Source organism: Dendropsophus ebraccatus, chromosome 13, assembly GCF_027789765.1.
Source record: "Dendropsophus ebraccatus isolate aDenEbr1 chromosome 13, aDenEbr1.pat, whole genome shotgun sequence".
Classification (NCBI taxonomy): domain Eukaryota; kingdom Metazoa; phylum Chordata; class Amphibia; order Anura; family Hylidae; genus Dendropsophus; species Dendropsophus ebraccatus.
The window spans coordinates 68,202,022-68,323,917 of NC_091466.1; the positions used below are offsets into that span (position 1 = coordinate 68,202,022).

The following is a 121,896-nucleotide window of genomic DNA, read 5'->3' on the forward strand; positions in this document are numbered from 1 at the left end:
CACAAGCTCATCGAAATTGGACAGTAGAAGGTTGGAAAAACGTTGCCTGGTCTGATGAGTCTCGATTTCTGCTGCGACATTCGGATGGTAGGGTCAGAATTTGGCGTCAACAACATGAAAGCGTGGATCCATCCTGCCTTGTATCAACGGTTCAGGCTGGTGGTGGTGGTGTCATGGTGTGGGGAATATTTTCTTGGCACTCTTTGGGCCCCTTGGTACCAATTGAGCATCGTTGCAACGCCACAGCCTTCCTGAGTATTGTTGCTGACCATGTCCATCCCTTTATGACCACAATGTACCCAACATCTGATGGCTACTTTCAGCAGGATAATGCGCCATGTCATAAAGCTAGAATCATCTCAGACTGGTTTCTTGAACATGACAATGAGTTCACTGTACTCCAATGGCCTCCACAGTCACCAGATCTCAATCCAATAGAGCATCTTTGGGATGTGGTGGAACGGGAGATTGGCATCATGGATGTGCAGCCGACAAATCTGCGGCAACTGTGTGATGCCATCATGTCAATATGGACCAAAATCTCTGAGGAAGCTTCCAGCACCTTGTTGTATCTATGCCACCAAGAATTGAGGCAGTTCTGAAGGCAAAAGGGGGTCCAACCCGTTACTAGCATGGTGTACCTAATAAAGTGGCCGGTGAGTGTATCTCCTATAATACTGCTCCTATATACAAGAATATAACTACTATAATACTCCTCCTATATACAAGAATATAGCTACAATACTGCTCCCTATATATAAGAATATATCTCCTATAATACTGCTCCTTTATACAAGAATATAACCTCTATAATACTACTCCTATATACAAGAATATAACTACTATAATACTGCCTTCTATATACAGGAATATAACTACTATAATACTGCCTCCTATATACAAGAATATAACTACTATAATACTGCTCCTATATACAAGAATATAACCTCTATAATACTACTCCTATATACAAGAATATAACTACTATAATACTGCCTCCTATATACAGGAATATAACTACTATAATACAGCTCCTATATACAAGAATATAACTACTATAATACTGCTTCTTTATACAAGGATATAACTACTATAATACTGCTCTTATATACAAGAATATAACTACTATAAAACTGCTCCTATATACAAGAATATAACTACTATAATACTGCTTTATATACAGGAATATAACTACTATAATACTGTCCCCTATATACAAGAATATAGCTACTATAATACTGTCGCCTATATACAAGTATATATCGAGTATAATACTGCTCCTATATACAAGAATATAGCTACTATAATACTGTTCCTATATACAGGAATATAACTACTATAATACTGTCCCTATATACAGGAATATACTATAATACTGTCCCCTATATACAATAATATAACTACTATAATACTGCTCCTATATACAAGAATATATCTAGTATAATACTGCTCCTATATACAAGAATATAGCTACTATAATACCAATGATGATAATAATAATAATATTTTTAAATTAATTAACAGGAATGAAGAGTTAATATGTAGATTTTACAATATTGAGAGAATGCACTAAACCAGTTTTCCAAGTTTTTTAGAAATTTACAATGGTGGTCTACCATCTTACCACCAGAGGGCATAATTGTCATTCTAGATAGAAGCCTAATGAGAACATAAGAGACGTCAGTGACCAGTTGAATGTTGCAATATTAGTGTCCAGCAGGTGGCAGTTTTGGGATTGTTTGCTCAACAAAGTATCAACCCCACATATATTGTAAAAATATTTAACAATAACATAAAAATAAATAAAATGTTTCTTAGTAAAATAAAATAAAAAATATTTCTAGGTTGTGAAAAAAATGTAAATACAATGTGTGGCTATGTTGGCACATAGTATTTCTGTCTGTTTTTCAACCAAATCCAGGAGTGGAACTGACAGGGCAAAATTATAATCATAAGATTTGCCCATTTCTGTGTTTTCAACCATCTCCCAATTTTGGTTGTAAAAAGACTGACCTAAAGACTGAAGGAAATACTGTGTGTGAACATAGCCAGTCATTTATTTATGTATTTTTCCTAACACTAAAAATAGAATAATATTTATACAAGGACAAATGTAATACTAAATAAGACTTTACAAGAATACCAAAACAAAGTTCATATCAACAAAATTAAGTCAAACAAATACAAATATAAAATACAAATAATAAAAACAATAAAACAAATGTAACATTTCTTAATGAAAGGAAGTACATATATGAATAAAATAATATTCATAAAATAAAAATAATATAATTTAAAAAATGCATACAAAATTATACAGTAGAAATTTCACAATAATACTGAGAATGTTTCTTAATATTAATACAATGAAAATGTTATACGGAAATGAAAGTAGAAATACAAATAACCATAAAAAAATTATATTTTTTTTTTTTACAACTACCCTTAAATCCTGGCAGTTGTGCTGAATGTGTCGCATATGTGAGGCATGTGATATGTACATCTTGGCAGCGACACAGCTTCCATCTCACAGCGCGGCTTTTCAGCTCAGAGCTGGAGACCATAGCATGCATTATTAAGTAGAAACACATGAACATGCAATGGATACCCCGAGTGACTTTCATGCAGGTCACCAGAGAATCTGTACTGATTGAAATGTTCATGTCCTTATCCATAGCGGTGAGTGCTGACCCCCAGATGAGGACTGCAACAGCCTGGAGATACTAATCCTGAAGACATGCCCTAAAATCTCATTTAAAGTAAGAAAATTATTAAATTCATTAAAATGATTGCTGATCCAAAACACTGCACCAAATGCAGATCTGCTTGTATTATTTACCATGCTGACTGAACTCTGCCAGCCCTGACCATGGCCTGTTTCCTGTGTAGACCTTACAACGCTTGCCCTGACCTTGGCCTGTTTCCTGTGAAGACCTTACTAGGCTTGCCCTGACCTTGGCCTGTTTCCTGTGTAGACCTTACTAGGCTTGCCCTGACCTTGGCCTGTTTCCTGTGCAGACCTTACTAGGCTTGCCCTGACCTTGGCCTGTTTCCTGTGTAGACCTTACAACGCTTGCCCTGACCTTGCCCTGTTTCCTGTGTAGACCTTACAACGCTTGCCCTTACCCTGGTCTGTTTCCTGTGCAGACCTTACTAGGCTTCCCCTGACCATGGCCTGTTTCCTGTGTAGACCTTACAACGCTTGCCCTGACCTTGGCCTGTTTCCTGTGTAGACCTTACAATGCTTGCCCTGACCTTGGCCTGTTTCCTGTGTAGACCTTACAACGCTTGCCCTTACCCTGGTCTGTTTCCTGTGCAGACCTTACTAGGCTTGCCCTGACCTTGGCCTGTTTCCTCTGTAGACCTTACTAGGCTTACCCTGACCTTGGCCTGTTTCCTGTGTAGACCTTACAACGCTTGCCCTTACCCTGGTCTGTTTCCTGTGCAGACCTTACTAGGCTTGCCCTGACCTTGGCCTGTTTCCTGTGTAGACCTTACAACGCTTGCCCTTACCCTGGTCTGTTTCCTGTGTAGACCTTACTAGGCTTGCCCTGGCCTTGGCCTGTTTCCTGTGTAGACCTTACAACGCTTGCCCTTACCCTGGTCTGTTTCCTGTGCAGACCTTACTAGGCTTGCCCTGACCATGGCCTGTTTCCTGTGTAGACCTTACTAGGCTTGCCCTGACCTTGGCCTGTTTCCTGTGCAGACCTTACTAGGCTCGCCCTGACCTTGGCCTGTTTCCTGTGTAGACCTTACTAGGCTTGCCCTGGCCTGTTTCCTGTGTAGACTTTACTAGGCTTGCCCTGTTTCCTGTGTAGACCTTACTAGGCTTGCCCTGACCTTGGCCTGTTTCCTGTGCAGACCTTACTAGGCTCGCCCTGACCTTGGCCTGTTTCCTGTGTAGACCTTACTAGGCTTGCCCTGGCCTGTTTCCTGTGTAGACTTTACTAGGCTTGCCCTGTTTCCTGTGTAGACCTTACTAGGCTTGCCCTGACCTTAGACTTTAACATGTGTTGACCAAACTTTACCTGTCCTTTTACCCATTTTGACCAAACTCTGCCAGCCCTGACCTTGGCCTCTTTCCTGTGTAGACTCAAGATTCTCAGATTGTCCTGAGCTTCTATCTTGACTAGTCTGCCTGCCCTGATCTTCCACCTGTTACCCATGTTAAATAAACCTTTATTCTTTTTTTTACCAAACTCCACCTACCTTTAACCTGACCTCTTAGTCATGTTAACCTAACTCAGTGTTATGCCTCCTACACATGTTGACCAAACTCTGCCTGCCCTGACCTTCTGTCTTTTACCTGTGTTGAATGAACGCCTCTTACACTGACCTCAGCCCTTTTTTTTCTGTTGATCAAACTCCACTTGCCCTGACCTACTCTTTGTCACCCACTTTAACAAAACTACCCCTATCCTGACCTTAACGTGTTACCCCTGATGACTGAATTCCACAACCATCAGGGTATGATGGGGATAAAAGTTATGGAGCTGGAGAGCCATAGGTTGGGAAACACTGATAGGTTTCTATTATGGATTTCTACATGAAGCATTGTTCCTTATCCATTTCACTATTCTTGGAACGTCTTTAAAGTTTCATGCCGTTTCCTATTTTGCAACCAGAATGGTATTCCTTGGGTAATCCGGGAATCCACCCACATGCATCTTGTTCTACATGAATCCCGCAGCCTCCCCGGGGATGGTACAGGACTCCATTATAATGCATAATGCACTGACACTTACTACTTAAGATCATTTGCTGTTTAACCTCATGTAAACTGCAAACATTTATTCCAAGAACGCCCTGGGCTGATTGATTGTACAAACTGGAGCTGTGAAAAACACAACGGACCATACATACTGTATATTCACATAGGAAAAAATGTTCCTGAGGCCTGACAAATAGATGGAACAGAGATTGGGAGGTGTATCCCACATCATGCTAAACTGGGGTGAGCAGCCATACTGGGGACCATAGAGGGGAAGCCATGCTGGATGCCACAAGTAGGGGGAACCATGCTGAAGGCCAGGAATAAGGGGTAGTCATGCTGTAAGGCCTTGTGTAAGGGGGAGGCCATGTAAGGGGGAGGCCATGTAAGGGGGAGCCATGCTGGGGATCAAGAATGAAAGGAAAGTCATGCTGGGAATCAAGAGTAGGGGGAAGCCATGCAGGAGGCCATGAGTAAGGGCCCTATTACACAGTAACGATAATCGGCCGGATCGGCCCCATTTGGCCCAATTCGGCCGATTATCGTTCGGTGAAATAGAGAGAACGATCAGCCGATGATCGTGTCATCGGCTGATCGTTCATTTAGGGCCAGACCTAAAATCATCGTTCCCCCACCGCGCATCGCAACGGTTGAATAGCGGTGCGCGGCGGGCGACCAATGATTTGACAGCAGCAGCAGCATACATTACCTGTCAGGGCTTCTCCGCGCTGTCTTCATCCCAGGGTCCCGCGCTCTCTATCTTCTGAATGGCCGGTCAGCTGACGGAGCGCTCAGCTAATCACAGGCTGGGAATTGACCGGCCTGTGATTGGCTGAGTGTGGCCTGTAAGCTGACCGGCCATTCAGAAGATAGAGCGCGCGGGACCCTGGGATGAAGACAGCGCGGAGAAGACCTGCAGGTAATGTATTACTGCTGCTGAAAGGGCTGCAAGGACATCGGTAACCAGTAAACGAGCGGCGATCTAGCAGATCGCCGCTCATTTACATCGTTGATCGGGCCCTCCTCGGCCCGTGGAATAGGACCCTAAGGGGGAGCCATGCTGGGGATCAAGAGTGAGAGGGAAGTCATGCTGGGAATCAAGAGTAGGGGGGAGCCATGCTGGAGGCCACAAGTAAGGGGGAGCCATGCTGGGGATCAATAGTGAGGGGAAGCCATGCTGAGGATCAAGCAAAATCCATTGAGCCAAAGCCAGGAACAGACTATAAACAGAGAACAGGTCATAAAGGAAAGACTAAGATTTCTCCTATTTTCAAATCAATTCCTGGCTTTGGCTTCAACTCTTTGGCAGATAATCTGTCAGATAATCTTTCTGTATAAATGAACCCTAAGGAAGACAAAAGAATTGCTGTAGAACAAACTGCTGTAAAAGCAACAAAATATAATCTGTTGGTCTAATAGGGCCCTAAGAATGAGAGGAGTATGCTGCAGACCAGGAATAAAATGAGATGCCATGCTGGAAAATAGAAATAGGTAGATAAATCATATTGGAAAAGAGGAATAAGATGGGGAGCTAATAAGTGGACCAGGAATGAGATAGGGAGCTAATAAGTGGACCAGGAATGAGATAGGGAGCTAATAAGTGGACCAGGAATGAGATGGGGAGCCATGCTGTTTATGAGGAATGAGATAAGAGCCATGCTGGGGAGTTATAATGAAACAGAAAGGCATGGCGGGAACTAGGAATGAGATGGGGATCCATGCTGGGAACAAGGAATGAGATGGGGAGCCATGCTGGGAACAAGGAATAAGATGGGGAGCCATGCTGGGAACTAGGAATGAGATGGGGAGCCATGCTGGGAACTAGGAATAAGATGGGGAGCCATGCTGGGAACAAGGAATAAGATGGGGAGCCATGCTGGGAACTAGGAATGACATGGGAGCCATGCTGGGAACAAGGAATAAGATGGGGAGCCATGCTGGGAACTAGGAATGAGATGGGGAGCCATGCTGGGAACTAGGAATGACATGGGAAGCCATGCTGGGAACTAGGAATGAGATAGGGAGCCATGCTGGGAACTAGGAATGAGATTGGAAACCATGCTGTGAACTAGGAATGAGATGGGGAGCCATGCTGTGAACTAGGAATGAGATGGGGAGCCATGCTGGGAACTAGGAATGAGATTGGAAACCATGCTGGGAACTAGGAATGAGATGGGGAGCCATGCTAGGAAATAGGAATGAGATGGGGAGCCATTCTGGGAACTAGGAATGAAATGGGGAGCCATGCTGGGGACTAGGAATGAGATGGGGAACCATGCTGTGAACTAGGAATGAGATGGGGAGCCATGCTGTGAACTAGGAATGAGATGGGGAGCCATGCTGGGAACTAGGAATGAGATGGGGAGCCATGCTGGGAACTAGGAATGAGATGGGGAGCCATGCTGGGAACTAGGAATGAGATGGGGAGCCATGCTGGGAACTAGGAATGAGATGGGGAGCCATGCTGGGAACTAGGAATGAGATGGGGAGCCATGCTGGGAACTAGGAATGAGATGAGGAGCCATGCTGGGAACTAGGAATGAGATGGGGAGCCATGCTGGGAACTAGGAATGAGATGAGGAGCCATGCTGGGAACTAGGAATGAGATGGGGAGCCATGCTGGGAACTAGGAATGAGATGGGGATCCATGCTGGGAACTAGGAATGAGATGGGGAGCCATGCTGGGAACTAGGAATGAGATGAGGAGCCATGCTGGGAACTAGGAATGAGATGGGGAGCCATGCTGGGGACCCAGGATGAAACAGGTAGCCATGATCGAGTCTACTAATAAGATGGTAGGCCATGCTGGGGCTAGGAAATAGATGGGAAAAGCTATGCTGGTAACTAGAGATGAGCAAATTGCTGATCTAAATCAAGAGCTTAGTTTGCGGCAGGGAGCTGAACAGCGCTGAAAGGCCAGCAGCTTAATGAGGGGAGCGCCTATCAAATAAGGCACTTCACTTCGTTTAGATCAGCAATTTGCTAAGATAGCATGTCATGTGGAGAACTGGAAAGAGAAGGGGAGCCATGCTAAGGACCAGGAAATGATAAGCAAGGCTGGGGACCTAAAAAGAGAGGGGAGACATATTACCATGGTTGAGATGGGAAGCCATGTTGGGGACCAGAAACAAGATAAGGAGCAACGGCCTTTGACTAGGAGAAAGCAGAGGAGCCATGCTGTGGTCAATGAATAAGCTCAGGATCCATGCTGTGGATCAGGAATGATATGGAGAGCCATGCTGGGGACCTGGAATGAGATGGGGAGCTGTGATCTATGAATAAGATGGGAAGCAATGCTCAGGACAAGAGAAGGAAAGTAATTTGACTCATGATTTCATACTCTTTCCTCATTATGTGTGTGCTGCACATGCTTACTGATCCTATGTATCACTTTAACCACAAAGACCATTTTGTTTTCATAAATTCATTATATCCTTGATAATTCCTGGCGGATCTGTGTGCGCCTGAGCACCTTCTGTGTCTATTTGTACAAATCCTCTCATATTTTTGCAAACCTACTAGAATGTTTTTCTACCATACATTTGCCAATAGGTTGCAATACACTTGCTTCAGCTTCCCTTCCACTGAGCCAGCTGCTGACATATGTAAGGCAGACAGTATGAAGAATAATGTAACACTTCCCATTACTAACATGTGCGATCCTGCGCAGTGTCAGGACCAGATGCTGTCACTCCTGCACAATGACCTTTTCCAGACGGATACAGGAGACACAAAGCCCTGATGGCTGCACAGTCAGCACTGCGCTCTGCTCAACATTATGCAGAAGGTATCCTGGGACCGGGCCGGAAGGAGAAGAAAAAGAAGCGAGAAAAATGGCTCCTGTCTGCAACCCTGGAGCCTTGTGAATTACCATAGAACACGGGTACAAAAATCACAGAACAACCCAGTACCCCTAGTAACTGCATTATTCTATAAGAAATCTATAATGTTAAAAAATTTCACAACCTAGCTCCCGGGACCCCGCCATCATCCTTCTCTGCCACTTAAAAACACACATTTTCAGCTTTCCTTTTAAAAGGGGATGTCTATTTTTTTATTAGATGAACCCCCCAGAAATAAGCAAGTGTTGCATTTTGCTACAGCACCTCCGCAGGGGAAATGAAGCATTACACTGATCTCATGGCGATCTATAGGCTGTTTCATGTATTTGCACAGAAAAGCTGTGTCCTCAGAGCAGGCACAATTCTATTTCCTTTTATAAGATTTTGCTACACACATGAAACACTGTAAAAATAATCCCCAGGCTGTCCAGACATAATGGGAATTGTAATTTTGCAACAGCCGAAGGTCCATACCTATACTCTAGAGCACAGATGTCAAACTCGCAGCCCTCCAGCTGTAACAGAACTACAATTCCCATCATGCCTGGACAGCCAAAGCTAAGCTTTGCCTATCCAGGCATGATGGGAATTGTAGTTTTGCAACAGCTTGAGGGCCTGAGTTTGACCCCCCTGCTCTAAAGCAAGCAAGATGCTCTTAGTAGCCACAAATCTATTTCCTGCTACAGTGTATCGGTGTAGGAAATTCTCTGTGAGCTAATTGCAGCAGCAGCAGCATCATCATCAGTCCTGCACCAGGCTGACAGCTTTTACTTAAAGGGATTATCCAGTGCTACAAAAACATGGCCACTTTTGCACCACTCTTGTCTCCAGATTGGGTGGGGTTTGAAAGTCAGTTCCATTGAAGTAAATAGAGCTTAATTGCAAACCTAAACTGGAGACAAGAGTGGGGCAAAAGTGGCCATGTTTTTGTAGCATTGGATAACCCCTTTGAAGTGATTTACTGCAGCTGTGCAAAAGTAGTCTTCAAACTTCTCTGCCATGCATCAAGTCTTATATTATAAAATTTTGTCTGTTGACAGATTTTGCTAAACAGCATCCAGCAACAACAAGCTTAAAGGGGAACTTCGGATAAGAAAAACTTGTTTTCTATTAAAAGTACATTAAAAGCCAGACATGAGATCAAAAGCATTGGGCATGATGACACCCAACATGCCTGACCGTTCTCTCCTAGACATCTGCACATAAAATGGTCAGCCGCCAAAGGATAGCGCATCAATAGCGTAATCCCACAAAACCACTTTAATTTAGTGAAAAAGCTTAATTATTAATCTCGCTACTTCCCCTTTAAAAAATACTATATTTTTTCAGACGGTAAAAGGTCATGTTTTTGTTTCCTAATTTTTTACTTTCAGCCCATGTAAATTATCTTCCTCTTGCTCTCGTCCAACAAGTAACAGCTGAAGGTCACGCTGCAGGACGGCAGCCAATAATCGCCTCGCAGCAGCAGCATTAGTAATGGAGGAGCTGGAACACACTCAGCTGGTTGTGTAGCAACACTCGCTGCTGCTGGTAATTTCCTGATTACAAAACGTGAAAAACCTCAACAAGTACGAAACAGGGGAAACTCGACACAATCTATTATTCTAAATGTTCTGTGAACATGAGAACTTCTGTATTACACTAATGTAATAGCAAAAAAAAATTAAAATGTCCATGTGGTTTTTGGATGCAAAAAAAATCTTGCAGAAGATTGATCTAGCGAATGGTTGCCAATTTTTGCATGCTCCTCTAATTTTTTTTTAAAGTTTGGCCGAACATCAAAATCTAAGATGTGAGTAACAATTTCTCGAAAAAAAAATCTAGGAAGCATTTCTAAACCAGGTATAATCAGGTGACATTGTAGGAGGAGCTTATGCTATTTTTCTCTTTTTGTAGTTGCTGATTCACTCACTTTATAGTTGGGAGCACATCCATGGTCAGGTGTGGAGCTGTTTATTTCTGGAGGTTTTTAATTTCTTTAAGGCAGAGATGGGGATCGCAAAAGCTTTGGCTGAACAGGCGTGATGGAAATTGTAGTTTTGCAGCAGCTTTAGGGCCCCCATCCCTGCTTTAAGGGGTTATCTGTGAATTTTAAAAAAATGTGTATATTCCTGGGGGGTTTGTAAACATAAAAAGGAAGCAATACTCACCTACCCCAAGCCCACACAGCTGCTACCACTCCAGGTCCCTGCTTGCCACCATTACTTCCTGGTTGCTAATGAAGTGTAAGGAACTGCCGTCATTGAATGGCTGACCAGACACATCTACTGGGGCAGTGCATCACCAGAAACCAAGAAGTAGCATTAGGGTAGCTTCACACGTACCGTATCGCTGCGTATTTAATGCTGCGTTTTTATCGCTGCGTGTTAGGTGCGATTTTTACATGTGAGTTTTGATTTTCACATGAAAATCATGTGAAAATCAAAACTCGCATGTAAAAATCGCACCAAACACACAGCGATAAAAACGCAGCGTTATATACGCAGCGATACGGTACATGTGAAGCTACCCTTAAAGTGAATGTACCATCAGGCCTGGCCTGAAGCACTGGAGGTGGGCCGACCCACACCAGTGGGAGGTAACCCCGCCCCTCTATGATACAGCTCCATGAATTCTAATAGAGGCGTCATAGAGGGGAGGGAGTTTTCTCCCACTGGGCCTGACGGTTCACTTTAAAGTGTCGTTGTCATTTAAAAAAATTTTGCATAAATCAATAGTACAGGAGATTTTAAGAAACTTTGTAATTGGCCGAAAAATCATGAAAAAGCTATTTGAAGCTCTCTCCCGTCTTCATGGTTCTCTTATGGAGAGGGGAGGGGTTGAAGGAGATAAGGCACCAAAACAGGACAACTCCTCTACTAAAGCCCTTGTATAAAACCTAGAGCCTGGCGGCTATTGTGGCGACCTATGAGAAGCCCTTCCTCCTTTGTAAAGTGCCACAGCCTTTTAGTCACACTACCTTGTCACGGTGACTGGTGGTCCTGAAGGCTTCCGCAGGGGCAGGCTTCTCTCTGGCGTTTCCCTATAATGTCTCTCTCTTGTGGGGGTCCGCTGTACAGGTTGTAGAGGGGCTGCACCTGTGTCTTTGCTGGTAATGGAGGTCAGTGAAGTGGACCTTGTGATTCCCTCTGATACTGCTGTCTGGCTGATGACAAGATGGCGGGTCACCCTTGATGTGGTGCAGTTTGTTAAACAGACAGCATGGAGACAAGGACGGAGGCCTTGAGGCAGCATCTTTACTGACGGCTTCTTGGATATAGATTATGTATACAGTCCAGTCCCTTACAGTGGATGTGTGGCGGCCTGGGATGGTTATAGTACAAGTACGGAGATGAGTTGGCTATGTCGGCCACTGCTGACTAATTCACTAACCAGTCAGACTTGAACGTTCTTCCTCTTTACTTCTAGGAAGCTTTACAGAAGCCACAATATATGGATCCTACAAATCTCCAGAGGTCCCTAATGTACCACAGGGCTGTAATGCTGGTACAAAGGCCTCTGCTACCTCACAAGATAGCGATTTTAGCGCTCCTCCTTTCCTCTCAGTGACAGACCCCCGTCTGTGCTCTGACTGAATTCCCTCACACACTGAACTCACCAAGTGACTGACCTTTCCTGTCACCACAACTTGTTTTTATGGGGAGCTGATTAATATAGCTCCGCCCACTTGCTGGAACCTTCCACACTAACTGAAGTAGTTCCCTTGGGAGACTGCTGGTGGCACTGCTGCCTCACAGCTAGGTGTAGGTGTGTGAGGGACAGTTTGTAGCCCATACCTGTCTGTTACACTGGTATGAGGGAATACACATTACCCAGCATAACAATACATCACAGCTGGGTATAGGTTGAATTTTGGCATACTGCATAAGCTGAGATCTGATTGGCTGCTGATAACTTCTTTCAACATATCATCCAATCGGATTTCAGCTTTCATTTGTTCAGTGTAGCTTAGGATTGTGAGTCTTGATCTGATTGGTTGTTATGGCAACTCCTCTACTAGACCCTATGTATAAACCTAGAGCCTAGCAGATGACCCTGACAACCAATCAGATTCCAGCTTTCATTTCTCCAGTGCAGTCGGCGACATGGAAGCCATAATCTGATTGGTTGCTCTCCGTCTTCATGTTCTGCCTTATGTTCTCGTTTTTTCTTTGGCCGACAGATGAAACGTGTCACGGCCGCGGCGGCTTCCCGCGTCCCGGGTTGCCGCCGCGACCGCCTCCTGTCCCGTGCAGCCACCGGGGTCCTTGTGTAGGGACCCGGCGCTGCTGCTGCTTCGGCCCCTGGGGCGCCTCACCTCTCCTCCGTGCATGTCGCGGTCTGTGCCGGCCGGCGCGCGCGTCCCCGCCTCCTAGGGCGCGCGCGCGCCGGCTGTCTCAGATTTAAAGGGGCAGTGCGCTCCTAATTGGTTAGTGGCACCAATCACTCCCCTATAAATCCCAGCATGCCCTGTCCTTAGTGTTGGAGCCTCTACATGCTTCCCATAGCGTTGGCCCAGCCCCCTGTTGTTCCTGTGTCCTATTCCGCTACCTGGTCCCAAGTCCCTGTTCCTGAGTCCTATCCGTTACCTGGTCCCAAGTCCCTGTTCCTGGTTCCTGTTCCCCTGTCACTCCATCTGTTCCCGTGTTCAGCCTGTCACGTGCGCTCTCACCTGCAGACCATTGCCTGTGCCATCTCCTGCCACGCCTCGCCTGCCGACACCAGCAACCAAGCCAGGGGTAGCGACCTGGGGGTCGCCTGCCGCAGCAAGTCCATCCCGCCTTGCGGCGGGCTCTGGTGAAAACCAGCGGCCCCTTAGACTCCGCCCCCTGGTGAGGTTAGTGCCATCGCTGCTGTCGGTCCAGTGGATCCACTACTCCAGGCGTTACAAAACGGCAATGGAAAACACTGTCATCTAGTTTATCAGGCCACTTAAAAGAGAATTAGGGGGGTGGAGAGGAACTAAACTGGCCTGGAGGCTAACAATAACCTCTCTCCTTAACAAAAGGAGACCTGTCTGTGAAATAACATGTCCTCCTCCATATACCCGGTCTATAAAAAATGCAAAACGGATAGGATATGATGCAAAATGGATCCTATAGACTTGAATAGACTTGTATACTGATCAAACAAGTGACTTGAACTCCCCAGCTTGAACTTGACTTGGCTCGCCAGCTGTTGTAAAACTACAACTCCCATCATGCCTAGACAGCCAAAGCTAAAGCTTTGGCTGTCCAGGCATGATGGAAGTAGTAGTTTTACAACAGCTTGAGAGCCAAGGTTCCCTTCCCCTGATCTAGAGAATAGGCCTAGACAGGAGCCTTGTTTCCTCCAATGGCAGACGTATTGCTTGGCCACCCACATCCTGAGGTGGCATCCTTTGACAGACACCTAGCTGTCCATATGTCCATAGCCGGCTTTACAAGCTGCTATAAAGAACATTCCTGTTTTTCCAGTATGGCCGCACTGTACAGATAAAGAATGTGGGCGGCCTGGTCAGCGTTCAGACCACTTCATGAATCTATATGTGAGGTGCTTCTGACCTTTTCTCTTAAAGGGACTTTCTTACTATGACAACCCAGTCCATATAGGAAAAGTCAGTCATATAGGAGTCTGACAAATCTGTGTGACAACTCCTATAGACACTCTAATGGCCATCAACGTGTCACCCAGCTTTCCTAGAAACATTTTTTTTATCAGTTGAATAGGTGGCTAGTGCTAGTGCTGCATGGCGACATGATCACACAGCACAAACATTGCTCTACGTTGCGTGTAATGTTATTAAATGGTGCCGCATTGACGGATTTCTGGTGACAATTTGCCTCCGCTGACCTCAATACAGGCTGTGTTCAAAACTCAATTCAAAACTACAACACCCATTCTGCCCTGAACAATTGTGACCTCCACTAAAACACTGCTCCACAACCGGTGGCTCTCCAGGCGATCCAAGACTACAACTTCCATCATAATGAGAGATATAGAATGGGGAACACCCCGCAACAGGTTTAGTTAGCATGATGTTATCGAGCCTGAGCACCGCTCACTAATGGCTTCTCTGTTCTCATATCTAAGGGTGGGTTCACACTACGGAATTCTCGCGGATAAAACTCCACAGAATTTACGTCGGCTGTCCGTGCGCACGGCCGCGCACCTTTCCGCGCCGACTCCATAGACACCATTCTATGGGCAGGCGTATGGTGGAATATGCCGGCCCATAGAATGGTGTCTATGGAGCCGGCGGAAAGGCGTGCGGCTGTGCGCGTAGACAGCTGACGGAATTCTGCGGAGTTTATCCGCGAGAATTCCTCAGTATGAACCCACCCTAAGCGCGTGTGTATCATGATGGACAATTTGGCCACACTGGATGGATGGTGTTAAAGGACATGATGCGGTAGTACATCTGGCTCCATGGTATTATAGGACATGATGCAGTGTAGTGGATCTGGCTCCATGGTGTTATAGGACATGATGCGGTAGTACATCTGGCTCCATGGTGTTATAGGACATGATGCAGTGTAGTGGATCTGGCTCCATGGTGTTATAGGACATGATGCGGTGTAGTACATCTGGCTCCATGGTGTTATAGGACATGATGCGGTGTAGTGGATCTGGCTCCATGGTGTTATAGGACATGATGTGGTGTAGTGGATCTGGCTCCATGGTGTTATAGGACATGATGCGGTGTAGTACATCTGGCTCCATGGTGTTATAAGACATGATGCGGTGTAGTACATCTGGCTCCATGGTGTTATAGGACATGATGCAGTGTAGTGGATCTGGCTCCATGGTGTTATAGGACATGATGCAGTGTAGTGGATATGGCTCCATGGTGTTATAAGACATGATGCGGTGTAGTGGATCTGGCTCCATGGTGTTATAGGACATGATGCAGTGTAGTGGATATGGCTCCATGGTGTTATAGGACATGATGCGGTGTAGTACATCTGGCTCCATGGTGTTATAGGACATGATGCGGTGTAGTGGATCTGGCTCCATGGTGTTATAGGACATGATGCAGTGTAGTGGATATGGCTCCATGGTGTTATAGGACATGATGCGGTGTAGTACATCTGGCTCCATGGTGTTATAGGACATGATGCGGTGTAGTGGATCTGGCTCCATGGTGTTATAGGACATGATGCGGTGTAGTACATCTAGCTCCACGGTGTTATAGGACATGATGTGGTATAGTGGATCTGGATCCATGGTGTTGCTTCTTTCTGGATGCACAATACTTAGCAATTTCCTAAAGACGTCATCGCAGTAAAGCGTTAGTCAGCAACAGACCATACTGTAAGTATAGCAGTGCCAGATGGTGCGAGCGGCCCGTGAACACGCCACCCGCTGCACTCCCATCAATAAGCAGAGAAGGTAAACACCATTTTGAAGATAAATTATTTAGATGAAAAAAGACAGAAGCTGAGGGAATAAAGGGGATAGCCGGATAGGACGACAGAGGCTACACAATGCCAGCAGGGAGGTGTGCGAGCAGGACCTTGCACTGGACTATGATGCAAAGGCCCTGCACTTGTCTTTCAGGCATTGTCCATTGTATGCATGTAAAGCTTAAAGAGGTTGTCCTAAGACCTATAGCTAGCTGTCAGTGAATTTGTCACAAGAGTTTACAATCTAAGAGGAGATGGGGGGGGGACACAAAAGGAGTGAGGACCCTGATCACAAGAACTTACAATCTATGAGGAGATGGGGGGAACAAGAGTAGTGAGGACCCTGATCAGAAGAGCTTACAATCTATGGGGAGATTGGGAGACACAAGAGAAGTGAGGACCCTTCTCACAAGGGCTTACAATCTATAAGGAAACATGGGGCAATATCTGTGGTGCCACTTCTATAACCAGCACTAAGGGGGAGTATAGTATACGAAGGTAGGATGATGGCAGAGGTAGTGACAAGATGATGGGAGTGATGATGAAGTGATGATGAGTGTGGTGGAGGATGGAATGAGACAGTTGGGAAGCTTTACAACTTCTGATCTCCAATATGCAAATCAATGGAAACAGACTACAGATCACTTTTATCATCTACTGCAGGGTTCCCCATCCTGTGGCGGTCCACATACTACAAAACTACAACTCTCATCATGCCCTGAGATACCTTAGAACTGGGTTCACTAACCTATAACTTACCAGCTGTTGAAAAACTACAACTCCCATCATGCCCTGAGATACCTTAGAACTGAGTTCACTAACCTGTGGCTTACCAGCTGTTGCAAAACTACAACTACTATTATTCCCAGAACCTTAGTTCCCCAAAGTGTGGCTCTTCAGTAATGTTAAGTGGACTTGCTGAACTGTTCTGATTCAGTAACGTTCCCTAAAAGGGAACACCAGCATTTAACTCCCGGCAGCTGGAAAAGTTGGATACTAACCTAGGGAGTCCTGAAAAACATAGATAGAGCCATATGCATGATGGAAGTTGTAGTGCAAGGTCATATGTTGGAGAACTGTGGTTCAATGGTATATCAGTGCATGATGGGAGTTCAAGATGCAACAATAAAAGAGCCTTAGACTAGGGCAGGGATGGGGAACCTTTAGTCCCCCAGCTGTTTCAAAACTACAACTCCCATCATGCCTGGACAGTAGTTTTGCAACAGCTGGAGTGTCAAAGGTTCCCCATCCCTGGGCTAGGGAATATATGCAGGCTGTCAAAGAATGCTGATATTTGTAGTTATGTGACAATTAGAGAGTCACAAGTCTACAGCATCTTATTACAGTACAGTATATAACTGTATACATCCCCACTGCTCTATAGCATCTTATTACAGTACAGTATATAACAGTATACATCCCCACTGCTCTATAGCATCTTATTACAGTACAGTATATAACAGTATACATCCCCACTGCTCTATAGCATCTTATTACAGTACAGTATATAACAGTATACATCCTCACTGCTCTATAGCATCTTATTACAGTACAGTATATAACAGTATACATCCCCACTGCTCTATAGCATCTTATTACAGTACAGTATATAACAGTATACATCCCCACTGCTCTATAGCATCTTATTACAGTACAGTATATAACAGTATATACATCCCCACTGCTCTATAGCATCTTATTACAGTACAGTATATAACAGTATATACATCCCCACTGCTCTATAGCATCTTATTACAGTACAGTATATAACAGTATATACATCCCCACTGCTCTATAGCATCTTATTACAGTAAAGCATATAACAGTATACATCCCCACTGCTCTATAGCATCTTATTACAGTACAGTATATAACAGTATATACATCCCCACAGCTCTATAGCATCTTATTACAGTACAGCATATAACAGTATACATCCTCACTGCTCTATAACATTTTATTACAGTACAGTATATAGTATACATAGTATAGTATAGTACAGTACACAGTGGTACCTCGGTTTAAGAGTAACTTGGGTTAAGGGCGTTTTGCAAGAGCTCACAGTTTTTCGAAATTGTAACTTGGTGTAAGAGCATTGCTTTGGTTTAAGATCTCATTGTACTGGGTGGGAGGGAGAGTGAGGGAGGGGCATGGTCTGCATAGCAGGGTCTACACATCTGTACTCTGACCCAGCAAGTCTCCCTTACCTTCCAAATCATAGCAGATCCACTTCAGGCTGGGGCTTGTATCATGGGACAGGACTGTGGAGGTAATCTCTCCATAGCCGTAACCCCTCTCTCCCCGGAGTGAAGTATTTTAGTGCCCACATATGTCCTGCTCATTCCTTCATGCTCCCTGCAGTCTGTGTCAGCCCTTATGTTTCCCATACTCTCCATTCCTGCTATAATGTGCCTGCACTTACACTCAGCAATACACACTGCTACTATAATGTGCCTGCACTTACGCTCAGCTATACACATTGCTGCTATAACGTGCCTGCACTTACGCTCAGCTATACACATTGCTGCTATAATGTGCCTGCACTTACACTCAGCTATACACATTGCTGCTATAATGTACCGGCACTTACACTCAGATATACACACTGCTGCTATAATGTGCCTGTTGTACTACGCTCCTACATTATGGGGATCTGCAGTTGCATCCTGTATCTACAAAATGCTGCTGTTTTTCAGGTTTACGCACTTACTATACATTATACCCCACATGCTGATTGCTATACTGTACAGCAACCTATAATATGACACATTCAGCTTTTTCTAAATGTTTGTTTCATCTGTTATTTGGAATAAAAAATTATAATTTTTGGCATGTGGAACCAATTGTCTGTATTTCAATGATTTCTTATGGGAAAATTTGCTTTGGTTTAAGAGTGGATTTGGATTACAAGTGCAGTCCCGGAACAAACTGTATTTTTTTTTTTTTTTATCAAAACCAGGAATGGGACTGACACAGTAAAATGATAAAAGATTTGCACAGTTTCTGTGTTTTCAAACATCCAACCATCTCCAAGTTTTCGTTGGAAAAAGACTGACAGAAATACTATGTGTGAACATGGCCTATAACAGTATATACATCCCCACCGCTCTATAGCAAATTATTACATTACAGTACATATCCCCACTGCTCTATAGCATCTTATTACAGTACAGTATATAACAGTATACATCCCCACTGCTCTATAGTATCTTATTACAGTACAGTATATAACAGTATACATCCTCACTGCTCTATAGCATCTTATTACAGTACAGTATATAACAGTATATACATCCCCACTGCTCTATAGCATCTTATTACAGTACAGTATATAACAGTATATATATCCCCACTGCTCTATAGCATCTTATTACAGTACAGTATATAACAGTATATACATCCCCACTGCTCTATAGCATCTTATTACAGTACAGTATATAACAGTATACATCCCCACAGCTTTGCAGCATCTCATTACAGTCCAGTATATAGTATATATAGTATAGTAGAGAATATACAGTACAGTATATAGTATATATAGTATAGTAGAGAATATACAGTACAGTATATAGTATATATAGTATAGTAGAGAATATACAGTACAGTATATAGTATATATAGTATAGTAGAGAATATACAGTACAGTATATAGTATATATAGTATAGTAGAGAATATACAGTACAGTATATAGAATATATAGTATAGTAGAGAATATACAGTACAGTATATAGTATATATAGTATAGTAGAGAATATACAGTACAGTATATAGTATATATAGTATAGTAGAGAATATACAGTACAGTATATAGTATATATAATATAGTAGATAATATATAGAGTACAGTATATAACAGTATATATCCCCACAGCTTTGCAGCATCTCATTACAGTCCAGTATATAGTATATATAGTATAGTAGAGAATATACAGTCCAGTATATAGTATATATAGTATAGTAGAGAATATACAGTCCAGTATATAGTATATATAGTATAGTAGAGAATATACAGTCCAGTATATAGTATATATAGTATAGTAGAGAATATACAGTACAGTATATAGTATATATAGTATAGTAGAGAATATACAGTACAGTATATAGTATATATAGTATAGTAGAGAATATACAGTACAGTATATAGTATATATAGTATAGTAGAGAATATACAGTACAGTATATAGTATATATAGTATAGTAGAGAATATACAGTACAGTATATAGTATATATAGTATAGTAGAGAATATACAGTACAGTATATAGTATATATAGTATAATAGAGAATATACAGTACAGTATATAACAGTATATATCCCCACAGCTTTGCAGCATCTCATTACAGTCCAGTATATATAGTATAGTAGAGAATATACAGTACAGTATATAGTATATATAGTATAGTAGAGAATATACAGTACAGTATATAGTATATATAGTATAGTAGACAATATACAGTACAGTATATAGTATATATAGTATAGTAGACAATATACAGTACAGTATATAACAGTATATATCCCCACAGCTTTGCAGCATCTCATTACAGTCCAGTATATAGTATATATAGTATAGTAGAGAATATACAGTACAGTATATAGTATATATAGTATAGTAGAGAATATACAGTACAGTATATAGTATATATAGTATAGTAGAGAATATACAGTCCAGTATATAGTATATATAGTATAGTAGAGAATATACAGTCCAGTATATAGTATATATAGTATAGTAGAGAATATACAGTACAGTATATAGTATAGTAGACAATATACAGTACAGTATATAACAGTATATATCCCCACAGCTTTGCAGCATCTCATTACAGTCCAGTATATAGTATATATAGTATAGTAGAGAATATACAGTACAGTATATAGTATATATAGTATAGTAGATAATATATACAGTACAGTATATAACAGTATATATCCCCACAGCTTTGCAGCATCTCATTACAGTCCAGTATATATAGTATACATAGCATAGTACAGTATATTTCCCATCCCTGCACTATCCGCACCCGGGACACCCCAACTCCCTCTCTACTCACGATCAAACCCATAGAGAGAGGGAAGGGGCGTTCCCAAAACATCGGGGGCGTGGTTCCGACCTATAGACGTTAAGCCACGTGATCGAGTCCAGCCAATGGGAGCGGGCGCGGCCGGAGGTGAGGCGCTGCGGCAGCAGCCTGGGAAGAACTGAGAGGAATAGACGGAGCTGCCAGAGAAGAGGAGGCGGGCGGGGGAGGGGTGAGTGTCACCGAGAGCCGCCGCCACCAGCAGCCGCAGCCTCACCAGGAGCGCCGCCATGCCGAATAAAAACAAGAAGGACAAAGTGAGTGTAACGCATCCGGCCGCAGCGTGCTTGGAGTGGGCGGCGGCTCGGGGGATGTGAGGGGAGGTGCGGCAGGACGGGTTGAACTTTAGCGGGCGCTCCGGGGCCTAGCCCTCTGCCCGGGACTGGAGTATCAGAAGTTACAAGGAGGCGGCACCTCACACTGCCGGTGGCCGGTCACACCTCCAGCATACCGGGGGAAACTTCCCGCCCCCTTCTCCTGTTCCCGGGAGGGTAGAGGCTGCGGAGCCCCGGCAACATCTGGAGCTGCTGATCCATAAATCTCAAGGTCCGGAGCACAGCCATCACTACCAGCACGCCGGAAAGTGAGGCGCATAGCAACCAATCAGGGCGCTGCTTTCATTTTACACTAAGCCCCTGAGGGGTGAGAGCTGCCATCTGATTGGTTGCTATGGGAGACTGTCACATTGCCTTTCAGTAATCCCCTCCCCTTGTCTCTCTAAGTATTATCCCCCCAGAAGGTTATGGCCTGGGACATCCACCTCAGCACTGTCACCTCCCATACAAGTCAATGGAGCGACCATGATGGATACACACAACTTTTATTGGCTCCTATGGGAAGGAATATGTGATATGTACGACAGCCGTCACTTGTCCAGCGTGTTGTCATCTACTCCATGGTGGTTTATTGGCAGTGACAGTGCTGTCTGTGTCAGAAGGCAAAATGAAGGGTTATACTACTGAGCGTTCATTATATACATATAATCTACATAACAGGTGGGGTCACTGTGTACATACGTTATATTACTGATCCTGAGTTACATCCTGCATTATACTCCAGAGCTGCACTCACTATTCTGCCGGTGGGGTCACTGTACAAACATTACATTACTTATCCTGTACTGATCCTCAGTTACATCCTGCATTATACTCCAGAGCTGCACTCACTATTCTGCTGGTGGGGTCACTGTGTACATACATTACATTACTTATCCTATACTGATCCTGAGTTACATCCTGTATTATACTCCAGAGCTGCACTCACTATTCTGCTGGTGGGGTCACTGTGTACATACGTTATATTACTGATCCTGAGTTACATCCCGTATTATACTCCAGAGCTGCACTCACTATTCTGCTGGTGGGGTCACTGTGTACATATGTTATATTACTGATCCTGAGTTACATCCTGCATTATACTCCAGAGCTGCACTCACTATTCTGCCGGTGGGGTCACTGTGTACATACATTACATTACTTATCCTGTACTGATCCTGAGTTACATCCTGCATTATACTCCAGAGCTGCACTCACTATTCTGCTGGTGGGATCACTGTGTACATACATTACATTACTGATCCTGTACTGATCCTGAGTTACATCCTGCATTATACTCCAGAGCTGCACTCACTATTCTGCTGGTGGGATCACTGTGTACATACATTACATTACTTATTCTGTACTGATCCTGAGTTACATCCTGTATTATACTCCAGAGCTGCACTCACTATTCTGCTATGAATGTTATTGCCAGGTGAAGGCTCCAGTGCCATGTGATGTGCAGGGGTCCCTCATTTTGCTTTTGACCTGCTCTTTGAAATAGTAACAAAGTTCCATTGAAGTGAATGGGGTTATATTGTGTTCTCTACATAGTTATGTGTAGGAGAATATAGCCAGAAGTATCTCCTGCACTGCAGCCCACTTGGTCTTGAGATTTGGGGAGCACCAGTGATAACTGATCAGTGAGGTTCTCAGTGGTTGCACCCCCACTCCATTTACCTAGGAAACAAGTGACCTCTGTTCTCACAATCAATGTGTTTCCACCACCTACTGATCATCTAGCTCTCCCCTATCTTGTAGACAGGAAGGATGACCTTTGGCTTTGTGGATAGAGGTCACCCCCAAAGCTGCTGGGCCCCTACTAATAATGACAACAGGGGTCCTGTGTTACAGTTTTTGAACGGACCCTTACCTATCAGCAGCTTACCATCCATCCTGTTGACCCCTAATGTCTCCTATCTAAGCTTGTACTACAGATGGCTGCAGACTATTCCTGTAGAAACGTCCCCCCCCCCCCTCCCTCCCCATGATCACTGAATGTGTGCCTCATCTCCCCAGAGACCTCTACATCCATATGTGTGATGTCAGCTGCTCCTCTTATAACGCTCCTGCACTATTATAAGCCCTGGATTTCACGTTTATTAATGTTTCCTCCTGATATAAGCTGCACAGTCCTCTTGTCAACTGCAGGAAAACTTTCATCTGAGTTTACTATGTATTTTTTTTTTTTTTTTGTATTTTATTGCAGGAACCTCCAAAAACTGGAAAAAGTGGCAAAAGTGGAAAAGAAGGACAAGATAACCCTGAACATGATGTGAGTGATGACAACAGCCGAAGGGAGGGTCCAGACCCCTGTGTGGCTCAGGCTTGTCTCTAGTGGAGCAGGGGAGCTGTGACATTGGACAGAGCCTGGATGAGCACAGGAAATATGGAGCAGCTAAATGCATCATCAAAGGGAACGGCACAATGTGGGATGAAGCTTCTGTTCTTCATCCCAATTTCTGCAACATCAGACTATATGATCTCAGCTGGTGGCTGCAGTTTTTGTTACTGTCACCACGATGTTTAGTGATGATCTAAGTATCTGAAGCCGAGCATGCATGTCAGCTGACAGTTAAAGGCTACCTTTCTTATTGCTGCATACACATGTAGGGCCAGTTCACATTGAGCAAATTCTATGAAATTCTGCGGCTAAGAGCTATGGGAGGGCTCGCGTGCCTCAGCTCAAAGAATTGACATTTCACTTGTTTGAATGGAGAGCCGCAAACCCTCCCATAGACACACTGTTTGACACTGAGGCAGGCGGGATTCCGTGGCGGAGAGTTCTGCCGCGGAATTCCGCCGAATTTGCCTAGAAGTAGCGATGTTGGCGAGATAGATCTGCATGGCATTGTGCACTAGACGCTATGTAAACAGCGGGTCACTCCAAACTTGGCAGCGTCTTTTGTTGATCTCTTATAAGTAAATTGTGTGAGGGCAGGATCTGGCAGACACGTGCAGCCTGCTATCTAGCTCCTAGCATTTTTTAAGCTACCTTTGTTGGGGTAAGGCTCCACTCATCTAGTTTTTGCAAGTCTGTATACATTGAGTGTTCCTCAGCATATACTTCTGACTTGTCCATAAACTCTCGTGCACTTGGCATGTTTCCTTTGACGTACATTGGACTCTTATGCATCCACATACATTCCCCCCCACTGTCTAGGAGAGCGTAGTCTACGAGCCTTTCCTGTGAATGGAAAGTAATGAAGCATGTACTGCCTATGGAGTGTATGGGTGATGTACCCACTGTATTCCTGTGTAGTGGGATTCATTGCAGTCTTATAGTGTAGCAGGTTATCCTTCCATACACTGGACATCCCTATAGTACAGCTAACACTAGTCAGTTGTGACAGGTTCAGCCCTTTGTATGTAACACAAGGCCCTCATTGGCAATAGATACACAGTAGGCATGTACACATTGCCAGGATGAATAATTTGTAGGATGGGTCACCATTTTCAGGTCATGTATATTATTACTCTACATATAAAGTTGAGTCACTCGTTTAGTTCTGGTTCTGATTTTGAGTTATGACCTGTATTATCCTACTGTCATCCTGCTTGTTGCTTCTAGGAACTGTAAGAAAGCTTTTTGTGTTCATGTGCCCCTTCTGCTCAGTTCAGCATGCAGGTATTTTTAATTAAAGGGGGAGGCTGGTGTCGGACATTTTTTGCATAATAGTCGGGTAGGAGGTGGCTGAACATGCACCTACTTCCAGGGGTCCGCTGTCCTCCGCTTTGGTTCCCTGTTTACTGGTCGCTTCCTGGTCTGAGCTGGGACCTTGGTCCTGACGTGTCAGTGGCCATAGCAGAGTCCCGCTTTGGCTGCTGACTGGCTGAGCGGGGTTGACGCGTCCTGACCTGGATTCCAGCTCAAACTGGGAAGTGGACGAAGAACTGGAGCCAGGCAGGTAGGTGCATGTTATGTTCAGCCACCTCCTCCCTGGTTCTTTCGAAGAAAAAACGTCTTAAACCGGACTTCCGCTTTAAAGGGGAGCTCTAGAAAGTAATACAAAAACCTTTTTTTGCTAATAGATTGCTTTAATAAAGTTAAGTTACTTTGTAATCTAACATCATTTAAATAAATTTATTGTTCACTGACACAGCCCTTCTGCTACTACTAACTTTTGTGTCGGGGACTACAAGGCTATTGTAGGCTTTTATATTTAGTGATATCAAAAGAATATAAGTAATGCGGCACACGTCCAATACTTGCTAGTGATGATTTATTGTTCACATGCTCGTGGATACAAACAAGAACATAGGCTACGATCGCTCGCGCTCTCACCGCGCTTCCTCCTGGCCCATACCAATCTTTTGATATCACATTCAGAGACTTTTTTCAAGTTTGCTGAGCACCATCCTAGTGTGCCCAGGTGATTGGACCTAACCAACCAACTAACCCCTCGTTGATTAAGCCGAGTTCGGGCAGGTGCGGAGGTACGTCTCATTGGAATTGTTTTATATTTAGTACCTGGGGGAGGGGGGGTTCTAATATGATCGATGGCTTAGAGCCCTGCAGTTCCCGACACAAACGCTGGTGACTGCAGAGGGGCTTACTGCTGCCAGTCAACAGACGTGTATATGTACATTTTACACATATGTACAAGTAATATAAAATTAAAGCAATGTATTAAAACATAAAAAATTTTGGTCTCTGGAGTACTCCTTTTAGAAGGATGGTTAAAGGGGTTATCCAGCGCTACAAAAACATGACTACTTTTCCCTCTCTCGTCTCCAGTTCAGGTGTGGTTTGCAACTAAGCTCCATTTACTTCAATGGAACGGAGTTAGAAACCCCACCCAATTTGGAGACAAGAGAGGGGGAAAAGTAGCCATGTTTTTGTAGCGCTTTAAATGCCTTCCGGATTCCTGGTAACAGAAGGATCAGGCACATAAAATCCAATATGTCGTCCTTTATCCTTATCTCTGCTGATGTCAGCCGTAGGAGGAGAATACTGGGGGGGGGGGGGGGGGGGGCGCATTAACACCAAAGTGGTGGGTTCACCTGACACCTAATGTGTGTGCTGACAAGCACTTCTGTAATGCATATGATGGCAGGGCCACAAGGATCACACAGCATGCTGCCATTGATTTCTCTTGGATAGTTCCCCTATAGATGATGGGTGTATTCACAGAGCAGTATTAGACCTTGTCTCCTCCTTCTTCACATACCTGACTTCCTGTGTGTCTTATATCGGGGATGATCTTATGATTTTGCTCCGTAACACATAATCTGCTGTAGAGACTTCTCTTTGATGTGCTGCTCAGTGTGAAGCTGAATGTAAATGACAGGCTGGTGGTGTGAGGTGACGCCAAAGCCCGAAGCGTGAAATCATGACTCCTATACAAGAAAAATTTTCCTATATCTGGTATGGGTGTGACCTGGTAGGTGCTGGGGGATCTGATAGATTTGATTTTATAAGGCTAAGGCTGTGGTAAATTCACTTACACACCGTAAAGATCTCAGTGTGACATGGCAGCATCACATCTAATGATTGTCAGTGTGGTTGCATCTTTGGCAAACCTGTCGCCATGTAGCTTTAACCTTGGGTAGGTTGCACACTGCAATAGTGTCTATCAGGGGAGCTTCTGGTATATTTTCAACATGTACTTATAACTGATGGCCCCGGAGCTCAACTCAGCCTTTCTTCCCATTTTGTTTAAAAGGAATGTATCGCCTAATTTTTCTTTGGCCAGTTAGTCAGATACTAAAACTTGTTCTGTTATTCTAATCTGTTTCAATTTTCTGACTTTATTTTTTTATTTTACTTTTTGTACATTGGTATGGGGGCTGCCATCTTGCCTGTGTTGTTCTTAACAGCATTTAGTCACATGCCTTACAGCAAGACTCATGGACATAGACGACAGTAGACAGACCCTGTCCTCTTGCGATGAATGTGAGACCTCATTGAGCGTGCACTGCAATCTTTTGAAAAGGTCATTCCACAGGGAGCTGCTGTTGTCTTGTACTGATATCTATATACTGCTGTCACATGTCTCTGCAATGCTTTACCGCAATCTTCTATTATCACAACAGGAAGTCTCAGCTTAGTTTTTGCCCCAGTGGTGACGATGAAAACTGCAAGATTTCAGGATTACCGTATTTTATAATATTGGTAAAAAATGGAAAATTAGAAAAGATGGCACCTAAAATTCTAAAAAAGTAAAATAAAAAAAATGCTTAATATAAAAACATTGGGGGAGATTTATCAAACATGGTGTAAAGTGAAACTGGCTAAGTTGCCCCTAGCAACCAATCAAATTCCACCTTTTATTCCTCACAGACTCTTTGGAAAATGAAAGGTAGGGGTAGGGGTAACTGAGCCAGTTTCATTTTACACCATGTTAGATAAATCTCCCCCATTATTTATATAACGTCATTTTCTGATGACACTGTCTCTTTAAGTGATCAGGGCACCCATGGCTAGTAATTAGAGATGAGCGAACCGGGTTCGAGTCGATCCGAACCCAAACGTTCGGCATTTGATTAGCTGGGGCTGCTGAACTTGGATAAAGCTCTAAGGTTGTCTGGAAAACATGGATACAGCCAATGACTATATCCATGTTTTCCACTTAGCCTTAGGGCTTTATCCAACTTCAGCAGCCACCGCTAATCAAATGCTGAAAGTTCGGGTTCGGATCGACTCAAGCATGCTCCAGGTTCGCTCATCTCTACTAGTAATATAGTTATGCATTTACTTTCTAGACTTTCCTCATTTTTTCTGGGATGTGTCTTCTGTAATAGTCTCCTTAGAACCTTGGTCAATTTCCTTAGGCCACAGTGACGTTCCGTGCTCGGTGACAACAATAGACTGTGCAGACCATCAAAGAACCTGAAAGTTTTAAGAACCACAGTTATGGAAGAAAGGGTTTCCTGTTGTAGAAAAATCCCTTTAAGGCATTAATTATAGACAGAGTATTATTGCCCATAATGGAGCACATACAACCAGATCATGGGAATGATGGGAACTGTGCTGATGATGTAAGAAAGTTAAAGGCTGCAGGTTATACTGTGGGAGGAGAGGGGTCTCCAGCAGCTCAGAGTGTTTGAGTATTTCTGTAATCTGGAAGGTGTCATACATGGAGGAGGAATAAAGCCACACATAGGGAGGGTAAATCTGTGTGTGTGTGTGTGTATATATATATATATATATATATATATATATATATATATATATATATATATATATATATTAGTTTATGTTATTATTCTAATGTATGTTTTTTTTTTGTTTTTTTTTCTTTTTAAAGGGTAAGCAAAGTTTTACTTAGATAGGTCTGGCCTGTACGAAGACTGCGATAACTAATGTTTCCCGTTGCCGCAGACACTATCTGCTAATTTGTCAGTGCACAGTAATATATACTTGTAGAGCTATTGGCACTGTATATCTCTTATATGTGGCCTGACTGAAGCTTTGGTAAATTTCCTCTTCAAATACTTGTACTTGGTATAATTGTTCATTATTATGTGTTTAGGTGTCCAACAAGAAGGCAAACAACGTCCCCCCACCAGCTCAGGTGTCCAAAATTAAGGTACCCACCCCCCAAGCGGTCGTGAAGAAGGAAAAACGTCAGAGCTCCTCAAGATTCAACGTGAGCAATAACCGTGAACTGCAGAAGCTTCCGTCTCTGAAAGGTAATTTAACATTTATCGTTTTGTTGCTTGTCCTTGGTGGGATGACGGTAGCTATATTTACCAGTGTATAAGATCTGGCGTAATTCCTGACTGGTTATTCTAAGGGGACCTGCAGGACATACCATCAAGACTTATCAGCAGTTCTGTAATGTACAATTATTGGAATGCATTCCTCTACAAGCAGTGTCAGCAGGACACAGGCACGATTCACTGCGGCCTGTGTAATGTCAATGGGCAGCTCCGAGTGGCTGTCGCCATTGCTGCCAGTACATCATTGCTTCAAAGCTCAAAATAAGCCCTAGACTTCTACAGGATCCTGTAAGTAATGTCAGTGCTCAAAAAAAGTAACCGGCACTACTATATGTATATAGTCCCATAATATGGTCAGTGCTCTGCTAGCATTGCCTACAGGGCTGTCATATTAGTAATGTTGGTCTACCTCCAGTTGTATAGAGAGAAGGTTACAGGGCAGGAGTGCACACAGTAGATATTGCAGAGCAGATATCTCCAAATAGTAGAATGTACAGACCGGCTGTGGTTCATGTTGCAGGCTGTTTGTCGCTATGCAGTAGGACAGGGATGAGAAACCTGTGGCCCTCCAGCTGCTGCTAAACTGCAATTCTAGAGATGAGCGAACCTGGAGCATGCTCAAGTCAATCCGAACCCGAACTTTCGGCATTTGATTAGCGGTGGCTGCTGAAGTTGGATAAAGCCCTAAGGCTACGTGGAAAACATGTATATAGTCATTGGCTGTATCCATGTTTTCCAGACAACGTTAGAGCTGTATCCAAGTTTATCAGCCCCCGCTAATCAAATGCCGAATGTTCGGGTTCGGAACGACTCTAACCCGGTTCGCTCATCTCTATACAATTCCCATTATCTATGGGCAGCCAAAGCTGTCCAGGCATGATGGGAATTGTAGCTCTGCAGCAGTTGGAGAGCTAAAGGTTCTTCATCCCTGCACATGTGCGGCAGCATCCTACTCAGTATCCTAAACCCAGCAAGGAAGCCAGTGCATTAGCGCCACATCCTACAACACTAGCTCCGCTGCTGGATACAGGAGCCTTGGATACAGCACAATAGTCTCTTGGTGCATACACAGTATTAAAACTACTACATCAGCCCTGGCAATCTGCAAGGAGACCCGGCTGCAAGAGTTCACTAGAATATTTGGTGAAATGTCCCTTTTTTTTTTTTTTTTTTTTTTTAAAGGGTTTATCTGGGATTTAAAAAAAAGCAAAACAGCTTTCTTGCAAAAACAGTGCCTCCCCTGTCCTCAGGTTGTGTGTGGTATTACAATTCAGCTCTATTTACTTCAATGGAATGGGGCTGCAATACTACACCCAAACTGAGGACAGGAGTGGTGCTATTTCTGGAAGAAAGCGGCCATGTTTTTCTAAGGCTAGATAACCCAATTACCATGCAAAATCAGTTGTGTAGATTGCTTCTGCCTCCCTGTAATTTGCTTCCCTGGTATATAGATTGACTTTGCATTTATACCATTGAGTATAATTTTACTGTATCCATCTGTTTAGGATAAATGGTACTTTACTTTGCTTAACCGTTAAAGCTATGCATACACAGACTGCACATGCTGAGTATGTAGATGAATACTGTACCTATGAATACTTTTGGCATATGTGCTGGGAGCTCTGTTATTTTTTTCTTATTTGTCCCCTACTGCACGCATACTCACCAGTGACTATCAGTGTCCTGCAGCGTGGCTTCGTTACGGTGCTACAATGCTGTTCACGTCATCACTCTTCTGTTTCCATGTTGATTGAAGGCTGGAAGTCATGCTCTCCAGTGCATCTCTATGGGTGAGTGTGACTTCCAGCCCTCAATCAACATGGTCTCCATACAGAAGAGGGGTCGAAAGAGCGGTGACGTGAACATGCACGGGATTTAAAGACAACGTAGCCGCGCTAATAATCACAGGTAAGTACGTGCCTGCGCCTACAAGCAGTGTGGAGGGGGGTACAAAGTAAATAAAAAAGGGAATGCTTCTTTAAGGGTTTTTTTTTTATTTAAATCAACTGGTGTCAGAAAGTGCCAGAGATTTGTAATTTACTTCTATTAAAAAGTCTTCCAGTACTTATCAGTTTGTGTGTGTCCTGCAGGAAGTAGTGTATTCTTTCCAGTCTGGAGAGCAGGAGAGGTTTTTTATGGGGATTTGCTGCTGCTCTGGACAGTTCCTGACATGGGCAGAAAAGGCAGCAGAGAACACTGTGTGAGAATGGAAAGAATACACCACTTCCTGCAGGACATACAGCAGCTGATAAGTACTGGAAGACTTGAGATTTTTAAATATAAGTAAATTACAAATCTATATAACTTTCTGACACCAGTTGATTTGTAAGAGAAAAAAATTTTGGTGGACAAACCCTTTAAAAAATAAAATGTAAACAGAGCCTAAGATGTTTCTCGCCATAGTTCTTTATCATTACAAACCTGAAGCAATAACCCAGTAGTAAGTTGCTAAGACTTGTGTCCATTACTTGCGGTTTGACAGGCATAGCTAATCTATGGCTGTGCTCGCCACTATCACATATTAAGGTTTGGCTGTTCCTTGAGCTTACTCTAAACACACTGTCGTTCTTCAGACACCCGGGGTCTCTGCATACCCAGGGGGTCTCCACATATAAGAACTGTGTTAATTAGAGAAGTGGCAGCAGCTTGTTGCCCCCTAAGGTGTATGGTGATGACTGATGATGAGCAGCACATTGGGGTGTGCAGTGTGGCCTGTGAGTAATAAAGCTTCACTTTTTCATTAAAGGGTTTGTCCAGGCTTAGAAAACATGTCCACTTACTTCCAGAAACAGCACTGCTCTTGTCCTCAGGTTGGGTGTGCTTTTGCAACTCGATTGCATTGAAATGAACGGAGCTTAATTGCCATACCACACACATCCTGAGGACAGGGGTGGTGCTGGTCCTGGATAGCCCCTTTTAAGTGACAAATATTTCAAACCAGTTCTGTCTGTCAGTGTAGGGCTCGTCTGAGCAGTCCTCCTGGAGCTACTCCTTCCTTCTCCCACCACCTCCATGCTTGTTTAATACATTTACTACAGCTTGAAGTCTTCTGTTCCTAGCAAAAATGGTGACATCACAACCCACTGTCTAACATACGGAGGTGCGGGCTGGGCTGTGTGCGGTGGGGACGGGAGCATGAAGCAGGGGTACCACCGGTAACTGCTCTGGTGCAGGACAGGAGAGAGACCACCGGCATGTCAGCTCATGCTCCGTCCCTGCTGCCCATGTAGCCAACCTGCCATCCGGACCTTCCGTATTGCTCTGTGCATGGGGAGAGAGCAGGCTGTGCCCTTCTTCCCCGGGTACAGTCTGTACTCTCCCCAAGCACAGAGCTATACGGAAGGTCCGGATGGCAGGTTGGCTGCAGGGGCGGCGCACGGGCTGGCATGTCACATCATCCCAGTGGTCTCTATCCTGTCCCACAACGGAGCTGTAACAAATCACCGGAATGATGTGACGTGTAAGCCCGTGCTCCGTCCCTGCTGCCTGTGTAGCCATATAGCCAACCTGCCATCCAGACCTTCTGTATTGCTGTGTGCTTGGGGAGAGAGCTGGCTGTACCTGGGGAAGAAGCGCGCAGCCTGCTCTCTCCCCATGTACAAAGTGACTCGGCTTCAGGTAGAAGTATAGAAAGGTCCAGATGGTGGGTTGGCTACACGGGCAGCAGGGACGGGGCATAGACTGACAGGTCTGACCGAGGAGAGCTGGTGAGAGCAGCTCTCTCAGCAGTCGTCTATCCAGGTCTACTGGCTGCCCACACAATACAGATAATGACAGTTCTGGTGCAGGGACGGGAGACCACCAGGATGAAGATTCACATGTCACAACATCCCAGTGGTCTTTCTCCCGTCCTCCACTGGAGCGGTTACCAGAGGTTAGGCTGCGTTCATGGCCACCTCTGTCAGGAACTGTCCAGAGCAGGAGAGGTTTTCTATGGGGATTTGCTGCTGCTCTGGACAGTTCCTGACATGGACAGAGGTGGCAGCAGAGAGCACTGTGTCAGACCGGAAAGAATACACAATTTTCTGCAGGACATACAGCAGCTGAAAAGTATGGGAAGACTTGATATTTTTAAATATATAAATTTGTAATTTCCTTTAAATTTTCTGAAACCAACTGATTTGAAAGAAAAAGATTTTCGCTGGACAACCCCTTTAAATGTTATGCAGCAGAGGGCAGACAGACACAACCAAATAACGTGACGTGTCACTGATATATGAAGGATAGGTGTCCTTTCATTGATGGTATCCCTGTGTATGTCGCTCTGCCAGTAAAGAGCAGCTCCGAGTTTATTGCTGCTATAGAGAGAGCAGTGAGCCGGGCAGCTTCATGTCCCTGATGCTTTTCTTCCTCACTTGGCTTGGGACTTAGTGTGACAATCTGCCAAATTAACCGTTTCCCTCTTTCATTTTGTTAAAGTTTGGTCCTTTGCTGTAAAGCCTATTAAATCCAGTGTCTGTTCTTTTGTTGGAATATTTAGGCCCAGCCCATGGGGCATTGTCACATCCTCCAATAAACCCCTGCAGCACGGCTTTAATCACTAGAGAGGAGTGGCGTCCTCGTACGTGTGTGTAAGTGTGTGTGTGTGTGTATATATATATATATATATATAATAATAATAATATATTATATAAAGGCTCATACGGATCTGGCTGTAACCAGGTATCCAAGCCGTGGTTTGTACTGGGGGCTTTAGCATATTCCCTTCATACTAGTCCATAGATATTGATGTCCGTGTATTATAACCTCTTGGTCCTCTTCATTCCCTTAAAGGAAGGGAATCCCTGTTGACTGTAGTCATAAGTCATGCAAAAATCATTCCCATCATATGGTTATATTAACATTGCCTGCAATATTTTGCCATTGCCATGTTCACCGACTTGGGGCTCTCCAGTTGCACACCTGCAACCCCCATTGTATGATTATATTATCATTTTATAAAGAATGGTTAGGTAGATTCAGGAAAAGGGCTCAACAAGCACTTCACTCACTGTGATCTCCATCTTGCTGCATCTCCATAGACTTGAAATGGAGTCTGTATCCTGCAGCGTGGTGACAAGTGCTTGGATACAGACCCCAACCATGTCTGGGTGATATATGAAAAGTTTTTTGTTTGTTTTTTTAAAGGGACAAGGACACTTTTTAACATTACATGCTTTGTTCTTCAACCTGGGATTCGGTTCTGTTCATACAGTTTAGATTACACGGATTATTATGCTGCTGTTCACCAACTTGTCGCCCTCCAGCTGCTGCAGAACGATTGATCCAATAACATCACAATGGAGAAATAAGCAGCAGCAGGACTTCTCATGGTTGTCTAGAGGGAAATGATCAGATAGATTCCTTGTTTCAGTCATAGTGCCTCTATTGGTTATTGGCTAGTGTCAGGAGGCATCTATAGGATATCTGGTACTGTCAGGGTATATCTGTTGGGTATAGGATACTGTCAGGGTACATTTATTGGTTAGTGTCAGGGTATATCTGTTGGGTATAGGATACTGTCGGGGTACATTTATTGGTTAGTGTCAGGGTATATCCATTGGATATCAGTTACTGTCAGGATACGTCAGTTGGGTGTCTGGTACTGTCGGGATACATTTATTGGGTATCAGGTACTTTCAGGGTACATTTATTGGATATCTGGTACTGTCAGGATACATCTGTTGGGTGTCGGATACTGTCGGGATAAATGTGTCGGGTACTGTCAGGATACATGTGTTGGTTATAGGGTACTTTGAGGACACATCTGTTGGGTATTGGTACTGTCAGGATACATCTGTTGGGTGTCGGGTACTGTCGGGATATATGTGTCGGGATACATCTGTTGGTTATAGGGTATTATGAGGACACATCTGTTGGGTACTGTCAGGACACATTTGTTGGGTATTGGTACTGTCAGGACACATCTGTTGGGTATTGGTACTGTCAGGATACATCTGTTGGGTATCGGGTACTGTCAGCATATATTGGGTATGAACAATGCCCTTGTCTGTATATAGAGAAGACTTCTTTTCCTCCTTCTAAAACAGTTTTCAAGCAATTTCCCACCAGCTTTTTATGGTCTTGTATATTCTCTGCATATATTATATTTGTTACTCCTGAGATTGCTGGATGTATATGACAGGCACATTCTACTGATATATACTGTATGTGAAGCCTTTCCTCAGTGCTTGTAAATGATGGGTTTCCCATATTGCATCTCTTTATCTTGTCTTTCTCTCCATGTTCGCTGTAGATGTCTGACTTGTTGTGGTTGCGGTTCATCATCCTGATCCGTTCCTCCAGGGCTGTAAAGCATTGGTGATTAATACAATATATTTTATGACAATGCTGAAATGAGTTTTGCTCGCCGAAGTAACTTCATACATCATCATACGGCCTGAGGAGGCTGCGTTCACGTTACGTTAGCAATATACAGTATTAGGCAAGTTTCTGGCACATAGGACAAGCCTATTCATTGGTGCTTGTTCACTTGATGGAGGCCGAAAGTGTTATTGACGTAAAGACAACTCATAGACACCAGATAGATTGATCCGCTGTGCATTTGGCAGGTGTCTAAAGCCTTTTTCTGCTTTACAATTGTAGTTCATGGCACCTGATTAATAAGAAGTGGGCATGTGACTGGGGCATCTGCTTTAATTCACAGAGTGCACACTGGCGACCTTTGTGTCATCCTGCGAGAGGGATTCATTATTTAAGGCTCCATTGTGTGTGCCATGTAATTGACAATGAGGCCCGTGTCCTGAGGGTTAGTAGCAGTACGGTTCTCCGTAGCTGGAGGGCATTGCCAGGTCTTGGATGCCCTGTTTTATTATACAGTGAGCCGAGTCAGCAGCTTTAAAAGGGAGAAATTGGAGGTATTTTGCAAAAATAAAATGTTTATCTCCCTGTTTTGTGTATACAGCAGACCTCTGCGTCTTTTTGTATACAGCAGACCTCTGCGGCTTTGTGTATACAGCAGACCTCTGCATCTTTTTGTATACAGCAGACCTCTGCGGCTTTGTGTATACAGCAGACCTCTGCGGCTTTGTGTATACAGCAGACCTCTGCGGCTTTGTGTATACAGCAGACCTCTGCGGCTTTGTGTATACAGCAGACCTCTGCGGCTTTGTGTATACAGCAGACCTCTGCGGCGTTGTGTATACAGCAGACTGCTGTATAAACAAACTCTGTGTGCATTGATCCTGCGTGTGTGTGTGTATGTGTGTGTATATATATATATATATATATATATATATATATATATATATATATATATAATATATTTTTTTATTATTATTACCAGATTTATTTATTAGTAGCCAACCCCAAATAGGGTTGTTACTACCTTGAAATAGTCTGAGATGTCCTGATTATGCTTCCTATTACAGTTTCTCAATATTCTCTAGGTTTACTGTTTGTCCATTCAGTTAATAGTCAGTTGGGTGTAAACTAAGGGTCCTATTACGCGGAGCGATTTTTAATGATTAACGGCTAACGATAAACCATCGCAGACAAGATTTTTGTTGTCAAGCAAGATGTTTATTGTTAGCCTGAAATCGTTCACGATATTAGACACGATGGTCGTTGGATACGATCGTTATTGCGATTGTTACTAAGATGGTTTATTCCTTCTTATCCCCGCAAAACAATAAATGATGTGCAATTGCACTGAACGAATGTGGAATTAGAGCTAACTATTAACGATAATTTTAGGTGGTCTCACCTTAGTCAGCAATCCTTCAGCTGAGTCGTGCCGCCCCTTCAGAAGCAGATCCAGGAGCTTCGGACTCTACGGGCCCTATTACACAGGGCGATTATCGTGCGAAAAATCATTATCGTTTGAATTTAAACGATAATCGTTCTGTGTAATAGGGCCCAAAGAGTCCGAAGCTCCTGGATCTGCTTCTGAAGGGGCGGAACGACTCGGCTGAAGGATTGCCTACTAAGGTGAGACCATGAGCCAGGTGGGGTACTTTCCCACTACACATCACTTCGGGGAAGAAGGAGTTTGGGCAGAAGTGCTGCACTGCGGAGGCACAGGGAAAAGAAAGTAGCACTTGTTATGTTCCTACTCCTGCCTGCTGGAAAATGATCTTTCCCTGGAGTTCTCCTTTTAATTTTAAAAATAGGCATGACTAGCAAGTGATATGTCCACGCCCATCTGACTATTGAACAAACTCTAAAGACACACATAACTCACGAACGGGATGGTGTATCAAGAAACTGTAGCTGTTTAATGGTAGTAACAGCAAATTTTTTGGTTGGCTGCAGGTCCCTTTAAGGCTCTGTTCACATTGGGGCTTTAGTTAGGAACAATCCGTGTGGCTCTGCTTGATCCAACATATGATGCATACCAGTGAGAGCAATGGACCCTGTTAATTTAAAGGGGTGGCACGCTGTGGTCACCTGCCCTCAGGTAGATGATAAACATGTACCCACTGGAGGTCTGAATGCTGGGATGCCCTGGTCCAGCAGTGACGGTCAGGCATGTCTGCCTGAATGTAACATAGTGCAGTCTGCAGCGATCTCAGGCACTCCCATAGATCTTAAGCGTACTAAGCTGCCGCTCTCTTCTTGTTGGAGGATAAAAGACCTTCTGTATTTTAATCAGCACTCCCACTCATCACCTATCCTGTGTCATGGCTTTTATTTAGAAAATAAATAGTCACTTAGCTGTGCACAGATTGAACACTAGGTGGCAGCACACACAGGAATCAGAGAAGGCTTTTATGTGGAAAATGTTATATGGGAAAATAAAACCAGTGTTACCTGCCAGTCAGGAGTGTATTTATAGCCTGTGCGGCCTGGAGTACGTCAGCCACACACGTGCTTCCTGGTCAGTTTACACAACATGGAGCAAGTGATACCATGCATCAGTGACCCCAAAGGCTGATGCTCATACCCAGCTGTGGAGAACAGCAGTGAATGTACAGCATCATACGGACCTCATAGAGGGGACCCTGCCAGTGACACCTCTACTGATCCCTCCATGGAATATGGCTGCCCTTTCCACAAACACCATGTTTCTTCTACCGCCTGCTATCCCCAGCTACAACAGCTGATTTGTTGAGACTTTTAGCTACAGGACCCATCGGCTGAACATCAGCAGGTCTCTATTTAGAGAACAAGAAGTGAAAGAGTTTACAGGCTCTGATGGCTCACATCAGTGTTCCTCAATTTATAGAAACTACAACCCCCAGGGTGTCATGGCCGACAGTGCATGCAGTCATTTTAATGAGCAGACTGGGCGGTCTAGTCACAGGATTTCCACTTTGTTCTTCCCTGTCCGACCTCGCACAGATGTCACATGTCCAGTTGGCTCTCAGGGTTTGAGCCTCCGGGCTGCTCTTCTGTCTCCCCTCTCTCCATTGCTCTGGCTGTGGCTTAATGTCAGAAAGCTGATGGGGAAGGTACAAGGGAGACATGATAGATGTCTCCTGGGTGGAGAGCAACAGGGATCAAATAGACAGGCTATAGTCAGTAGCGTTCTGTGTTATACTGAAGAGATGCATTCATAATTCTACTCATTCTTATTGAAAGCAATCAATAAGTGGCTTAGCTGACTCCACCAGCATACCAGAGCAGTGAGTGCAGCTCTGCAGTATAATACAGGATCAGTAATGTAATGTATGTACACAGTGACCACACCAGCAGAATAGTGAGTGCAGCTCTGCAGTATATTACAGGATCAGTAATGTAATGTATGTACAGTGTCCACACCAGCAGAATAGTGAGTGCAGCTCTGCAGTATAATACAGGATCAGTAATGTAATGTAATGTAATGTATGTACACAGTGACCCCACTCACCAATAGTGAGTGCAGCTTTGGAGTATAATACAGTATAAAAAAATTAAAAATATTATATGTATTATTAAGTTGTAGGTTATTCTTTTTCTATCATGTCTTGTTTAGTTGTAGGTTATTTGTGTATGATGTCTTGTTTAGTTGGTGTTGGTTTGTATAGAATTATTTCTGTGGTATTAGGTTGTGCACAATGCAACTGGGCCAGGGAGTTCACGTATTAATAAACTATATACACTACTATATAGTATACACCACTATATACTATACACCTATATAAATACGTTTAGCTAAAATTGGTTATAGTGTGTGTGTGTGTGTGTATATATATGTGTGTGTGTGTATATATATATATATATATATATATATATATATATATATATATATATATATATATATTATTATATTGTATATGGGTTGTCTGTGTGGAAAAATGAGTGTGGGGATGGACCGGTGGTTTATATTATGGATTCATTTTGTTTTGGTAATTTTTCTATTTGTTTTGTTCTGGTTACATACAGTGTGTTTTTCTGTATTTATTATGTTTAAAATTTTATTAAAAGAAATACAGGATGTAACTCAGGCTCAGTACAGGATAAGTAATGTAATGTATGTACACAGTGATCCCACCAGCAGAATAGTGAGTGCATTTCTGCAGTATAATACAGGATCAGTAATGTAATGTATGTACACAGTGACCTCACCAGCAGAATAGTGAGTGCAGGTCACTGGGTAATGGTGTCTTGAGTCAGTGTCTATAGTTTTACCCTCTCCTTCCTATAACTTACCCTTGATCTTAGTCGTTTTCCTTGGGTTAGATGTGGAGATGACATATAGGCTGCAGGCAGTCAGCGGACCCCTCCCTCTCTCAGCGCTGCCCCCTGCAGAGACGCACAGTTAGGAAGCTTTTAATTAAAAGCCACGTCTTCCGTTTTACCCTAATTGGTATTAATATTTATTGTCTTTGTTTATAGCGATGGGCAGGAAGGTTGTTGGGTTTAATGTCAGGTGTAAATCTGCATCATTCCTCTGACCTACCCATAACACACACTTGGGTGATCATGCACACTTATCCTCCAAGTGGAAAGAGAGTCTGGCTTGGTTGGGAAATGCCGCTCTAATGTGTATGTGAGCCTCCTGCCCCGTCCCTGCTAGCAGATATTCGGAAAGAAGAATCCGATGTTGGATTTTATTGCCTCTATCCTTTTGTTCTTGGGAAATAAGCCACTAACAGAGGAGTCTGGCAGCAGTTTACTCCCTTCTCTTCTCCATGCTCATGTGAGCTGAGAATACGTATTATTGGGGAATGGGCAAGATAGCAGTCCATGGGTAGTAACTTTCTGTGACTATGCACTTAACAGTTGTGGTGGATATGTGTTGGGTTTTGGTATCTATATGATTGGACGAACATGTGAACAGACTGTTCCATTTTGAAAAGCATGTCCGCTTTCTTCCAGAAACTGCACCACTCTTGTCTTTTAGTTTGCATGAGGCTTTGCAATTCAGTTCCATTTAAGTGAATGGAGTTTCAAAACCTGATCCAGTCATGATGTTTCTCAAAGCAGCCATGTTTTTCTAATCCTGGATAACCCCTTTAAGTAGCAGATTTGTCTAAGATTACCTCCGCCCGCCACCTCGCCCCACGTTCTGCCGCTGGGGAGATGAGATGCAGGTGCTGACCGCTTCAGTCCCCTTTATAACCTTGCTAGTCAATTGAAGGAAATGGACCCAGCGAGGGAGGAAACGTGACATGCATCAATTCCATTGTCCTGTGGAAAGGGAAGATAGAAAGAAGTCAGTGCCATGAAAGCTTCACGCAGACAGCAGCTGAAAACCATCAAAACACCGACCCTGTATTATCCTCCAGAAATAGCCGTATCCCCACGTTACCTGAGCTCGCCGCGCAGCCGAGGATTAGTGTCCAGTAGACGAGTGCAGATTTACTGCATTGTGTAATGGCTTTATTTTATGCTTTGTATCAAGGGGAGCTGCATATATTCTATATCGATATCCTTGCCCTGCTGTGGGTGAATATAGACAATCTATCCTGCTCCTTTTGTGATTTGTAGTGACCACCATCATGATGCCAGGGTTTGTAAGGTGACACCCCCCTCCATGGAGGTTATGACTGCTTGCAAAGGGCTGCTCCTGCTTGTAAAGGGTTAATATCCTTATTACTTTTTGGGTATGTTCACCTGCAGCGTGTTGTCCCATTTATTAGAATAAGACCTGCAGCAACATCCCCATTGAGATGAATGGGACTGATAATATGCAGCCAAAAAGAAGAACAAGGAGTCATGGCCCGAGGTTACCTGGGATGAAAATCAGAAGCAACGTGAGAAAAAGATGTTTTTGCTGAAAGATTAGTAGATGCTTGGAGCAAACCTCTGGCGGAGGTGGTAGGAAAACAGTACGTGAATTTAAAGGGTTCCTCCGACAAAGAGCACAGGACAGGTGAAGTTTGTAAACTGTGGGAGTCTGGCCACTGCCACCCTCATGGTTACACATGCTAGTTTGCCTCTCCATTCAGCTGTGGGATTGCTATAGTTACCCGGACATAGTACTTTACGTTCCCAGTTAGCACCATAGAGTCTCAATAGTGGTAGGACTCATGCCCAGCGGTGGCTCCAATTACATATGAGAAGGGGGAGCACCAGTTCTTGGGGGGTCGCTTATCGGGTGGGTGGAGTCACATGTTGGATACCTGGGTAGTGAATTTGCCTGCTAAATCAGTTGCCAATAATTATTTCCCACTGACTTAATGTGTACTTAAAGGGGTTATCCAGCGCTACAAAAACATGGCCACTTTTTCCCCCACTGTTGTCTCCAGTTCAGGTGTGGTTTGCAATTAAGCTCCATTTAATTCAATGGCACTGAGTTTCAAAACCCCACCCAAACTGGAGACAGTAGGGGGAAAATAGACATGTTTTTGTAGCGCTGGATAACCCCTTTAAAGGGGTTATCCATTGCTACAAAAACATGGCCCCTTTCTTCCAGAGGCAATTAAGCTCCATTCACTTTAATGCAACTGAGAAACAAAACCCCGCACAAGCTGGAAACAAGAGTCTCTGGAAGAAAGTGGCCATGTTTTTGTAGCACTGGATAACCCCTTTAACTCCTTGTTGTAGCAAAACGGCATCAAAATCCACAGGTAGGGGCTGGATGATCCCTCCTTAGGGTGCCTTCACACCTACCGTATCGCAGTAGAAAATCCGCTGCAGATCCGCAGCGGATTTAACTAAATGAATGAACACAGCACTAAATCCGCACTTACAAATCTGCTGCGGATCCGCAGCGGATTTGACAGTGCGTATTTAATACTGTGTTCATTCATTTAGTTAAATCTGCTGCGGATCCGCAGCGGATTTTCTACTGCGATACGGTAGGTGTGAAGGCACCCTTTAAAGGGGTTGTCCAACGAAAATCTTTTTCTTTCAAATCAACTGGTGTCAGAAAGTTATATAGATTTTTAATTTACTTATATTAAAAAATATCAAGTCTTCCCATACTTATCAGCAGCTGTATGTCATCCAGGAAGTCTGACCCAGTGCTCTCTGCTGACATCTCTGGCCGAGACAGGAACTGTCCAGAGCAGGAGAGGTCTCGGCCAGAGATGTCAGCAGAGGGCACTGTGTCAGACTTCCTGCAGGACATACAGCAGCTGATAAGTATGGGAAGAATGGAGATGTTTTTTAATAGAAGTAAATTACAAATCTATATAACTTTCTGATATCATTTGATTTGAAAGAAAAAGATTTTTGCTTGATAACCCTTTTAATTCCCTCAGACATGTCTGTCACTCCAGTGATCTTGGTCGCTCAGGTCTATTGTTCCCAGACTGACCTAAACTTTCTAGTGGAGTTGAAGCGAGTTTTAGGGTAGCTTCACACACACCGTATCGCAGCGGATTTTCTGCAGCAGATCCGCGGCTGATTTGATCTAAATGACTGAACACAGCATCAAATCTGCACCATAAAATCTGCGGATCTGCTGCAGATCCATTGTGTGTGTGAAGGCACCCTTAGACCTTCACAAAATTAGGTCTAACGGACTCCGGAGGTCCAAGCCTACCTCCCCTACTATACCAGAAGTGTAATACAGCCTTTCTGTGTCCATATTACAGCCGCAAGTCCAGCCTGACCACAGATCTATAGATCCAAATAGACATGATAATGGTGATGTGTGGTGCTGTCCACTCTGGTTACTGGACTCTGTCAATCATGTGAACATTTAGCATTTGTCTAATTTGGAGGACGGATCGCCTCTCCTTATGGGCCCTCAAGATTGGATATAAGTGGAGGGTTCAGTGCTGCTGCAGGTGAGGTTTCGTGTAGTTTCTAGCCCTACTGGTGAGGGTTATTTAAATTGTACAACCCCTTTAATCTGATGGACCTAAAACCAGAGAGAGCTCTGCTAAAGCCTCCCACAGACAGTAGGCGAATAGAAACCCCATGTTGATGTAACTTACCTTCTTCCCCCAGCGAGCATTGTTTCCCATCTGTTACCTGCTGACCATTTAGGGCAGGGGTGACGAACCTTCTGCCCTCCAGCTGTTGCAAAACTACAATTCCCATCATGTCTGGGCAACTAAAGATATAGCTTTGGCTGCCCAGGTATGATGGGAATTGTAGTTTTACGACAGCTGGAGTGCCATAGGTGTCCCACCGCAGACCTGGATATTCCAGACTTGAAAGCTTCACCATGTCCGGCTGAACGTCAAATGATTCAATAGACTCTGTGCCTGGGACATTCTCTCTTCCTTTGGCGTTCCTTTAGAAAGACCCTGTCTTTTCTCTTTTTTTTTTTTTTTTTTTTTTTTTTTTTTAAATCCTATGCAACTTTTTTCTTGCTTTGTCCCTATTTTATTATATGTGCCCAGGCTCATTCATATATAAACCTATATAGTTTTCTGGGCCACCTATCCCTATATTTTACACACAGGCTGTCCAGGCATGATGGGAATTGTAGTTTTGCAACAGCTGGAGGGCCGAATGAACTCTGAGTGTCATCCAATGACATCCATGTCTGTGTGTGTGTGTATGTATGTCCTTTCCTTAGGGCCGTAGTACACGGCACAATATTAGGAGCGAGTGAGTGCCGAGAAGCAGTGGGAGGGGCTGCCTGTCTGGACGATCTTTAGATAGGGATGGCCTATAGACTAGAGCGGCGGTCTGCTGCTACCACCGCTCCGGTTACACAGAGCAATGAGCAGCAGACCATTGCTATCGTGATTTTGGTTTATGTTTGAAAACAAAAATCATTGCCTTCCAACATGAGCTTTAAGTCCGATCGAATATTGACCAGGTACGGCGGATAAAAGCTTCGTGTAATAGTACTCTTACTGTGTATTACATGTGTAGCCTCCAAGGGCCCTATTATTGTGAGGATTATCGTGCAAAAAATCGTATAATCGTTCCAATTTAAACGATAATCGTTCTGTGTAATTGCAGGCAACGATCGAAAAATCGTTCATATGTCGTTGATCGCTTATTTAGATCTGAACCTAAAATTATCGTTAATCGTTTGCTGTAATTCCACGTTCGTTCGCTTGCTCAAGTTCTGCGTTTTTTCCCTAATCGTTCAGTGTAATTGCACATTGTCCATTGTTTTTCTGGGATCAGAAGGAATAAACGATCATAGTAACGATCGCAATAACTATCGTAACTAATGATTATCGTTCTGTGTAATGTGGTGAACGATTTCAGGTTAACGATAAACAATCTCGTTTGCGATCGTTTATTGTTAATCGTTAAAAATCGCTCAGTGTAATAGTACCCTTAGGCTTTATGCACATGTCTGGGATATTTGCCATCCAACTTGGTGGCATCAGATTAAAAAACATTGCCCAGTTTGTCTTATCTGGCCCCAACATGGGGATAGGGTTCACGTTTGTCCGGATCACCAGACGAATGTGAACTAACATGGGATGCCAGAGCTGAGGATGTTGGTGCTATTTTTCCTGCTAAATATTCTTTCAGGTTTTTTTCTCTTCAGCAAATGTACTGTCTAATGTGCTGCAGCATCTCCGACACCCAGTGTTTGGCTGTATGGGTGAAGGGGATACAAGTATACCTGCTAATGGTATATGATGTAGAGACCCTGGAGCTGTGATCATGTTATGTCTTCTCTGCTGATCTCTGTTGATCATCTTATGTGGCAGGGCAGTGACCGGCCCCAGCCTTCTGCTGTGCTGCTCCGAGGCCTCGGCTTTCCAGGTTGTGCGGGATTTGAGTCATTTACGCTTTTAATCATTGCAGTGATGTCAGTCGGCTGAGCTGGCTGGTAATCTGCACTGATAGAGTTGTGAAATTATGATCAGGTCTCATTACTCAATGAAGCGGCCTCCGTTCTCCTCATTCTCCTCATTACCTAATGAAGAGTCACCGGCTTACTCGCATCTAGTCACATGTGCGTGTATGAGGCCTCCGAAGGTGTCCTGCTACAACATGGAGCCGTGTGTTTCTAGCTCTAGCAGTAACGTTTATTTAAATAGTAACCTCTTTAGGGTGCGTTCACATGTGCACGATCTGCAGCAGATTTAATGGCTTGAGTGGGTACGAGTGGGAAGTGAACCCACCCTAAATCTGATGGACTTAAATCCAGAGAGCGCCACTAAAGCCTACCCTAAGCCTTCAAAATGGAGGCAATGTGATGTTTGTGACGTCACTGCTGTTATTGAGTCCCTGTGAGTCCCTTCCATGGTGCTCAGTTATTTCTCTTTCTCTCAATTTGCAGAGACCTGCTGTTAGCCAGTAGCACAGCATCTATTCCTTACTGCTATGTCAGTGGCAATGAAGAGCAGGCTAGCATGATGCTGAAGGATGAATTACAGAACACTTCTATAGATGGCATGTGGTGGGAGTGGTTAAAGGGGTTCCTGATGCACTGGCTTTGCAGGGGGCTGCGTGAAGAGAAATGTAAGAAATTGCATCACAGCAGGAAAGCACTGAACTGCTGAAATGAAAGGGAAGTCTTGATTTACCTTCAAGAGAGAGTGTGACTAGAACGGAGCCTAAGGTCCCTATTACACGGAACGATAATCAGCCGAACCGGCCCTATCTGGCCGATTTATCATTCAGTGTAATAAACAAAATGATCAGCCGATGACAACCATCATCGGCTGATCGTTGATATAGGTTTAGACCTATAATTGTCGGGCACCAAAGTGCATACATTACCTATCCATGGTCCAGGGCTCCTCTTGCGGTCCGCTTTCTCCCCGGGTCCCGCACGCTGCAGCTTCAGATCGGCCTGTCTGAGTGGACAGGCCGCTCAGCCAATCACTGCAGGACTCCTATTCCACGGAGCGACGGCAGCAGATCGCTGCTATATCAGTCGATTGTTTTTCAACACGTTTGAAAAACAAGCAACGCAACAATCAGCCAACATGAACAATGTCGACTGATCGTTGCCCTCTATTACATGGGACGATTATCGGCTGAATACGGCCGATAATTGTTCTGTGGAATAGGGCCTTAAGACAGGCCGCTCTGAAGCTGCAGCGTGCGGGACCCGCGGAGAAGCGGACCGCAAGAGGAGCCCTGGACCATGGATACATGATGTATGCAGTTTAAGCAAGGGCTACAAGGACATCAGTAAGGATGTCCATGCGGCCCTTGTTAAACGATTATCGGGCCGTGTAATAGGCCCAATAAATGAGCTCCGATCTAGCAGATCGGCGCTCGTTTACAGTTTTTATCGGGCTCCCATCAGGCCATGTAATAGGACCCTAAGAAATGCTTAATTGTTGTTGTGTTTTTGTTTTCTCCAGCATGTGTCAGGGCATGCTGAGAGTTGTAGTTTTGCAAAATCCAGAGAGCTTGTAAGTTGCAGATTTGAGACTGTTCATCACTTGTATGAAGTTGTAGTTATATGAAGATGCATGCTATGTTCACCAATCTGGGGCGCAAAACTACATGTTCCAGTCAGGTCATGATAGGAGTTGTAGTTCATCAACCACTGGAGAGTCAGAAGTAGTTGGATAGTGTTCTAGATGAGCCCATGGGTTGTCGGGGCATTCTGGAAGTTACAGCTACAAGTTACAGAACACGGCTATTGCTAAAAAAAAAAACATAAGGGAATTTATCATGGGCTGTCAGGGCATGCTGGGAGTTGTAGTTTTGCAACAGCTGGAGACCACTTTTAAAGACTTTATTTACTGTGTATTGTTTGTTTTGTTTTAACATTTAGATACTTTGTGCCCCTTCTGTGCATTGTATACAGTACATTAGATACTTTATATCTCTTCTGTGCAGTGGATACAGGACATTAGATACTTTGTGTCACTCGGTGAATACAGAACATTAGATATTTTGTGTCACTCATGTGCAGTGGATACAGGACATTAGATACTTTGTATCTCTTCTGTGCAGTGGATACAGGACATTACTTTGTGTCACTTATGTAGCGGATACAGGATATTAGATACTTGGTATCACTTCTGTGTGGTGGATACGTTTTTGCGGGTTAGATACTTTGTGTCACTCGGTGGATACAGGACATAAGTACTTTGTGTCACTCATGTGCATTGGATACAGATTAGATACTTGATATCACTTCTGTGTGGTGGATACATTGTTGCGGGGGCAGCACTCACCTTCCCTTCCTTACTGTGTAGACGGTGAACTCTCCCTTAACCCCTTCTTATCCCTTCCGTTGCTATCTCTGAGCATAGTTTATGGAGGAGGGGGCTTGTTCGGATGGGTCCCCTCCCGGGGCTTGTTGTGCTACTGTTAGGCCCCCAGCACCTCTGACCTCTGCTTCCCCCAGTGTCATGGATTAAGATTAAAAAAAAAGTTACACTTGAATGGAGGCGGCGCCTGTCCCTGCCCCACCCCTGTTATCCATCGGCATCCAATCATATCTCCCTTTCTATTTGTAGTTTTTAGTGTCATTTTCAGTTGCTGTGGCCAGCCAATCGGCCGCCTCCTGTTTGGTGACATCACCGGCTCCAGCCCTGTTCCCTCCAGCTGCAGACCTGCCTGCTTCCTTTCTTTTTTTTTTCCCCTTCTTTTTTTTTTTTCTTTTCTTTTTTTTTTCTAACTAAAATGGAGTCTGGATCGCTGCCTTAAGGAGTACGCTGGGGGTTTTCTGATGCCCTGCCGTCTGATGGGTTTTCTTTGATGCTGACATGTAACGGACCTGCAAGCAGGATGGTGGTAGACGCAGCGAATTCCAATGGCCCCTTCCAGCCAGCAGCCCTGCTCTATATCCGCGGTGAGTTGCATTTTTTTCCTTCCACCTCCCCCCCCCTCCTTCTCCTCCTCCTCTTCTTCTTCTTCCTCGTACAATAGTAAAGGCTCCATTAATAAATAGCCATTGTGAAGGCTGAGAAAGAAAAGCAGGAAGTGCCGGGCGGCTTAACCCCTGAGCTCCCTGGCGGATAACCAGACCCCCCCCCCCCCCCTCCCCACCAGCAAGGACGCGCTCTTCTTTAACCCTTTAATGATCAGGGATACATAGCTGCCTTTCTTCTCCTCCTCCTCCACCTCCCCCTTCAAGCTCTGCTTATGTCAAAGGATGTGAAATCGCTATCCAAGGGGGGGGAGGTGGGCCGGTAGGGGGGCTCGCTTCCACCAGACACAGACAAGACCTCCACGCCAATGTCACATTATGCCCGGTCTCTCTCCGGCATCACGTTATACCCCGCCCCCAACCTATTTGTTGGTGGTGATCGCCTTGATCACATGAATTATACATAAATCATGGCTCTCGCTTAGGACACGACCATTTCAATGATCCCTACTAGTTTCTTTATTTGGACTCCTTATTCTCCGGTGCATGACTGGTGGATCCACGATTCTACCCACCTCCTTTTTTTTTTTTTTTTTTTTTTTTTTTTCTCTTTTGTGAATGCTTTGTACCTGGGCTTTAGTTTATTGTGGTGTGTAACATGAGAGGTAAAGCGTTTGCATGGTAGGGGGAGGGGAAGTAATGTTGCAAGTGTTTTAAATAAATTTTGTATATTGAGACTATTAGATTTGCAAGGGCAATAGTCTGCATGCAGCAGGAGCAATAGTCTGCAGACAGGCCAAGTGTATGGTGCAGGTTCACATTGTTTCCTTCTTTCAGTGCAGCAACCTGTGGCACTTGATCGGCTGTAGTTTTACCACAGGTCGGAGATCATGGCTTTTAAGGCACAATCTGTTTTACATTTACTGCAACGTACACATTCATTTTTATGAATACCTGTCAGCATGCTGGGAGTTGTAGTCATTGCTTTAAAGTCACAGTCTGAACATAAATTTTGATAAATCCAGCTGCAGTATATACCGTAGCGATGTATACGCGCCTCCCATCAATATTTGCCCTATTCTTGGTTAAACAGTGCCACCCTCGTCCTCGGGTGGTGCACTGTTTTTAGGAATAAAGTAGCATTTTTTTTTTTTTCTCTAATCCTAGGTTAATCCTTTGAAAGGTTGTTACAGCCATTTTTGTACCAAGAGGTTGACCAAAACTAGAAAAAACGTATATCTTCCAAAAACTACACCCCATGATTCCACAGGTTGTTTCTGGTATTGCAGCTCGGGCCAGTGATTGAGGCTGAACTGCAGTACCACAAAGAACCTGTGGACAGGTAGGGAGCTGTTTTTAAGAAGGTGGGGGGGGGGTGGAGACAGCCATGTTTGCCTAGTCCTAACCAACCACTTTAACCCTTCAGTATTTGACTTTCATTTTGTATGGTCTTGTGTTGCTACCCTGCAGCACGATGAGAGTTGTAGTCCAGGACAGCGTATTTCTGCTTATGTAACTATGTGCGATGTTTCTCAGAAAATAAAGAGTATTTTTTTTTTCTTTTTCTCTTAACAAAGGGGCTAGGACTTATTTTCAGTGAAAAATGTTAGCATGGATAGATCTATTTAGCTCCACTACTACATATATATAGTAGTCAGCTGCCACTGTTGTTTGGCTCCTATACTGTAAGCTCCCCTGTAGTAAGGCCTCCATACTGTATACCTCCCTCCCCCTTTTGTAGCTGTTCCCCCATACTGTATACATCCCCTCTGCAGGTAGTCCCCATTTTGTATATGTCCCCTTCTGTGCATCATCCTTCTGTTACCCCTCCTGCCTCCCCTGCAGCCTGTGTTGAGCAGGTGGGGGCGGAGCATATCAAGTCTGGCAGTGATTGGCTGATGCCAGCTTTTAGAGCAGACGGGTGGTCGATAACCTAGACAACGAGCTGTCAACAATAGGAGGGAAAGAGGAGCAGGAGGAAAGTTTGCTAAATGAATGTATTTGCAGAAATATTAAACTTGACAAGTATAATTATATAAGTTGAGATTGGAATACTCCGGAATCGCAGTGGCTTTCCATCTGCGAGTTCTGCATCAAAATCTGCTGCATTTCCAGTACTGTCAGTTTGTATGGGTATACCTACTGGTAGCAAAATTTTCATTATGCTGCAAGTATGTAAACCCCCTCCCCCTTAACCCACCATGGCCAGGTGAGTACTTTACCTGTCCATGCTCCAGCCTGCTTCTGTGGCTCTCTGGTGTCCTGCTCATCCAATCAGTGTAAACACACCCTTTAGGATTATCTTTTTCCTAGTGTGGAGGATTTGCTCATCTTTCTCCTATTAGGTCCCGTTCACATCTGCAGATTTTACCAATATCTCTTGGTGGTAACAGGTGTACAGGCCTTAGAGACGTTACACCTCTTATATAAATCACTGTACTTGTGGTATATCGCCATCCACATGAAGGGGGTGGTCAGGACCCCGCATATTGTATTCGTAAAGGATTTGATAATGGTTTTGGCTCTACCGTGTAATTCATCCCATTACACACTCGTATACACCGAGCCGACACCTCATAATTTCCTAAATTAGTTTGCTGTCCAAGTATATTAAAAAGTTACAAAACTTTTATTATGCAGTGAGTCAGCCACATTAACCTAAAAGAGGCCGAATGGTGGATCCAGAAAATGGCAACTTACATTTCAATTATTAATAATGCCTATATAACTTTTTCTCCATTAGTAGCCAATAGGCTACCAAAAAACTGTATCCTATTCTCTCTCTTAAAGGGGTTGTCCACTTATGAATACATCTTAGGGAAACACTGGGTTTTTGACTACAAAGAGTGGAATGTATAGAAGAATAAAGCGACGCATACTCGACCACCGCTCCATTCATTGACTATGGGTGTGCCCAACACAGCCGAGCCCTTATGAGCTACTGGTATCAATGAGATGCCTATTTGTCAAAGGTTGTCTTTTTTTTTTTTGGTTATCTAATAGATACTTGTCGTTGACAGCAAACCTGTCTGGTGACAAGTTCACTTTAAATAGGATTATTACCCCAGGCGGTTCCGTGACCAATCAGAAGGAGGCGTCGCCATAGTGTGTAGTGTGGCTAAGTACAGGGTAATAATAGTTATCCTTAAAATCATCAGATCCATGAATGAGAATGAATTCCGTCCGGACAGGATGGTTCTGGATTGTTGCTTGATGACTGTACTTCTCCTCCCATTTGTGTGTGTGTGTGTGTGTGTGTGTATGTACGTATGTATATGCGTGTGTAAAAAATAAATAAATATATATATATGTGTGTTTGTGTGTATAAAAAAAATTATATATTTTTTTTTATACACACACACATTATATATGTGTGTATAATTATATAAAGTGTGTGTGTATAAAAAAATTATATATATACACATATATATATATATGTGTGTGTGTGGCTCTCTTCAGTGTTGTGAAACTGCAACTCTCAGCAGTTGGCTTTCCAGGCACGCTGGGAGTTGTAGTTTTGCCATAGCAGAGATGTCAAAATTTGGGGTCTTCCCTTCAAGTGCAACACAGACCCCTTATAACCTGGTGCTCACAATACACATTCATGTCCCGGAGCTCTGCCTGCCCTGACATCCCTTCTATATCATCAGCCCCTCTGGTTTATTGATAGCAGCTGTAATCTGCCTTCTCTCTGTCAGACACCATGGGCAGATGCCTCCCCAGCAATGACAATTCGCACGTACGATCATTGGGTTTCTGAAATAAGTCAATACGTGGAAAGAGTCCAGGGGCTAGGACTGCTCCAATATGACCTCCATGAGATAGCCACGCATACTGTATACATGTAATTCCGGACACATTCATGTGATATCACTGATGTCTTTCGTGTTTTAAAACCTTCCTCTATATCTCAAATGCACAAACATGGACCAGGCTGACTGCAATGGAGTTTGGGGTTTTTAACGCACCGTTCTATTCTCGCCCTGTGTGACTCCGGATAGGATTGGATCTTGACGTGAGAAAATGTATTGCATGTATGCATTCACTCAACTGAATTTATAGAGGGGGTCGCCCTCTAAAAGGGGATGTCAGTGTCTGCAGCATGCAAATATCGATTCGCTATAATGAAAGACGATTTCCTAGCCCAGTTCCAGATGTTTGAGCATACACGTATAATGGCTATCCCTGCCAGACAAGGTGATGAATGGGGGGCAGTAGGGGGGGCTAAGCCCCTTATAACCCCAACAGCAAGAGGTTTGGTAAGATGAAATGTAGCATATCCAATCATTCTCTCCTGCAATATCTGGATTTAGAGGAGAGTCATGAGGACCACCATATACCCAATGACCATCTAATGCAGCAATACACAACCCTTTAAGTGTTGGGCCTTTTAAGTGTTGCAAAAGTACAATTCCCATCCTGCCCGGACAGCCTTTGACCGTCTAATGCAATGGTAAACAACCCATGGCCCTCCAGCTGTTGCAAAACTACAATTCCCATCATGCCTGGACGGCCTCTGGCTGCCCAGGCTTGATGGGAATTGTAGTTTTGCAACAGCTGGAGGGCCAAAGGTTCCTTACCCCTGGCGTATGTTCACCCACTGGTTACACAAGGTCCATAGACTACGTCATGATTTGTTCTGTTTTATTCCCTTGTTGGCAGTGGTGACCATACCTCTTATCCCTCAAATCTGTAGATGGTGGCATTGGGATACATATAGAAGGACGTATAGCTCAGCGTCGTCCGATGTGTCACGCTGCCTCCCCCACCCCATTTATCTGTGAAATGCAGATATTTCACATTTTGTTTCCATGTTCAGGCTTGACTGGGAGCGATGCCTGCCGAAGCCTATGAAAATGTGACTACATACCGAGCGCACATGATTGACGGCCGGCCGCCTCACTCGCTGCAGACACCGTAGGGGTGGGAGGCTGCCGCTGCCTTTTATTGCTGCAAGTACATTCTTGTATTTCTTCCTTCTAAATGCAGCTCGGCTACTAGGAATACATACTTAAAGCACACAGGGCTAGTCTATTGCATCATGCTGTTATGTCCATAGGATCAACGGTCCACTGTAATCTATTGTTCCCTGTTGTCAGCCATGCCAGGCTGCTGTAGGGAGGACTGTTGTTTTTCAATGGGAGGAAAAGCCTTTATCCCTAGTGCTGTATTACTAGACAGATCAGCCATCCAGTATTGTCGGAAACCTGAGTGACATCCCCTTTGGCTTTCCAGGCATGATGGGAATTGTAGTTTTGCAACAGCCTTGGGCTTAAAGGTTTCCCATCCCTGTTAAAGGGGAAGATTGACTTTCAAATGATGGCAGCAAAAGCCAACATGGGCTACAGGCACCATAATGAGTGTTTGTAATAGCCTCAGTACACAAACGCTGATCTACAGGGCCGTAAAACTACCTAAACCAATCAGCCATGATAGTAAATCCATTACAGGTGAAGTGAATAAGCTAGATATGCATCTGCTGACAGTGGCTTCTGTCCCTAGCAGTCGGGGGGTGGTAACATATTAGGAGCAAATAACGGGTAAGTTCTTGTAGTTGATGTTGGAAGCAGAAATAAAATGGGCGAGTGTAAGGATCTGCTTGACTATGACAAGTGATGTGTAGATGCCAGGATAAGGGCATCTCTTAGACGGCTAGTCTGGTGTTCATGGTATATAGTGGTCAGTACCTACCAAATGTGACTAATGAAGGACAAACTGGGACAAGGTCATAGGGCCCAAGGCTCATTGATGGGTGTGTGTGGGAAGCATGAAGGCTAAAGGCCCTATTACACAAAGTGATTATCGCCCGTTACGGCTGATAATCGATTTATGTAATAGAAAACAACGATCAGCCAACATGCATAGTGTAATAGCGCCGGCAGGGACCGAAGAGCAAGCTAGCTCACTTGATCCTCTCAATCGGCCCGTGTAATAGAGCCTTAAACCATCTGATTTGATACCAGAGAAGAGCTGCTGTAGAGCAAACTGTCGAAAAACAGAGTCAGATCACACAGGAAATTGCAGCTTGTTGTGTATGGGGCCCCGCAGACCGGTCAGCATGTTAGGCCTGTCCACCACCGAAGGGGTCTGTGTCAGTACAGAACTGGTGCTTGAAGCAATGGAAAAAGATTACTGGTCTGATGGGTCATGTTTTCTATTATGTGCATGGGTCCTATTCCACGGGCCGATGAGGGGCCGATCAATAATGTAAAGGGGCCGATCAATAATGTAAATGAGCTCTGATCTACTAGATCGGCGCTCGTTTGCTGGGCCTATTACACGGCCCAATAATCGTTTAGTTAGGGCTGCAGGGATATTGTTACCGATGTCCTTGCAGCCCTTGTTTAAACACCATACTTAACATAAAAATCTTGCAGGTCTTGTCCTGCCCTCCTTCTTCCTCCCGGTCCAACGCGCAGCAGCAGCTTCAGTGCCGCCTGTCTGAGCTGACAGACCGCTCAGGCAAATCCGCTCCTGGCCAGTGATTGGCTGAGCGGTCTGTCAACTAAGACAGGCCACACCGAAGCTGCTGCTGCGCGCAGGACCAGGGGGAGGAAGGAGCGCAGGAGAAGCCCTGGAACATGCCTGTGTAAAGCATGGCGCTTGTGGAATCGTCAGTGGCCCGCTGCGCATTTCTATTCCACGCAGCAATGCACGGTCGGTGCCCGATCTTAGGTTCGAACCTAAATAAATGATCAGTCGAAGACACGATCATCGGCTGATCGTTCTCTGTTTCACGAAGCGATAATCGGCAGCTTATCGCTCCGTGGAATAGGACCCTTAGTCTGCCTCCGTGTGCGTCCCTTACTTAGGGTATAGATGGCACCAAGATGCACAATGGGAAGAAGACATGAAGGCGGGGGCAGTGTGATGGGCAATGTTGTGCTAGAGTCCTGGCATTATGTGGAACCATGAAGCTTCGTTGCTGTGGTCCTTAAAGGGGTAGTGCGGCGCTCAAATTATTCACAGAATAACACACATTACAAAGTTATACAACTTTGTAATGTATGTTATGTCTGTGAATCGCCCCGTTCCCCGTGTCCCACCACCCCCCACCCGTATACCCGGAAGTGTGGTGCATTATACATTACCTGATCCGTGTTGAGGGCCGTCCGCCATCTTGTGCCAAACGTCATCTTCGGACGGATGGCCGAGTCGCTGCCGCCCGTCCCCCCTCCGCTGCATCGCAACTGTGCTCAGCCGCGATTGGCTGAGCACAGTTATGATCAGCCAATCGCGGCTGAGCATCAGATGACGCTGCAGAGGGCGGCCAGCATTCGGGACAGTCGGAGCTGTTTGCCGTCCGCCCGAAGAAGACGTCACTCGCTGAAGATCGGAGACTGGTGTCGGCACGTGAGAGGTGAGTATAGCGCACCACACTTCCGGGTACACGGGTGGGGGTGGTGGGACACGGGGAAGGGGGCCATTCACAGACATAACATACATTACAAAGTTGTATAACTTTGTAATGTGTGTTAGTCTGTGAATAATTCTTTACCGCCGCACTACCCCTTTAAAGAGGCCTTCTGCTGTGAATGAAATGACCTTTGGGGGTGAGAACTTGGGGGTAGTTTGATGTAATGGACTCTGCTATACATTTACTACCTTATTATAATAGAACAAATTGTCTCCCTCGCTTTGGTCCTGTAACTTCTGTGCAGTCTGACCCTTCTTATTGCGTCTATGGCCGAGCTCTCCCAGATTTATTGTAAATTGCCTTCTAATGGCCGCCCCCAGATGTCACCTCCTATATTTCCTTCTACTAGATAAAATTCATGTCTCCGTTTTTCTGGCTGAGGTAGCTGTCGTCTGCACGGCGGAGCCTGTCTGCCATGTTGCCGACTCTTATATTTCCAGCCCTGAGCAGCGGCTGTTCGTGCGTCGCCGTCACTTAGCACCTTTCCAGTTAGAGAGCTCTCAGCCATCAATGGTTTCCTGGCAACGATGACGAAGGCTGTAATTGAGTTTGACTGTGTATTGTGTGTTATTTACTGGGATAAACTCCGGTGGATTTCCTGCCCCCACTCCCGTCTCCTGCCTGGTGCACGGGGCGAGGATGATACATGGCATCGCTGCTCATTAGCAATCAAGGACGGGCAGGAGAAGCCGATGCCAACAAGAAGCCTGCCCGCCAGCTCTCCACATACAGCTTCTCAGACCTGCGTCATCTAAAGCTTTCTCTTGATTTGCTTCTTGGCTATTGCTTTAGCTCCTTAGTGTATGGGGAACCTTCGGCCCTCCAGCTGTTACAAAACTACAATTCCCATCATGCCTAGACAGCCAAAGCCTAAGCTTTGGCTGTCCAGGCATGATAGGAATTGTAGGTTTGCAACAGATGGAGAGCCGGAGGTTAACCCATCCCTGAGTTTAAGGAATATTCTAGGTTTATATCGAACAAAAAGTCCTGCAGCTTTCTAATAGACGAGTAGTTTCTGCTTCGTAAATCCTCGGGGAGTGACGTTTTCCAATCCACACGCACCTGGAAACGACGGCACCTTTTCAGTTTACAATTTGCAGCAAATTTATGGTACAGTCCATAATAACATCCAAGTGTAACACGCGCATGTTTTTCAACTGCTAGAGACGATATTGCCCCGTGTAAGCCTGCGCTCACATGCAGTATGAATGCATTATTTAATTGCAGTGCAGCATCACTTCCTTGCGGTAATGAATCATCCATCCGGTCTTCGTTTTAAAGCCAATGTACAATCCGGTAGATCGCTTTGGGATTTTTTTTCCTTAATGGATCGGCGCTGGCATGGGGATGTCATAATTACATAGTTAATAAGGTTGAAAGAAGACAAGGGTCCATCAGGTTCAACCTAGGGAAACCCTACTGTGTTAATCTAGGGGAGGTGAAACCCCCCACGGGGCAGATGACAATTGCCCCATCACAGGGAGAAAATTTCTTCCCGACTTCATTGGCAATCAGAATAATCCCTGGATCAACGTATCACCGAAAATCTAATGCCTATAATTTAATATTATATTGTTCAAGAAAAAAAATCCAGGCCTTCCTTGAACTTATTTAATGAATTAGCCATGACAACATCATGTGGCAGAGAATTCCACAGTCTTACCGCTCGTACAGTAAAGAACCAGCGTCGATGCTGATGGTGAAGTCTTCTTTTCTCTAGACCTAGAGGATGCCCCCTTATCATTGTTACAGACATAGGAGTAAAAAGATCACTACAAAGATCTCTGTACTGTCCATTCATATATTTGTACATTGTAATCAGATCACCCTTAGTCGTCTTTTTTCTAGTGTAAATAACCCCAAGCTTGATAACGTGTCCTGGTACTGTAACCCCCCCATTCCCTTAATGATCTTTGTTGCCCTCCTCTGCACCTGATCCAGTTCAGCTGTGTCCTTTTTTATATACCTGTGCCCAAAACTACACATATTTCATATGTCAGTGGTGCGCAAAATTCTAAAGGAGCCACGTCGCAGAGAGGCGTGGAGATCTTCACACTGGGGCTGGCGGCCTGCCCACAATACTCCGGGACGGGACGGTGTTGGAGAAAAGGCCAACACTGTGAGCAGAAAATGGGAGGTGTTTCAAAAAAAAAAAAAAAAAAAAAAGCACCTCGCCACCAACATCCCAGCACCAATACATTACGGTACAAATACAAAAGCAATGTACCGGATGGTGTGAACAAACCCTAATAGGGTTATCGATCATTCTGATCAGACTCGGCGAGCTTCCCTTATCATCTGTCCCCAGTAATAGAGGACGTGCAGCCGACAGCTGAGTGCCAGAAAGGGCCGCACAACTGATCGAGTATTGTGATGGTCCTAAATGCACCAGTCAGAGATTGGCACTCGCTTACATATGGTTTCAAGTCCTGTCTCTTTCCAAAAAGTAGGTTTAGGTATACATCAGGATATCAGTAAAAACATATCTGTATGTTATATTTAATGTGTATATTTATTAAGGTGTGTGTATTCAGCTAGTATTAGCTCATTGAGTCGTTCCTTTCTATCTGAAACTTTCTGGAATCCTTTCGTTCAGTTGTGATCTCATGGTGACCCTGTGGAAATGAGGTGTGTTTCTGTGCTCTCACTGTCATCACCATCTCAGCCAGAAGAATCTAATGTATGATAAAGTTGCATGGACTGTTCCACAAAAGGTCTTCACTGAGTGGGGACAGAAACGCACATAACAGGCCGCTGTCATGCATTCCATCACACATTTGAAGGGCTACGTCTATAAAAACTGACCGGTGCTAGTACGGACCCGCAATTGCAGCACCCATCACTATGCTATGAATAGGACTGTGCATTGCAGACAACTATGCATGCGGGTCCGCAGCTACAGACAGCACTACAGAACATGTGCATGAAGCCTTACTGATTATGAGTATACAGTATAAAATGGATTTGATGCCTGCTCCTGCTCCCTGTATGTATACTTTAGTCTCTTAACTTATTTCCAGATGTATAGAGAGAAGAACTATTATGCTGTCCTCCTGGTAGGCAGAGATGGCACTGCCTATAGCTGCCCTCGTGATGCTGTGCTGATGCATCATGGGATTGATAGCGGATTTAAAAAGGTGATGCAGTATAAATCTAAAAGTCAAGATGGTGGCTGATCGGAGGTCACATGACCCCGGTGCCATAATAAAAAGTTTATGGATGCAGCTGAGCTGGGATAAAATTGATGACACTGCAGGAATGGCTGTATTCATGTTTTCCAGGGGAAATTTGTATGCGGCCCTGCTCATCAGGTACTATAGAGGTATTTTCTGAGAAGGCAACCGGTTATTTCCAGTATCTGGCAATTGACAATGTGCGTTTATGGTTGCACAGCCCAGCCATGATGTCTATGTAAAGTACATTGTGCACAGTACTTACAGCTATGGGATGCATGACTCCATTGCAGATATATGGCAGCCTCCTGCTGCGTTAGTTACTTCCATCGGAATAGCCCACAGACGGCCGTGCAGTTGATGTTTGTGGCAGCTGAGACTGGTGGTGTAGTTGATGTTTGTCCGGGGTCTGTAGCCAGCTTGCTGAGCTCCACTTCCGCACATACTTTCGCCGAGGCTTTGTATCTCATAGCAGCCACATAAATGACTCTCGCCTCTCAAGTGTTTGGCCACAAATAGGAACAGTATTTTTTTTTTTCACTTTTGGGTTATTTTAGGAACAAGTTTTTGGGTTTCTATTAAACGTCCTGAGTTTGAATTTTATATGTGAACATTATGTGCCTCTTCCTCATGCATGTTGGATGCCGTATTGACTCCAGCCTGTGGCCACGTTCCCTCAGATGAACTTGGAGACCCAGTTGACCTAAAATGAAGTAGAACCATAGTACGTTCAGCGCTCGGATACATGAGACTGTTTTTATTTGTACATTATAGCATTGTGAATACAAAGATGCAAAAATATTAGTCCTGTAAAAGCTAAGAAAAAGATAGGATTGTTTTATAGTCATACATTGGTTACTTAATGCATAACATACTATAACCATAAATACTATAACAGCCTAATAAATATATGCATCAAAAAAGTGTGGTCCAGAGTCCTGAACCTCTTCCTTCTGTTAAACGTGTGTGTATATAATTTTATATATATATATATATATATATATATATATATATATATATATATATATATATATATAAAATATATTGTATATAATTTTTAGTATTACAGAATGAGGTTGGGAGACATTATTCATTCGATCATGGGAACACATCCTAAGTAGCAGTGGAAGGATATGAAGCCCAGTGTTGATGGCATCCAGAAATACTTCAGGCACCTTCCTCCTTTACAATAGAATATACCACGTGTTATGTAGTCAATCTTACAAACGCCATGGCACCCTGTAGCGTACCTTGTAGCGAGCTTATCGCACCCTGTAGCGTACCTTGTAGCAGGTTTATCACACCATGTAGCGTGCATTTAATGACATTGCGCATATCTGATCAGGCCGGTCCACTTATATCACCCTGTACTAACCCTTCCATTGTAGGCTTGTGGTTAGAGCGTTAGGTTGCAGAATACAGAAGAGTTCTTGCATGTTCAGAATCAGATCGCCTCCATGGAAACTGATGATGTGATTATGACAGGGCAATGCAGGGGGGCAGACGGCATCTTCCTTCCATTCCTTCATATTCCTATAGTAGTGACGTGACCTGTATATAGAAGAATGAAGGGATCCTTTTACCATCTGTGACTCAAGGCACCCAAAATTTTTAAAATAAATGACCAGTACTGATCTATCCTCCAGCTTATTGTATTCCCTAAGGCCTGGGCGACTCTGTGACTAAGGCTCATAGAGAAAGTGATGGCTTCCTAGACTGGATTAGTAGAATAAGGAAAAGCCTGTATGTATTGATTTGGTACTGGCACCATTCTTACCATTTATGTGTGTTCTCCCTCTGCAGATGTGCCCCCAGCTGAGCAGGAGAAGCTGTTCGTGCAGAAGCTGCGCCAGTGTTGCGTCCTCTTCGACTTTGTTTCAGACCCATTGAGTGACCTGAAATGGAAGGAAGTAAAGAGAGCGGCTTTGAGCGAGATGGTGGAGTACATCACCCACAACCGCAATGTCATCACAGAGCCTATCTACCCTGAGGTCGTCCACATGGTGAGCCTATAGATCTCTCTGGTAGGGGGTTAATACTGTATCAAGCTTGCCATACATGTGCGATTGCTGCAGCTGACAGCTGTCCCTCCCAATCCTTATATATATATATATATATATATATATATATATATATATATATATATATATATATATATGAAATGGAGCGAGTGGGAGTAAGCCGCTGCCAGACTCCTGACTGCAGCTTATTTCTGCTGCTTGTCTGTTATCAAGAGGTTTCTCTAAGGCCTCAGACATGAGTCTTTATAGATATGACCTGGGTTACAGACCTTGGATAATTTCTATCTTTAATAACACATTTACCTTTATTTCCAGTTTGCGGTGAACATGTTTCGGACATTACCTCCGTCCTCTAATCCGACAGGAGCCGAGTTTGACCCAGAGGAAGACGAGCCGACCCTGGAGGCTGCATGGCCTCACCTGCAGGTATTGCCCACCAGTCTGTCTCAAAGTCCATTTTACAGGGCAAGTGACATGGCTGATAATTGAGAACAGGAGATTGCATTCAGACTGAGCACTTTGGGGCAGATTCCAGCAAATGAACTTTTGCTGGAATGATCATTGATCAGCAGACAAAATCCTTAAACAGGCGTAAAAATCATCTATAGTTGTACATGTACATTCAGTGATTGTCTTGGTTCATGCACCACACCCACTTGTCCACCATGGTGCATAAAACCAATAGAGATCAGGAAAACTCACAATGCAAGAGTCCGATAGGTATTTGAATACCAGTGGCTGAAGAAGTTGGATGCAGCCCTGGGGTGACCTGGAAAGCATATTTAGGATTCCTCACGGCGGCTTCCAACTACTTGAGCCACCTGTCTTCAAATGCAGAATGATCGGATTTGAGCATGCTGGAGTTGCGCTCATCTCTAAAAACTGATCAGACTTTGTCCCATATCCCAGCAGTGATGAGACTAGCTCATTAAAGTGTCTTGCTCATGGAGGATTTACCACTATTGAAAGTTTTATTTCACTGTTAACTCTTTCTTTCAGCTCGTATATGAATTTTTCTTGAGATTCCTGGAATCTCCCGATTTCCAACCCAATGTAGCAAAGAAATACATTGACCAGAAGTTTGTTCTTCAGGTGAGTAATTTTCTTTATTTCAGGACTGTAAAGTTTTCTTAGCTGGAGAGTAATATTTAATGCTTATCTCTTAGTTACTGGAGCTCTTTGACAGTGAAGACCCCAGAGAGAGGGATTTCTTGAAGACAACACTCCACCGGATCTATGGGAAGTTTTTAGGCCTCCGAGCTTACATCAGGAAACAAATCAATAATATATTTTATAGGTGGGTGACACAACTTGGCTGTGTAGAATATCTGAATGTTTAGCAGGTGCTTTGCAGCTTGTGTAATATCTGTGGGGCCAGACCATTGGAAGCTCTGTGGTCTATACTCACAGCATGCTGGGAATTGTAGTTTTGCAACAGCTGGAAAAGCCACAGGTTGGGAATTACTGTGGAATACATTCTTTCCTTAGGGAGAGGGGAAAACTTCAGGTAATGCTACAGGGGAAAATGGGCAATATGCTCTCCTCCAGAAGGAAAAATGATCAGCCTTCCCCAGAGGGTCTTCCATCTGGTTATTCCACAAGGCTAGGTTCATACTTCCATCATTGGAGCAGAACATTAGGATAATTTACATGCTGTACACAACTAACCCCATTAACTTTGGGTCTAGTGTTTTCTACATTGTATCCAAAAACATTTACGTTTAGGGCTGTAATACACAGTCCCACTTTTGCTGTAAGCAAACGCTGATCTGCTAGATTGGTGCTCGCTTATTCAGCCTATTACACGGCTCAATGATTGTGCAGCAATGGCTATATATGTAGTTAGCAGGTATGTGCAGCACAGTAATCAAGTTATTAATTACCTGTCCACGCTCGTCGGCTTGTCATCCTGGTTTCTATCCGCTCACTGCAGACACCAATGAAGCTTCTGAACCTGTTTAGTGACAGGCTGCTCAGCCAAACAATGGCTGAGATGGGACAGAGCCGCAGCCTGTCACTTCGTAGACTGCATCGGAAGCTTCGAAGATGGCTGCGGGGAACAGGCAGGATAACACTGGGGAGCCAGTAATTACTTTCTATATACTTTCATCAGCCACCAATGGGGCACTGATCAATTTTAAACTAGGTGAAGGACAATGATGAGCCGATCGGCTCCTTGTCGTTATTACATGGGGCAATTCTGCCTGATAATTGTCCTGTGTAATAGGACCCCTTGGAGTCTAGGAAAGTTGGTTCAAACTCCAAAGGACATAATTGGACATATTCATGACCCAGCTTTCCCAGAACCAGATATATCCTGGTTCACTTCTCTACCATATCATACAAGAACAACAATAAAGACTATAGCAATGCTGGGCAAAGACTGGTTTCCGAAATGGTGTATTGAACGTTACCGGGAAATACCGTTGCATGTGCATTATTTTGTGCGTGTTTTTGTTGGAATCTGTATTGGAGGCTCCTAACAGAACCTGTGATGCAGATGTGAACGAGACCCAACTAATGGTTTATGTGTTATATGTTATCTCTCAATTTCACCTCCGTATAGCCTACTTGTACAGAATGTTCTTGGCGCTGAGCTCTTTTTGTTCCAAGCACTTAATGGAAGGATCTGGTCACACGTATTGTTCTTTTCTCTGCATGCTAGAAATAAAGGGGAAAAAATATATTTCTCTTTTTATTCCGCTGACACACACACAGCTGCTTTGTGAGGTGTGACGTCATTAATTTATAGTTTCATTCTAGTCGTTTTGACGGAAATGTGTTTCGCCGCCCGCAGCCTCCACTGAAATCCACATTCTTAAACAGTGAAAATTCATGTCGCTCTGTGCTGTAGAACGGCCGACCCTTTCATTGTAATAATGACAGAGTCCCTCTTGTGCTTTGTCTTCTCCCTGGAGCGTTTTTTTGTTCATTAAATTGTTCCGCTTTGTCTTCACGATAACCCTGCATACAAACCTTCAGTATAAAGGGCCACGAAACTTGCTGCATGTTACTCACCCACTCATAACCTTGTACACCCTGAGAATTGAGTGGGGGGAGGGCATGTTGGTTTTTTTCCCAAACGGGGCCCTTCTCTATAATTTACGATGGGGGTCAGACCCCTTGGACCCCACTGACCACTAAAAGGTTGACCCTGGTGCCTCTTCCTCCATAACTGCAGCAAGGAGGAGCGGCGGTCGTAGCATACACTCACTGTTAGCGCTAGTCCTCTGTTCCCCAACCTGTGGCTCTCCAGCTATTGCAAAGTTACATTTCCCAGTATGCTTTGACAGCCTTTTGAGAATTGCAAAACTACAGTTCCTAGCATGCTGGTTGTCAGGGCATGATGGTAATTGTATTTTTGCAGTGGCTGAAAGACAACAGATAAATGGCTCCTTTCTCAACATCACTTTATGTGTGAGCCATGTGACTGTAATATTGGCTTTAGAAAGTCTTGTTTGCAATGCATTTGGCTCTTATGCATTCTTTTTTTTATATTAGGTTTATTTATGAAACTGAACATCACAACGGCATAGCAGAGCTATTGGAAATCCTTGGAAGGTCAGTATATAAGGGAAGCAAGAATTGTGCCTGATCCTTGATGCAGCAATAGCTGTGTGTATGTATGTGTGTGTGTGCATATGTATGTATGTGTGTGTATATATTAGTGTGTGTGTGTGTGTGTGTGTGTGTGTGTGTGTATGTTCGGCCGTACTCCTCTACACAGAGTGATGTGCTGCCGATTGATTTTTAAACATGTTTAAAAGGCAACAATCAGCCAATGAGCGGCTCTTCAGCTGATTTGTTGTCTGTATTACACAAAGCGATATTGACCCAATCGGGCAGATTATCCCTTCGTGTAATAGAGGCCTTAGGCATAGCCGAGAGTAGCTGTCATTCCACAAATCTCAGCACATCCATTGAAGTCTGTATTTATGGGACGCATTATTTCTCTTCCTCTGCAACCTGTCAAAAATGATTGACATCCAATCAAGTGAAGATTGTAGATTTACCGGCTATAGGTTACTTTTTTTTTTTTTTTTTTTTACTGCTTGTTGACGTTATCAGATGGAGTCATGTGTTTGGTTTGCATTCCTCTTTAGTGAAATGGCGCCCCTGGTGGCCACCCTGAGAAATGGCTAACTGATGGATTAAAGAACGCATTTGAATTGTCAACATTCTAAACGCAGTCTTATTGTTACAATGGACACATACCCCTGCGTCTTGCTTGCATAGCACCAGTCAGGTTTTCCTAGCACATGCGTATACTAATTGCAAGTCAGTTGCCCTACCAGTATATTATTGAATTAACCCTTGCATTGGGAAGCCTGCAGTCTTTGCAGGTGTCCTGATTTTACAGATTTACCTCCTAATGCATACTAGAAATCTGTGTTCTCATAATAACTGGGTACAACAACTGTTCTTCCTGTCCTACAGTATAATTAATGGATTTGCCTTACCATTAAAAGAAGAGCACAAGATATTCCTACTGAAGGTATTATTACCGTTACACAAAGTGAAGTCACTCAGCGTCTACCATCCACAGGTAAGAAATTACATCTATACCTTTAGGGGAGGGGTACAATCACAAATGTTATGTGCCTCCTGTACTTGCTCATTTCTTAGCCCGGCATCATGGGGTATTTTTTCTGTATTTGATGTGGTCATTATGTAAATATGTCACTGACAGTAACAGACACATGCGGCATGTATGAGCTGTGCACATTTTGTTCCTATATGTTCACATATTGATGTAAAATTACATGAATTTTCTGCGATAAATTTGCAATGTCATGTTAAACAAAAAAAAAATAACGTAATGTTTTTCTGTTTTCTGTTGTAGCTGGCGTATTGTGTAGTTCAGTTTCTGGAAAAGGACAGCACACTTACTGAACCAGTACGTTGTTTTTTTTTGTTTTGTTTTTTTTGTTTTTTTTTTATTTTGGTGACATTAATATCTATCTTATAAAACCGGAAGAAAATTTGTGTGTAACTATGCCTCAGGCTTGAAGGTTAGAACATGGTTCCCCATCCTGTGGATCTCTACCTGCAGCAAACTTACAGCTTCTATCATGCCCTAAAAGACTTAGGCTGATGGGATGGGAGTTGTAGTCTTGCTTGGAGAGTCACAGACTTGGAGGGGGGGTAACACTGTTAGAATGGTATTAGACAAAGTGATTTTCGTTTTCCCTTTGGAACGCTAAACAATTGCTTTTGAGAACGATCTGAAATCGCTCACCACAGTACACGAAAGGATGGATGTTATTGTTGTTATTGCGATGGTTCTATGCTCACTCAGTACCATCCACAAAGCGGGTTATCTACAAACAACTTATTTAGACTAACAGCTATGCGAACAATTGACAAACTACCAATGTTTTTTTTTTTACTTTGATGTACAACTTAACATTTGCCGTTTGATCGCTAGGTGTTATTACAGGTAATAAAGTAATCGCTCGTTTCCGACTTTGTAAACCATAATCGCTCTGTTATACGGCCCTTAGGGTTGGATTATATACACGCAGACTGGTAGATCAGTCCTCATTTAATGAGCCTATTACACATAGCTCTGTTATGGTGCAGGCAGGGCTGCTGGATCATCTGTGCAGCCTTTTTATAGTCTAGTACTTTTACAGTGTCCTCTATTATACAGGACAATGAACAAGAACTTTTTGACAGCTCAAAACCATGTGATTTAGCCTCTGGGCCTATAACACAGGGTAATGTCAGCCTTAGAGGTAGGGAAGACATGGGTTTAAAATAGAGAGGGATGCCATGTTTTATAGATTTCAGTACTGAATATGTTGGGTTACATCATGTTTTCTGTCTGTCAGCAGCAGATATCTGCTTTGTTTTTTTAAAGGGGGAGTTTGAGTAAAACAAACAGACCCTTGGCAGAGTACTTTTTCTCCCCACCATATCCTTTCCTCACAAGACCGGGTTTATAGAAAGTCTATGAGTCCGGCTCCAGCAGCGAAGAGATGGTGAGGAGAAGAAGCGCTCAGCTGAACGATTCTCCCTGTTTAGCAATTGGTGGGAGTCTCAGAACCCAGGCCCTGTCTCTGACGTGTCAAAAGTTTACAAAAATACTTTAATATATTGAGTCAACCTATAGAGAGGAGTCCATATTTTAGGAGATAGATGTATAAATGAATAGATATATTGTGCGTGGTTTTATAGGCTAAGGTGGAGAATCCCTTTAACTTTACTCTGTCTACCTTTGGGCCTCTGGGAAGTAACCTCAGGCATGTTGTGTTCTCTTCAGGTGGTGATGGCACTGCTGAAGTATTGGCCCAAGACCCACAGTCCAAAGGAAGTTATGTTTTTAAATGAACTAGAGGAAATTTTAGACGTCATAGAGCCTTCAGAGTTTGTGAAGGTTATGGAACCACTCTTCAGACAGCTGGCCAAGTGTGTGTCCAGTCCGCACTTCCAGGTATGCTGAGTAAACTACTCCCAAATTATGTTTTGTAGATACTTCTCCCATCTGCGCCCCCCCCCCCTCCACCCCTTCACCCCCACACCCCCAACCCCTTCCATCGGTCCTACAACATCTAGTATTAGGCTACCATATACATTAGATACTCGGCTGGTTCTTTAGACAACCTTCTTACATGTACGCCCTTTGATTGTATTTCAGGTGGCAGAGAGAGCTTTGTATTATTGGAATAATGAATACATCATGAGCTTGATCAGTGACAATGCAGCTAAAATCCTTCCCATAATGTTCCCATCGTTGTACCGAAACTCCAAGACGCATTGGAACAAGTAAGCAGTTTGTCTTTCTTATACACAATACAATTACAGCATAAGAGATGGAAGTCATGGGACCTGTCTGCTGAGCTGCTGAATAGATTCAGCTCCATATACTGTACATGTGATCAGCAGTGTTGAATAGAGTGAATCTACACATACGTAATCCATGTATCAGATGGTTGTCCTCTTATAGTCAGAACAGTAAGTGAATCACATGGGGTCCCTTGCAGCAGAAATGAAAGGGGTTTTGTAGGTACAGTGTCCTTACCAGGGCTCAGATTGGGAGATGCATCTGCTTGCTGGTTGGGATAGCTGAGGCACCCATCCTATACTTAGCAGCCATCATGCACAGGTCCCATAAATTAGAATAGGACTTATGCACAATACTTACTAGGCATAGGATGGACAGTATGATAAATATTCCCCCCTTCCCAGTGATCAGATGAATTCTCTCCTTACCTAATATTGTTATAGAAGAGTATAACTGGACAGACACAAAAGAATATTCCTGTCTGATATCCGTATGACTCTTCACTAGGATATACTATAACGTCATGATCAATGAGGATCTGTTCTTCTCCAATTTGGAAAAAAGAAGAACCAAGAAACCTTGTTTGTTTTTCTGCAGGGTGTCACTGTGCACAGAACCGCAATGCCACCACGTTGTCCAAACCTCTTGCCTAATTGAATTGTATCTATATTTTACTTAATAAACATTTCTGTGTACGATAAATGTAACATATGATATCCCTGTTATTTTTTTCCTTTTTTTGTGAAACCAGGACTATACACGGCTTGATATATAATGCTCTGAAGTTGTTTATGGAGATGAACCAAAAACTCTTTGATGACTGCACTCAACAGTTCAAGGCAGAGAAGCAGAAGTAAGTCCTGATAGTGGTACGGGACTCCTTATCTTCTGACAAACAAGCTTTTCCTTGTTAGTCAGCTAATGGTTAGTCCCGTTGCAAGGCCTATTCAGAAGGCAACCCATTGATATGAATGGACACTGTGTACTTCAGTTTCCCTGTGATGATGCTGCAGAGAAATGCAGGGATCCCACATTACAGCAAATCTCTAGGTGTTGCTGGCAGTAGGGCACTTTAAGTACCCTAATAACAATAAGTGGGTTAGCCAAAGCGGAGTACCCCTTTTAAAGTGACAGCTTCTGATTTCAGTTGGGTTTTTTAGGAGACAGTAGTATCACTGATTGGGAACAAGCTGCAGCTGTAAGGGCCTGTTTACACTACGGAATAGGCGGCAAAATCCTGTGTGGAACCCCTGCGCACTGAATCCTGCCTGCTTTCCTTTTGAATCTGAGGGAACAAGCACCTTTGCTCAAAGTATTAACATGTCAATTATTTTGAGTGGAGGCACACATGCCCTCCCTTTCAAATAGATAGCAGGCAGGATTCTTGCACTCTTAGGGCCTGTCACATTACGGAATCGGCGCCGAAATTCTGTGCGCCGATTCCGTAGAGTGCAAGAAAGTATCTGCACCTTCCAACTGGCATGTGAATTGTTGCTATGCAATGGCCCATGCAAATAGCAGATAGAATAAGGGCAGTATGCTTGGAGAGAACCAACATTGGTTTTAAGCATTGTGACCCCAGGTTAAAACATATATGATAAGATACCAAAAACTAAGATAAGATACCAAAAACTGTGCAGTAAACTATAATGGTGCCCTTCATATTGCAGTTAAAAGGAAAACAAATATAAATAAAAACACACACATATATATATAATATAATAATATATCTGGAATATCAACGACACCATTATAGTTTGCAGCACGTTTGTTTTGTAGAAGTTTTAGCAGACTTCAGAAATTGGATTTATAGTCTTTAACTCTTCTCTCTGCCTGTCTTCCAGGGAAAAGCTAAAGCTAAAAGAAAGAGAAGAAGCTTGGGTTAAAATTGAAAATCTAGCCAAATCCAACCCCCAGGTGCGTAGTTCTATAATCTAATGTTACATTGGGGATCGCTGAGCTTTTTACTAAAGCAAGTTTGCAATTTACATTCATCATTTTTTTTAGTTATCATGGAAAACATGACCCTTCCTGTGTTTTTTTTTTTTTTTTTCTCCAAAGAGTCTAAACATAGGAAGTTCCATGTTTCCCAGGTCGTCTGAACAGCATGATGACGACAAAAAAAGACTGTAAATTGCAAACTTGCTTTATGTTACATATACTGTTGATTTAGACTATGAAAATTATAATGACCAGTTGTTTTTTTGTTTTGTTGATTTTTCTTTGGTTTGCCATCAAAACCATGGCAAAAAACTGCTACAAAAGCTGTAACGTACCCGTGGATATGCAGTGTAATAAACGCTACAGCAATGCCTGCCATCAAGCCGTACAGATGGATCACATTCATTTTCTTGCATTTTCTGCTTCTATTCTTCATTGTCAGCACATAGAATAGGAGGTGTAATTCTTGGCTGACAAGGCAGGGAACCAAACACATCAGCTGTACAGATATCTCGAGTCCTGATAGTTTGCTGCAAAGTTTTATCAGTCTGGATTACAAAGGCCTGGATACAAATAGACCGCAGTACTCCACCGTCCATCCTTCAACATTTTCCTTCCCTCATCAATCATCTGATGAGTGCTGCTCTTAATGCCCATAGTCCACGCTGCCAAGCATATGTATATTTTTTTTTTATACTGTACTTAATGGACAGAAAATGGTTGCGTCATGTTCATCGCTGACACCTCCCGTAATCTCAGCCCTTTTATCAGCAGGTCTCGCTTCATCTCTTAATGTGTCAGAAATAGCTGCTAACTAAAGCCAGATGCTTAAAAACGGAGCACGGCCAAGTGTTATTGTGCGGGGAATGACAGGTCACCCTGTGAATATTGCTGACAAGTAGCAGTGTTTACAGAGCGGACCCCTCCGCCCTGTATGGGCAGGGGGGGGGGATGCTGAGATTCCTGCCTCCTTGCAGTACAAGTAAAACAGATTATAATGGTTGTTGGTTCAGCTGACTGCAGAAAGCTCTTCGCCTAGTTCTGCTATGTTCTCAGTGTTCCTTCTGAATTATCTTTCCTGTCCAATAAAGTTTTAACAGGGACACTTAAAATTTTAAAAATGGCATTTGCTCATGTCATAGAGACCTGTGAAAAGGTAAGGTTTGATCGGTCGGGGTCTGGCGGCTGAGGCCCCCACTGATTGCTAGAATGAGAGACAATAGAAGAATTTCTATCCTCTCATTCATTGATGATAACCAACATTGACGTTATAGCCCCTTTTAAAGGAGATGTCCAGCCTCAGCTAATTTCTGAGAGGCGTCAGGGAAGAAAATAGCAATCATGAAACCAGCTAAGTTTTTTTTTTTGTTTTTTTTTTTCACTTATTTTTATTTTTTAAATCCCAGTAAGTGGTTACCTTTCGACTACTTTATATGTATAATATACTGGCAAACTCCTGTATACCATTATGTCATCCCCTGTATTATTTTGGAAAAAGCTGAGTGTACAGGCAGACGTGGGGTCTTTTCTAGGTCACCTGATCTGATTGTGCCGAAGACCCCCAAAGGTACTACTGAGGAGTAAGAGGGGCTCCTTAATCATGCTGCAGTAATAAAAGGTGTAAATAACCAATCTGACACCTTACAGCCTTATTACCCAGAGCAATTTACTGCTCTGACAACGATCAGCCAAGGAGTGAGCAATCGTACGCTCAGTGGATGATCGTTGTCTTTACAAAAAAAAAAAAAAAACACAACAAAGATCATTGACCAACCGAGCACCCTCCCTGAGGTTGTAGGGGAAACCACAGGAAGAACACAGTGCTGCAGAATACTAACAATTATATACTGAACTGGGTCATCCTGTGTGGCTCTATGCTTTACACTGCAGCTGATTCCTGCTTTGCATTTCAGTACCCCATGTATACTGACACATCTGCTCTGAACAGTCCTGTCGCAATGGAAACAGATGGACCCTTACTTGAAGATGTACAGATGCTTAAGAAGACAGTGAGGGAAGAGGCATCTCAGGTAACCATGGGTTAGGGGGATTCTTAACCCCTTGGTACGGCAGCTAGGTTGGGCCTTAATGATTTCAAAGTCTGACCTGTCTCACTTAATGCGGTTATAGCTCTGTGATACTATAACGTATTCTATAGCGATTCTAAGATCATTTTTCGTGACATTATACTTTATTTTAGTGCCAAAAAATTGGTCACTATCTTGTGTGGGGGGGTTTTTGTGACTTTTTTTTTTTTTTTTTTTAAATACTTTTATCACGTTGGCACAATAGAAATTATCACCACATTGCAAGATTCCTATTATTATCCTTCATGTGACTGAGCTGGGTTTGGGTCATCAGCTGATCATGCCTTTAAGTCCTAACCTAAAATCATTGGCCTGCGACTGAAGACTCTGTCAACTGTTATACATTACCTCTCCACGCTTCCCGATGTCTTCCTGGCTTTTTCCTGCTCCCAGCAGGCGTTGGTCTCTGAAGTGATCAGCTGCTCAGCCAATTTCTGGCCGGAACGGGACCATTGTGGCTAGTGATTGGCTGAGCGGCCTATGACTTCAGAGACCGGCTCTGAAGTTGCAGCTGCAGGAAGAAGCCAGGAAGAGCGTTAAGAGGTAACGTATATACTTATATTACACTTTATCACATCACAAAAAAAAAAATATATGTATATCCCTCACTGCATGATTATTGATCCATGAAATAGACTCAGTAAACAAGTGCTGATCTAGCAGATTACCACTCTTTTACATTACTAATCGGGCCGTGTAATACAGCCCTTAGAGTAATGGAAGAAATTAAAGGGAACCTGTCCTAACTTTCATGCTGCACAAACCACGAGTCATCTAGGCGATCCCTCGTGGCATCTGCCTGAATTGATGGTTTTATTCCTTTTTAAGTATTGGCTGGTGGGTGAGAAGAAGCTACCGGGGACATGCTCAGGCAGCATGAAAACCAATACTGGCTCCCTTTTTAAAGGTGATATGCGACATGTTGGGGGTGGGAGTTGCAGATGGTGGGGTTAGGAATTCCTAACTGTGCCTGGCCAATGGAGAACAAGTAAGCCCACACACACGCAGGACACGTGAGACAATGGCTTGGTTGCTGGCTGCAGTGATAGCCCAGCCCCATGAACTGTCGAAAGCTAATGACATGTTGGCACAAAATGGCGCCGGCACAGACAGGGGACGACAGTATGAAAAAAAAACTGGAACTAAACACCTTCCAAGGGGTATCAATAAATGTATATCACTGGAGTACCCCTTTAAAAATAAATACAAATGAGATCTCCCCAGACTGCTGTATCTTACTGTTTTGTCAACTGCTACATGGATTGGTCAAAGAGATTAATTTTTTTTTTTTAATTTACCCCAATTCCAGGCTCAAAAAGATCTGAAGAAGGAACGACCCCTCGTACGACGCAAGTCAGAATTGCCTCAGGACATCTATACCATGAAAGCCTTGGAATCTCATTGCAGAGCTGACGATTTAATAACACACGACGGGCATTAGACTTTGACAGTTAAATATTTTGTGGAATTTTTTTTTTTTTTCCGGAAGCAGTTACACAGCAGAATTTTTTTTTTTTTTTTTTTTTTGGGTGCCATACCGTTCTGTTTAATGCAGTCAGGTTTTTTTTTTTTTTTTTTTCCCCTTCAACCCAGTTCTGTAGGCAATAACGTAAAGCGATGTACAGCCTAAGATCAGATGTTCAAACAATGGTAAAAAAAAATAATAATACACACAAACTTTCTATGGTATATGCAGAACTTTGGGTTACATGTTACTTGTCGGGCCCGCTCCAGCGGCTGCTTACACAAGAGGTGCGCACCGCCTGTAGATCACCACCTGCTACCGCGCCGGGATCGCAAACCACGTGACAGCCATGCAAAAAGACGATGGTGCTTCACTGCGATATCTCCTTCACTGGTCCATGTACTAACCTTTCTTGTGATCTCTTTTAACCAAGTGTCTGGTCTAATTTCAACTAGGGGGAACAAAATAGAGGCTTTAACTGCATGTGCTGCGTAGAGTTTTATGGGATAACTTTTTTTTTTCTTTTTTTTTTTTTCCCCCCCTCTTTCTTTCCTCAGTTATGTATATTGTTTGCTTCAGACAAGCCTCATATACTGTTGAAGTCCCTTTTTTTTCCCCATGTATTGAAAGCCATATTCTTGTCAGTCGCCGTCATCGCCATCATCCATATATATTTTTTTAAAGTATTACAATGCCATTTCTAGAAAGAAAAAAAAAAGTGCACTAACCAAGCCGTCGTGTTACCGTTGGGTCAATCAAACAACATAAGAAAAGAAAAGAAAAAATTGTGTTAAAAATTTTGTTCTTGAAATAAAATACAGTTTCACTGCTGATCTTGTTCCTGGGCACGGGCGCTGAGATTTTTTTTTCCTCTCTTTGCTCATTTATTACAGTAAAGTTGCATTAGATAATCCTTAGGTTTCTTTTTTTTTAATGATATGTATATATGCCGGTAGAATGCGTGCACACTGTATCAGCTGTTTGCTGCTTATAAATGTGTATATTTTTGACTATTTGCAAAAATTTTATATATAAGAGGGGGATGATAAATTAGTAATAAAAGAGGAGGATGAGGACGACGGCGGCAGCAGCAGGAGGAGCAGCTCCCCCCAGTGGCGGATGCGGTCACCGTTGAACAGGTTGTAAATATGTCCGTATTGCTGTTTAAGGTTAGATGCTGCTAAATATTCACCAAGGTTCCATGACTGCAATTATTGTGCTGTTTCTCTATTATTATTTTTTTCTTTTTCTTTTGTCAAGTGGCCAGTATTCATGAAAAAAATAAATAAATATATATATATATATATATATATATATATATATATATATATATATATATATGGTTTGTCACATGCAGCAAAGTATTAGAATGAAACCTCTCACCTCTCACCTCTGACTTCCCTTCCAGTCCTCTGCGCTGTGTTTTGCTGCCGTAGGCTTATAGAGACGTCCATCGGCGGGATCCGATGACTATGGGCTGAGGTCTGTCCGACCACCTCTGGACTGTAAGGGCCATTGTAGGACTTTTTGGTGGTTTCTCCTTTGTTAGGCCAGTCCCTGTGCGATTGGCTTGATATTTGTGCTTATACCGGCTGCAAACTCATTTTGCCAGTCCATAGACTATAGTGAGAGAGTGAATTTGGCAATTAAAGGGATTATCCAGGATTAGAAAGACATAGGCGCTCTCTTTCAGAAACAGCACCACTTCTGTCAGTATGTGTGCAGTATTGCAGCTTGGTACCATTAAAGTGAAAAGAGTAAAGTTGTAATACCACCGACAACCTTGAGGACAGGGGTGGTGCTGTTTTGGGTAGAAAGCAGCATTTTTTAAAATCTTTTTATCATGGATAACGTCTTTAACCAAAATCAGATCTCAACCCTTGCATAATCGAGTGACTGCTGCACCCACTGAAAGATTTCTTCTAATTACTGTGAATGGGAAGAAATCAGTCAAAAATCAGGGGGCAACAGTGACTCTTCCCTGATCACATGCTGCCAGCTATTGGGTTCAGCTTATCCTAACCCACAGGACGTCTTGCCAACAGCTGCTTGTTACATGATAGGTTCCCTTTAAATTAGTTCTACTAAATCCATTTATAGAAAAATCTGATTAATAAGGCTGAGGAATAGGTTGCCTTGCCAGTCATGCTGATTTCTATAGAGGCGTACCAACAATACCAGTCCGACTGTATACCATCTCAGCTCTGCTACGCAGGAACAAGACTCTTCTCTTACCGATGTATTGATCAGATATTTGGATAAATGGATGTATATAACATCTTATTGCACATGTGATCTTTCAGGGTGTGAAGATCCTTCCCGTACCACTTTCCTATTAGCATTGGCACCATCTTTGTATGATTTTTAAGGGACACTGGGTGCTTGTACATTATATGTATATATAGTATACCATTGTTTGAACTTCCATCTTTTGCTGTTTTTTTTTTTCATTTTTTTTTTTTTTCTTCAGTTGTTTGATTCCAAGGGCAACATATTTCTAAAAAAAAAAAAAAAAAAAAACAAAAAAAAAAAAAAACTTCTCTGCCCGACCTGCGACTTGTTCTAGCCATGTTTGTTTGACTGTCTAATACTCCATTTATACCAATCCTCTATTAATGTCTAGATTTTATTTGTGCTTTATTGATAATAAACATTCACCAAATAAGGGAAACATTCACCAAATAAGGCCCATTTTTCCTATATTTTTGTTTTTGGTTTTTTTGTTTTTTTTATGTCACTGGGCAAAGGAAACCCCCACAAAATTCCGTACTTGGACTAGAATAACCTCCTGGTCTCATTTGATTATACCAAACTTACGTGTATAATGTGGGGTGGGAGGGGGGCAGCCTGCCCAGTTGGGATTTTTTATTTTTTTTTGGTGATTGTTTTTTCTCGATAAAGTTTTATTGTACACAACTTTCAGAGATTTTACCTGTACATGAGGAATGTCAACAGTACTATATCGAGTGTCTTTTTAGTGTGGCTTTAGTATGGCTTCGTTTTAATATTGTACATACATTGTACGTTGTTTTATGGTAATAAGTAATAAAACTTTAGACTTCATATTTTGTAAAAAATGGTCCTGTGTACAAATTACGGCTTCACCAAAAACAGTAGTTTTTTGTTTGTTTTTTCCTTTTCACACTGAAAATTTGGACTAGATTGCCGCCATTGCCTACCGCTGATATACTTAATTTTTTTTCTGTAGGGGGTGGGGTTAAAAAAAAAAAGTGGGTGGATCCTACCTTTCCTCTAGACATTCTGCATAGCACTTAATCCCTATGTGCTGTTGACAAGCTCTTGGTGTATGATTTGGAATCAATAAAGGATATGACTTTCAATATGGCAGCTGTCATCTTGTGAGTTGTACGGGTGAAAAAAAAAAAGACACAGTTCTATCAAGGGCAACCTATTGTGGTCCCTCACACGTTCTGATACAAAGAACGGCCAGGTATAGGAGTGATAGCGTTCAGTGATCTGCACCTTTATTCAAAAATCTTTAAAAGTTTCCCAGTACTTATCAGCTGCTGTATGTCCTGCAAGAAGTGGTTCTATTTTCAGTTTGCTGTGCCAAATCCCCATAAAAAAAACCCTCTCCTGCTCTGGACAGTTCCTGACATGGACAAAGGTGGCAGCAGAGAGCACTGTATCAGACTGGAAAGAATACACCACTTCCTGCAGGACATACAGCAGCTGATAAGTACTGGAAGGCTTGAGATTTTTAAATAGAAGTAAATTAGAAATCTATATAACTTTCTGAAACCAGTTGATTTAAAAGAAAGAGGGTGTTTTTTTTTTGCTGGAGTACCCCTTTAACTCTGGGGCCTCTGTATATTGATCTTAACAATTTGGTTATTATTAACCATATTTCCATTCTACTAAACGGAAACTGCTGCATGAGGCCTGCATTCATTTGTTTATTTTTTTTTCCCCCCCAGCCCCTGTAATAGGAGATCAGATTCCTTTTTCGCTCGGGTTACTTACACAACACGATAAAGCTTTTTCATAGAAACTTTACTCCAAGTAGCTATAGATCAAGGGGACAGGCACTGTTACTGCACCCATAGAAGTCTATGGCCCCGATTATACTCTGATCTCCCATGGCGGCACAGACACAGGCCTTTGGTTAATATGCATAAAAGGGTTGTGACCAAACAAATGATACAATTTACGGTTGCGTCAGTCGCCCAGGCGTTTTATAGTGAGATTAGGTTTTGGTTAAATGCTAAGCAAGTGGCAAGTGACCTGCAGCCGGATGCGACATCTATGGGACCTGGTTGGAAAAGAAGCTTGGAGACTGCAACCAGAAAATCCAGCAGGTGTGAATGGGTTGCGGATATCCTGTCATGGTGGCAGACTAATGGTCCTTTTACACAGGACGATTGATCGTTCTTTTTTGCACGATAACGGTCGAATTCGAACGATAATCGTACGCGTAAACGCAGCGAAAGCTCAAACGACCAGCAAAAAATCGTTCATTTTGATCTTTCAACATGTTCTCAAATCATCGTTGATCGTTCGCAAAAAATTCGCAGATCGTTCCGTGTAAACATTCTTTCAGCGATTTCACCTATGTGTGAGATAGGCTTAAACGATCGCATAGCGAATTTTCCGTACGATGTATCGTTCCGTCTAAACGCTGATCGTTATAAAAAAAACATCGTTTATTCAAAATCGTTTATCGGGCGAATTATCGATCCGTGTAAAAGTACCATAAGGGCCCTATTCCACCGGACAATTATCGTTCAGATTATCATTAAATCGTTCGAATCTAAACGATAATTGTTCGGTTGAAATGCAGTTAACGATTAACGACCGAACGAGAAATCGTTGATCGCTTTATAAGACCTGGACCTATTTTTATCGCTGCCCGTTCGCAATGAATAAAACATCGTTCGGTCGTTCGCAATAGATACGAACGCAATAGCGAAGAAAAATGATAGCAATTACGATCATAAGTAACTATTATCTTTCTATGGAAATGAGTGAACGTTTTCAGGTCTTTCGCAATAGCGGGAGTTTGAAATCGTTAACGATTATGCAAACTATAATCGTCCGGTAGAATAGGGCCCTAAGGGCCCTATTCCACCGGACGATTATCGTTCAGATAATCGTTAAATCGTTTGAATCTAAACGATCGTTCGTTTGAAATGCAGTTAACGATTAACGACCGAACGAGAAATCGTTGATCGCTTTATAAGACCTGGACCTATTTTTATTGTTGCTCGTTCGCAAATCATTCGCATTGAATAAGACATCGTTTGGTTGTTTGCAATAGATACGAACGCAATAGTGAATAAATAGCGAAGAAAAACGATCGCAATTACGATCATAAGTAACTATTATCGTTCCATGGAAATGAGTGAACGTTTTCAGGTCTTTCGCACTAGCGGTCGTTTAAGATTGTTAATAGTTAACGATTATGCATAAACGATAATCGTCCGGTGGAATAGGGCCCTAAGGGCAGGGATGGTGAAGCTTCGGCCCTCCAATTCGCATCATCCTTAGCTCTGCAACATCTGAACTACCAAAGGTTCTCTATGCCTGGACTAATGCAACCAGATTGCCCAGCATTACTTTCAGTATGACCTTGCACACTTGGCATCATGTGACCAAAAGGAAAATGCAGGACTGTGACTCAAAGCCTCATTGTTACTATAAATGGCTGTGCTCATGAAGATGTCACTTAAGGGGTTACCATGCGAAAATCTTTTTCATTCAAATCCACTGGTTATATAAAGTTATTCAGATTTGTAATTTACTTCTATTTAAAAAGCTCCTGTCTTCCAGTACCTATCAGCTGCTGTATGTCCTGCAGGAAGTGGTGTATTCTTTCCAGTCTGACACAGTGTTCTCTGCTGCCACCTCTGTTCATGTAAGGAACTGATCACAGCAGGTAATGTTTTCTATGGGGATTTGCTGCTGCTCTGGACACTTCCTGTCATGGACAGAGTAGGCAGCAGAGAGCACTGTGTCAGACTGGAAAGAATACAGGACATACAGCAGCTGATAAGTACTGGAAGAATGGAGATTTTTAAATAGAAGTAAATTACAAATCTGTATAACTTTCTAAAACCAGTAAGAAAAATATTTTTGTCGGAGTACCCTTTAATACAGGGGGAGGTGTGGGACCCTCTTACATCTGCCTAAAGCTACAGCCCCTGTATGGAAATCCATTCTGGGTAGAATAATACCATTTTTTTTTTTCTTTTCACATCTCCTGTCAGTAAAATCTGCTCTGGATGAGGGAGGACTGTTCTGCTGCACGAAGTGTCAATGGAGAAAAACAGATTTCCGCCCACATCCCAACTGTCCTCGCTGAGGCCTCGGGCGTCGCTGCTCGAGAAAATCACTTTCCATCGACTGTCCGTAATACAGTGGAATCGTCCAGGCCCCTCCTGACAATTGTGTATGTCCTAATCTATAAAGATTTACTCCATTCCAGTTGTGAGCGGCCAAAGCACACACCAGTATAAAGTGCGTGTAATATTACCAAAACATCTAAAAGAACCATAGCCCCTGACTTCTCTAATTTAAAGGGCATCTCTCTATTTTTTTTAATAGATGATCAAGATATACAAATTCCTGGTGTCAAAAAAGTTAAATTTACATTTTATAAATTATTCGGTCTTCCAGTACTTATCAGCTGCTGTATGTCCTGAAGGAAGTTGTGTATTCTTTCCAGGCTGACGCAGTGCTCTCTGCTGCCACCTCTGTCCAAAGCAGGGATTTGCTACGGTTCTGGGCAGTTCCTGACATGGACAGAAGTGGCAGCAAGAGAGCATTGTGTCAGACTGAAAGAAATACACCACTTCAGGACATACAGCAGCTGATAAGTACTAGAAGACTTGAGAGTTTTAAATAGGAGTAAATTACAAATCTACATAACTTTCTTAGGGGCCTTTTACACAGAAAGAATATCTGACAGATTATCTGCCAAAGATTTGAAGCCAAAACCAGGAACAGACTATAAACAGAGATCAGGTCATAAAGGAAAGCCTAAGATTTCTCCTCTTTTCAAATCCAGTCCTGGCTTTGGCTTCAAATCTTTGGCAGATCATCTGTCAGATAATCTTTCTGTGTAAAAGGGCCCTTATGGTGCGTTTACACAGACAGATTTATCTGACAGATTTTTGAAGCCGAAGCCAGGGACAGACCATAAACAGGGAAAGGGTCATAAAGGAAAGACTGAGATTTCTCCTCTTTTCAAATGCATTCCTAGTTTTGGCTTCCAAAATCTGTCAGATAAATCTGCCTGTGTAAACGCACCATAACAGCAAAAATCCTTTTCTTTGAAATCAACTAGTTTCAGAACATTATATAGATTTGTAATATACTTCTATTTCACAATTTCAAGTCTTCCCATACTCATCAGCTGCTGTAAGTCCTGCTGGAAGTGGTGTATTCTCTCCAGTCTGACACAGTGCTCTTTGCTGCCACCTCTGTCCATGTCAGGAACTGTCCAGAGAAGCAGCAAATCTCCATAAAAAACCTCTCCTGCTCTGGACAGTTCCTGACATGGACAGAGGTGGCAGCAGAGAGCACTGTGTCAGACTGGAAATAATACACCACTTCCAGCAGGACATACAGCAGCTGATAAGTATGGGAAGAAGTACATTACTAATCTATATATCTTTCTGACACCAGTTGATCTGGGGTGCCCCTTTTAAAGTGGTGACCAGGAAATGTTAGTGGTGTCACTATTATATAGTCTCTGAGAGTCCCATCCATTATAGAGCTAGTACACACCCATAAGGTTTCTTTTCTCTTCTCTGGCCAATCACAGCCCAGCAGACCTGTGGACAACTAGCAGTAGTATACCAGCTATTGTAGGATATAGACACCCAGCAGTCACCCCCACCTACCACACATAAACCAATAAACAATATAGAAGGTATCACCTCCAGAAGCAATGATTTCCTGCATTTTCTTTTTTTTTTTCATTGTTTTGAAACTTCAAGAAAATGGCAGCAAGAAATGCGATATGACTGCAGTGTGTGAATAGATCCTTAATCACAGACACAATATACTGGATGTTTTTATGCTTATGCCAAGGGAATTTACTTAGGATTCTTGTAGAAAAGAAATCTTATGCAGAGGGCTCCACCTAGTGTCAGTATGTGGTAATACCTGGTAATTGGAGAATTGGTGATGGAGGGGGGGGGGGTGAATAAGTATCAGTCTAGGAATGCATGGAACCATTAGTGTGAGGTTGGGGACATGGGGATGGATAGATCAGGGTATACGAGGCTACAAATAAGTGGGTCAGCTAGGATAAAGACTGGGGATGGGTTAGTGAGTATAAAGCTGGGGGTGGATGGGTGAGCCCATAGAGTGAGGATGGGATGAGACTGTGAATAAATAGGAGGTGGGTCAGTGGGAATGGAACTGGGGATTGGGAGATCTAGGAGTATGAGGGTAGCCATTGTGTGAAGGGATGGATGGGTCAGTGAGGATGTGTTGGATGGATAAGTGATCCTAGGGATGGTTGGGTCGATGAGGATGGATAGATTAGTAAGGATGGGTTGGATGGGTTTGTGATGAGGATGAGTGGGTTAGTGAGGATGTTTGTGGATGGATCAGTGATTATAGGGAAAGCTGGGTCAGTGAGCATGTGTTGGATGGATAAGTGATTATAGTGATGGGTGGGTCAGTGATTATACTAATGGATGGATCAGTGATTATAGAGATGAGTGGATCAGTGATTATATTGATGGATGGATCAGTGATTATGCAGGTGGGTGGGTCACTGATTATAGGGACAGGTGTGTCAGTGAGAATGTGTTGAATGGATCAGTGATAATAAGAGTGGATCAGTGATTGTAGGGATGGATCAGTGATTATAGGGATGGATGGATCAATGATTACAGGGATGGGTGGGTCAGTGATTATGAGGATGGGTGGATCAGTGATTATAGGGATGAATTGATCAGTGATTATACTGATGGATGGAATGATTACAGGGATGGGTGGGTCAGTGATTATTGGGATGGATGGATGGATCAGTGATTATGAGGATGGATGGATCAGTGATTATGAGTATGGATGGGTCAGTGATTACAGAGATAGGTGGATCAGTGATTATACTGATGGATGGATCAGTGATTACAGGGATGGGTGGATCAGTGATTATACTGATGGACGGATCAGTGATTATAGGGGTTGGGGGGATCAGTGATTACAGGGATGGGTGGATCAGTGATTATACTGATCAGTGAATATAGGGATGAATGGATCAGTGATTATGAGGATGGGTGGATCAGTGATTACAGGTATGGCTCAATCAGTGATTACAGGGATGGGTGGGTCAATGATTATACTGATGGATGGATCAGTGATTATGAGGATAGGTGGGTCAGTGATTATACTTATGGATGGATCAGTGATTACAGGGATGGGTGGATCATTGATTATGAGGATTGATGGGTCAGTGATTACAGGGATGGGTGGGTCAGTGATTATTGGGATGGATGGATCAGTGATTACAGGGATGGATCAGTGATTACAGAGATGGGTGGATCAGTGATTGAGGATGGGTTGGTCAGTGATTATGAGGATAGGTGGGTCAGTGAATATACTGATGGATGGATCAGTGATTACAGGGATGGGTGGGTCAGTGATTTTAAGGATGGGTGGGTCAGTGATTATACTGATAGATGGACCAGTAATTATAGGGATGGGTGGGTCAGTGATTATACTTATGGATCAGTGATTACAGGGATGGATGGATCAGTGTTTATGAGGATGGATCAGTGATTATACTGATAGATGGATCAGTGATTACAGGGATGGATGGATCAGTGATTATGAGGATGGATGGATGGATCAGTGATTACAGGGATGGATCAGTGATTACAGGGATGGATGGATCAGTGATTATGAGGATGGATGGATCAGTGATTACAGGGATGGATGGATCAGTGATTACAAAGATGGATGGATCAGTGATTATGAGGATGGATGGATCAGTGATTACAGGGATGGATGGGTCAGTGATTACAGGGATGGGTGGGTTAGTGATTACAGGGATGGATGGGTCAGTGATTACAGGGATGGGTGGGTTAGTGATTACAGGGATGGATGGGTCAGTGATTAAATTGATGAATAGATCAGTGATTATTGGGATGGATGGATCATTGATTATGAGGATAGATGGATCAGTGATTACAGGGATGGGTGGGTCAGTGCTTACAGGGATGGATCAGTGATTACAGGGATGGGTGGGTCAGTGATTATACTGATGGATGGATCAGTGATTATTGGGATGGATGGATCAGTGATTACACTGATGGATGGATCAGTGATTACAGGGATGGGTGGATCAGTGATTACAGGGATGGGTGGGTCAGTGATTACAGGGATGGATGGATCAGTGATTACAAGGATGGGTGGGTCAGTGATTACAGGGATGGGTGGATCAGTGATTATTGGGATGGATCAGTGATTACAGGGATGGGAGGATCAGTGATTACAGGGATGGGAGGTTCAGCGATTACAAGTATGGGTGGGTCAGTGATTACAGGGATGGATGAATCAGTGATTACAGAGATAGGTGGATCAGTGATTATACTGATGGATGGATGGATCAGTGATTATGAGGATGGGTGGATCAGTGATTACAGGGATGGTTGGGTGAGTGATTATACTGATGGATGGATCAGTGATTATAGGGATAGATGGATCAGTGATTACAGGGATGGATGGATCAGTGATTACAGGGATGGGTGGGTCAGTGATTACAGGGATAGATGGATCAGTGATTATAGGGGTGGATGGATCAGTGATTACAGGGATGGGTGGGTCACTGATTACAGGGATGGGTGGATAAGGGATTACAGGGATGGATGGATCAGTGATTACAGGGATGGATGGATCAGTGATTACAGGGATGGGTGGATCAGTGATTACAGGGATGGATGGATCAGTGATTATACTGATGGATGGTTGGATCAGTGATTACAAGGATGGGTGGATCAGTGATTACAGGGATGGATGGATCAGTGATTATACTGATAGATGGTTGGATCAGTGATTACAGGGATGGGTGGATCAGTGATTACAGGGATGGGTGGATCAGTGATTACAGGGATGGATGGATCAGTGATTACAGGGATAGGTGGGTTAGGGATTACAGTGATGGGTGGATCAGTGATTACAGGGATGGATGGGTCAGTGATTACAGGGATGGGTGGGTCAGTGATTACATGGATGGGTGGATCAGTGATTACAGGGATGGGTGGATCAGTGATTACAGGGATGGGTGGATCAGTGATTACAGGGATGGATGGATCAGTGATTACAGGGATGGATGGATCAGTGATTACAGGGATGGGTGGGTCAGTGATTACATGGATGGGTGGGTCAGTGATTACAGGGATGGGTGGATCAGTGATTACAGGGATGGATGGATCAGTGATTACAGGGATGGATGGATCAGTGATTACAGGGATGGGTGGATCAGTGATTACAGGGATGGGTGGATCAGTGATTACAGGGATGGATGGATCAGTGATTACAGGGATGGGTGGATCAGTGATTACAGGGATGGATCAGTGATTACAGGGATGGATGGATCAGTGATTACAAGGATGGGTGGATCAGTGATTACAGGGATGGGTGGATCAGTGATTACAGGGATGGATCAGTGATTACAGGGATGGGTGGATCAGTGATTACAGGGATGGGTGGATCAGTGATTACAGGGATGGATCAGTGACTACAGGGATAGGTGGGTCAGTGATTACAGGGATGGGTGGATCAGTGATTACAGGGATGGGTGGATCAGTGATTACAGGGATGGGTGGATCATTGATTACAGGGATGGGTGGATCAGTGATTACAGGGATGGATGGATCAGTGATTACAGGGATGGGTGGATCAGTGATTACAGGGATGGATGGATCAGTGATTACAGGGATGGGTGGGTCGGTGATTACAGGGATGGATGGATGGATCAGTGATTACAGGGATGGGTGGGTCGGTGATTACAGGGATGGGTGGATCAGTGATTATACTAATGGGTGGATCAGTGATTAAAGGGATAGGTGGGTCAGTGATTACAGGGATGGATGGATCAGTGATTACAGGGATGGGTGGGTCAGTGATTACATGGATGGATGGATCAGTGATTACAGGGATGGATGGATCAGTGATTACAGGGATGGGTGGGTCGGTGATTACAGGGATGGATGGATGGATCAGTGATTACAGGGATGGGTGGGTCGGTGATTACAGGGATGGGTGGATCAGTGATTATACTAATGGGTGGATCAGTGATTAAAGGGATAGGTGGGTCAGTGATTACAGGGATGGGTGGATCAGTGATTACAGGGATGGGTGGATCAGTGATTACAGGGATGGGTGGATCAGTGATTACAGGGATGGGTGGATCAGTGATTACAGGGATGGATCAGTGATTACAGGGATGGGTGGATCAGTGATTACAGGGATGGGTGGATCAGTGATTACAGGGATGGATCAGTGATTACAGGGATAGGTGGATCAGTGATTACAGGGATGGATCAGTGATTACAGGGATGGATCAGTGATTACAGGGATAGGTGGGTCAGTGATTACAGGGATAGGTGGGTCAGTGATTACAGGGATGGGTGGATCAGTGATTACAGGGATGGATCAGTGATTATACTAATGGGTGGATCAGTGATTACAGGGATGGGTGGGTCAGTGATTATACTGATGGGTGGGTCAGTGATTACAGGGATGGGTGGATCAGTGATTACAGGGATGGGTGGATCAGTGATTACAGGGATGGGTGGATCAGTGATTACAGGGATGGGTGGATCAGTGATTACAGGGATGGATCAGTGATTACAGGGATGGGTGGATCAGTGATTACAGGGATGGGTGGATCAGTGATTACAGGGATGGATCAGTGATTACAGGGATAGGTGGATCAGTGATTACAGGGATGGATCAGTGATTACAGGGATGGATCAGTGATTACAGGGATAGGTGGGTCAGTGATTACAGGGATAGGTGGGTCAGTGATTACAGGGATGGGTGGATCAGTGATTACAGGGATGGATCAGTGATTATACTAATGGGTGGATCAGTGATTACAGGGATGGGTGGGTCAGTGATTACAGGGATGGATCAGTGATTACAGGGATGGGTGGGTCAGTGATTACAGGGATGGATCAGTGATTACAGGGATGGATGGATCAGTGATTACAGGGATGGATCAGTGATTACAGGGATGGGTGGATCAGTGATTACAGGGATGGATGGATCAGTGATTACAGGGATGGGTGGGTCAGTAACAGCATCGTTTCTCTCCAGACAAAAGCGCTATGTAATGCTGCGGTAGGAGTCCTGTCACGTTCCCCGCGGTGCTTCCTGGGATTTGTAGTTCCGGTCGCTCTCAGACACTGGGCAGAGATGCAGAGCCGGACTCCAGCCCCCAGAAGCCCTCCCACTCGGTCACGCCTCCAGGAGAGGCTCCTCCTCCTGCCTGTTGTGTGGCGGGGACCAGCCTCTCCCTGTCACTCGTTTCCCGGCTGCCGTGCAGAGTGGAGCGGGCTGCAGACATGACGGACACGGGCGGAGGCGATGACTCCGCTAACCTGGAGGTGTCGGCGGCCGTGCAGAATGTGGCGGACACCTCGGTGCTGCAGAAACACATCAGGAAGCTGGTGCCGCTGCTGCTGGAAGATGGCGGCGACGCCCCGGCCTCCCTGGAGGCTGCGCTGGAGGAGAAGAGCGCCCTGGAGCAGATGAGGAAATTCCTGTCAGATCCGCAGGTTCACACCATCCTGGTGGAGAGGACCACGCTAAAAGGTGAGGCCGCTGTCACCCGCGGGTGTGGGGCCCGAAGCACAGCGCCATCTGCAGGCTCATTGTATGAAGTGCGGTAGGAGTTGCGGCTCCCCCTGCTGGCGACTGCTGGCACTACACAACTCAACAGTGATTATTACTGAACTCAATGTACTCATGTCACAGCGCCACCTGCTGGCTTATGGCACACACTCATCGCTCAGCACCACTACATCTCCTATGGGCACGATGGGAATTGTAGTTCTGCAACTGTTATAGAGGCACAACAGGTCTGAGTTTATGGTTATTGGTCATCACCCCAACATTGATGGGTGCTCCCCCAATCTGCATGATCTGTCAAGCCCCCCTAGTTTTCAGTTTTGCCCTCATTAGACCTGATGCGGTTGCCTCTGATTTTCTACAGGATGTGCGGCACACAGGGTGGGGTCACTCGGGACAATGTGGTGGAGTCATGGGATCGTCACTGTTCTATTCCAAGATTGTGAGCCATCCCTCCACTATCTGACATTTTTCCCTTATTCTATCAATACTGGATAAGTAACTTTACCGAGGAATACCTCTTTGAGATTTGGTGGAGTTTAGATCTTGCTTGGTGTCTGTGACCTCCGCCCTCAGGTTTGTATGTAGATATGATGAGTCACAATCTGTCCACCCTGCAGTCGTCCTAATAAACCTATATATACAAAGTGTCTGGAAGGACTGTAAAGTAGAAGTGCTGCAAAGATATCACCCTGATATGACAGTACTGGCTGTTCCATTGTTTTGGGTGGGAGGTGGGGGGTTCTGCATTATGTGGAATTGTGAAAATCTGTGATCTGGAACACTTACCGGCATGTATACTATAACATGGTTCTATATCATGGGTCTCAAACTCGCGGCCCTCCAGCTGTTGCAAAACTACAATTCCCATCATGCCTGGGACAGCCAAAGCTTTGGTATGATGGGAATTGTAGTTTTGCAACAGCTGGAGGGCCGCGAGTTTGAGACCCCTGTTCTATATAGTGTCTGTGAAAGGGTGATTGACAGCTCTTTTCTCATGTCCTGTGCTGAGAGGTTGCGTGGTCTGCAGCCTCCATGCAGCAGTCTCCCATGATGCCTTGCCACTAGCCGTGCAGTACTAATAAAGTTTCAGATTTGGAAGTGTAGTCCTCATCATCCTTCATCACAATGGCGTGCACTCACCCACCCCTCCTGTCTATATCTCTACAGAGGACGTAGGCGATGAAGGAGAAGAGGAGAGAGAATCAATCTCATACAACGTGAACATCGACATCCACTATGGACTGAAGTCTAACAGGTAATGTGGCAGAGCTGATAGGATTGGCGATGGTCGGCCAGGCGGTATAATTATTGTTCATGTTCCATCTTATTTGTCTATCTCTTCCTCTTCAGCTTGGCGTTCATTAAGAGGACCCCAGTTATCGACGCTGATAAACCCATCTCCTCCCAGCTCCGAGTCCTGACGCTCAGTGAGGATTCCCCCTACGAAACACTGCACTCCTTCATTAGCAACGCTGTCGCCCCCTTCTTTAAATCTTACATCCGTGAATCTGGGAAGGCGGACAGGTAAGGGGCGGTTTTGCTTAAAGTTAACTTGTATAAGTCCCTGATTGATTCACTTTAAATCACTCACTTTCTATAGGGGCACAGCACTAAATCTAAATGGACAACTTCCATTTATAGATATAATCACCGTGTGCATACATTACTGATCCTGAATTACATCCAGTATTATACTCCAGAGCTGCACTCACTATTCTGCTGGTGGGATCACTGTGTACAAACATTACATTACTTATCCTGTACTGATCCTGAGTTACATCCTGTATTATACCCCAGAGCTGCACTCACTATTCTGCTGGTGGGGTCACTGTGTACAAACATTACATTACTTATCCTGTACTGATCCTGAGTTACAGCCAGTATTATACTCCAGAGCTGCACTCATTATTCTGCTGGTGGGGTCACTGTGTACATACATTACATTACTGATCCTGAGTTACATCCTGTATTATACTCCAGAGCTGCACTCACACAAGCTGATCATGATTAAAAACCACCTTCTTTCAGACCATGTTCACATTTTATGTGATTTGTTTTCAGAGATGGCGACAAAATGGCTCCCTCTGTGGAAAAGAAGATTGCGGAGCTGGAGATGGGACTTCTACATCTACAGCAGAACATTGAGATCCCAGAGATCAGTCTGATGATCCACCCGAACATCACCAATGTGGCCAAGCAGTGCTACGAGAGAGGCGAGAAGCCGAAAGTTACAGACTTTGGAGACAAGGTGGAGGACCCCACCTTCCTGAACCAGCTGCAGTCTGGGGTCAACCGCTGGATTCGGGAAATACAAAAGGTATATGCTCTACTATGTTGCGGCAATAAGACTTAGGGTATGTTACATGAATAATAAGGAACGAGGACCCCTAATCTCTTGATAGGGATGGAGTTAGTAAAGAAACCTAGTAATCGGAATTTCATGACCTGTCCCGTGTATTATAGCATCTCGCTGAATATTACATTTATACATGACATTATTACATTCATTTTCCAGGTGACAAAACTTGACCGCGATCCTGCGTCAGGAACAGCTTTGCAAGAAATCAGTTTTTGGTTGAACCTGGAGAGGGCGCTATATCGTATTCAGGAGAAGCGTGAGAGCCCGGAGGTCCTTCTGACACTGGACATCTTGAAGCACGGGAAGCGTTTTCACGCCACTGTCAGCTTTGACACAGACACAGGTAAATCCACCCCACCCCCACTGGCCCATGGTGTCAGTCACATGACCTGATCTAGTGGCTGCAGTGCTCGAGCTAATACTCACCATAGCAGTTTAGGTAAGGAGGCAGAAGAGGAGGAGGGACATCAGCCATTAACCCTTCTTATTCCTTATATCCTAGGTCTGAAGCAAGCACTGGAAACTGTGAATGACTACAACCCCCTCATGAAGGACTTTCCCTTGAACGACCTGTTGTCCGCCACTGAACTGGACAAAATCCGACAAGCCCTGGTGGCCATCTTCACCCACCTTCGGAAAATCAGGAACACAAAGTATCCAATTCAGAGGGCACTGAGACTGGTGGAAGCCATCTCCAGAGACCTCAGCTCTCAGCTCCTGAAGGTTCTAGGCACAAGGAAACTCATGCATGTGGCCTATGAAGAGTTCGAGAAGGTACAAGCCCTTAGTGTTGGATATTTTAAGGAGATTCCAAATGTGACCCTAAGGTTTCCTCTTCTTTACCCTAGTAGCTTTGTGTCTTAATCACAGAGGGCATGTAGGGGATTTAAAAAAACAAAAAAAACAAAACATGGCTGCTCTTGATACTTGTCCAAAAGCTGGATTTAAGGTTTAAAGGGGTTCTTCAATTAAAACTTGCGTGTCCCCTATCCACAGGGTAGGGAACAAGTAAGACATCATTGGGAGGGCAACCTCTGTACCCCCTCCTAATCTCCAGATTTTGAATACAGCCATGCATCGGCACCACCGGAGAAAGCAGAGTACAGCACAGTTTTTTTGGCGGCTTCATATAGAATGAATAGAACCATGGGTCACATGCCCATGCACAGCTGCCCCCCCTTCCCACAATCTTACATGTTTCGTTTTTTTGTGGATAGGGGACAAGTAATTTTTAAACAGAGTACCCCTTTAATGGGGCTTATATGCAATACCAGGTTCAGCCTGTGGATATGGGTGGTGCTCTCTACAATTTCAGACAACCCCAAAGCGCAATGTATTTTGTAAAGTTGCAGGATTTTTACATGGCTCCTGAGATTTTACAGCGTTCCTTCTCTTGTTAGGTCATGGTTGCCTGCTTTGAAGTCTTTCAAACCTGGGACGATGAGTATGAAAAACTTCAAGTTCTTTTGAGAGACATCGTAAAAAGAAAGCGGGAGGAGAACCTGAAGATGGTGTGGAGGATTAACCCCGCTCACAGGAAGCTGCAGGCCCGGCTGGACCAGATGAGGAAGTTCAGGCGACAACATGAGCAACTAAGGGCGGTCATCGTCCGGGTGCTGAGACCTCAGGTATGTCCTTAGAAAGGATGGCGGAGGACACAGCACTGTATAGGGCAGCTCATTTATGTTTAAAAGTGTTAACTATTGGATACCTAATGGTGGTCAAAACCACCAAGCTGTTAAGATGCTGGGAGCTCCGAACTCTGCTACGCAGCATATCCGTTCATATTTTCGGCCATACACAGTATGTGGCAATAAGGCCTTAGTGTTGCATCTGATGGTTTCAATAGAATGTCAGCCACCAGGGTCATGTGTCCAAGCATGTATGCATCTGCCCATCTATCGCTCAGCATGCATATGATAACACATCATTGATTTTATTGTATAGGTCACCGCTGTTGCTCAGCAGAACCAGGGGGACGTTCCAGAGCCCCAGGACATGAAGGTGGCAGAAGTCCTGTTTGATGCAGCTGATGCCAATGCCATCGAAGAAGTAAATCTTGCATATGAAAACGTAAAGGAAGTCGATGGTTTGGATGTCTCAAAAGAAGGCACAGAAGCATGGGAGGCCGCGCTGAAGAGATACGATGAAAGAATCGACAGGGTGGAGACCAGGATTACCGCCCGCCTCCGTGATCAGCTGGGCACAGCAAAGAACGCCAATGAGATGTTTAGGATCTTCTCACGATTCAACGCTCTGTTTGTTAGACCCCACATCAGAGGAGCCATCCGGGAGTATCAGACCCAGCTTATCCAGAGGGTAAAGGACGATATTGAGTCTCTTCATGATAAGTTCAAAGTGCAGTACCCACAAAGCCAGGCCTGTAAGATGAGTCATGTCAGGGACCTTCCTCCAGTCTCTGGCTCTATAATCTGGGCCAAGCAGATTGACCGGCAGCTGACCGCTTACATGAAGCGAGTGGAAGACGTCCTGGGCAAGGGATGGGAAAACCACGTTGAAGGACAGAAGCTGAAGCAAGATGGAGACAGCTTCCGTATGAAGCTCAATACCCAAGAAATCTTTGACGACTGGGCAAGGAAAGTTCAGCAACGCAACTTAGGAGTGGCGGGACGTATATTTGCTATCGAAAGCACACGAGCCAGGGGAAGGACGGGAAATGTGCTCAAGCTGAAGGTGAATTTCCTGCCAGAAATCATAACCTTGTCCAAAGAAGTGCGAAATCTGAAGTGGCTGGGCTTCCGGGTTCCATTGGCCATAGTCAACAAGGCCCACCAGGCCAACCAGCTGTATCCATTCGCCATCTCTCTTATAGAAAGTGTCCGTACTTACGAGCGTACTTGTGAGAAAGTGGAAGAACGCAACAGTATAAGCTTGCTGGTTGCGGGTCTGAAGAAGGAAGTCCAGGCTCTGATTGCGGAGGGCATCGCTCTAGTGTGGGAGTCATACAAGCTCGATCCTTATGTCCAGCGTTTGGCAGAGACTGTCTTCAACTTCCAAGAGAAGGTGTGTAGTGGCCCTGGCCTATACTCATTTCACCACTGATGTATACATCGTTATTCTAATGTATATTCCTGCCTACACCTAGGTGGACGACCTCCTCATCATCGAGGAGAAAATTGACTTGGAAGTCCGATCTCTGGAAACTTGCATGTACGACCACAAAACCTACTCAGAGATCCTGAACAGAGTCCAGAAGGCTGTGGATGACCTGAACCTTCATTCTTATTCCAACCTTCCCATCTGGGTCAATAAACTTGATATGGAGGTAAGGGTCACAGCAGAACCAAATGGATATAAACTGCACCTAGTGTCTGCTTCTATAACACTTTTTAAAGTCCATTATTCTAGTTTATATTTTGAAATATATCCTTATTTATAAGAGTTGTCCAAGGATAGAAAAACACAGTTGCTTTCTTCCAAGAACAGCGCCACACTTGCCTATAGGTCGTGAATAATATTGCAGCTCCGCTCCACTGCAGTAAATAAGGCTGAGTTGCAATTCCAAAACACATGTACAGTAGACAACTAGGGTGCTATTTTATTGAAATCGCCACAATCCCAAATTGCAGACATGGCTAATATTGGCCGATGGGGTTGGTTTTACTATTGAAATAGGTTAGGAAGGGAATGCACTTAAGAGTGGATCCCTTGTATTGAATACTTGTTCTTTCACCGTGTAGATTGAGAGAATCTTGGGAGTCCGTCTACAAGCAGGTTTGAAAACATGGACCCAGGTCCTCATGGGTCAGTTTGATGACAAAGCAGAAGTTGACATGGACACCGATGCCCCCCAGGTTAGCCACAAACCAGGCGGTGAACCAAAAATCAAGGTAAGTCAAGTCTACGGTCCTTTCCCTCTTGGTCTTTGTTTTCCCATTTAGAGATCTGAGCTCTATCCTCTTCTTGCAGAATATTGTCCATGAGCTACGCATCACCAACCAGGTCATTTACCTGAATCCACCCATTGAAGACTGCAGATACAAACTATATCAGGAACTGTTTGCCTGGAAGATGGTGATCCTGTCCCTGCCCAGAATCCAAAGTCAGAGATACCAGGTTAGTTCTGCTCCTTATATATTGTATATGCTTCTTGCTCTTCTATCCACACCTGACCAGCTGCATCTCTCTGTGCTGTGCAATAGGTGGGCGTCCACTATGAACTGTCCGAAGAGGAGAAATATTATCGCAATGCGTTGACCAGAATGCCAGATGGACCTGCTGGTTTAGAGGAAGCTTACAATGCTGTCATGGACATTGTCACAGAAGTGGAGCAGTATGTCAAGGTATGAAAGGCCACGGGTTACATTGGGTGTCTGATGCACTTGATGCAATTACAGTACAAGTTCGTTAATCCAGGACCCAGTGGTTCAGAAATCCTATTGCATCCATATAAAAAAAGCTTCACATGTCACATTAACAGAATCAACTTAATAGTCTAGCAGCGAGATCTCTGGTGGCCTTCTGAAACTCCAGGATATTATTTCTTGGACCTCTGAGTATACGATACCTTTGAAATTTCAATAATATGGCCTATATAATTTCACAGATGCTGAACTTTTGGAAACCTTTTGAGGTAAGTTACTGGTCAGAAATTGTTTATTTGCCCTTTAAATTTAATTGAGTTCCTTGCTGTTGCAGGTATGGCTCCAGTACCAGTGCTTGTGGGACATGCAGGCAGAAAACATATACAATCGCCTGGAAGAAGATCTGAATAAATGGCAGGCGCTGCTGGTTCAGATCAGGAAGGCCAGAGGGACATTCGACAACGCAGAGACCAGGAAGGAGTTTGGTCCTGTCATCATTGACTATGGAAAAGTGCAATCCAAAGTAAACCTGAAATATGATTCCTGGCACAAGGAAGTGCTCAGCAAATTCGGACAGATGCTTGGGCAGAACATGACTGAGTTCCATTCTCAGATCTCCAAGGTGCGTTCTCTTATGGTTAATATGGGGGATTTGGGCATATTTTTACTTACTATGCCATAGATGTCTGATTACTGGGGAGGTCTTAAGGAGCCTAAAACTAAAGTTCTCTTATAAGAATAGTGTAGATGAAGCCTTGCTTACATAGAATTGTTGACATTGGGTTGCTGGTCTTTAGTTGTTCTAACATCATTATCTATTACTTTGCTGAAAATGCGGGGGGGTTAGAGGTCAGTGACCCCCACAACCAGACATATGGTATATTCTATTGCTTCCAAGCCATGTACCCCCAACTTATATATTTGTAATTGTCATTGCCTCTAATACATTTTATCTATGTATCTATTATATAATATATAATTTTTTTTTTTATTTTTAAACTTTTTTTTTTTTGTAACCTTCTCTTGTTACTTTCAGTCCCGACAAGAGCTGGAGCAGCATTCAGTGGACACCGCCAGCACATCTGATGCTGTGACTTTCATCACTTACGTTCAGTCTCTAAAGCGGAAGATCAAGCAGTTTGAGAAACAAGTTGATGTGAGTGTGATATCTCTTGTGTATTACCATCCTTTATTACCTGTCCTTACTATCCCCCCCCACTCCTGTCCCGTAGACTAACTGTGCTCTTCCCACTTGCAGCTCTATAGGAATGGACAGCGTCTGCTGGAGAAACAGCGCTTCCAGTTTCCCTCTTCCTGGCTCTACATTGACAACATTGAGGGTGAATGGGGAGCGTTCAATGATATCATGCGACGCAAAGATTCTGCCATACAGCAGCAAGTGGCAAATCTGCAGATGAAGATCGTTCAGGAAGACAGAGCCGTGGAGAGCCGCACCATCGATTTGTTGACTGACTGGGAGAAGACCAAGCCTGTTGGGGTAAGATCATTGACTTGTTCTGGTTACAAGCTAGGTGGGATATAGTGGGGTTTACTGCATTGCATAACAGGATATGACTGTATGTGGAGTCCTTAATGGCAAAGTACAAGACTGTTATGTTGCATATTGGAAGCAACTAACTTGTAAGGCTGAAGTGCAAGTCTCCTCAGTTCCTGCACATGTCGCTGCATCACCTCTTCATTGGTTATTACATCCCTATTGCTTGTTTGTTCTTCAGGGAAGCCTGAGACCCGAGGAGGCACTTCAGGCCCTCACAATATATGAAGGAAAGTTTGGCAGACTGAAAGATGATCGGGAAAAATGTGCCAAAGCCAAAGAGGCCTTGGAGCTGACAGACACTGGATTGCTGAGCGGCAGTGAAGAGCGGGTTCAGGTAAAGATTAGTGTCCTTTTTCAGTGAGCTTCATGCGAAATTCTAGACAAAAATATATTAAATGCTTTTGATCTTCCTTGTAGGTCGCATTGGAGGAATTGCAAGATCTCAAAGGCGTCTGGTCCGAACTTTCCAAGGTTTGGGAGCAGATCGACCAAATGAAGGAGCAGCCATGGGTGTCTGTGCAACCTCGTAAGGTGTGTAACCTCCTATTAGATATATCCTCCTATAAGCCAGGGCTGGTTGACATCTGTGGCTATTCTTTTCACAGCTACGGCAAAGCCTGGATGGGCTCCTGAACCAGCTGAAGAACTTCCCCGCCCGCTTACGACAGTACGCGTCATACGAATATGTTCAGAGACTTCTGAAGGGTTACATGAAGGTAAAATATTGTTGTCAACCATGTTATTGATTTGCGAATAATTGTTAAGATACTAAGTTGCCATCTGCTGCTGTCACCAGGTAAACATGCTGGTGATCGAGCTCAAGTCGGAAGCCCTAAAAGACCGTCACTGGAAACAGCTCATGAAGAGGCTTCACGTCAACTGGGTGGTTTCTGAGCTCACCCTGGGCCAAATCTGGGACGTCGACCTGCAGAGGAATGAGATGATTGTCAAGGATGTTCTTCTGGTTGCTCAAGGAGAAATGGCTCTCGAGGAGTTCTTGAAGCAGGTAAGAATGGTCTGGATATGTACATCTTGGCTTCCAACGTGAGCACATTGCTAGCCTTATTCTGCAGTGAAAAAACATCTAGGAATCTGTTAAAAAAAAATTCCAGGGGTACAGAACTTATGGGTCTATAGCTTGGGTGTATGAACAGGTCTAAAAAAGATACTAATGTAATGATATTGCAGAGTTACTGTAGTTCTTACTGCTCTGTAAACCATAAGGCTTAGTGTGCAAGCCTATCCTGTATGAATAATCGACGTGTTGTTGGTTGTCTCCAGATCAGAGAAGTGTGGAACGCCTACGAACTGGATCTTGTCAACTACCAGAACAAATGTCGCCTGATCCGTGGCTGGGACGATCTGTTCAATAAGGTCAAAGAACACATCAACAGCGTCTCTGCTATGAAGCTTTCCCCTTACTACAAGGTAATGTCTGATACATTGGCTTCCCTCGAAATGGACTTGTCTTTACCAGTCCATGTGGCTATCCTCTGCTCATGAGACCAATCTTAACCAGAACTGTAATCTTTAAATGTGATTCCCACTATGGTGAGCCCAGCCCATCTATGTATATCAAAAGAAATGAGTTGTAATACAATTACTTCTCTTGCACTCATAGGTTTTGTGCTTTTTTTTTTTTTAAGGTATTTGAAGAGGATGCCCTCAGCTGGGAAGATAAGCTCAACAGGATCATGTCCCTTTTCGATGTCTGGATTGATGTCCAGAGACGTTGGGTTTACCTGGAGGGTATCTTCACAGGCAGTGCTGACATCAAACACCTGCTTCCTGTGGAGACACAGCGTTTCCAGAGGTATCTGCCACTTTACCCCTTTATACTCTGGTATATTAACACAGTTTGAATTAGCAAATGTGTTGTAAGGTCCACAGCAGAAATTCAAGGCAGAGTCAGACTTTTGCTGCGGTTGCCGAGTGGTTCTTTGACAGAACTGCATTAGTCAGTCCCTATTAGTAGAATTACATCTGCAGAAATAATGAACATGTTTATTCCTGTAGACTGCAGATATGTCACTACATGAGAGGGTTTAAAATCTCCCCTTCATTTGAATTTGATGTGGAGCGTTGTCGGATTTAGGAATAAAACATACATCTAGCTCCGATCCTGGCCATGTGAACGAGCACTTACAAGACTAATACCTGCAGTGAAGGGAGTCTTTAAATGTGTATTGTCTTCTTGTCCCTACAGCATTAGCACAGAATTTGTGTCCCTGATGAAGAAGGTCACAAAGTCTCCTCTTGTCATGGATGTTCTGAACATCCAAGGAGTGCAGAGATCTTTGGAGAGACTGGCTGACTTACTGGGCAAGATCCAGAAAGCTCTGGGAGAATATTTGGAAAGGGAACGTTCCTCATTTCCACGGTGAGTTCTAAGGCAATGGTTACCAAGGAATTAATTTTTACCAATAGACATAAGACCAATTTCTCTTTAGCAAACCAGATTCCTTCAGCTCACTTAAAATTCATAAGTTAATTATTTATTAACTTAAAAGTAAGACGCCTTTTGAACCACACTGGTTTTTATTCATGGTCTCTCAGATTCTGATTCCATCTGTCACACATAAGGATTTGACATTCATGTCTATAAAACATGCCATGAATTTTCATAGAAAACCTTGTTGTGATTTGACTGTATAGAAACCACCTACATCTGTGCATTTTATTTATTCTTCTTTCCTGACCCATGTTTTAGATTCTACTTTGTCGGTGATGAAGATCTGCTGGAAATCATTGGTAACAGTAAAAACGTGGCCAAACTGCAGAAACACTTCAAGAAAATGTTTGCTGGCGTGTCCAGCATCATCCTGAACGAAGACAGTTCCGTTGTGCTGGGAATCTCATCACGAGAAGGAGAGGAGGTAAAGATTAGACTTATGTGTAAATCGGAGCGGTGAGATCTTCTTTCTACAAGGGATTATCGGAATTGCAGCTGCACACATTAAATGCATCCTCTGGTGTATGTGCGTCTTCACAGGTGATGTTCAAGACTCCGGTGTCAATCACTGAGCATCCGAAGATCAATGAATGGCTGACTCTCGTGGAGAAAGAAATGAGAGTCACATTGGCGAAGTTGTTGGCAGAGTCTGTGAGTGAAGTCGAGATTTTCGGGAAATCCACAGACATCGATCCTGCCACGTACATCTCCTGGATTGACAAGTACCAGGTAACTATCACTTCTGGATCCTAAGTACCTGTAGTATTTTTTCCTACCCTTCAACACTTGACATGGAACTTTTTTCTTCACATAGGCTCAGCTTGTGGTCCTCTCAGCTCAGATTGCCTGGTCTGAGAATGTGGAGTCTGCTCTGAACAGCATGTCCAATGGTGGAGGTGACTCCAGCCCCATGCAGGCTGTTCTTGTCAATGTGAAGGCCACCCTGAATGTCTTGGCCGATTCAGTGTTGATGGAGCAGCCACCTCTGAGGAGGAGAAAACTGGAACACTTGGTAAGTGGCGACTGTCTCTTTACTACCTTAATCTAAAAGAGAAACCGATCGCTGATCTCAGGGAGACCAGCCAAACAACAACACTGCTGGCTGCTAGTGAAAGCGCTCAAAGCAGTGAAGTCCTAGGTGCATTGCCCCCTGGGAAACATAAATATGCAAAAGAAGAGCCCATGGAGCCTCATTAAAGAGTCTCGAAACACAGGACTAGCCAGATATCCATCCGGGAAGGACCCAGCCAAGGGGTGGCTCCTGTAAGGAAACCACCAAAACCACCATATTAAGTGGCCCTATAAGTCAATGTAATGACAAGGGAAAAACCAAGGCCAGGTATCCATCCACATACAGCTGTCTCGGAGTGTTGCCCTTCTTGCTCTTCTTTTGCATATTTACCTTAATCTATAGCTTCTTTGTTATAGTGTGACTAATACCTTTTTTCTTGCTCCACAGATCACGGAACTTGTGCACCAGAGAGATGTCACCAGATCTCTCATCAAAATCGGGATTGACAACTCCAAGTCATTTGAGTGGCTGAGCCAGATGAGGTTCTACTTTGATCCCAAACAGACTGATGTTCTGCAGCAGCTTTCCATCCAGATGGCAAATGCCAAATTCAACTACGGCTTTGAATACTTGGGCGTCCAGGATAAACTGGTGCAAACTCCCCTGACTGACCGATGCTACCTGACCATGACCCAGGCTCTGGAGGCCAGGCTTGGAGGGTCACCTTTTGGTAAATATGTATACCTATAGCATTGACTTTAACGAGCTGATATCTGTTTATACGCTGTGGCTGCTAATCATGGATGTATTAAACAGGCCCTGCAGGTACTGGAAAGACAGAATCTGTCAAAGCTCTTGGACACCAACTTGGCCGCTTTGTGCTGGTTTTCAACTGTGATGAAACCTTTGACTTCCAGGTAAAGACTTGTGTGAAGATCTTATTTTGATCCCATGGCTCTAAGATGGTTTACCCCTATTGATTGTTATCCTTTCTCTTTCAGGCCATGGGTCGTATCTTTGTGGGCCTGTGCCAGGTCGGAGCATGGGGATGTTTCGATGAGTTCAACAGATTGGAGGAACGCATGTTATCTGCCGTTTCCCAGCAAGTGCAGTGCATCCAGGAGGCTCTGAGGGAACACTCCAACCCAAACAGAGACAAGAGTAAGTTGCGTCAAACTTTTAGCAAGTAAAGCAAATCTTTTAGCTTAGTTGCTTTACTTGATGTCTGTTCTGCTGTCTTCCAGCTCTCACAATAACTTGTGAACTCCTGAACAAACAAGTGAAAGTCAGCGGTGACATGGCCATCTTCATCACCATGAACCCTGGCTATGCTGGAAGATCCAACCTGCCAGACAACTTAAAGAAACTGTTCCGCAGCTTGGCCATGACCAAACCTGACCGCCAGCTGATCGCACAGGTTATGTTGTACTCTCAAGGATTCCGGACTGCCGAAGTGCTGGCCAACAAAATCGTGCCATTCTTCAAGTAAGTTGATTTAGTTGGTTTGATTTCTTATCATGTGCATGGTCAAGTGTTATTGCATCTCCTGTCCTGTCTATATAGTATTTCTATAATGTAAAGCATAAGGTTATAGCTCCTGCTGCAAAGGTACTGATGTCTTTATAAGTTGGTGTATACTTTCCTTTTATAGGCTTCACACCAGTATTTGTGTGGTTTTAGGAATATCAACCATTTTTTACACAGAACCATTATACAAGCCCTAACCATTGCTATTGCTTTTGCCTGTAGATTGTGTGATGAGCAGCTGTCATCTCAGAGCCATTACGACTTTGGTCTCCGAGCCCTGAAGAGCGTCTTGGTGAGCGCTGGTAACGTCAAGAGAGAACGCATCCAAAAGATCAAGAAGGAAAAGGAAGAACGCGGAGAAGCTACTGATGAAGGAGAAGTCGCCGAGAACCTGCCTGAGCAAGAGGTCTCATAATTATCACCCGCCGATACAGATCTTGTGAAGGCGTCTATGCTTTTATGTACAAAGTTGAGATATATGCCCTTAATCTTCTGCAGATCCTGATCCAGAGCGTCTGTGAGACCATGGTTCCCAAGCTGGTTGCAGAGGACATCCCTCTGCTCTTCTCTCTGCTGTCCGATGTGTTCCCTGGAGTTCAGTACCATCGTGGTGAAATGACTGCACTTCGAGAAGAGCTGAAGAAGGTGTGCCAGGAGATGTACCTGACCTACGGAGATGGAGAAGAAGTTGGTGGCATGTGGGTGGAGAAGGTAATGTGTCTCTGTGGTCCTACACTTCTGAATGTTTCCTTTTAACCTGCAGTGTAAATGAACATTTATTGTAACACATTTTATTCCCATGTAGGTCCTTCAGCTCTATCAGATCACTCAAATCAACCACGGCCTGATGATGGTCGGACCCTCAGGCAGTGGCAAGACCATGGCATGGAGAGTGCTGCTGAAAGCTTTAGAGCGACTGGAAGGAGTGGAAGGAGTTGCTCACATCATTGATCCTAAAGCCATCAGCAAAGACCATCTGTACGGTACCCTGGATCCAAACACCCGAGAATGGACGGATGGTTTGTTCACCCATGTTCTCAGGAAGTGAGTTAATGCCAAATATTACACACAAATTTTAGCAGTTGTAGCTTCCAATGGGCCTAATACTGTTTCTTACACTTGTGTGTGCAGGATCATTGACAACGTCCGTGGGGAGCTCCAGAAGCGCCAGTGGATCATCTTCGATGGTGATGTGGATCCCGAATGGGTTGAGAACTTGAACTCTGTCCTGGATGATAACAAACTCCTCACACTTCCCAATGGAGAGCGTCTCAGCCTGCCTCCAAATGTAACTTTCTTATTATAGTAGTCCTCTATCGTCCTTTATCCTAATGATCATAAGTAGAGATGAGCTCATTTTGAGCATGCTGTAGTCCATTTGGTGGCTTAGGAAGTTGGATGCAGAACTAGGAAGTCCTGGAAAACACGGATACCACCATAGACTATTTTCTATGTTTTCCAGGACTCCCTATTGCTGTATTCAATTCAGCCACTGGTAATCAAATGCTGAACAATTGGACTCATGCTGGCGTAACGCTCCTCTCTAGTTGTAATGTTTTTGCACAAGATCTTAAAGGGAACGGTCATCACTTTCCTTGATTTATTAGATCTTTCCCTGTACCCAAACAAGGATCTAGCCCTATGTAGGCTATAAAGGTGTGATCCAACCATTGACACTACATGACTGTTTCTGTATCTGCCATTCACCTTGGTGGCAAAACCGTTTTGTATAGGCTTCTAAACAGACTAATTCCTTTTCTTTCCTTAGGTCCGCATCATGTTTGAAGTCCAGGACCTAAAGTACGCTACTTTGGCCACAGTGTCTAGATGCGGTATGGTCTGGTTCAGTGAGGACGTTCTGAGCACAGACATGATCTTCAATAACTTCCTGGCCAGGATGCGCAGTATCCCACTTGATGAAGGTGAAGATGAAGCTCAGCGAATGAGGAAAGGCAAAGAAGATGAAGGAGAAGAGTCTGCGTCTCCTATGCTGCAGGTATGTGCTCAGGTCATTCAAGTTCAAGCACAGACTGTAAATCTTTGCTATAATATAGTTCTTTAATTCCTTTATCTTAGGATACAACAACTTTTTTTTCCTCATGCTGCAGTTTTCGGAAACATTTGTAATTTATTTTTACAGATCCAGCGAGATGCCGCAACGGTGTTGCAGCCGTACTTTACATCCAGCGGACTGGTGATCAAAGCCCTGGAGCATGCATTCAAGCTGGAGCACATCATGGACCTGACCCGCCTGCGGTGCCTGGGTTCTCTGTTCTCCATGCTGCACCAAGCCTGCCGTAACATCGCCCAGTATAATGCCAATCACCCAGACTTCCCTATGCAAATTGACCAGTTGGAACGCTACATACAGGTAAGGTATCTACAAGGTTGGTGCTACATTTTAGTTTTTTTTCTTTATTGATATATAGTCTTATACCTCTACGCATTTCTACAGCGTTACCTCATCTATGCCATACTATGGTCATTCTCTGGAGATGGCCGACTGAAAATGAGGGCAGAACTTGGAGAGTACATCCGAAGGATCACCACCGTTCCACTGCCAACCACACCCAACATTCCCATCATCGACTATGAGGTATGAGATTGCTTTATATCCATGGTACGTACAGCCCTTCTTTCTGTATGGCAATTGTTTTAATATTATAATGCAAATCTCTAGGTGTCTATCACTGGCGAGTGGCTTCCTTGGCAATCCAAAGTCCCTCAAATCGAAGTCGAAACTCACAAAGTGGCAGCACCCGATGTTGTTGTGCCCACTCTGGATACAGTGCGGCATGAGGCCCTCCTGTACACCTGGCTGGCAGAGCACAAACCTCTAGTCCTTTGTGGTCCTCCTGGTTCAGGAAAGACCATGACACTCTTCAGTGCTTTGAGGGCTCTGCCTGACATGGAGGTAAAGTTGAACATTTAGCACCATTGATGTTTCTGGAGTGAACGTATTCTTTTGTGAGCACTCATTTATTAATGTATCTTGTAGGTTGTTGGCTTGAACTTCTCCAGTGCCACCACTCCAGAGCTTCTCCTGAAAACCTTCGATCACTACTGTGAGTACCGGCGAACACCAAACGGTGTGGTCCTGGCTCCGGTGCAGCTTGGGAAATGGCTGGTTCTGTTTTGTGATGAAATCAACTTACCAGATATGGACAAATATGGCACCCAGAGGGTCATCTCCTTCATCAGACAGGTGCATATGTGATATTTGATTGCAAGGGCTCTTTAGTGGCATGTCCCATGTATAAGGTGAACACTAATAGACATGGTGCAATGTTTTTGTATGTATAGATGGTGGAGCATGGAGGTTTCTACAGGACATCTGATCAGACCTGGGTAAAACTGGAAAGAATTCAGTTTGTAGGAGCTTGCAACCCTCCTACTGATCCTGGAAGAAAGCCGCTGTCTCACAGGTAGGACGTTTGAAGCTTATTGTATCTCCTTGTGATTTAATATTGGTTTACTTTGTCATTTTTAATGTCCACCTTTACTTAATTTCCATCTAGGTTCTTGAGACATGTTCCCGTGGTGTACGTGGATTATCCTGGACCCGCATCATTGACCCAGATCTATGGCACCTTCAACCGTGCAATGCTGAGGCTCATTCCATCACTTCGCACGTATGCAGAACCGCTCACCGCCGCCATGGTTGAGTTTTACACAATGTCCCAGGTAAGTACTGCTGAATGATTCAATCCTCTCTCTTCCAATCCCCATTTACCCGCAATACATCATTATCTGTGACTGCGCCCTGCAGGAGAGATTCACTCAGGACACACAGCCCCACTACATCTACTCTCCCCGTGAAATGACACGATGGGTGAGGGGCATTTTTGAAGCATTGCGGCCACTTGAGACCCTGGCGGTGGAAGGACTGATCAGAATTTGGGCCCATGAAGCTCTTCGGCTCTTCCAGGACAGGTAGGGTTGTGCTGTATGGCTACAGCCATTGCAAACACTATCCACATTTATTATGGTCCCGTAACTTTGCCTGTTCTTTATGTTAGGCTTGTCGAAGATGAAGAGAGACGTTGGACTGATGAGAACATTGACATGGTCGCTCTGAAGCACTTCCCCAATGTGGAGAAAGAGAAGGCATTGAACAGGCCCATCCTGTACAGCAACTGGTTGTCCAAGGTAATTCCAGATTACACGTAACATTGGATTAAGCTTGTATCAATCTATATGTTGGAAGTGAGTCTCTTCTATCCCTCTAAACCTAATTCATTCTCACAGGATTACATCCCAGTGGACCAGGAGGAGCTAAGGGACTACGTCAAAGCTCGCCTCAAAGTTTTCTACGAGGAGGAATTGGATGTGCCACTGGTACTGTTCAATGAAGTTTTGGACCACGTCCTAAGAATTGACAGGTAATGGGCTTATGTGGACAAGTTTAGGAGTGTGGGGAAATATGTTCAAATGGCTGCACTCTTATTAACATGGATAGCACAGTATGCCTTATGAATTTACTCTGGCGATACACATTTTGTAGGTATGTAATTTTTATATCGTCTCTTTTCCAGAATTTTCCGGCAGCCACAAGGTCACTTACTTCTCATTGGAGTGAGTGGAGCCGGGAAGACCACGCTGTCCCGCTTTGTTGCCTGGATGAACGGTCTCAGTGTTTACCAGATAAAGGTTTGCGTTGCTCTGATCAGTTTGCTGCTGAATTGTCCTGTGCTTGCCATTGACCATATATTTTCTTTCGTTTTTGGTTTAGGTCCACAGGAAATACACAGGCGAAGACTTTGATGAAGATCTTAGGACTGTGCTGAGACGCTCTGGCTGCAAAAACGAGAAAATCGCCTTCATCATGGATGAGTCCAATGTTCTGGATTCTGGGTTCCTTGAGAGAATGAACACCTTGTTGGCCAACGGAGAGGTAAGCTCCATGTATATGATAGACTAGTGTTTGTCTAGTAACGTTTCAGACGTTTGTGTCACATATGGCTTTCTCCTCTTTGTGACAATAGGTTCCTGGCTTGTTTGAAGGGGATGAGTATTCCACGCTGATGACACAGTGCAAGGAGGGCGCCCAGAAGGAAGGACTCATGCTAGACTCCCATGAAGAGCTGTACAAGTGGTTCACCAGCCAGGTCATACGCAATCTCCATGTTGTCTTCACCATGAACCCATCTTCTGAAGGCTTGAAGGATAGAGCAGCTACCTCCCCCGCTCTGTTTAACAGGTATATTCACCCAATAGGTTCCTAAGATGCTTGGACAAGCTGTTATTCTTTGAAAAATGTTTATTTTTTGTTTTTCTCTCGATCCTAGGTGTGTGCTCAACTGGTTTGGTGACTGGTCAACTGAAGCGCTATACCAAGTTGGAAAGGAGTTCACAAGCAAAATGGATCTTGAGAAACCTAACTACATTGTCCCAGATTACATGCCCGTGGTCTATGACAAGCTGCCCCAGCCCCCATCTCACAGGGAAGCGATTGTCAATGGCTGCGTGTTTGTTCACCAAACTCTCCACCAGGTACTTTTAAATATCTATTTTATAGTATGTGTTTGGTATAGAGACCATACCGAGTCCCATTGGACTTTAGTGTAAACATGTGGGAACAATGCAAGGATGTTCTTTGCCTTGACTAATATTGTACCTGCAGGCTAATACCCGTCTTGCCAAGAGAGGAGGCCGAACCATGGCAATCACTCCTCGCCACTATCTGGATTTCATCAACCACTATGCGGATCTGTTTAATGAGAAGCGCAGTGAGCTGGAGGAGCAACAGATGCATCTGAATGTTGGTCTGAGGAAGATCAAAGAAACTGTAGATCAGGTTGGTCAGTCCCTTAAAAAAAATGGGAGAAATCCACCTAATATTTGCGAGACTTGTCTTATTTGGAACCCAGATTTCAATCCTGTTCATATGGAAGTAGATGTAATCCTCAATTTCTTGTCCTCAGGTGGAAGAATTGCGTCGCGACTTGAGGATAAAAAGCCAAGAACTGGAGGTGAAGAATGCAGCTGCTAATGACAAGCTGAAGAAGATGGTGAAGGATCAGCAAGAGGCGGAGAAGAAAAAGGTAAGCCGTTTACTGATCATCCTGCACAATGTGTAGAGTTACATGTCCCTATATATTCTGTCTTCAGAGAGTAAATTGATTCCGTCTCTCTTCAGGTTATGAGTCAGGAAATTCAGGAGCAGCTTCATAAACAACAAGCTGTCATTGCCGACAAGCAAATGAGTGTGAAGGAGGATCTGGATCAGGTAGAGCCGGCTGTCATTGAGGCTCAGAATGGTACGCATCACCAGTGATCATACATTAGACTGTATAAGCTTTCTAGGGTTACACTGGTCCTGTAATATAATAGACTACTACTGCGAGAGCTCTGCAGTGGTGACTTTTGTATCCCGAGAATACGCAGAAGTTGTCAGGTTATAGCTTTGGGGTAATTGACAGTATATAATGTGACAAAGATATTAGTGACCCTATTGGTTCAAGTGGTAGGTACAATGGATTTGTAACAGAGGGCTGGTTTACCATAGATATTTATATAGATATCTAGTAATATGGCCGGGGGATGGGTACTTGCTGCCAAAGCCCCCACCAAGATCTGCGTTAACAACATAAAGCATTACTCATGCCATCTTTATGATGCATGAATGGACAGTTCTCCATTGGCAGAGCCTTTCACTGTGTTGTTCACCAAGGACTGGCATGCATTTTTACTGCAGAGGTTTCTGCATTGGGTAACTTAGTAGTACATGACACTCATATAAATAGATGAGTGGCCATTGCTTTAGTTGACTAGAGTGACAGGCACTATTCTCCTGTGCAGCTCTGGCTAACAGTGAGCAGGGTAAATTCTACCCTCAGGCTCCTTCAAGCGATTTAGCTACCAACACATCATATAAAGCATGCCATAAGCATATGTACTTCTCTATATGACACCTCTTGTCTAAATCAGACCTACTGAAGGGGCACCTTAAACATACCCTCCTATGTGCCTATAAAATTCTGTGCCATCATTGGGGGTACTCCGCCACTTATCTGTTATATTGTATCACCTGGTATGTTGGTCATGATCAGGTGCTGCCTGTGACCTTTGACTACTGCGGTGAGATGAAGTAGTGCTGAGACTGTGCAGTGTAACAAAAAGCAGCAGGGGATCACCCCCAATGACTGGCAAGGGTTGTAGAAAGTATTGTTAGGACCTCAAACTCCTTTTAAGTTCAGGTACTGAATATCTTCATTACTTGTACATGTACATGGACCTAAAGTGTATAGGATGTGTAAAAAAATGTGTTTTTATCATGTGACCAAAATGACTTTTCTAATCATATTTCCTCACTTTGTTCCTCCCCCCCTCCTCTGTGTGTTTGTCAACGCTTTCTTTCCTTCTCTCTTTCTGTCCACGTTGATCCGCCTTGATCCCGTCGGGTAGCTGTTAAGTCTATAAAGAAGCAGCATCTGGTAGAGGTCCGTTCTATGGCTAATCCTCCAGCAGCAGTGAAGCTGGCCCTAGAGTCCATCTGTCTGCTGCTGGGCGAGAGTACAACGGACTGGAAGCAGATTCGTTCCATCATAATGAGGGAAAACTTCATTCCAACTATTGTAAACTTTTCCGCTGAAGAGATCAGGTGAATAGAAAAGACGATTATAACTGCGGCTGTGGGAGAGGGAGAAAGAAATTGTTCATCACTACACCACTAGGTGGCAGAAAATGTGAAAAATTACTTAGTAAATTATAAGGCGCTCTTCAGTAGTGGCATGGCTACAACTCTCCACTATGGGACAAGCTTGATGACTCCCTTTGTCAGGTATAAGTCTTTCATCCCAAGACAATTTTTTTTTTCTTCCCGGAACCCAAATTTCTTTCCAACCCCCCCACAGCAGCAGTTCTCTGTACTAACCCTGTATGTGTTAACCCTGTTTTCACCCTCCTAATAGCGGTGAGCTCTATAAAGAGACAGCACCTTGTTGAAGTAAAAGCAATGGGCAACCCTCCTGCGGCAGTAAAACTGGCCCTAGAGTCGATCTGTCTCCTTCTGGGAGAGGAGACGACTGACTGGAAAAAGATCAGAACAGTTTTTCTCAGGGATAATTTCATCAGCAACATTATCAACCTAAACCCAGAAGATCTCAGGTATTTGTCTTGTTGCTGGAGATCAGTAACCAGCTCACTGTCTGTAGCTCCGGCTTCCCTGTTTCTGCCTGTCCTTTACCACATGGGTGATATGGCCCTGCGCAATAGGCCTAGCAATCGGCCAACGGACAAGCCGGATCGGGCCGTTTCAAGCTGCCGAAAAATAATCTGCCATCAGCTGCAGATCTCCGTGTGTCATAGGAGGGGTGCGGCTGACTGCCGATAGCAGGAAAGAGCAGCACGGCTGATCGTGACTTTTGAGCTCTGTAAGGGAGCGTTCTCCATCCCTTTTTGTTCTGTCTCTCTAAATTCCATATATTCATGTTTGCATTGCCTTCTGAACTGAACAACTAATCTCCATAGTTGTCATTTAAAAAAAAAAAAAAAACACGATTGACAAGATGCAGACATGTCTACTCTTGATCAGTTGGGGTCTGAGTTTTCCGATCTGGACTGGTCTCTAGAAGAAGTTGGGGAGAAATGCATACTGAACACATTCTTGATTCTTCAACACATTTGTGATTTTTCTCTCCCCTAGTTCTAGCTAAAAAGAGAAAAAAAGAGAAAAATATAAACTGACCGGTACTCCAACCCAAGTGTTGACAGGACTGACTGTCTTATATGTATGGGGCTCTCCTGACACATGATGTCAACATTAACCCTACGGGCTGCCCAGGTTTATTTACCTGCAAGTTTCAATGAACTGACAGTCTCCTAATCTATAGAGAACAGATAAGACTTGTCAATACTGTAGGGGTCCTATTCCACAGGCTGATGGGGGCCCAATCAATAATGGTAAATGAGCGCCGATATGCTAGATCGGCACTAGTTTACTGGGCCTATTACACAGCCCGATAATGGTTTAGCGAGGGCTGCAGGGGCTTTGTTACTGATGTCCTTGCAGCCCTTGTTTAAACATCATACTTTACCTAAGCATGTTGCAGGTCTTCTCTTGCGCTCCTTCTTTCTCCCGATCCCGCGCACAGCAGCAGCTTTGGAGCGGCCTGTCTGAGCTGACAGGCCGCTCAGCCAATCACTGACTGCGGCAGTCCCAGCCAATGATTGGCTGAGCGGTCTGTCAGCTCAGACAGGCCGCTTCAAAACTGCTGTTGCTCACAGGACTGGGAAAAATTAGCGCAGGAGAAGACCTGCAACATGGTTAGGTAAAGCATGGTGCTTGTGGAATCATCGGTCGCCCGTTGCACACCGCTATTTCACGTAGTAACGCACGGTTGGTGCTGACAATTATAAGTCCAAACCTATATCAACGATCAGTCTATCGTTGTCATCAGCTGATCGCTGTGTTCATTACACGGAACGATAATCGGCCAGATAGGGCCGATTATCGTTCTGTGTAATAGTACCCTAGCACATGGAGGGAAGTGGATCTAGATCACGTTGCAGGTGCAGTCTGCAACTTATGGTACTTTAACACTGAGCGATAATTCGCACGATTAACGATTTTGAAAGAACAATGTTTTTTTTTATAACGATCAGCGTTTAGACTGAACGATACACCGTACTGAAAAATCGCTATGCGATCGTTTTGCGATCGCTTAAGCCTATCTCACACATATGTGAAATCGTTGAAAGCCTGCTTGCACGGAACGATCTGCGATTTTTATTTTTTTATTTTTTTTTTTTTTTTCCGAACGATCAACGACTATTTGGGAACATGTTGAAAGATCAAAATGAACGATTTCTCGCTCGTCGTTTGATCGTTCGCTGCGTTTACACGGAACGATTATCGATAATCGCTCCGTGTAAAACCACCATTAGTCAGTCATTGGAATCCGACCCAGGATTATCTACTTGAGATGCAGTAACTGAACTTAGGGCCCTATTACACGGGACGATTATCGTGCAAAATATCGTTATATCGTTCGAATTTAAACGATAATCGTTCTGTGTAATTGCAGGCAACGATCGAAAAATCGTTCGTATGTCGTGGATCGTTGATTTAGATCTGAACCTAAAATTATCGTTAATCGTTCGCTGTAATTCCACTCATTCGCTTAAGTTCCGAATTTTTTCATTAATCGTTCAGTGTAATAGCAAATTGCCCATTGTTTTCCTGAGATCAGAAGGAATAAACGATTGTAATAACGATCGTATCTAACGACCATCGTTCTGTGTAATATGGTGAACGATTTCAGGTTACTGATAAACCCTCTAGTTTGCGATCGTTAATCGTTAAAAATCGCTACGTGTAATAGGACCCTTAGTCACCTGGTGCACAGAGAACAGACATGGCTAATAAATCCCTCAGTGAGCGCAGATACATTTAACATTTAAGATTTCCCCTATAGGGAAACACTCAGCCAGACACTTACCCATACAAACAGCTGACATGTAAGACGTTTGACTTGATAGGTACTCTAAATATAGGGGTTAGTGGCTCTCAGTCTACCATATTTTGTAAACTGAAATATAGCATAAGTACAGCTTTGACATTCCAACTAATATGATCCGGGAAGCCCATTAAAGGGGTATTCCAGCAAATTCAAAAGTTTTTTTTTTCATTCAAATTACCTGGTGTCAGACAGTTAAACAGATTTCTAATTTACTTCTATTTAAAAATCAAGTCTTCCTGTACTTATCATCTGCTGTATGTTCTGCAGGAAGTGGTATAATCTTTAGTCTGACACAGTGCTCTCTGCTGCCACCTCTGTCTATGCCAAGTACTGCCCAGAGCAGTAGCAAATGCCCAAAGAAAACCTTCCTGACATGGACAGAGGTGGCAGCAGAGAGCACTTTGTCAGACTGGAAAGAATACACCACTTCCTGCAGGTTACTTACTGATAAGTACTGGAAGACAGGAGGTTTTTTTATACATAGAAGTAAATTACAAATTTGCATAACTTTCTGACACCAGTTGATTTGAGAAGAAAAAAATGAAGTAGCGTTCTCTGATCCCCATTCCTCTGTTCCTTTAGTGACGCTATCCGGGAGAAGATGAAGAAGAATTATATGTCCAATCCAAGTTACAACTATGAGATTGTTAACAGAGCTTCCCTGGCGTGCGGGCCTATGGTGAAATGGGCCATCGCTCAGGTAAGGCTCCTGTTCATCTGTACAGGGACACTATCATGGTGGCACCTCCATCTTACCTAAACCTAATTTACCGTTTCCAGCTAAACTACGCAGATATGTTGAAACGCGTGGAACCCTTGAGAAACGAGCTGCAGAAACTGGAGGACGATGCTAAAGACAACCAGCAAAAAGCCAACGAAGTGGAGCAGATGATCCGAGACCTGGAGGCCAGCATTGCCCGCTACAAAGAGGAGTATGCCGTGCTCATCTCAGAAGCTCAGGCCATCAAGGCTGACTTGGCAGCAGTGGAAGCCAAGGTGAAATAACTGATTACTAGTGCCACAAGGTGGCAGGTATGCTGGGGATTGTAGTTACTGGCAGCTTATACTAACCCTGTGTCGTCATTGCAGGTTAACCGCAGTACTGCTCTGCTGAAGAGTTTGTCAGCAGAGAGAGATCGGTGGGAGAAGACCAGTGAAACCTTCAAGAACCAAATGTCCACCATTGCTGGCGACTGCCTGTTATCTGCTGCTTTCATTGCCTATGCCGGATACTTCGATCAGCAGATGCGTCAGAACCTGTTCACCACGTGGTCCCATCACTTGCAGCAAGCCAACGTCCAGGTAGGTTTTGTTCTAGACTGTATTTTCAGGACTGTCATGTCCTCACAATAGCCATCCATGTCAGATTAGTGGATGTCTAAGGGCCTATTACACATCCCGATTGTTTTGCGATGTCCTTGCAGCCCTTGTTTACACACCATACTTTACCAAGCATGTTGCAGGTCTTCTCCTGCGCTCCTTCTCCCCGCTCCTCAGTGGAGCAGCAGCTTCGGGGCAGCCAGTCTAAGCTGACAGACCGCTCAGCCAATCACAGGCCACAGCGGTCCTGGCCAGTGATTGGCTGAGCGGTCTGTCAGTTAAGACAGCACCAAAGCTGCTGCTGCGCACGGGACCAATAGGAAGACTGAGCGCAGGAGAATACCTAAACATGTTGCAGGTCTTCTCCTGCGCTCAGTCTTCCTATTGGTCCCGTGCGCAGCAGCAGCTTTGGTGCTGTCTTAGCTGACAGACCGCTCAGCCAATCACTGGCCAGGACCGCTGTGGCCTGTGATTGGCTGAGCGGTCTGTCAGCTTAGACTGGCTGCCCCGAAGCTGCTGCTCCACTGAGGAGCGGGGAGAAGGAGCGCAGGAGAAGACCTGCAACATGTTTAGGTAAAGTATGGTGCTTGTAAAATCGTCGGTCGCCCGCCCGCCGCGTATTGCTATTCCACGCAGCGATGTCCAATGATTTAAGTTTTGAATTTGATCCTAAATAAACAATCAGCCGATGACACTATCATCGGCTGATCATTGTCTCTATTCCACAGAGCAATAATCGGCCGATTATCGCTCCGTGGAGTAGGCCCCTAACTCCCAATACCTCCTCTGATCATCGGAGCACTGTGGTCCGCAATGTGAAGTAGTGCTCTTTTAGACTCTTACTGATCTGATAGACCTAGAAAAACCCTTACGTTTTTCTTCACCCCACCCCAATTAACCTCTTGCTTCTTTGGTAAAATAACTGAATGTTTCCTTGCTATGATCCTTGCAGTTCCGCACAGACATTGCTAGGACAGAATACCTGTCTAATGCCGATGAGAGGCTTCGTTGGCAAGCCAGCTCCTTACCAGCAGACGACCTGTGTACTGAGAATGCCATCATGCTGAAACGGTTCAATAGGTAAGTGCGTGAAGAACCTGACCTAAATGTGGATTGAGGTATCCATGCCATGGATGTAGATGTCACTTCTGCTTGTGTCTGTAGGTATCCCTTGATCATTGATCCATCAGGCCAGGCTACAGAGTTTATCATGAATGAGTTTAAAGATCGGAAGATCACCCGCACTAGCTTCTTGGATGACGCCTTTAGGAAGAACTTGGAAAGTGCACTCCGGTTTGGTAATCCGCTCCTTGTCCAGGTGAGTGTCCAGAGACTGGGGGATGTGTTGTTAGATTACACTGGGGTGCAGAGAGTGTAAAGTCTTATGGTCTCTTCTCAGGACGTGGAAAGTTATGATCCCATCCTGAACCCTGTACTGAATCGTGAAGTGCGCAGGACCGGAGGAAGAGTTCTCATCACACTTGGGGATCAAGACATAGATTTGTCTCCATCATTTGTCATCTTCCTTTCCACCAGAGACCCCACAGTATGTGGTGAACCTCTCGCTCCTATATTCTGTGTTTTGACCTGCATGGTGGTCACCTGTTGTTTTTTTTTCCTTTAGGTCGAGTTCCCACCGGATCTGTGCTCACGAGTGACATTTGTCAATTTCACCGTGACTCGCAGCAGTCTGCAGAGCCAGTGTCTGAACGAAGTCTTGAAGGCGGAAAGACCCGATGTGGATGAGAAGCGATCCGACCTCCTCAAACTGCAAGGTACAATATACACCCACAGATCTTTGCTTCTTGTCTATACAACAAATACATTTTAGCCATCAAGAACCTCTCGACATAAGTGTGCAATGTGTTCTATGATATCCGTTAACCTTATATCACTCTACATCTACAGGTGAATTCCAGCTCCGGTTGCGACAGCTGGAGAAGTCTCTGCTTCAGGCCCTCAATGAAGTCAAAGGTCGTATTCTGGATGATGACACCATCATTACGACGCTGGAGAACCTGAAAAAAGAAGCGGCGGAGGTCACCCGCAAAGTGGAGGAAACTGATATAGTCATGCAGGAAGTGGAGACTGTGTCTCAGCAATACCTTCCCCTGTCCACTGCTTGTAGCAGCATCTACTTCACAATGGAGTCCCTGAAACAAGTAATGTATTACTGCCCACCTTCAGATGATAGCTGAATATGGGTTGTCGGTGGTGGTCTCATGCATTGTTTGCTCTTGTCTTTGCTCAGATTCACTTCCTGTACCAGTACTCGCTGCAGTTCTTCCTTGATATCTACCATACTGTGCTGTATGAGAATGGCAACCTCAAAAACACCACAGACCATACTCAGCGGCTCTCAGTCATCACCAAGGACCTCTTCCAGGTATGGCTCCTCGATCATTGCACGTGAAAATCAATGGGTACCAACCAGGGGTTAACATTACATGGCTGCTGCAGGGTTTAACATTAATTGGTTCACTTTATGATCATCTGTGCCTTTGTCATATGGATGAAGAACAATGAAGGAGGTCAGCACTTCCAGTGAAACTACTTATTTATTTCAATCCATTATAATATAGAACCAGGGTAAATACAAAAAACACAGAACTGACACATTTTTGTCCCACTGGTCTATGACCAAGGGCCAGCTGGCTAGAAATGTGTCAGATTCATGTATTTTTTTTATTCTTTGCATTTACCCTGGATCGATTGAAATAAATGAGTTAACCTCCTTCCTTGTTTATATGGTCTCAAACTTCTAGTGCACTTGCTAGGGGATCTGGGAACCATTTTCTTCATTATCTACCATGGATTAAGACCCTCAAATGCTTTATTTGTAGGTGGCTTTCAACCGGGTGGCTCGAGGAATGCTGCACCAAGACCACATCACCTTCGCCATGCTGCTGGCTAGAATAAAACTGAAGGGAACTATTGGGTAACTATCACGTTTCTCTTTAACATCAGTAGGGAGTGACCCCCTTGTCTGTTATCTTGCACATTACATAATGCCCGGCTTTTGCTCACGTGTCCAGCAATATGTAGCCCCTGTATGTAGGGACTTTGGATTCATTGCACTCAGCTTCTTATTTAGTGCCCCATAGGCTAAAAATGGAGCAGTTGCAGTTGAACCATCCAGGATCATTCTGCATAGAAAAAGGATGTATGTAATTTATTTCTGGGGTCTGTGAAGGGCTCTGGGTTGTTCTCCACAAGGCAGAGTAATGTGACTTTTTTTCCTTGTTGTATGCAGGGAGCCAACCTACGATCACGAGTTCCAGCACTTTCTCAGAGGCAAAGAGATTGTACTCGGCTCTTCCTCAGTGCCCAAGATGAGCGGTCTAACAGAAGAGCAAGTGGAGGCCATGATAAGACTCTCCAATCTGCCCGCCTTCAGGGACGTCCTGTCCAAGGTGGAAGCCGATGATGTAAGTGTCCCCGGTGATGGTGGGCATGGCGCTGTGAACATAAATACACATCTCAATGTACGCTTTGTCTCTCTGCAGCAATTTTTCATTTGGTTGGAGAGCAGTTCGCCTGAGCAGACTGTCCCGTACATATGGAATGAAGAGAAACCTGCAAGTACGTAACACTAGATGTATATGAGGCAGTGGGTGCTATTAAGAGATTTATATGGAAAAGTTAACAGCTTGACTGGGAAGCTCTTAAGACCTCTCTACTGAAGACCTGTTACTATTGTATCCCATCTAGATCATACACATTACGTGGTATTAAACTGGGTGGTGCAAATCAAATAGCATGTACCTCTAGGTTAACTATCCCCCAGATTGATAAATTGGGGTCTAAACAATGGTTGCCAACTGTGTCCATCCAGCTTTTGCAAAACTACATTTTCCATCGTTTCTGGAAAGCTGTCCAGGCATGATGGGAATTGTAGTTTAGCCTCTATGGTGTGCAACCTGTGGAAACCAGCTGTATAGAACCGCGGTAGGATGTTTTCCATCCACTGGTGGTTCAGGAATATATTGTCATTCAATGCAAGAATTACTTTAAGACTAGCCACGGGCTGAAAGGAGTTTCTTTTTGTGCCCATTATTTGGTGTTTTCTTTGTAGCACCAATCGGTCAAGCTGTCCATCGCCTGCTCCTGATCCAAGCCTTCCGTCCTGACCGCCTACTGGCCATGGCACACATCTTTGTGTCCACCATCCTTGGAGAGAGCTTCATGTCTGTCATCGATCAGCCATTGGACCTGGCCTTCATTGTGGACACAGAGGTATTGCTGTGCTGTATTCTTGTGCTTGAGCTACTGACGTGCAAATATATATACTATATATTGCATACAATAACCGGGATTGTCGTTTGTGATGAGTTTTCAGTCCCCGTGTGTTTCCATTCACTGCAGGTTAAACCAAACACTCCGGTCCTGATGTGCTCCGTCCCAGGGTATGACGCCAGCGGACGTGTGGAGGATCTGGCAGCTGAACAGAACACTCAGATTACATCCATCGCCATTGGTGTGTTCTCATTCTACTTTTATTCATCTCATCTGTTATTTTTATGTTCATCCTCAGATATTTAGTACTTTAGGAAATAAATCCTGAACACTTTACAATTCCAGGTTCCGCTGAAGGTTTTAATCAAGCCGAAAAGGCCATAAATACAGCTGTGAAGTCTGGAAGGTGAGTGCAGCAAATAGACTGTACTATACTTGTATTTTTGCCATTTTGTAGCAAGAGAAAAGATTAGATGTAGTAGTGGGGGTGGAGGTGTAAGGTGTTGGACCTCCACAGATCTAATACTAGTGGCTTATTTCTGGGATAGACCATCAGTTTATCAAACCTTGATGTGTCGTGTGCTTTGTCTCAATATGACCAAAAGGTTTTTTGTTTAGTCATTATATTGGTGACTAATCATTAGGAAAGAGTCATAAATGCAGATAAGTAAAACGTGAATGAATGAGTCACCACCACACACATGGAGCTGTGTAAGCCATATGCATTCTGCAGCCTCTAGACCCCACTAATCAAACATTGATTGATGTCAGGGCATGCTGGGAGTTGTAGTCTTGTCAAAGGTCCAGCTGATCCACTGCCTCCAGATTTTAGATCTGTTTTTTTTATATTTTCTCTGAACGTGATCCTGTGACTTCCCCCGCAGGTGGGTGATGCTGAAGAACGTGCATTTGGCTCCTGCTTGGCTCATGCAGCTGGAGAAGAAACTTCATTCCCTGCAGCCACATTCTTGTTTCCGCCTCTTCTTAACTATGGAAATTAATCCAAAGGTGAAGTGGCTATTCTGGGATCGGCTCTTCCTGGACCCTGGTATTTACTGACTAATCGTATATTGTGTCTTCTGATCCAGGTTCCAGTGAATCTGCTGCGAGCCGGACGCATATTTGTGTTTGAGCCTCCGCCTGGCGTGAAGGCAAACATGCTGCGGACATTCAGCAGCATCCCTGTGTCGAGGATATGTAAGGTAGGTGGGTTCTTCCATGCGTCGATCCCTTGTCTGCTGCACACCTGTACTGTATGGACCCTAATACTGTGCCGGGCTTTTGTTTTTAGTCTCCAAATGAGCGTGCGCGGCTGTACTTCCTGCTGGCCTGGTTCCATGCCATCATCCAGGAACGTCTGCGTTATGCTCCACTGGGTTGGTCTAAGAAATATGAATTTGGGGAATCTGATCTGAGGTCGGCATGTGACACTGTAGACACCTGGCTGGATGACACTGCAAAGGTGAGTGACCTCATGCTAAGGACTGTATGATGAGTTGGTTGCCACAATGCTTCCACCCCGACTTCTGGGATCCACGCCCATCTGAATGAAGCGGTGGTGAACATACAGTATATGATTGCCCCTCAATTCATTTTCTATTGAAGTCCTCAGAAACAGCAGTCTGTTATGACCTGTCTGGGCATAACTTTATGTGGGACAATCCTTTTCCTTAAAATCAGGTTAAATAAAGCTGATTGCATTGGGAATTACCTTTCAGGGTCGTCAGAACATCTCCCCGGATAAGATCCCATGGTCTGCCCTGAAGACTCTCATGGCGCAGTCCATCTATGGAGGCCGAATCGACAATGAGTTTGATCAGCGCCTGCTCAACACCTTCTTGGAGAGACTCTTCACTACATCAAGTTTTGATGGAGACTTCAAACTGGCCTGTAAGGTGGATGGACACAAGGATATCCAAATGCCAGACGGCATCAGGTACTAAAGTATGGTGGCGGCGTGTCCTTGTTACAATATTGTATATACAGGCTCACAGGTTGCATGGAGGATTGCAGCTTAGCCCCCAAGCACCTCAGTAGGGCCAGGCTGCAATACATGGTGCATCCCATCAACAACTGTAGTGTTTTTAGAATAAAGCAGCCATGGTTCTCTTCCTGCACAATGCCTTCAATCTTATGTTGTCTATTTAGGAGAGATGAGTTTGTACAGTGGGTTGAGCTGCTTCCAGACACCCAGACGCCATCTTGGTTGGGGCTTCCGAACAACGCAGAGCGTGTGCTGCTGACCACACAGGGTAACATGCTAAACTTCTGTTAGCTCATCTCTTTCTAGCACTTCTGTCATTGTTCCTCCATAACTAAACTTCTGTCATCTTCAGCTGCAGCATTAACCCTTGTCACCTTCTCCTCACGTGTCATGACCGGAGATGCGCGAGTGATGTGGAGATTCTCCTGTCTCCTCTCAGCCGCCCATTCCCGGCCACATCTCCTGCAGTCCGTTCTCATCCTTCAACAGTCTTGTATTTTCCTTGTGTTTCTCTGAGTCATCTGCCTGCCGCGTCTAACATTCCTGCATTGCTTTATTTTATGTTTTTTGTTTGTTTTCATGTTTTGTTTTGGCTTTTCTCTTGTTTTTATGTTCTTTGCCATCATCTGTAAGTACTAAACAGTGAATACTAATCACAACGTCTCCTGAGCTAATCATGCTGGATGTAAGGTTCTTAGAGCCCTGTTACATGGGACAGTTATCAGCTGAACAGGCCTATAGGTTGGCTTTACTTCAGTTGGGGGGGTTAGAGTCTTGCATTCGTATTGAGACCTTACTACAGGGTTATGGTTCTGCCTTTATCCTTTTTTGTTGCATTTTCTTCCCTCCTCTTTTTTGAGTTTGCTTTACGTTGTGCTGCATTGTTCTGTTTCTCCCCTGTGGTTCAGGCATTGATATGATCAGTAAAATGCTGAAAATGCAAATGCTGGAGGATGAGGACGACTTGGCATACGCTGAAACTGAGAAGAAGCAGAGGACTGACTCCACGTCAGATGGCCGCCCGGCCTGGATGAGGACACTGCACACCACAGCCTGCAACTGGCTCAGCGTCATTCCCCAGGCCCTCAATCACCTGAAACGTACAGTAGAGAACATAAAGGTGAGGGAGTCCACAATGTATATTAGAAAGCGTTTTCCCGACCTTCTGTAAGTAGAAGCTTTTAACATGAACTTTCCTTCCAGGATCCTCTGTTCAGATTCTTTGAACGTGAAGTAAAAATGGGCGCAAAGTTACTGCAGGATGTGCGCCAGGACCTTACCGATGTGGTCCAAGTGTGTGAAGGGAAGAAAAAGCAGACCAACTATCTGCGCACCCTGATCAACGAGCTGGTGAAAGGTACAGCCGATTGCTTATACAGGAATATTAGGTTCTGGGCTGCATTGTATAGGTACACAATACTGAAAAGGAGGTTTAAGGCTAAATCTCCCATCAGAATCAACAAGGAACAATTGTAGCTCCCATTCTAGACAACGCAGCCAGGTCATGGTCACCCATTTATTACTTGCCACAAGCAGATGTAAAATCGCTCTGCTCCAGTCCCCTGCTGCCTTGTAGTTGACTATACCCCTATATGCTGTTGTCAGATTTCCTATGACCTACTCAGCACCTTGTCTTTTCCTCCTCAGGGATCCTGCCTCGGAGCTGGTCTCGATTCACGGTCCCTGCAGGGATGACTGTCATCCAGTGGGTTGCAGATTTCAGTGACCGCATTAAACAACTTCAGAACATCTCTCAAGCAGCTGCTGCCAGCGGAGCCAAGGAGCTGAAGGTCTGATGGATCAGTGTTGTGGGGGGGGGGGGCACCATGTTTCTAGTAAGTCGCTGTGGATGTAGTCTGATGCTGATGTTTTCTTCTTTTACAGAACATCCATGTTTGGCTGGGTGGCTTATTTGTACCAGAAGCATACATTACTGCCACCCGACAATATGTGGCCCAGGCAAATAGCTGGTCCCTGGAGGAGCTGTGCCTGGAAGTGAGCGTGACCACTACCCAGAATGCTGTGCTGGACGCTTATAGCTTTGGAATAACAGGTACCTTGTCTTAGATCAGTGTTTTCTTTCAGCCGCATTCCCTTATGCCATCTACACAGTGGCCAGGCCAGGCTCTAAAACCTGTGGCTCTCTAGACTTTGGAAACTACAGCTCTCAGCCTGTAAATATTGGGTCCAGACTTTGAGTAGTAGTTAGGGACCCCTGTACATATCAGGAAAATGTATCCAGATTTCTTGACCCATATGGTTCTATTGAGCACGGACACCCTTTAGGATTTTTCTTGAAGGGTGTCCAAGTCAGAAAATGGGCCTAGAAATTATAGGACCTGTCCTTTTCATTTTCTGGCACTGATGCTGTATAGAATCCTATGGGGGCATCCTGAATAACAGGTGGCTCCAGATGTGCGTGTTTTTTTTTCCCATTTTTAGGGTCCAACCTGATGCAGCGAGTCTAGTGTGTGGTCATGATCTTTAACATGCAGTGCTCCAGCTGTTTCATAACTGCAACTCTCATCAGGCTGTATTCTAAGAGATATGATCTATTTCAGGTCTTAAGCTGCAAGGAGCAACCTGTACCAATAACAAGCTATCCCTGTCTAATGCCATCTCCACCGTGCTGGCCCTGACACAGCTGCGCTGGACCAAGCAGACTAATGCTGAGAAGAAAGCCAATGTGGTGAGTGGTCTGGAAGGGTCCAGAGGAAATGGCCACCTCTGCCCGAGGGGACTTCATGACTCTCATTAATAGATACAAGGTCAAGGTGACTGCATCAACCTCCCTCACACTTTTTTCGGTCTTCCTCCTTTCTCAGGTCACGCTGCCAGTCTACCTGAACTTCACCCGGGCCGACTTGATATTCACAGTTGATTTTGAAATTGCCACCAAAGAAGATCCTCACAGCTTCTACGAGCGCGGGGTGGCGATCCTGAGCACAGAGTAACGAGAGTCCGTCATTGGTTATCATTGTTTTTCTGTTCGTCTTGTTTTGTGGGTTCAGGAAGAACTGGGTCATGTGATACCATGGAGGTCGCTGGATGAGGATCCGTTAGGAGAGGAAGGTGATTTGTTAAAGATGGTGAGAGAAAAGAGAGATGTTGTAGGGAGGAGGAGGTGATTTGTGAAGAGTCCTTGGTAGGTTTACAGACAGGAGGAGACTTGCATGTGAAAGTTTTTTAAATTTGACTAATGTGTAACCCACATTTTAATCTGATAATAAATATGCATTACATTAAACATGGCGTCTTCTGTACATGACATGGATACAACAGGATGGTGGAGTAGGTTCTGGTTCTTTCCTTGGGTGGGTCGGCTCTCTAGAAACAAGTGAACTTTGAGCACACTCTGGTTTCTTAATCGGAGCGTATAGCATTTAATTACCGGTGGCTGAAGAAGTTGGATGCAGCCCTAAGGCCGTCGACTGTATCCATGTTCTCCAGGACCCACCTAGGGCTGCATCCAACTTCAGCCACACTCTAATTCGGACAAACCCGAGCTTGCTCAAAGTTCACTCAACTTTACTGATCTCACAGGTCTGGTCCAGGAGGTGGAGGGGGACCGACCTCAGTCCCATCCAAGTGCCCCCGTCCCCCCTGTATAGTTATACACCCGTCAGCCCCCCCTCTGTATAGTCATACATCCCCTATTTGCCCCCTGTATAGTCATACACCCCCATACCTATGTACATCCTCCCCCCATATTGTCATACACACCTATTCCTATGGGACCCCCTGTGTATACACATCCTGTAGAGGCTGTATACTTGTATATACACGTCCATGTCTCTGCTGAGGCCCCCTAATGACAAATACACGGGTTGCTGCTCATTGAGTAGTTCTTTACTTTGTTAATCAAAATATGGCCAGTTTGGCATAGCAAGTGGGTGCGGTTTGCAAAAAGGGGCATGTCATATTTGTCAGTGAA

General features: G+C 44.1%; 3 protein-coding genes across 8 annotated transcripts in view; 2 read left to right on the forward strand and 1 right to left on the reverse strand.

The window, feature by feature from the left end:
- BEGAIN (brain enriched guanylate kinase associated) overlaps nt 1–12,657 on the reverse strand; it is a 597,092-nt gene extending 584,435 nt beyond the window's left edge. For all 4 annotated transcript variants that reach the window (XM_069949877.1, XM_069949884.1, XM_069949883.1 and 1 more), the window contains exon 1: nt 11,513–12,657. The gene's annotated coding sequence lies outside the window, so the exon portion shown is untranslated. The remainder of the gene's footprint in view (nt 1–11,512) is intronic.
- Nucleotides 12,658–21,046: 8,389 nt separating this feature from the next.
- On the forward strand, nt 21,047–72,867 carry PPP2R5C (protein phosphatase 2 regulatory subunit B'gamma). Of its 2 annotated transcripts, XM_069951363.1 has the most exons (16): nt 21,047–21,256; nt 23,526–23,591; nt 28,792–28,951; nt 60,393–60,592; nt 60,926–61,036; nt 61,610–61,702; nt 61,777–61,907; nt 64,112–64,171; nt 65,048–65,156; nt 65,454–65,507; nt 66,876–67,046; nt 67,251–67,378; nt 68,149–68,250; nt 69,242–69,314; nt 71,252–71,368; nt 72,735–72,867. In XM_069951363.1, exons 1-16 carry the CDS (start codon nt 21,230–21,232, stop codon nt 72,864–72,866), a joined length of 1,734 nt encoding a protein of 577 aa, XP_069807464.1. In that variant the 5' UTR covers nt 21,047–21,229; the 3' UTR covers nt 72,867. The 2 variants fall into 2 exon arrangements, with proteins under 2 accessions (XP_069807464.1, XP_069807465.1); XM_069951364.1 differs by lacking the exons at nt 21,047–21,256; nt 23,526–23,591; nt 28,792–28,951 and adding an exon at nt 47,780–47,981.
- A 13,484-nt stretch (nt 72,868–86,351) lies between these two features.
- Nucleotides 86,352–120,975, forward strand: DYNC1H1 (dynein cytoplasmic 1 heavy chain 1). 2 transcript variants are annotated; one of them, XM_069950004.1, is made up of 77 exons: nt 86,352–86,687; nt 87,894–87,981; nt 88,077–88,250; nt 88,788–89,043; nt 89,242–89,428; nt 89,588–89,859; nt 90,486–90,713; nt 91,033–92,109; nt 92,192–92,371; nt 92,787–92,936; nt 93,016–93,162; nt 93,249–93,389; nt 93,745–94,032; nt 94,447–94,566; nt 94,669–94,908; nt 95,147–95,302; nt 95,386–95,499; nt 95,574–95,684; nt 95,765–95,974; nt 96,250–96,396; nt 96,615–96,781; nt 97,175–97,348; nt 97,679–97,844; nt 97,961–98,149; nt 98,235–98,432; nt 98,880–99,162; nt 99,249–99,349; nt 99,434–99,593; nt 99,677–99,917; nt 100,182–100,365; nt 100,458–100,670; nt 100,765–101,003; nt 101,091–101,247; nt 101,728–101,955; nt 102,100–102,330; nt 102,415–102,555; nt 102,640–102,873; nt 102,958–103,164; nt 103,263–103,384; nt 103,478–103,643; nt 103,729–103,892; nt 103,979–104,108; nt 104,208–104,341; nt 104,495–104,609; nt 104,692–104,853; nt 104,945–105,159; nt 105,248–105,452; nt 105,583–105,756; nt 105,884–106,003; nt 106,099–106,219; nt 107,367–107,562; nt 111,005–111,122; nt 111,203–111,418; nt 111,512–111,724; nt 112,695–112,822; nt 112,907–113,060; nt 113,142–113,288; nt 113,367–113,517; nt 113,651–113,904; nt 113,994–114,128; nt 114,586–114,680; nt 114,996–115,170; nt 115,249–115,324; nt 115,818–115,978; nt 116,108–116,219; nt 116,324–116,384; nt 116,863–116,986; nt 117,067–117,180; nt 117,270–117,440; nt 117,697–117,914; nt 118,127–118,230; nt 118,871–119,082; nt 119,166–119,319; nt 119,610–119,752; nt 119,847–120,015; nt 120,524–120,651; nt 120,788–120,975. In XM_069950004.1, the coding sequence occupies exons 1-77, from the start codon at nt 86,438–86,440 to the stop codon at nt 120,914–120,916; spliced, it is 13,935 nt and encodes a 4,644-aa protein (XP_069806105.1). In that variant the 5' UTR covers nt 86,352–86,437; the 3' UTR covers nt 120,917–120,975. The 2 variants fall into 2 exon arrangements, with proteins under 2 accessions (XP_069806105.1, XP_069806106.1); XM_069950005.1 differs by lacking the exon at nt 107,367–107,562 and adding an exon at nt 107,873–108,068.
- The last annotated feature ends 921 nt before the right edge of the window (nt 120,976–121,896 follow it).

Coding starts and splice junctions, on each gene's coding strand:
- PPP2R5C (XM_069951363.1), top strand. CDS start 21,230: ATGCCGAATAAAAACAAGAAGGACAAA. Junction 64,172..65,047: donor CTATTGGAAATCCTTGGAAG/GTCAGTATATAA, acceptor CCTGTCCTACAG/TATAATTAATGGATTTGCCT. Junction 65,508..66,875: donor ACAGCACACTTACTGAACCA/GTACGTTGTTTT, acceptor TGTTCTCTTCAG/GTGGTGATGGCACTGCTGAA.
- DYNC1H1 (XM_069950004.1), top strand. CDS start 86,438: ATGACGGACACGGGCGGAGGCGATGACTCCGCTAACCTGGAGGTGTCG. Junction 92,937..93,015: donor GCGGTGAACCAAAAATCAAG/GTAAGTCAAGTC, acceptor CTCTTCTTGCAG/AATATTGTCCATGAGCTACG. Junction 119,320..119,609: donor GATCAACGAGCTGGTGAAAG/GTACAGCCGATT, acceptor TTTCCTCCTCAG/GGATCCTGCCTCGGAGCTGG.